The sequence below is a fragment of the Camelus dromedarius genome, chromosome 11, assembly GCF_036321535.1.
Source record: "Camelus dromedarius isolate mCamDro1 chromosome 11, mCamDro1.pat, whole genome shotgun sequence".
Classification (NCBI taxonomy): Eukaryota; Metazoa; Chordata; class Mammalia; order Artiodactyla; family Camelidae; genus Camelus; species Camelus dromedarius.
This window is the reverse complement of record NC_087446.1, coordinates 7,877,625-8,000,811: the sequence shown is the minus strand read 5'-3', so window position 1 is coordinate 8,000,811 and position 123,187 is coordinate 7,877,625. Positions and strand designations below refer to the sequence as shown.

The 123,187-nt window shown below is 51.3% G+C and overlaps 4 protein-coding genes, 1 long non-coding RNA gene and 1 pseudogene across 8 annotated transcripts; 5 read left to right on the top strand and 1 right to left on the bottom strand.

The window, feature by feature from the left end:
- Positions 1 to 19,572: 19,572 nt before the first annotated feature.
- Positions 19,573 to 44,340, top strand: TAB1 (TGF-beta activated kinase 1 (MAP3K7) binding protein 1). The gene is made up of 11 exons (XM_031463299.2): positions 19,573 to 19,646; positions 31,748 to 31,884; positions 32,264 to 32,417; positions 33,391 to 33,477; positions 33,966 to 34,104; positions 35,037 to 35,150; positions 35,801 to 35,912; positions 37,679 to 37,823; positions 39,214 to 39,436; positions 40,617 to 40,779; positions 42,462 to 44,340. Exons 1-11 carry the CDS (start codon positions 19,614 to 19,616, stop codon positions 42,667 to 42,669), a joined length of 1,515 nt encoding a protein of 504 aa, XP_031319159.1. The 5' UTR covers positions 19,573 to 19,613; the 3' UTR covers positions 42,670 to 44,340.
- Positions 44,341 to 67,272: 22,932 nt separating this feature from the next.
- MGAT3 (beta-1,4-mannosyl-glycoprotein 4-beta-N-acetylglucosaminyltransferase) lies at positions 67,273 to 93,120 on the top strand. Its single transcript, XM_031463304.2, has 2 exons — positions 67,273 to 67,358; positions 91,453 to 93,120. The coding sequence occupies exon 2, from the start codon at positions 91,454 to 91,456 to the stop codon at positions 93,053 to 93,055; it is 1,602 nt and encodes a 533-aa protein (XP_031319164.1). The 5' UTR covers positions 67,273 to 67,358; position 91,453; the 3' UTR covers positions 93,056 to 93,120.
- Positions 69,058 to 108,799, bottom strand: LOC135322511 (uncharacterized). Of its 4 annotated transcripts, XR_010383101.1 has the most exons (5): positions 108,544 to 108,799; positions 93,115 to 94,257; positions 83,962 to 84,128; positions 79,978 to 81,642; positions 76,027 to 79,505 (listed from the first exon to the last, which is right to left on the bottom strand). It is a non-coding gene; the product is annotated as an uncharacterized LOC135322511 (long non-coding RNA). The 4 variants fall into 4 exon arrangements; XR_010383102.1 differs by lacking the exons at positions 76,027 to 79,505; positions 79,978 to 81,642 and adding an exon at positions 69,058 to 69,183 and having other exon boundaries at positions 108,544 to 108,777; XR_010383099.1 differs by having other exon boundaries at positions 76,027 to 81,642; positions 108,544 to 108,776.
- Positions 106,083 to 106,556, top strand: LOC135322459 (large ribosomal subunit protein uL23-like; annotated as a pseudogene).
- On the top strand, positions 108,052 to 110,270 carry LOC135322510 (mitochondrial ribosome and complex I assembly factor AltMIEF1). Its single transcript, XM_064491432.1, has 2 exons — positions 108,052 to 108,193; positions 110,030 to 110,270. Exon 2 carries the CDS (start codon positions 110,058 to 110,060, stop codon positions 110,268 to 110,270), a length of 213 nt encoding a protein of 70 aa, XP_064347502.1. The 5' UTR covers positions 108,052 to 108,193; positions 110,030 to 110,057.
- Positions 110,271 to 115,068: 4,798 nt separating this feature from the next.
- On the top strand, positions 115,069 to 121,863 carry MIEF1 (mitochondrial elongation factor 1). The gene is made up of 4 exons (XM_010983555.3): positions 115,069 to 115,212; positions 116,364 to 116,541; positions 116,746 to 117,008; positions 117,546 to 121,863. The coding sequence occupies exons 1-4, from the start codon at positions 115,069 to 115,071 to the stop codon at positions 118,350 to 118,352; spliced, it is 1,392 nt and encodes a 463-aa protein (XP_010981857.2). The 3' UTR covers positions 118,353 to 121,863.
- Positions 121,864 to 123,187: the final 1,324 nt, after the last annotated feature.

Genomic DNA, 123,187 nt, shown 5'->3' with positions numbered 1-123,187 from the left:
TGCTCTTATGGACACATATGTTTGCAGGACAGTGTTTTTAAAGTTAGTAGCCATGAGTTGGCACAATATTTATCCAGACCCTATAAAGTGCCCAACACTGTGCTGAGCCCTAGGAGTTCAACACTGAACCAGGTAGACAGCCCCTGCCCTGGCACAGGTGGTCTTCCAGCAGGTAGATGGATGTTAAACCAACAAGCAAGCAAAAATCTAAGGTGTGTTAAGTGCTGAGAGAATGTCAGAAGATGGAGTTTAGACCTGGGCTCAGACACAGCCCCTCTGAGCAGATGACCCTTAACCTGAGCTCTCTAGAATGAACAGGGCTTTGATGGCAAGAAGGTGGGCTAGTGAGCATTCTGAAGAGAGGAACTGGAATGCAGGGAAGAGCTTGGGAGATGTGGACACACAGAAGAGAATGCAGAGGGACAGGTTGACAGTACTTGGGTTGCATGTCACAGGGCCTTGAGGCCTTGAGTAGGGGTTTGGTTACTTAAAACTGTATGGAACCCACTGAAGGGCGGCGGGTGACCATCCTGGTGTGTGCTTTAAAAAGACAATGGTAGTCAAGAGGTTGCTGCCCATTGTCCAGACAGGATGGTCACCATGGTGATGAGAAGAGTGGAAGAAGTCAAGATACATTTGACGAAGGAGCAGATCAGTAAATGATGGACTGAGTAAAGAGGGGTGCTGTAGGTATGATAAAGTCTCCCAAATACTAGAAGAAGCACTGGAGGTTAGACTAGCGAGGAGCAGGGGAGCTCGACACTCTGTATGGACCTGTCCGTCACAGTGCTGGCCACGCCCACTTTCCTGTTGTCTGCAAGTTCCGCCTCAGTCCCGGTCTGGGAAGCCGCCGCTGGGCCTCTAATTGGACAGAGGTGAACACCTAATCTGCGGGCTGTCCCTTTATAGGCTGACGGGTGCAAAGTGTGGGATAGGGGCTTTATGACTAAGCCAATCATATTGCTTCCCTCCATAATGCAGCGGAGGGATTGGTCAGTTGGGAGTGGGAGGAGACCCGAAGAGGTGCGTATTTTGAGAGAAAGTGGAAAATGGTAGGTTCTAGTCTACCCAGGCTCTGTTCCTTTTGCTTTAAGGAGGCCTGAGGGCTGCCCACAATCAAAAGCTGACCACCCCTGGAAGGCCAGCCCCTGAGGCTGCTGTCTCCCCATCCCCGCGTTAGAAAGTGGATCCCCGGGAGTGGAATGTGGAACACGCTGGCTTTGGCTTGACGCTAAGCCTCAAATGTGACAGCCTTTCCTCCCAGCCTCCAAGAAGATTAATTGAATTGTGATCATTTAGTGGTGACACTGCCTTCTATTTGCCCTTTCTGTCCTCATCATCGTTATTCAGGTAATTCCTTCACTCTTCACAGTTACCAGAGCACTTGTCACATACATTACCTGCCAAAGGACTTCAAAAATTGGCATGGTAGGACTCAGGTCTGCCATCTGTGATAGGGAGGGCATTCAGAAGAATGAGTCTCAGGTCGAGAAGATGGTTCCCAAAAAGGGATGCATAGGACATCACGGTGGAGAGTGTCATCTTGGAAAGATGACCAGCCGTCTACACTGCGATAGGGGTTTTAAAAAATGTGAAAGTCATTCATTGGACTTAATGGAAGTCTGTAAAAGTCTGAAAGTGTTGTCACAGAGTCAGGACAATATGGGGAAATGTGAAAATCCTTTTAAAAAAAATACTAGTTTTCAGAATCAGGACCACTACATAATTTGCAGAGCCCAGTTCAAAATGAAAATGCAAGGCCTCGTGTTCAAAAAGCAATTTAAAAAAAGTGCAGTTAAAGACTAAAATATAAAGATTTTTCCTTTCAAAATATTTTATTACTCATAATGATAAGTAAGGGGGAATAGTGATACTGAACACCATAAATCTAAAATTCCAAAAGTAATTTTGTTGTCATAATTTTATATAATAAACAAATACCTTGATATGATATCTGATTGATCATTAGATTTTTCTGGCTCACTTTTTTGCAAATTCATTTATTAAAGTCATCAAAGTGTATACTTTTTCCAACTTCATTTCAATTGACATAATTAAAAGCTATGCTAGTCATTATTGGCAAATGCAAGATCACAAATAATGTTTTACCATTTTTAATTTTGATGAGGATCTTAACACTGATATGGCATCTTACTGGAGCTGTTAAGAATATTTCATAGGCTGTCACATGAGAAATTTCTGATAAACTGTTTCAAAATATAAATCTTAGTACATCTAGAGCTGATGCTTCTTGTGGAACAATTTTTCTTAAAAGATTTAACTCTTCATACAAATACTTTCATGTAAGTCTGATTTGTATTTTATATGTAAATTTATACAGTGACATTTTAATGTTTCCCCTAACATTTTCTGTTAACTTGTGCAAGTTGTACCAGACATTGAAAGTGACTTCATGATTTGTATATAATTTTAATAACCTGTTTATGTATTTGCTTGCTCTGTCTTTGATTGCAAGGAAAAAATAATTTTAAAATTGCCATCCTCATGAATAGTGAAATTTCACATGAAAATAGGATTCTCTCCTGCAGAATATGATGTTTACATTTAATTTCTATTTCAAAGCCTATGAATGCTTGCTTTGCTATGCTGCAGCAGTTTTCAAAACCAGAAGTTCTAAGCTCTGAAGAATTCTAACGACTCTGTGATATACTTTATTGCAAAGTCCATGTGGGTGCTTTAGCTTTATAATAATTTACTGACAGTTTACTGCGTGAGTTCTGGCAGTTCCTGTCCCAGACTTAGGCCATAGAGCTTATATTTGTGTAGATGCGATAAGACAGGCTCTTCCATGTGGGGTCCCTTCTCTCGCTACCGCCTTGGTGGACAGCAGCCATCTTCTGCTGCTGCCAATCTGGCCGTAGATCCTGGTGCCTTGCAGTCCCACAGTGTCCCAGACTGCCCAGCCATGTGGGTGCACACCGGGTGGCCAGGCCACCTGTCGGGCCCCCAGGCTGCCCACTGCCTGCCATTCCTGCTGGCCAGAGCCTGCTTGCTGCCACCTGGTGTATCGCCTCTGCTCACACACATGCTTCATCATCTCATTGGACTTCTCATAAAACGAGTTCAAGGAGAAAATTATTAAGAATTTCAAGGGGGAGTGTATAGCTCAGTGGTAGAGTGCCTGCTTAGCATGCATGAGGTCTTGGGTTCAATCCCCACTACCTCCATCAAAAAATAAATAAATAAACCTAATTACCTGCCCCCTAAAAATAATTTGGGAGGAGGGTATAGCTCAATGGTAGAGTGTGTGCCTAGGATGCACAAGGTCCTGGGTCCAAATTCCACTACCTCTGTTAAAAATAAGTAGGTAAATGAATAAATAAACCTAACTACCTCCACCACCCCCCCCCAACCAAAAACAAAATTTCAAGATAGCTAATGCAGAGCATGAAACCAAGAGCTCGGTCCATTCTGAGAGCAGGGCCCTGGGTGACTGGACACGTCACATGCCCATGAGTTCAGGCCTGCCCACAATGCTGATTCCAGCCCCTACTCCATTTCCCTGTTACTCTATTCTGAATCTTTTTTTCCCCTTCTTTTAGTCTCCTTGTCAATTAGATGACTACACTTGATTGTGGACCTGTTATATTGTGGTATAATAAGAAATACATATTTGGTCTTCATCTGTCCTGGTTCCTGGCACAGAGCTCCTAAGAGCCTTGGAATTTCTGAATGATGTGGGTAAGAGAAATGTTTTCCATTATTCATAACAAGCCTCTTTCAACCCCACCTGAGCATATGTAAATGAGGTGATTTTTGGAAAGCCCCTAAGGATCGGGGGTTTGTTCCAGGGGTACCAACCATGTGATTAGAACATTGGAACTTTCAGCCCTACCCCCTGACTTCTGGAGAGAGGGGAGGGGCTGGAGATTGAGTTCAATCACTAGTGGCCGATGGTTTAATCAATCATGCCTACATAATGAAGCTGCTATAAAAATCCTAACCAAAGGGGTTCAGAGAGCTTCCAGGTTGGTGCTGGGAGAATGGCGTGCCCACCCCTTTCCACATACCTTGCCCTATTCATCTCTTCCATCTGGTTGTTCCTGAGATGTAGCCTTTTATAATAACAGGTAATAAGTAAGTAAAGCACCTTCCACAGTTCTGTGAGCCATTCTAGCAAATTATTGAGCCCAAGCAGGGGGTCATGGGAACTTAGGATTTATATCCAGTAGGTCAAAAATGGTATCCAGGGTGAAGGCAGTCTGTGGAACTGATCCCTCACTTGTGGGCTTGATTGGACGCTAACTCCAGGTAGATGGCGTCAGAACTGGATAGTGTTAGGTAAGGACTCCCGGCTGGTGTCAGAGAACTGGTTGGTATGGGGAAAACGCCATGCAGGTGGTGTCAGAAGTGTCAGTGTGAGTAGAAGTATAGAAGAAAACAGTGTTTTTTCTTTCAGGGCCAGCACTCTGTCAGCATCATCTATTTCTCTTCATCAGCCCCTGGGGACAGAGGCACTAAGCTGACCCCACACTATAGAGGAGAGTCTGGGCACAGCTGGGGTCACACTGGGGTGGAGCCTGAAGATCCACAATGCATCCACCTTCAAAACCCCCGCTCTTAGCCACTCTGCTGCCTTTTGTGGAACTATTTTTATGTATTTTTGGTAATTTACATATGCTTAAAGACTTTTTTATGCAAAAATTCCCCACGGCTCTGAATGTTTCTGGATCAGCAGAAGCTTCAGCTCTGGTTACCCGTCCATCCTCCTCTGTGCTTACCCATCTCTGGTGCCTTCCCAAGCCTGGCCCAATTACACGTCCTAGAAATTCTACTTCAGACGTGTGAGAGAGCGCCAACAAAACCAAAAGCCTTTTTCTCAGGCTTTTTCCAAAGTCTGTAGGCTTTTCGAAAGTCACATCGATTGGGCGGTAGCGACAGTTGAGCCCCAGCTGTCAATGTGGCAGGCTCCCAGACCCATCCTTGGCCCTCTTCTCCATCCACATGCACTTCCTTGGTGAGCTCATCTGGTCTCACAGCTTTAAATATCCACTGTAAACTGACCACTCCCAAGTGTACCTCCCCTGCTCAGGCCACTTGTATGGACAAGGGCCTTTAACACTGAGATACCTACTCAATGCCTCCTGTTTAACATGCTCAAAGCCCAGCTCCTGATGTTCCTCCCTGGAACTGCTCCTCCAGCCTCCCCAGCTCATAGAGCTTCCTCTTCCATGTGTTCAGTGCAAAATCCTTGGAGCCATCCTTGGTTCCCTTTTCTGTCATATTTCACACCAATCCATTGACAGATGCTGTCAGTTCTTCCTACTTCTGACCACTGCCCTCCACTTCCACTGTGGCCTCTAGTCCATGCCACTCTCGTTCTCCTGGACCACTGCCGGAGCTGCCCAAACGGCATCCCTGCTTCTACCTCGGCCCCCTCCAGTCTGTTCTCAACACCAGCAGCCATGATATAACTATTAACATAATAACTGCTCCCACTCTACTGTGCTAGGGTGTGCCAGAAACTATTCTAGGTGCTTTCTTTATATTAACTTTATTTAATCCTCACAGTAACCATACAAACTGAGTCCTATAATTATCCTCATTTTACAGATAATGAAACTGAGGCACAGAGAAATTAAATAACCTGTCCAAGGTCACCCAGCTAGAAAGTGGTGAAATTGGGATCTAAAGACCAAGGAATTCTTAAGCTTTTAAAATACAGGTCAGCTATGGGTTCTCTTCTGTTCAAAACTCTCCAGAAAGTTTTCTTGTCTTTCTCAGCATAAAAGCGAGAGTCCTTATAATGACCTACCTGCCCCCGCAGAGGATTGCCTCTGCTATCTCTCCCACTCCATGTTCTGCCACTCTCTCCCTTGCTCCTGCCACACTGGCCTCCTCACTGTTTCTGAAACACATCTAGCATGTTCCTGCCTCAGGGCCTTTGCACTTGCAGTTTCCTCTGCCTGGAATGCTCTCCTCCTCCAAGTCTCTGCCCATGTGACACCTTCTCAATGGGATCTTCCTTAGTCATGCCTTTAAAAACAGCAGCCTCCTCCCCCACTTTATTTTCCTCCAAGGCACTTTTTACCACTTAATATATGTTTGCTTATTTCTTTATTTTCTGGCTCTCCTCACTGAATGTACATCTCATGAGGACAGAGATCTTGTCATTGCTCTATCCCAAACACAAAAGTACTTGGTATATAGCAGGTAGGTGCTTAATTGAGAATTATTCAGTTAGTGAATTGACCTTTCCACCAAATCTCCATTTTTCTGTGTTCACCATCTCAGAAAAGGCATCATCAGTCTCCAGTTCTCCCTGGGGGTATTAGCCCAGATTTATCTCTCCAGAAATTAAAGCATCTGCCAGATCTTATTGACTCAACTTCCTAAATATTTTTCAATCTGTCCACTTCCTACCATCCCTTCTGCCACTTCCTTGGCTCTGTCTTTCTACAACAGATGCCTGGGATATAGGCAACAAAACACTGAGCTTGCATATTTTGAATTTTTCAGTGTCTTCTCCACCCCTACCTCGCTGCATCAATCCCCAAGTCCTCCCAACCCAGGCCCCAACCTGCTCCTCCTCCAGTGCTCACTCAAGAAAACCCTCCACCGTCAGCCCAGCTGCCCAGGCCAGACAGCTGGCAATCATCCTCAACTCCCCTCTCTGCCAACTCACTGCCAGTCTTTCTATTTCATCTATTTGGATATTTTAGGAAACTGTCTATTTCCTTTCATCCTCATGGCCACCACTCTAGTCCCAGCCACTACCCCATCTTATCTGGGTTTTCTCAGCAGCCTCTGAGCCCTGGTCTCCCTGCCTGGCCTGAGAAGATCTTCCAAAAATACAAGTATAGTCATATGACTCTCTCACTTAAAGAAAGCCCCATTCTTTCCCTGTGCACCCTTCCTGACTTGCCATCCCTATCCTCCTGCCCCACTCAACTTCCACTGTTGCCCAACGTCCCCCAGCCCACTCCTACTTTGATCATGCTGTTCCCTTGGCCTGGAATGCCCCTTCTCTCTCCTCTGACTGCCCAATTCCTCTCCCCTCCTAGTCCCAGTTACAAGGTCACCCCCCCGTGAAGTCTTCCCTGACCACCCCTTCCTACCTCCCCGGCACTGTATAATTACCATCTTCCCCAGGGGCCCACCCTTCCAGCCCTCATGAGCAAGGTCACCTTGGCTGAGATGATAACAGGCCAAAAAGCAGTTTGGGGGCCCGAATAGTAAAGGCCTTAGTAAGCACCTTCTGTGTATCTGGAACTGTTCCCAGAATCCCGAAGTCAAACGGTAGATGCATATGGCATCAGGAGGGGAAACAGGTCTGGGAAAGAGGAGTAGGGATGAGAAACAATATGTTTGGAGCTGGTTCTATGTTCTCGTGTTAAAGGCTCTGAAGATGCTATTTCATTTAATCATTCTAACATCCCTGGGAGGTAAGGATTTTAAAAACAAAGGAACTGGTGTATAAGATTTACAAAACCAATAAAGGTAGCAGTTCAAAGCAGTGGGGGAAAGAAGAGATTATTCAATAAAAGACTTTAATGTGAAATTGGCTCTATATTTGAAAACAATCAAGTTGGAGTCCTTACACTGCATTAAAACTCCAACTGGAGTAAACAATCATTTAAGTGATTATTTATGTGACTTTGGTAGGGGAGGTCTTTCTCAGCATAACGCAGAAGGCAGACACCAGAAAGGAAAGTCCTGAGAGATCTGACTATGCAAACATGTAAATGTTTAGCATGTCAACAAATAAAGTTAAAATGAAAATGGAAAGCTGGGGAAAAAAATATTTCCCACATGTTAGCAGACAGAAATACAGGTTCATAATCTAAACAGATCATTCACATAGGAAGAAATATAAGTGGGCCAAAGTTCAATTTTTCTCATAATCACAGAAATATAAATTAAATCAAAAAAGATACCATTTTTAATTTACCAATTTATCAAACATTCATCTTGATAAAATGATAGTGTGCTGTGGGAAAATGCATCTTAAAACTGCTGATGTTAGAAACTGTCGTTCTCAGGGTTATAAACAGCTTGCACGTTCGAAGGCAGGAGAGGGAATATGTTTGTTCTGGATCATTTTAGGAAGACCACTTCCATGGGCCCTCTTGGTCAGGCAGCTGCGAAGTAAGAGCTGCCTGCAGCTCTTGGGGAAGCCCCAAGCCAGCTGCTCTAGACTCAGGTGTTAAGTATTCTATTCCGTTATGTAAGCTGGGTCTGCTAATTAAATAACTTTTCCTCCGTAATCTCGGTTTTGGACTGCTCTATGCAGGAGGGAGCAGGAGCTTTAGACAGGTGGCCAGAATTTCTTCTCCCCTGGGGTCGGGGGCTGGGGAGGTCTGCCCGCTGGGCACAGAGGCTAGGGGGGCCAAGAAGAAAGCAGCCACACGGCCTGATGGAGAATCCCAGACTGTGGACTGTGGCGGCAGTGACCTCCAGTTTAAATCTGCTTTTTGTTCTCTCCAAACCTGCAGTTAACGTTTTGTCAGGTTGGTGGTAGCTGTGTTGTAGGGAATTCAGGGAGGGTATTGAGCCCAGAGGAGCCGTCCTGGGAGATGAAGCCTGAAGATGTCACCAGATGGCAGGATGTGACCCACTTCTGGGGGTAATAGCAGTGGTCCAGAGGAAGGGAGGTGGCCGAGGTGATCAGTGACAGCCAGGTCAGAGCAGGAAACAGGCAGCATTGCTTGGAAGTCACCTGGCAAAGCGAACCTTCAAAGGTTTGATCTCACGGATCGACACTTAGGTGATTTTCATTTCAGCATTAAAGAGCAGAGTGGCTCAGGTGATGCAGAACTCCAGGACCCCCAGCTGCAGGTTGGAGGAAGGAGAATAGGCCTTTTTATGAGCTGGGTGACTGGAAATTGCAACGGCAAATCAGGCGGCAACTTTCCAACTACAGCAAAAACCTTAAAAATGTGCATTCTCTGGCCCCAACAAAACCATTTCCTGGAGTTTATCCTCAGGTCAAAGAAAGGTCACTGTACAACAGGATCTGTGAACCTGGATGGGGACACCTTTATTTCCAGGGACCTCTAGATGAAGTTAGCACTTCCTTCACTTACACACATAGGCAGCAAACCACAGTAGAATTAGCCCTACCTGGGGCTTTGCCATCCACAGAATCTACAGTGTTGCAGAATTCCTGAACACTCATCACCATTTCAAAGTTCCACTGGATCAGCCCTGCTACGAGATCTTGCCATTAAATGTGTTCATAAGAAGCACATCTATAACTACTACCCATTTTTTTTAAGTTTCATAATAGACTTTATTTTTTAGAGCAGTTTTAGGTTTTACATAAAGATTGAGTGGTGATCATTTTGAAATGTACAGAAATGTCCAGTCACTATATTGTGCATCAGGAACTAATGTAGTATTATAGGTCGATTATGCTTCACAAACAACCTCATAAAAAAAGAGAGCAGAGGAGGGAAGGGTATAGCTCAGTGCTAGAGTGTGTGCTTAGCATACACGAGGTCCTGGGTTCAATCCCTAGTACCTCCATTAAATACATAAATAACCCTTATTACCTCTGCCCCCACTCCCCCCAAAAAAAGAAAAAAGAAAAAGAGATCAGATTTGGGGAGAGGGGAGGGGGTTGGAGTAACTGGATCAAGGTGGTCAAAAGTACAAACTTTCAGTTATTAGATAAATAAGTGCTAGGGATGTAATGTACAACACGATGACTCTAATCAACACTGTTGTATGTTACCTATGACAACTGTTAAGAGAGTAAATCCTAAGAGTTCTCATCACAAGGAAAACATTGTTTTTCTATTTCTTTAATTGTGTATCTATATGAGGTGGTGAATGTTCACTTAACTTATTGGGGTCATCATTTCTTGATGTATGTAAGTCAAATCATTACGCCGTACACCTTAGGCTTATACAGTGCTGTATGTCAATTATATCTCACTAAAACTGGAAGAAAAACAATTAAGCAGGAAATGCAGGAAGTTCCCACATACTTTTTTTTTTTTGTCTTTCAGACCCACATACTTCTTATCTCACTGCCCCTAGAGTTTACCCTACAGATACATAATGTCACGTATCCATCATTACAGTAACATACAGAATATTACCTTGCCTTAGAAATGCCCTGTGCTTCACCTCCCTCTCTTCCTGAACCCCTGGAACCACTGATTTTTCACTATTTCTAGTTTTGCCTTTTGCAGAATGTCATGCAGCTGGAATCATACAGTATGTGGCCTTTTCAGACTGGCTTCATTACTTGGCAACATGCAGTCACGGTCCCTCCCTGTCTTTTCATGAAGGTTGATAGCCCACTTCTTTTTATCTCTGATAATATTCCATTGTCTGGATGTCCCGCAGTTGTTTATCCTTTCACCTAGTGAAGGACATCTTGGTTGCTTCAGTTTAGGCAATCATGCAAAAAGTTTCTATAAACATCTGTGTGCAGGTTTTTGTGCAGATGTAATTTTCAACTCAGGATAAGTACTAAGGTGCACAGTTGCTGGATCATATGGTAAGACTATGTGTAATGGTAAGAACCACCAAACTGTCTTCCAAAGTATCAGTGCCATTTTGCATCCCCACCAGCAATGAAGGAAATTCCTGTTGCTCTACATCCTTGCTGGCTTTTGGTAGTGTCACTATTTGGGATTTTAGCCACTCTAATTAGGTGTGTGGTGGTATCTCGTTGTTTAATTTGTAGTTCCCCAATGATGTGGGGCATACGCCTGTTTGCCATTGCTGCTCCAGGTTTAATTACAAGCTTAGCTGATGCTTTCTGTGGGAAGGCTAACCTTTCCTACTATATCAGGTAGACTTTGCTGTGTAACACAGTATTCCAAAACTCATTAGCTTAAAACAAAATCACACATCTGTGGGTGTGGTGGGGTTGCAGCTGATTGTGGCTGGGTCAGGTAGGGTGGGGCTGGGTGCTTCAGGCTGCATGGCCAGGGCAGCTCTGCTTCTCACTGTGGGTTCCCTGGTCTGCTGGGGCGGCTCTGCTCCATGGGTCTCACGCTTTCTTTGGACCACTGTGGCCCAATGAAAAAATACATTTGATGGGGGTGGGCATAGCTCAGCAGTAGAGTGTGTGCTTAGTATGCACATGGTCCAGGATTCAGTCCCCAATACCTCCATTAAAAATAAATTAATTAATCAATTAAAAAATATATTTTGATAAATGTGTTTCAATATAATTGGTTTCCTTTGTAAATTTTGATATATTATTTTATACATTTTACAATATTATTTTGAGAGGGGGGATTTCTCCAGGTGGCCAGAGGTATTCTTGCACAGTGAAGGTTAAGAAATCTTGGTCTACACAATGCAACCTTGAGTGTAATCCTGAGAAACAGGAAACAATGGAGACATCACGCAAGCGGAACTGACTGATTAAACTTGATTGTGTCTTTACAATGGGATACCGTGAGGGAAATAAAAATTATACTGCAGAAGAATAATGAAATAAAACATTCAAACTATATTCAGTGGAAAAAACAGGTTATAAAATAATATGTACAGTGATATCCAACTGTTTCCCTGCATCTCTGGGAGACACTGATCTGCTTTTGGTCACTACAGTTTTGCCTACGATTACTCATTAAAGAAAATAAACAATTGATGCGATGCTTAGAGAAATTAGCTAAATTGCCCAAGGTTGTCACCGCCTCTGGGAAGCCTTTTGGATTTCCACCTCTCCATCCTCTTTACTCCTTCCCACCCCTACCCCATCCAGCATGTCTGTCCTTCTATCCTGAACTCATGTGTGTTTACTAATCACTGATTCATGTTCATCTTTCTCCTCATTTGCTTCTCAAGGGCAGAGACTCCATGTTACTTAACTTTCAACCTCCAGCACCTTCTATAGCAGCAATAAGGCCATTTACGAGTACCCACTGGGTGCCAGGTACATGCTAAATCTTTACCTATATCTACTCTATCTTCCCCGCAATCCTGAGAAAAGGATGATACAATAACTTCCATTTAACTGATGAGGCAAAGGAAGCTCAGAGAGGTTAAGCAACTCATCTAAGGTCACACAGTAAAGGACTGAGCTGGACTTGAATCGCGTCTCTCTGTGTCCAGAGTTGTGCATATCTGCTCTCTAAGGGTATAATGCACAGTAGGTGCCAGGTAAGTTTTTGTTGAATGAGTGGCTGAATGGAGGGTCACAGCTAGTAGTTCTCCAGCTGAGACTCAAACTCTGGTCTTTCTTTTTTCCATAGCCTGCTGGATGCTCAGGAAAGATAGCTCTTCTTTGTCAGTTCTTGACCATCTTCTAGCAAACTCCCCTTCCTTTGGGCCCCTGAAACCCAGGGTGGGCAGTGGGGCTCTGGGGGGCTCAGTGAAGGGTCTAGAGGGCTGGAAAGGAGAGGCCTTGTCTCCAGAAGCTGCCAGGTGGGGAAACAGCCTGCCTGGCAGATGGGCCACCTGGTAGCACTGGGCTGGACTCATGAAGGATCTGATTTCCTTGGATGCCTTGGAAGCCAGCAGCCTCCACAGACTGAGATGAGGCGCAGGTGCAGGAGGGTGGCCCCAATGGGGTCCTGGGAGTGGCTAGCCAGAGGAGTACCCTGCACAGATACCCTCTAGAGGCTTGAGCCACAGGAGAAAGGCTAGAATGGATTTTCATAAGACAGGGTGTCAGCCAGGAGCACCACCGACCAAGGTGGGGAGCTGGAGCTAAGCCTGGGAAGGATCCTACCCTCGTTCACGCTGCTGGGTGGGGGCCAGGGCACATTTCCTCCTGTCACGCTGGGCCATTTCTGGGGGTTGGCAAGGACGAGAGGAAGCCAGATCCACCGGGGATCCCAAGGGGCCTGGCTCACATCATGGCTGTGCCCAATTCTAGATGTCACGTCATCCCCCCTGGGCCTCAGTCTCCCTCTGTGTAATAATAGCACCACCTTGCCTTTTACGGTTTGGATGTCTTCGCATAGACTCCCCGGTGTGTTGTGAACCCGTGACACCCCGTGAAGTAGGTATTACGGCTTCACTTTAGAGAGGAAGTCACACAGCTAGGAAAAGGGCAGAACCAGGACCCAAGGAAGTGGCCCGTCAAGTGCTTTTCCTGCTAAGCCCGTGGCTGCTTTTCAACCTACGACCTCAGATATCTCTGCGTGGTCAGCTGCTGCTAACAGTGTTCACACCTGCGTTAGCTTCCTGGGGCCGCTCTAACAGAGCACCACAAGCCTGGCTTCAACAACACAAACGCGCCGTCTCACAGTTCTGGAGGCCAGAAGTCAGGGATAGAGGAAGGTTTCCTGACGACCTCTGACATCCCCTGACTAGTAGGCACGTGGCACCGCTGTCTGCCTCTGTGTTTACATGGCTTTCCTGAGATACGTCTGTGTCCAAATTTCCCCTTTCTTATAAGGACACCAGTCACCCTGGATTAGGGGCCTGCCCTTCTCCAATATGATGGCATCTTAATGTATTACACCTGCAATGACCTATTTCCAAATAAGGTCATGTTCTGAGGTTCTGGGGGCTAGGACTTCATATGAATTTGGAGGGGACACAATTCAACCCATAACAACACTATTATGGAGTAGGGGGTCACAAAGACGGCCTCTGAAGCAAAGGTGCTCTACTGATTCCTAGCTGTGTGACCTCGGGCAAGTGACCTTACTTCTCTGGGCCTCAGTTTTCATGACTGTAAAATGGGGGTTGTGCACATCATTGACAGAATGGCTCCAGCCGCTGCTCTTCCAGATTCACCCTCACGTTTTCTGCTGAGGTTCCAGGAATGGGCTGCTCCCAGCCAGTGACTGAACAAAGGGGACCTAATGCAGCCCGGTCCCCATAGGAGACACAGGACTCCTTTAACCAGTGACTTTGGCTAGAGGACTTTCCAGGCAACCTGGCTGACACTTTCCTAGGACTGTACTATCTGCCATCTGAGACCCTTCTTCCTCAACCCCTCCTCCCACCCCCCACTTCCCACCCCTCCAGGAGTTAGACTTTCAGACCTGCATCATAGTCTGATGGCCTATCCCACCCAGGGGTAATAGTAACACATTCCACAAGGGTGATTATGACCCTGCACACGAAGTAATACGTGAAAAGAACTGAGAAAAGAGCCTGGCACTTGGTAAGTGCTCAATAAAAGGTCATTCATTCACAAAACATTTATTTAGCCCCTGCTGTGTACTAAACACTGGGAATGCAGAGATGAATAAGACCTAGTCCCTGCTTTCAAAAAGGCCACAGCATCTTTGAAGAGGTAAACTGAAGTGAAGACAGCAGTGGTGCACAGAGAAACTGAGAGCACAATGTGAGGGTGAGCATTCTGGAAATGATCTTAAAGAAGTAATTTGGGAGAGGTAAAAAGCTGCAAACCTGGGGATGCCCCAGGCTCTCTCCACCACCCACACCCTGCACCCAGGATCACAGTGATCAGAATGATCATCCTCAAATACAGATCTATCACATCGTTCCCCAACTGCCAGGTACCTGGAGGCCCCCAGACTCCTACAGTTCCCAGAGCACCATTTGTCCAGCGCCTGCCCTCTGCTCCAGCTTTGGCTGAACCTTACCAACGCTCAAGTGAGACAGACCATCGCTCCAGGCTTTAGCTGCTGCATTTTCTTTCTCTACCAACTTCTTGCTCTTGCAAGTACCTCTGCCTAGAATACCCTTCCTTTCCATGTCATTTGACCACCTCCTATGTATCCTTCAGGCCTCAACTAAGATGTCACCTCCTCTGGGAAGCTTTCCCTGATTTCCTAAGTCAGAGGAGGTGACCCTCCTCTGGGTCCATGTGCCAGCCCTGTCACACTGATCTGCCGGGACCTGTTTCCTCTTGTCTGTTTCCCTGCAGGACTGTGAGCTCCCTGAGGACAGAGACTGTGTTCACATTTCTACTTTTAATTTTTTATTATGAAAACTTTCAAACATATACAAAAAAGGGAGAGAATGGCACCATGGCACCATGAAATCCCATAACACCCAGATTACACTGATTTTGTCCTGTTGGTTCTATCTCCCCTTTTCTTTCTTTCTTTTTTCTTCTTTTTTCCTTTTGCTAAAGTACTGGAAAGCCAATCATTTCCCCCTTATGTATTTCACTATGCTTCTCTAAGAAATTCAGTAAATAGTTTTTAATCACATGAATGAGTGTTGCAGAGCTGTTTCTAATAGCCCTCAACTGGAAACAAGCTTATTAGCTACCATTTGAAAAGGAGGGGGTACCCAGTCAAAGGACTCTGGTGCATCCATTAAGATGATCACTATGAAGACCACACAGTCACATGGCAACACGCTGACCAAGAAAAGAGGGAGAAGGGCAAAGGGAAGGTGAGGATGAGGATGGTGGGATGTGGGCGAATATGATATTCTCCCTTCCAAATACTCTTTAGTGTCCTTAACATCATTTTTCCAAGTTGTTATCTGCAAACCAGACTCCCCGCAGGGCTGTGTGTGAGGCTAAACAAAGGACTGAAGGAATTTGCCGGCTCTGCGGGAAGCTGGCTGGAGGCACAGAAGGCCTTGCTGCAGACCTTATGACCAGGGGCGGTTCCAACCTCGGGCACAGCCCTTCCCAGTTTCCAGGAGGTGGCCTACGAGCTGCATGGCTGTTTGCTCCTCTGCTGTCAGGGGTCTGGAAAGGCCATGGTGTGGTGGTATGGAGTTACCCAATGTCCTGGACCATGTGTGCGCTGCACAGTTCATCAGGGCCCTCGAACATGCCAGGTGGCCTGTCCATCTGGGTGCCCAGAGCTGGCTCTGGCTGTTTAAACAGTTATACAGGTCAGTACCTGTGATATCTTTGTTCCTCCAGCAAAAGCATGTCTTAGATTGACTGCAAAACCCAGTGTGACCCAGAGGCTGTCCTGGAGAAAACAGGACTCACTTTACAGCTTGGTTCCCAGGCACATTGTCCCCAGAGGAGAAGGGGGCCTGCCCACAGCAGACTTCCTTGTATCCACTCTCACCCTCTGGGAGCTCAGTGTCCTGCAAACAGGAGGCATTGACTTATTGCTTGTTCTTCCAAGTGTATGCTGAGCCCAGTGTCTTCTTGCTCCCTGGAAAAAATCAAACCCAAGGAATTTTGGAAGGAGGACCCATCACAGGGCATTGGTTAGGGGGTCAAGGGTGGAAAAACGTGTTTGGGAGAGGGGTGTCTAGAAGCCCCAAATTGCAGTCTCAGCTTCCCTGTAAGTCACTTGGGGACCTTGGGACTGCCTGCCCCCCAACTGCCTCATCTACCAATATATCCACTCATCTCTATCTGACTCTTCAACCAATTTGATGCCACACACATTCCTCTAGCAGCTTCCCTGGGGCCTGTGAGGAGACCCAGCACCGAACTGCCATAGTTCCTGGCTTCGGAAAGATCACTCCAAACAACAACTATGGTTTTTTAAATGATCAAAAATGACTGAGGGAGCGATTCTTGGTGAGGGAATTGATGTGGTTCAGGGCAGGCTGCCCCCAAATATGCTGCTTTGGCATATTGATTACTTTGAATTAAAGTTTCTTGAGAAACAGCCAGTGCAGGAAGGACACTCTTACCTTCCCTCATCCCCCTGAAAGCAGGAAATAAACGTCCCGTGTGAAGATATCCTCCTTGGACCAGGAGGAAGGAGGCATCCTTATCACCAACAATAGGAAAGTCAAGGCCTCAGGGCCAAGAAAGAAGTATATACAAACTTTGCTTCTTCATTAATTTGCTACCCCAAGCAAAAACCCTTTCGTTTTGTCAAATCCTTACAAATAATTATCTGTCTAAAAGGTGTAAAAGCTGCCTGCTTTGGTCACTTCTTTGCACCTCATATGTCTGGGTCTCCCATATGTATTAAATCAAATGATTGTTTTTCTCCTGTTGATCCATCTTATGCCAATTTAATTATATTAGACCAGCCAAAAAGAACCTAGAAGGGTAGAGGAAATAAGTTTTCCTCCCCTACAGAATCAAGAAAAATTTTAAGGGCTTTCATTTGCTGAGGGCCATGAAGATGGAGATAGAACAGGCTAGGGGGCTGAAAGTACAATCCTCTAATCACATGGCTGGTCCCTCTGCAATCAGCCCCTACCCTGAAGTTATCCAGGGGCACCTAGCCACCAGTCATCTCAGTATCGTGAACTCCAGTATGGCGGGAAGGTGCTTGTTATGAATAAGAAAAGGTGCTCCTATCATCCTATCAGGAAATTTCAAAACCCTTTAGAAACTCTATTCTAGGAACTGGGATGAAGATGAAATATATATTTCTTATTATATCACAACAGAGTCAGAAGACCTGAGCTCAAATCCTGCCATTTCTTTGTTGGAAGACTTGCTGAACTGGAGTTTCCTGCTTTGTAAATCAGGATGATTAGAACACCTATCTCACCAGGTTGGAGTGAGAAGTAAAATTAAGTATATGATGAAAAAGCATCCAATAAGCACCTGGCTTACATTAGGTGCCCAATATGTGTTTATTCGCTTAAAAAAATTAAATTGTAATCTGAATGTAATAAACATCCACGCCTACCACAGGTCAGGCTTTCCCACAGTATCTCATTTAATCCTCACAGTTATTCTGGCAGGTAGATTGCTGCCCCCATTTTACAGAACAAGATACTGAGGCTCAGGGAGGGAAGGTGGCTTGTTCAAGGTCACACAAGTGACAGGATATGGGGCAGGGATTAGAATGGAGTGGGTTGGACTCCAAATCTTAATTATTTCTGGATTCTTCCACAACAGACAAACCACTGAGACCCCCTCCCACCCTCCTTCATGGCAGAGACCCTCACAGTCTCCTGGTATTCATCTCCCAATCCTTTTTCAGTAACAGAAACTATTTGTAGTTGGGCACATTGTAGCTCAGTGCAAAGCCTGCATTTCCTGACCGCCTGCCCATTCAGTGAAATGTGACCATGGGGCTAGGTTACAGTCACTGAGATAAAAGGAGAAACGTCATGAGGAACCTCTGGAGTTCTCCTTAAAAAGGAAGAGAGACTGCTTGCAAGTAAGTATTTGTTAATTTAAAAAAAAAAAGTGGAAGTGAGTGCTATCTTCCTAACCTTCTCTTTCTTGGCTGGACTCAGACTAAATGGCTGGACCTCAAACAGTCATCTTGGGCCATGTGGAGCTGTGTTGGTAGGACAGCAAGATGGTGAATCACCATCACAGTCCTAGACTGCTTCTCTCTTCCCCTTTCTGAATATCACCTCTTCTCTATTAAGCCTTTTCTTCAACATTTAAATGGGCTCAAGTTTTTCCCAATCTAAAATAAAAATCCACCCTCAAACCCATGTTCCCTTCTCTTCCTCCTCCCAGTCAACCAACCAAGAAGAACTCTAGGTCTTCATGTCTCCACTCCCCAGCCATTTGTCAACTCACTGCATCTGGGTATCTCTCCTCCCATTCCACCCGAACTGCCTGGGCCAAGGGAACTGCTACACCTAGTGGACCTTCTTTAGTTACCTTCTAACTAGATCTCTCAAAAGCATATCATGTTGTTGCCCACGCCCTCCTCACCTTGGATTCTGTGCCACTCTGCTCCCCCCGCCTCTCCAGCTGCTCACTCTGTTGTCTTTCCCCCTCAGTCTCTGCTCTGAGCTCTAGTCCTCGCCTTCTAAGGACTGAGCTGACTTCTTTTCTTGCATGTCTCAAAAGCATCTCAAACTCAACATGTCCAAACTGAAAATTCTTTCTTCATACCTGTTCTTGCCAAAAATCTGGGGGAATCTTTGACACATCTCTTCCCACCATCCCCCATAACAAATCCATGGTCCAGTCCTGACAATTTCACCTCCTAAATAAAGTTCACCCACTGCCATCAGCTGACTCAAACCACTCTAGGGACTGTTGCCTAGAACTAGTACAACAGCCCCCTAACTTGTCTTCCTGTCTCCACTCCAGTCCTCTTCTAAACACCAATTTAGTACATGGAGGTCAAAGGGCTCTTTCTACCAGCAGGACCACATCAATGGCTTGCTCAGAAGTCAACAACTTTCCTTTGTCCTCCAGATGCATAACTCAACTCCAGCCTCGGGCTTGCAAGGTCAGAGCCTCCCCCTCCACCTCTGTTCGAGCCACATTGGCCTTCTGTGACACGCATGCTTCTTGAACCCACGGCTCCCTTTCCTCACGCCTTATGCACTAGCTGTCCCTTCCTGCCCGACCCTGTTGCCAGTTACCTGCCACAATCCCCTGCCTGCCACATCCATAAACTCTCTACCCAGCGTGTAGCATCACTTGAAATGACTTACGTATGTAAATGTTGTCTTCCTCAATTAAAATGTTAGCTTTCTGAGGGCCTTTCTTGCATTCTGCTTCACCCCAAAGGGCCAGGCACAGTCACCCAATGAAATACTTTAGTGAATGAATAATTCGCCCTCCCTCGCCCCCACAGTTCTCATAAAGTACCCTAATCCAGGGCCTTAGGAGCCCCACCTGAAAGGGATCCTGGAAAAAGCTCGCAAATAAAGATGGACAAGGGGCAACCACACAAGGAAGCCTTCCTTCTCTTTATCAGCTCCAAGAGAAAAGGTGGACGAGCGCACCTGCGCATTCGCTTTGCTACGGCCGCATCCCACTTCGGCCGTGGGGTGGCGCTGGGCGCATGCTCCCCGGAGGCGCGGTCCTCCCGGCCGACTTCAGGCCGCTCTAGCCGCCCTTCTCGCCTGCTCTGCTGGGAGGCGGGCGCGCCCACGGGGGTCCCTCCAAGATGGCGGCGCAGAGGAGGAGCCTGCTGCAGAGTGTGAGGAACCGAGCCGCTCTCCGGGCTGGGGGTCGGGAGCCCCGGGCAGGGGTAGGGGGTGTCGGGTTCAGGCGCAGCTCCCTCTCCGCCTTTGGGCCGCCTCCCGGTCCCCGTCCCTGGCGGGGTGTGGCTGCCGCCCTCCCCTCTCCTGGGCCGGCCCCATTCACCCCCGACCGCGGGCGCGTTTGGTCCTGCAAGGCCCGCGCGTGCGCGCTGCCGGCTGGTCCGTCAAGGGTTTGGATTTGCAGTCCTAGCGACCGCGAGGGTCAAGGGCGCGTGGAGGGTGGGAGCGTTCTGGAGCCGGCTGGGGCAAAGGCCCGCGGCAGCCGAGGGAGCCAAAGTAGCGAGCCCAACCCCGGCCGTGGTCGCGCGATAATAATCATCGCAGCAGCAGCCACTTGTGTATTGTTTACTCTACCCCAGGCTTGTAAGTTTAATTTTCGTAACAGCCCCGTTAGAAAGGTACTGTAATTCTTCCTGTTTTACAGATGAGGAAACTGAGGCACAGAGAGGTGGTCATTTGCCCAAGGCCACACAGCTGGTAAGTGGCAGAGGCAGGATTAAAATCAGGCATTTTGATTCCAGAAACCCTCTTAATTTCTAGGCTATGCGGAAGGAATGACTGGAGTCTTGGCAGCCTGGGTTCTGGTCCTGGCTCTAACTCACTATCCCTCCATCGGCCTCAGTTTCCTTATCGGTTAGATAAAAGCAGGCAGGGGGAGGATTGTCTTGAGACGCACCCCAACCCCCAGTCTGGACCCTCAAGGGTTTGTCACTGGTGTCTTCCATCCCCTGCATCCTTCTGACACACATGCACGTCAGTGCACACGCATGTTGGCACCATGGACCTTTCTGGCCTGCCAGGGCAGGTCACTGGTCCCCTGTCACCTCCTCAGACCTGGCAGTCAGTGGTACTCCTGTGGACTTGTCTCTCTCCTGTACTGAAAAGTGAACTCTTTGAAGAGAGGGACCTGTGATCTGCAGTGAAAAGTATCACCAGACCTACCACCACTAGGTGCCGGACATTCAATTAATTGTTTGTAAAATAATGAGTAAAGCATTCAAGCCAGGTCCAGTGCTCAGCCTTGGCCTTACAGAGATGCAGCAGGCATTGGCCCTCTTGCCCCTGGGGGTCTTGAAGCATCAGAATTTCAGGCTAAGGGATGACCTTCAGTGCTTCAAACTAATGACAAGCTTTGTGTAGATTTCTTCTAAAGTTGCTTTTCCAGGACAGCAATTCTCAGGTTTCCTGGGTGAGGATAGCTCTCTTCCCCTCCACGCTTTTGGCTGCCCCTTTATTTGACTATTGCCTGGCAGGCTGGCCTTATCATTGAGTTGGTTATGTAGGCCTGGTCCTCTGCTTTGTAGGAGGCAGTGCCCCTGTGTTAATGTCCTCAGTGGGGTAAGCATTCCAGAAATACTGGCTGGATTGTGGTAAATGCTGTTTGTACAAATACCTGCTGTAGGCTGACTTGGCTTGCTGAGGAGTTTGGCTACCAGCTTCCCTCCCTTCTAGATGTGAGGGAGCCCAAGGGACTTGGGTTAAACGGAGGTGAGCTTTGCTAGCTCCGGAATGTGTTCCTGGGTGGTGTGGAATCTTTTAAAGTTGAACAGTTAGCTTTAAGCACATAGGATTTTGATAAAAGGCAAAGGGACATCGGGGATGTTCACACTAGGCCCCTTCCACCCTAATGATGATCAAGATGTCTCTGCTCACAGGGTGTCCCAAGTGTCCACGTGATGTACTGGGCTTGCTGACCTGCCCTCCACTGTCCTGAGTCTGGTGAGGGTAGCTCAAACACCATCATTCAGCAGGACTGTGAGGGCTGCTGTTTTGTAATTACTGGGCCTGGGGATACAAAGGTAAACAAGGCTGGTGTCCACCCTCACGGCATTTGCAGTCTTGCTTGGGAGAAGGAGCCATATATCACTAATACGATGTGGAAGGCACTCTGATGTCAATGTTTTGAGGGACTACAGGTGGCCTAATTTGACCAGGTTGGTGGAGGCTTGTAGGAAGGGCTGGGATCTGCTGACATGGTGCTGGGAGGGATTGCCGGGGCCAAGGTGGCGGAGCACTTCGGGGAGTGTCATCCTGAGGAGTTTCACCTCTGGTCCCCAGGCAGTGTAGTACCTTAAAAGGTCTTTTGAAGAAAATATGAGCTTTTCAAGTAGGTTCAAAAGAACTTGGGTCCTTCACAGCCTGCTGAAACAGCTCATAAAGTCTCATGTGGCCTTGGGCTAGTCACTTAGCATCCCTGAACCTTGGTTTCCCCAACTGAGAGGACTCCCAGGAGTGTTGTATTAAATGAATACATTACCCTTCTAGCCTGGTGTGGTTACTCTCCAGCCATGAAGTTCAGTTCTGCTGTAGTTGAGTGCCTACAGTTCACTGCCTCAAATGTCACTGAGTACTCAGTCTGTGTAAGTGCAGGGGACCCTGCCCTCATGAAGCTTATGTTCTAGTAAGGGAGACAGTAAACAATGAGTAAGTCTGGGTTATATATGATATAATAATATCTAGAATATAACATAGATGGTGCTGTGAGGAGGACTGGGCAGGATTAACAGACAGAATGGTGGAGGGACTGTTTTAGACAGAGGGGAAGACCATTTTAACATTTGATGCGATATGGAAGGGAATATTCCTGCTCAAGGGAAAAGAGATGCAAAGTCTTGCCTGTTCAGGGAGCATCAGGGAGGCAGCATGGCTGGAGTGGAGGGTATTGGGGCAGTGGCAGTAGCCAAGGTCCAGTAGAGTCTGGTGGACCCTGATGCGAACTTTGGATTCTTCTCTAAGTGTGCTGTGAAACTCTCAGGTTGGTTTGAGTAGAGGCATGAAGTGCTCTGACTTGTGACTGGAGAGGAGTTTGAGTGGTGAGAGTGGAAGCTTGGGACCTGCTGAGTGGTGCTGCCAGTTGTCCATGTGTGAGGTGACAGAGGCTTGGCCAGAGTGATGGCAGAGGAGTGGTGAGAAGTACCTGGTTGTATTTTGGGGGAAGAAGTGATATGATTTGCTTACAGATCAGATGTAGGGGGTGTGGCAGAAGCAGGAGAGTCAAGAAGGACTACAGGGTTTGGTTGGAACACAGTGGTGCCATTTACCGAGATGGGGAACCCTGGGGGAGGACCACCCTGGGGGCAGGAAGAATCAAGATTTAATTTTGCCTAAACTGTTTTCAATTATTTTTTTTTAAGTCAACTTGAAATCAGATTTTTCCCAAGCAATTACATCTATGAAGTCACAAGTCCTAGCTATATATTTTTTTCCTGATGTATATTAAAATAAACACATACCCTTAAAATAAAAACCTCCTTTAGACCATCACCTGTAACCATCTCATTCACCATCAGGATGTGGCCCAGCTGCTCTAGCACAGTCAGTGCCCCACAATTATTAGTAGCCCCTTTAAGAATGTATTAGGACTATATTTGTGATGAAAACATAAAGAACCTTTGATGGAAACCCTAGTGAAAGAGGTGGGGGCCAGGAGTGGAGTTGGTCCCAGAGAAGCAAGGAAGGAAAAGGGGGTCATTCAGAAAGACAGAGATGGCAGGAGGTGTTGGGGTGTTTTAAGCTTTCCGGAGAAAAAGAACTGCCCCCCACCCTGAGCCATCTTCCTGGGGGCATTTTTCTCCCTTTCTGAGCTGCCTTTTTGCCTTTGAGGAATCCGGGTGCTTTCAGCACAAAAACACTCAGCCTTTTCATACTATAATTTGATATTCAAGCTGTAGCCTGAACTTGAAATCATGCTTTTGTCCACTTCTGCTGCCCAGGAGTTTGAGATGAGTCTCTGGGGACTTTTATGGGCTATTTTTATGTGATGTGGTCACATATGTACATGAGGTGCTAATGCTTAAGTATATGTGCACAAGGTGTAATGCCCTTAATGGGTTAAATACAGTTGAATCACAGAGAAACTTTATACCAAAATATGAATTTCAGAAACTCCCTCACACAATCAAGTCAAAATTAGGCTTTTTGAAACAGATTCTGTTTTACCGTATTTTGTGTTAAATTTCTTGTGAGGAATTAATTTGTAACCCATCAATGAGTTAAAGTGGTCCGTGCTCACCGCTGTCTGTAGTTACGAGGCTGTGCTGAGCGCGAGACGCTCCCTTCTCAGCTTCCCGGCTGACTCGTGTTCAGGGCGCTCAAGCTGCTGGTGCTGTGGGCCTGGCGTCTGTGGGCAAGGGAGAGAGGATGCATCAGTATGTGCAGGGGTGGAGGGGTGGGTGGTTTCTGTGAATAGAAAATACATGACCTTTCCGAAAATTGCTCAGAAATGGGGAGGAAGGAGGCAAGAGGGTTGGCAGTCTGGTGGGTTTTAATAGAATGAGCAGTGAATGCTTGTTATGGCTAATCCCCGATGGAGGTGGGGAGAAGTGGGAGAATACAGGTGAAGCTCACCTGCCCACAGCAGTGTGAGAGGGCTTTGGGGCCCCCGCTGAAATCAGGGAGGACCAGATGCTCTCCCACACGGGTAGCACCTCCTGGAATTCTCTGGCCGCTTGTTACTAAATGTTTGAGCTGCTGTGGGGACAACATCCTGGGCCGTCCACTGAAGGAGCGCTCCTGAGTATATGAGAAGTCGCTTGTATGTCATTGGACTTAAGACATTATTGATTACAAGGACACATCACTATTTTCTATACTACTAAGAAAGAAAGTGCACTGCTAATTAACTTGTAACTTACCAACTTCAGAGATACTAAAAATGTTGAAAATACATATCTTTGAATCAGTGAACTAAAGTACCCAATTAATATCAGGCTGCCACCTGAGAGTTGCCACAAGGCCAAATGGTTAATGGCCAGGGAACTGGTGCCCAGTGTGCACAGTGAGGCCATGGGGATGGGTTTCTCATGGAAGGACTCCATGGCCTTGGGCAGTATTTTTGCAGAGCCTGGGACATATACAGTGAGGTGGTGGGTGGGTACCTGTGTAAACCTCATCGTTATATGTGGAGGTTATTTGCTTTTTAGTTATCTTTTGAACTTTCTGATGTAGACTTGGTTTGGTCCTAGTGTGTTCGTAACACCTCTCTGATGCTTGCTAATCTACCTTTTTTCAACAGTTCAGAGGGCAGCAGGCCATGGGTTCAGCTAGAATTTAATAGCCTTGTTTTGTTTTCCTTCCTTATTACCTTCAAGATTTTGCAGGTAATAATGGTTTTCCACTTACAGTACTGAAAAGTTTACATTCAAAATGAAATCATTTGAATGAAAGAAAAAAGTGGCAGATGAAAGAAAAAGCATGAAGTGGGTAACTTGTTGAAGATGGTGAGTGGATGGTTGGCACGGTTTGGGAGACATGGGGCTCTGGCACCAGTTGGATTTGAGCAGGGCCTTTACTGGTAGATAGGATTTGGAAATACAGAAAGGGGGAGGCCTTGCCTCACCATGGGTACTTTTTAATACGGTTTTGGGGTAATTTTTCTTATTTCTTCTTTCTTTATTTAAATAGCAAGCCAAGTCAGATTGGCTAGGCACTCAGTGTTTAAAGAGTGCCAGTGTGAAATAAGAACTTTGCTCAGCAAGGTTCATGGATACAAATAGTTGGTTTGTTTTAAAATGTGTTCTTATTTCTGTGACTGTGCCCCTAAGGTCAGTAGCCTCTTCACTCAGGGCTCCAAAAATACATACGGCTTTTCAAGTATAGTGGACCTTTGGCGGAGGTGTTACTTCCCTCCTGTGTTTGGCACGGACACCTCCTGTCAGAAGTGGGTTAGCTTCCCACACTTTTTGTTCTGGTCACAGTTTTTTAGAAATGATTTGAGAACACTGTATAGCAGGCCTTATCTGTACGAGATAGACAGCTGAGTGAGATTGTTAATCTATCAAAGGGTGAGATTCAAAACTGTGTCAACAGACTGGGAGGCTGAGATGAAAGCATTAAGATATAATCCAACTGATACAAATTTAGGTTTAAAAAAAGCCTCTACAGGAGTATGCTTGTGGGGGACTGACTCAAGTGAACTTCAGAGGAAAAAGACTTTGTCATTTTAGTTGACAGTATGTCGGAATTTTCACGTGGAGACTAGATGCCCGTCTTTTCTTTAGGTATATGAAGGCTATTGATTTTTTGTGTTGATTTTCTATCCTGCCCCTTACTGATTTACTTCATTTGAGTTAGTTTTATCATTTATGGTTTCTAGGTACTATAAGATCAGCTGCAAATAGAGATAACTGTACTTCTTTTCCAATTCTTAGGTTCCTTCTTTTCTCTTGTCTGATTGCATGGGCAAACACCTCCAGTTCATTAAGTAGTGGAGATTGCAGGTATCCTTGCTGTATTCCTGATTCTTAATGCGAATGCCTCTTGTTTCCCCACTGAGGAAGATGCTGGTTTTAGGACTGACTGAAGTATACATATAATGGTACATTAAGAAAATATCCATCAATTACTGTTTCCTTAAGTGTTTTTTTGTTTGTTTGTTTTTTCCAGTCAGGAATAGGCAAAGAAAGCCCTTAAATGAATATAGCCCTGGAGTCGTTATCCATTGACCTGAACACTGATTGCCAGTCAGTTAATAAAATAATACATTTCCAAAATATTACTAGCTCAACAGTGTGAAAATCAAATTTCATAAAAAGCACTTAATGTTGTAGAAGTATCCAGAATTAGCCGTAAATACTTTCTGAAAAATGTGGTGCTTGTCATGTAGATTGACCACTGTCGGACACAGTTTTGCTGGTTTGGGGAAGCTTGCTGTCCTCACATCCGCCAGATAGGGCTGCAGCGGTCAGTGCAGTATCAGCCACTGCCGGGAACCACGTCATGAGCTCCCATCGTGAAGTGCTGTTAGGTGAATTGTTCCTCTGCCACCACACCCTGATGTGGCAGTTCCTCAGTCATCCGTTTGAGTTTGTTTCCTTCCTTGTGAAAGATTAACGTACTAGTCTTTTTCATAGTGTATCTCTCACTGTTGTGTGGGCCTGTAAGTTGCTTGGTTAAGATTTATTCTTTCTGGAAAGTGTGAATTTGTTGAAAAGATTCAAATCCCTGTAAGCCTGTCTCTGTCCCCTTGTGGGATAACGGCAGGGGAGGCACTGTGATTGCAGCATCAGTGACAGGCCTTGCGTCGTGGGCAACACATTGGTGTTCATCTCATATTAGAGGATGAGTTCAATCCATCTTAACCTCAGCTTAATTACAGATGGGATTCTAGAAAGTATCGATGTCTTCTCTTCCCATGCTTTAAAACAACGGTGGCATTTCGGGATGCTGAATATTGGCTTCTTAGCCCTTCTTTTCAGGAGGACAAGGAACACTCCTGATTGAGGAGATGCTTTTGTGCTCCTGTTTAATCTTATGCTTAACTTCATCCCAATTGGAGGCAGAGACAGACTCTAGAAAAAGGAGTTTATTTTGGAAATTTACTTGCCAGGTTGCCTGAGACTTCTGTGAGGTCCTTGGTGATGCAAATATATTAATCAGATCTAAGACATAGGGGATGATTCATGACATCTGTTCCTTGAAAAATAATTAACTCCTTGGCAATGAACTCCTTTTCTGGCCTAAAAGGCCTTACACTGCTCCACCTAGGCACACATGTGCATGCATGTGTGTGAACACAGTAGCAAGCCACTTTCCCTGCTACTCATTACAGAGGCGACACCAGCCTCATGCTTCCTTAAACCTAACACATTTTATTTTCTACCTCAGGGTCTTTGCATGTGCTGGTCCCTCTGCTTGGAAGTCTCCTTTCCCACTTTCTTAATGGCCACCGCTCCATTGCCATTTCAGTTCTGTCTCAGAGGTCATCTTCCCAGAGAGGCTTCTCCTGACCACCTTATCTAAAGGAGCCCTCCCCATCACTCTCGGTCCTCTTACCTGATGTATTTTCTTCATAGCACACTTCCCTGTCTAAATGGGCTTCATTTATTTATTGTATTACATGTTTGAAGTCTCTCTCCCTAGAAAGGAAATTTCAAACAAGGACCCTCTTCTGTTTTCTCCGCTATGTCTGCAGCACCTGGAGTAATGCCAGCTTGTTGTAAATGTTCAGTAAATATTTGTTGAGTGAAAATATGTGTTAATCAAATATACTCTAATCGCATAATGTTGTATGTGGATTCCAAGACTCAAGTTCGCACTTATGTTAAGAGAGACATTTCTGTTCCTTTAAAATGAGACAGGTTAAGCTTAGAACTAGAAACGATTTTGTGTTACTATGAAGTAGTTTCTTCGTTTGTTTTATTTCTCTGTAGCTTGACCTGAAAGTATTCAATGCCCAGTGTCACCAAGAGCTGAGCAGAATTTCAGCTCTTATTGCTGTTCCTTTTCCATTAGTAGGTTTCAGTCATATTTTCTGTTTTCAAAGGCTAGTAGTAGGCATTGGTAGCTTTTTAGCCTTTGTGGTAAAATTATGTGAATTTTTAAAAAAGTCCTATAAAGAAGACACAAGGACATTTAAAGATATACCATTGGATAGATTGCAAGATTCAATGTAATAAAGATGTCACATCTCCTCAAATTGATCTATAGTTTTTTTTATTAAATTATAGTCAGTTTACAATGTTGTGTCAATTTCCAGTGTAGAGCACAATTTTTCAGTTATACATGAACATACATATATTCATTGTTGCATTCTTTTCCACTGTGAGATACCACAAGATCTTGTATATATCTCCCTGTGCTATACAGTATAGTCTTGTTTATCTATTCTACATATGCCTGTCAGTATCTACAAATGAATCTACAGATTTAAAACAATCCCAATCAAAATCCCAGCAAGATTTTTTTTGTAAATACAGGAAAGCTGATTGTAAAATTTACATGGAAAGGCAAAGGAACTAGAATAGCCAAAACAATTTGAAGAAGAATAAAGTTAGAGGCATCACACTAACCAAGTTTATAATGTAGATTTTAAGTACAGATTTATAAAGCTATGGTAGTCAGGAGGATGGAGCTGGTGAGGGGATAGACACATAGGTCTGTGGACTAGAGGACAGTCCAGAAATAGACACACACAGGTATGGCTGGTTAATTTTTGAAAAAGGTGCAAAGGTAATTGAATGGAGAAAGGATAATCTTTTCAACAAATAGTATTGAAACAATTGGATATCCACATGCAAAAAAAAAATGACGTAAATCTCCTACCTTGTATAGAAATTAACTCAAAATGGATCACATGTCTAAATGTAAAGTGTAAAACTATAACACTTTTAGAAGAAAACTGAGTATCTCTTGACCTGGCGCTGTGCAGAGTTCTTAGACATGACATTAGAAGCATGAACCATGAAAGAAAAAAATTGATTAAATGAATTTCATCAAAACTAAAAACTTTTGCTCTTCAAAAACCACCTGTAAGTGAATGAAATAGTAAGCTACAGCTGGGGAAAATATTTGCAAATCACATATGCAACAAAGGAATTTTATCCAAAATATACAAAGAACGCTCAAAACTCAACAGTTAAGCAAACAGACAACACAGTTAAAGCATGGTCATGACACTTAAACACTCTACCAGAGAGGATATGTGGATGGCAAATAAGCACATGAAAAGATGCTCAGCATCATTATTAGCCATTAAGGAAATGCAGATTAAAGCTGTGATGAGATATCACTACACACTTAGAATATCTAAATTAAAAAAATAAATACCATGTAGAGGTGACAATGTGGAGCAGCTGGAACTCTTGTGCGTTACTGGTGGGACTGCAGATGGTACACCACTTTGGAGTATAGTTTGGCAATTTCTTATAAAGTTAAAAAGCAGTCTCAGTCCTAGGTATTTATCCTAGAGATATGAAAACTTATATTCACACAGAAGCCTGCCCGTGAGTGTTTATAACAACTTTCTTCATAATTACCCAAAACTGGAAACAGCCCAAATGCCTTCAGTGGACGAATGGATAAACTGTACTGCATCCATGCAGTGGAATACTGCTCTGCAATAAAAAGGGACCAGCTGTTGATGCAGGTACCAACTTGGATGAATCTCAGAGGCGTAATGCTGAGTGAAAGAAGCCCGGTCTCGAAAGGTTAGGTGCTTTAAGACCTAGACTGTAGTTGTGGTTGCCAGGGGCTGGAAGGAGGGGAGAATGGGGAGTTATTGTTTAATAGGTATAGAGTTTCAGTTTTACGAGATGAAAAGAGTTACAGGGATGGATGATAGTGAAGGCCACAGAACACTGTATTTAATACCATTAAAATGTACACTTAAAAATGCTTAAGATAAATTTTATATGTGTTAACCACAATCAAAAGGGAAAAAAATTTTAAAAAGAAAAAAAAAAGTCAAGAGATACCATTCCTTTGAAGTTATTTAGTAAGTACTGTTGAAGAGAATTATTTGAAATAGTTATATTTTAGGATCACAAATATTTTCTTTCTGAAGTTTTCTACTGAGATGTTACTTAGTGCTGTCTTCTTTCTAACAGGTGATTTGATGAAGATATTAAAGCTAGAAATTAGAACTAAAAAAAAAAAGGTTGGCAGGGGAAGGTTATGCACTGCATAATTTCATTTATGGCATTCTTGAGAAGACAGTATAGTGATGCAACACAGGTCAGTGGTCGCCAGGAGTTAGGGGAGGGTGTGGCTACGAAGGGGCAACGTGAGGGCCTGCTTTGGGGTGATGAGCTTTTCTGTATCTTGACTGTGGTGGTAGTTACACAAATCTCTCCAAGTGTCAAAATTCATAGGCCTGCACACCACAAAGTTAATGTTACTATACGTTAGTTTGAAAATAAACTCCCACACCCTGCCGAAATTGCTCCAGGGTGTGAAGCACAAAACTAAAGCTCTGGAATAAATGCAGCACAAAAGCAATTAAAATGGGGGAAAAAAGCCATAAAGTCATTCTCTGTCAGTATGTAAATAAACAGAAGATGAAGTTTGCCACAAAAGCTAACCACAGGCTTTTTACATATCTGATTGCAAAAGCCTGTTGAAGTGGTTTTCACATCCTTTTTTGAAGCCTTTTACTGCTAACTTGTAAGCTGTGGTGCAGTATTTGTGCTTGTTTACTATTTCAGTAAAGCTTTCAATCCAAATTTTACTCTCATTGCAGTTGAACTAAAGTTTTCCCAGTTTTATTTTGCTCTAGTTCAACATGGGGAGCCTGGGGAGCCTTTGTGCACCAGACACAAGTCTTAGGTGAGGGCTTGGTGTAGGGGAGGCTTTCACTAAAAGGCGATGGATCACACCTGGGGCTCAGAAAATGCAGGTGCTCAGAGAGAGAGGGGGAGAGAGAGAGAGAGAGAGAGAGTGTGTGTGTGTGTGTGTGTGTGTGTATGTATGTGTATAGCTCCGTCATAATTATACTGAACAGTGGGGGGCCAGATGTAGTAGGAATACACGAGAGGGCTGGCAGCCAAGCCTGGGGAGGGTCTTCCTGGAGAGGGTCTTCCTTCAGGTAAGTTCTGAGCCAGAGTCCCAAAGGACATGGAGAACTGCTAGACAAGGATAAGGAGGGTGTTCCACGCAGAGGGAAGAGTGGGGTATGGATGGGGCGCTGGGAGCCTTTGGTACTAGTGGAAGAGGATGTTGTGGGAGAGGATACCAAGGTGGAGTGGGACCAGGAGGTGGAGGCCCCAGTGCCAGGAAGAGTGACTGAGGCTACCTTGTAAGTCAGTTTCTCAAGAGGTGGTCCTGGGTAGCCTGAATTAGTCCCCTGCCGACAGTGCAGGTATCCTGACCCCCACAGGATCAGACATTCTGATTCTGCGGGTGGGGCCTGGAGATCTGTGGTTTTTACCAGTTCCCAGGGGATTGGAGTCAGAGCTACTGCAGTACGAGGTGAGGGCCCACCAAAGTTTTATACCAAGAGTTTGCTTCCCTTGTGTATGTGTGTTTCACTTGTGCTCTGCAGCGTAGCGCACTCCTGGAGACCACTGCTGAGCCTTGGGTTTGGGAACTCTGGTCTTTTTCAGGTTTCCTGGGGAACAGTTTGTGGACTAGCCTTAAAACCATGCAAACTCTCATGCAGGTGTTTGTTCATACACACGTCATTGTTTTCCAGAAGGAAGTGGGACCCTCTGGGTGGGGCTCTACGACTGCTAGGTTTTTGTTGGGGAAGAAGAAGATGATGAGGTGGGGTCTGCCCTGGGCAAGAAGGTAATGCCTCTTGGTTTCCTGATGTCCTTCCCAGGAGCAGCAGCCAAGTTGGACGGACGACCTGCCGCTCTGCCACCTCTCCGGGGTGGGCTCAGCCTCCAACCGCAGCTACTCTGCTGATGGCAAGAGCACCGAGAGCCACCCACCGGAGGACAACTGGCTCAAGTTCAGGTGAGACTGCCGGCATGCTCTCCTGGGCATCGAAAGTTGGTTTGCAAGCGAGGAAAGGCAGGTTTGCAGCTGTCTAGTGTGGGGCTTGCCGGTGAGATGTGGCCCGAGGGGAAGTGGTGTCTGCTGCTGTCCCTTCCACATTTAGACCTCAGACCAGTTGAGGACCTGCTCCAGAGTGGTGGGGGGCATCCCAGAAGGTCATGACCAAAGTGAAATGATGGTCAAATTGTTGGGAGGACCCAGGTGAGCACCTGAAGCCACAGCCACTGTATCTTTTGTCTCCCTGATTCCTTTCCCTCCTCCTCCTCACTCTGGAATTGGCATCACTCTACTGAGAGCCACTGGTCTCAGGCTGCCCCCTACCCTCTCCCTCTGTCAGGAGTGAGAACAACTGCTTCCTGTATGGGGTCTTCAATGGCTACGATGGCAACCGGGTGACCAACTTTGTGGCCCAGCGGCTGTCCGCAGAGCTCCTGCTGGGCCAGCTCAGCGCCGAGCACACAGAGGCCGACGTGCGGCGTGTGCTGCTGCAGGTACTGGTGCTTGGCCTGGCTGATGGTGGCCGAGTTCCCTGGGACTCACAGTGTGGGGTCAGCCTGGGGTTGGTGTGAAGACTCTCCGGCTCCTTGTCTCTGCAGAGGAACCAGCTCTGGGAGCCTCTCCCAGCAGCAGGGGCGTCCCACTTCCCAGGGTGCAGGGCTGAGCAACCAGCAGTGGTCCTTCCGCATGACTGGCAGGGTTGGCCCTGGAGGGAATACTCCTGGGGAAGGGGAACTAGGCACGCCACCTTGGACCCAGGGCTGTAGTGGGAGGGGCCGAGCCCTGGTGGAACAGACCCCTTCCCCTCTGCGTGGCCCAGGAGCTCTCTTGAGTCACTGTGGGCACCCCAGGCCTTGCCTAGTCACTTCTGGTTGGCTGGTGCTCCTTTGCCAGTTCTGTGTTTCTGCTTGCTGTTGTTTTGGAGTGTTTCTTCCTGGCATCTCCTTTTGGAAGCGAGTCCAGAATTACTTAGTTTTAGATGAGAAGAGTGGATTCCTGTTCCTCGAGAACAGTGTTCCCAGCCATGTTCCTGCCTCAGCACCCAAGGGCGTGAGCACTGTCCGTGGCCTCAGGGGCCTGCGCCAGTGATTCTCATCTGGTGCCCCTGGGAAAGGTGGCAGCGTGACTGGTGTTGAGGGGCTGGCAGGATGTGGCGATGACACCAGCTGTCACTGACGGAGCCGGGCTGGGTGGTACTGTGAGCCAGGTGCCGTGTGCTCAGGGTGGGCTCTCCCAGTTGCCCTCAGAGCAGCGCTTACCCCTAGATGAGGAGGCTGAGGCTGCCCAGCCGGCAAGTAGCAGAGCTGGGACCCTGGGTCCAAGCCTGTGTTCTTGCCTGGCGGTGCCATATGTGAAGCTGCATCACAGGGTGACCTCAGTTACTACAACTTGTTGCTGTTAAAAGTTTCAGCATCAGGTGACAGTGGTGTTTGAACCAGCCTTTGCCTCCTCGCCCTCTGCCCCCAGGCCTTCGATGTGGTGGAGAGGAGCTTCCTGGAGTCCATCGATGATGCATTGGCTGAGAAGGCGAGCCTCCAGTCCCAGCTCCCTGAGGTACTCTCCCCAGCCTCTGCTCTGTGAGAAGCACGTCAAGGCCTGGCTTTGCTAGGAGCAAGGACTCATCTACCATGTCACTCCCAGGCCATAGGCACAGCTGGTCCAGAGCAGCAGGCATGAGGGGAACAGTTCCTGACTAGGGATGCAGGTGGTGACGGGTCTGCCCTCTAGGGGTGCTCACTAGCTGGCTCCAAGCAGCTGTGCTCTGAGGTGGGCAGGGGCTGTGAAAGAAGGCCCTTCCAGGTCAGTCCTCAGCCTGAATCTGTTCATAGCCTTGTCACCAACCTGCTCATGTCACCTGCCAGCACCTTCAGGGCTGACGGGACAAGCTAGGTCAAGTCTGGCTTTTCTGAAAGAAGCCTGCCCTGGAGCTGCAGCCAGCTTCCCTCCTGGCCGGGCCCTCAGATGCCTGCTCTTTAGGGAGGGGGTCGGTGGGGTGGTCTCCAAGGCCCTGGCCTGCCCTGAGCCTCAGTGGTGGCTTCTAGGCTGTCCCTCAGCACCAGCTGCCTCCTCAGTATCAGAAGATCCTCGAAAGACTCAAGACATTGGAGAAGGAGATTGCAGGAGGAGCCATGGCTGTCGTGGCAGTCCTTCTCAACAACAGGCTCTATGTCGCCAATGTCGGTGAGTCACCTGCCCATTCCAGGGCAGGAGGTCAGGTGAGAAGGTCAGCCTTGGGGTCCGTGTGTCCTTTGGACAGTCTGCTTCCCGGACACAGAAGACCTCCAGCTCAAGCGTCCTAAGGCCATGGAGCATCTCCCATTATTCCACAAGAGCGTCTCAGTCCCAGCCCCAGGTGATTGAAGTACCTGCTGGGAGGCAGACGTTCCAGCTTGAGTCCTGACTCTGCCCCGGACTGGCTTGCGGCTTTGAACAAATTGTGTCCCCTCCCTGGGTCACCTCAGTAGCTTCCTCTTCTAGAAGAGGTTGCCTGGTTGTGGAAGACCCACTCGGCCTCCCATGAAGGGCAGCACAGAGTGCTGGATGTGGGCAAAGAAGGAGGGCCATGTGGGAAGCCGAGAAGGCGGTACCCCCAGGGTGCAGATGACTGCAGGAGTGCTGAGAGGCCCCCCTTATAAGGTCCCTCTTCTCTTCCTCCTTTTTTTAAGATGTTATGGAAAAAATGTTTAAATGTTAAAAAAAAAAAATAGAGTGAATAGTATTTAATGAACCCTCACGTGCCCAGCCCCCAGCCCCAACATCACTCCTCATGGCCAGTCCCATTTCATCTTCAGCCCTCTGTCCCCGCATTGTTGTGAAGCAAACCCAGACACCGTGTAATATTATCTGTAAATATTGCATTGTGTCTCCTCAGAGAAAAGGTCTAAGTCACACTCACAATCATTCTCGGATGACACTGGAAAAGGTTAACCTAATTCCTCAATATCATTAGCTCTCCCTGACTGGTGACTTGCTCAGTGTTTTGAGCTTGTCTTCTTTGCCCGTTTCAAGGATTTCCACGTGTGAGATGCCTGCCTTTTCTTTCTCTCTTTTCTCAACGTGTCCTGTTTTTCCCTACGCTCTCAGTCTGCTCAGCTGCTCAAATTCTGCTGCAGGTACCAACCGTGCACTTCTATGCAAATCCACGGTGGATGGCCTGCAGGTGACACAGCTGAACGTGGACCACACCACAGAGAATGAGGATGAGCTCTTCCGGCTCTCACAGCTGGGTGAGTGGGCTGACGGGTCCGTGGAGGGGTGGGGTTCAACCCTGGTGGCTCACCCTGTGCCTCCTTTCTGGGGACCATGCAGTGAAAGGCCTGAAGTGGACAGGCTGTGACCTTGGGCTTGGGACAAGCCTGCCTGGGGTTGAATCCCAACTCTGTCGCTTACTAGTTGGTGATTTTGGAACTTACTCAAGTTTTCTGTGCCTCAGTTTCCCCATGTGTTTAATGAGAAAAATAGTAACACTTAGGGTGTTGTGAGGATTAAAAGAGTTAATACGTGTAAAATGCTTCCAAAAGTCCCTGGCACATGGAGCTACTCACTGTTATTGGTGCAGCCCAAGAACCCAAAGTCCTGGGATTCCAGCCACTGCCATAGCCCCTCGCTCCCTTCCCTGTGAGCTCAGGCAGCACAGGGAGCCGGGCTGGGTGGTGCTGGAGGAGGGACTCTGAGCAAGGGGTGTTCTGAGGGGGACAGGGACTGAGGACACTGGGGGACTCTGGGTTAGCTGCCCTCCATGGTGCCCTGGTGTGACTTCACTTCCTGTTCAGTGCATCCCCATTGCGTGTTTTTTTGTGGATGTGTCTGTGTCCCCTTCTTTTTGTTCTTCTTAATGAACAAAGTCTGGGGTGTCATGGTGTTCTCCCTTTGGTAGGTTTGGATGCAGGAAAGATCAAGCAGGTGGGGGTCATCTGTGGGCAGGAGAGCACCAGGCGCATCGGGGATTACAAGGTCAAGTACGGCTACACTGACATCGACCTACTCAGGTAGGTAGGCTGGCCCGGCAGCCCCCCGTTTGTAGGGCCAGAGGGCAGATGCAGATTTTAGGCTCTGGGGATGGAAGGTACAGTCGAGATAGTTCAGAGCCCAAGGAGACTCGTCTTCCCAGAGAGGTTGATATGGGGTGGGCCCTGGGCCCAGCAGGCCAGGAGTTGGGGTCCTATAGAGCTAGGCGGCAAAAGATCAAGTTGGGGAGCCAGGCCAGAGCCAAGGGCAGCAGCCGGAGCCACAGGGCCTGGCTGGAGAGGCCAGAATTGGCCTGAGCTGCCTGGTGTGGATGGGACAGCCCATAGACCAAAGGCCTGTTGGTCAGTGCTTTCATGGCTGGGGCCAGGGTGGGGGTGTCAGGATGGATTATCCCTTCTGGGTGCCACCCGGTGCTCATAGCAAACAGGTGATGACAGTAATTATGAGCCTTTACTCAAGCCTGTGCACCGCTGTTTATACCCTCTGTCTTACTCAGTCTCACTCAAGCCCTGTGAGGTAGGTACTGTTATTGCCCCAAAGGTATTTTCATGATTGACACATGGAGTCATTAGGTAGCCTGCCTGGTCTCAAGACTAACAGTGAGGTGAGGCGAGACTTGAACTCCAGCAGCCTAAATTCAGAGCACGAGTCCTTAACCACAGGTGTATGTGAGGACACCGATTGGGAACATAGGCGAGAGAGAGAGAGAGAGAGAGTGAGTGAGTGTGTGTGTGTGAGTGTGCACACGTGCGTGTGTGTGAGAGCTATGCCCATCTTGTATCTTAGAAAACATGTGTTAGAACTCCTTACCCTCACAAGATTTAAATAATTGAGTTTGGAACCTCTTGTCTCTAATTTGTGGGGTTCTATGTGCTTTATGGGAAGGTACATCTGTAATTTAAAGCAATTCAAACAGCACCAAGGATACGCAGTGAAAAGTGACTTCCTCCCGCCCCAAGCCCAGACTGCTTCCTCAGAAGCTACTGGTTTCTTGTGCATTGTACCCTGCAGTTTCCACGTGTAGGTGCACATACCTCTGTGTGTGTGTGTGTGTGTGTTTGGTGGGGGTGGGGAGGGGCAGGCTTCTTTTGAAAACACCCACAGATGCTAGTGTACGGCGCCCAGGGGTCTGCAGCTCCCTTTTGCATTAGAGGTGCTGATTCCTGCATTCCTGCACACCTACCATTGAGGCTGCCGTGCCCTTGGGGACAGCTGCTAGGATTCCAGTGTGAGCTGTCAGCACTCACCTAACCTGCCCTGACTGATGGACCCTTGTGATGTTTCCAGACTCTTAAGTCCTGTTGCCAGAAGCGTGCTCTTATCCTTGCCCTGTGTGCATGTGCCCGTGCTGGAGCCTCCTGACGTGTACCGGCCCTGATGGTGCATCAGTAATGATCCCTCCACACCGAGAGTGTGTGTGGGGTCTGGGTCAGCTTGGGGTTGCCCAAGAGCAGTGGGCTGTTGAAAGAGAACCTGTCCCTCTTGCTGCCCCACTCTACCTCCCCAACCACCGCCCAGCTCTGTGGACAGGAGATGCAGAATGGGGCCAGGATTGGGCATTTGACCTTTGCCATTCTGGCCCCAGCTGCCCACTGGCTTTCCTGGCCCACTGAGCTATTGCCCTTATAAGACGGGTCTTTATCTGGTTTGCTCTTTCCTCTGTTTCTTTTCCTCTTGTCAGATGTGTGTTTTATTTTACATTCTGGGTGTAGCTTTGTCTCCTCACCAGAATAAATGTCCCCGGGGGCCGTTCCAAGCACAGCTCTCCCCTCCACTCTTCCCACAGCGCTGCCAAGTCCAAGCCGATCATCGCGGAGCCCGAAGTCCATGGTGCACAGCCCCTGGATGGGGTGACTGGCTTCCTGGTGCTGATGTCCGAGGGGCTGTACAAGGCCCTGGAGGCAGCCCACGGGCCTGGGCAGGCCAACCAGGTGAGCTGGGCCTGGGAAGAGCGCAGGTGGCCAGTCTGCAGGGTGGCGTGCTCCCCTGGGACCCAGCCAGCCCTCCTGCTCAGCTGCAAAGTGCTCAGGGACCCAGAGGTCCAATTCTCAAATGCCTTCACCAGATATCTTCTCTGGATTCAAAGCCGGGAAGAAAAAGCCCAGAGCTCCAAGAACACCCATTGCACCCAAAAGCTTTACTTGTCTGGGCTTGAAGCAGTGTCAGTCCCCAGGACCCTGAGCAAAGTCTAAGGGAAGAAGGTAAGGGAAGTGAACTTCCACAGGCATGTGTAGCTCTGGAGACTGTCCAGGAAGGGCCCAGGCCAAGGAGGAAAGCCCAGAGGGGTGTAGCCTGGTACCCAGAGTCAGGGAGTGTGCGGCCATGTTCAGATCCCACTCCACTGCCTCCTTCACGTGAACGCCGTCTGAGCTACGGATAATTCAGTTTGTTCCTCATCTCTCAGATGCCTTCGTGGGGTTGTGGTGAGGGCTAAGCATGATAGACATAAGTTCTCAGCTAGTGGGAGCTGCTGCTTTTTCCCACGCCTCAGAGTACATGTGTCGGACAGCCGACACTAAAGCGGAACTGCGAGGCAATCACTTCAAGGATGATCTTGAGGGGAAGCTGCCTTTACTTGACCTTGACCTGCTGGATTGGTCAGATGGTTCAGGTTGTATTTCTCCTTTCATCTGTGATTCTGGTAGGAAAGTAAGCTTTTCTGCTCTGCCCTAATTAAAAATTATGAGGGAACGTCGTATGTGCCTGTCTTCTAATACCTGTGTTCAAGGTTTTTCACCTATTTTATCTCATTCCTTCCAGTAGCCTTATAACATAGTAGAGGCAGGGGCTCACTGCCACCTTGTTAGGGACCTTGGGGCTGAGAGTTCAGGGTCTTGCCAGAGGTGACATAGCTGGTCAGTGATGGAGCTGAGCCCACCCTGCACGAGGCCCAGGTCACTTCCTGTCACCTGTCCCTGTCTTCATCCTGTATCCTCAATTTCTGACAAAATCATCCCCTGCAATAAGTTCATTCCAGGAAAGAAAGTTTAATAATAATAATTAATAGTCTCCAAAGTGTCCGAACATCCATTATGTTATTTAACCCTCATTCTAACACAGTAAAACGGATATTATCCCTCATTTTTTGGTGTGGAAGCCAACAATCAGACAGAGATCACAAAGTCACACCTTTTCTAATGAGAAAGTTCCAGAAGAATTATCCTAAATACCTGGAGAAGTTCGGATTGCAGGCTTGGCTGGTAGGGACATCCATCTGCCTGGCTGGTGACCCCTACGTGTCCTGATCAGGCTGTGACATTGTGGCCTACAGTCCCTGGGCCCCCTCGTTCCTCACCAGGTTTGTGCTCCCCCTGCCCCCAGGAGATCGCCGCCATGATTGACACTGAGTTCGCCAAGCAGACTTCCCTGGACGCGGTGGCCCAGGCTGTAGTGGACCGAGTGAAGCGTATCCACAGTGACACCTTCGCCAGTGGCGGGGAGCGTGCCAAGTTCTGCCCAAGGCACGAGGACATGACTCTACTGGTGAGGAACTTTGGCTACCCACTGGGCGAGATGAGCCAGCCCGCACCGGCCTCAGCCCCAGGTACGTGTGCAGCTTGGGCAGGACCCGAGGATGGCGCCCAGGGCTGGGGTGGGGGCTGAGCGGCTGGGGCCATGGGCCTTGCTCCCTGGGATGGAGTGGAGTCAGAAGGCCTGCCTTTGAGCAGTTCCAGTCCAGGCCCTGGCTTTAAAGCTCTCTGGGGGCCAGGGGATGGCTCAAGTGGTGGAGCGCTTGCTTAGCATGCACGAGGTCCTGGGTTCAATCCCTAGTACCGCCTCCAAAAATGAAAATAAATGAATAAAGCTAATTACCTCCCCCGCAACAAAACAAATAAAACAAAGGAAAAAAAAAGATTTCTGTTTAAAAAAAAAAAAAAGCTCTCTGAGCTGCACTGATTTTCCTCTTTCTGTCTGTGAAATGAAGACAATACTCCCTGTCCTGGCCGCCTCCGAAAGACTTGAGTGCAGGAGAAGCACTTTGCAGGGCCACAGCCACATTGTAGGGACAACGGCAGCCCCAGACTCAGTGGCTGCTGTGCGCCAGGGACCTTACCCGCCTGTTGCCTTTTGTCCTCATTAACAGCCCTTTTACAGAAAGGGAAACTGAGGCCCTTGGAGGAAGAGACCAAGGCAGGGCTTGTGGCGAGTGGGGGAGAGACTCTTCACTTTCTACCTTTTAAATTCTGAAGTCATGTTGCCCAGGAAGCGAGGTGATTGTCTTTCGTCCTCCCTCCCAGTGCTGCTTAGTGTCAAGACCATCATTTTCCAGGGACTGTGTTTCTTTCTCTTTTTTCAAATAAGCCAGCCCTAGCAGTCAGGCATCCATGGATGGATTTGTTCTCCCACGGACACTGGGGTCACTGGACTTCTCTAGCTTGTTATTGCAACCATATTTGTGTTGGGCCAACCTCAACAAGAAGCATACTTATCCCCTTGGATCGAAGTATCTTTGGAAGCCAGGCAGTAACCCTTTCACTGAGGCAACTCAGCACTTGTTTCTCTTTCTGCTTTGAGCACCGGCAGTGCTTTGCTGCCTAGAGGAGGCCCCTGCCTGGCCTGGAAGAGTCTCTGCCACAGATACTCTTTTGCTGTCCCCAGGGGCAGAGGGCCAAGCAGGGAGAACCAGGCCGGGCTGCCACCTGCCTCCTCAGGCCTTGATCCCACCACCCCAGGGATCCCCTCTCAGCCGCTCCCTGTGGCCCACCACTCTCTTCCTCCCAAAGCCGCAGGAGGACGTGTGTACCCTGTATCTGTGCCTTACTCGAGTGCCCAGAGCACCAGCAAGACCAGTGTGACCCTGTCCCTCGTCATGCCCTCCCAGGGCCAGCTGGTCAACGGGGCCCACAGTGCTTCCACCCTGGATGAAGCCACTCCCACCCTCACCAAGTAAGCGCTCACTCCCTCCCCCAGCCTTTCTCAGGCCTGCTTCCTGGGGACAGCCCTTGGTACTTGGACAGGAGTGGCCACGAGGCCACATTCTATAGCTGAGTAATCTTGAATGAGATGCCCTGAGGTCTTATTCCTCTCAAATTCCCCAACTCCATTCCGGGAAGGACGGGGCTTGCCTCCCTAGACGCAGGGACAGGAAGAGGCAGCGCAGGTTCCAGCAGCTCCCTGAAGCTGACCGGGGAGGGCTGGAGGCTGGGGGCGTGGCTGGGGCGGTGTGGACAGAGTGGCCTGGAGGAGACAGCCTGCTGCTCATTTTTTTCTTGCAGGTCCCACTTACTTGTTTTCATTTAATGGGAAGGTTCTCCTCTTGTTCTTTTCTCTCCTCCTGTCTTGGAGTGTGTGATTTGGGTGGCCTCCTGACGCATCCGTGCTTGTGGGACATTGTTTGGCCTGTACTGACTTGTGAGAGGCAGTGCTCTCTGACTAAAGTGTCCGATTTTAGCTTTGAAGTGAGTTCTCTAGTTTCAGGCGGGGCTTGTGGAGGGGGGCAGGGGGTCTGGAGCCTGGGGGTGGGACAGGCCTGCCCCTTCCTCTCGGCAGACCTGTCTGACAGGTCTGATGTCCACCCCACCCCCTCCACTTCTGTGGAATGTATACCCCCCTCCACCCCATCACATCAGGGGACCCGGATCTGGTTTCCACATTCCAGCTCTGCACAGAATAATAGAAATGCCACACCCAGCCCACTCAGGATGTGGCCAATTGGAAGGGTCACCAGGAAAGGAGTAGTACTGGCTGCTGGTGCGGGAAGGGGGTGGCTGGCTTTCCTTCTCCCTGCCCCCAGGCTGCTGCTGCAACCAGCACTGTGGGCTGGAGGGGCCTGCCGGGCGGCTGGGCAATGGGCATCCTGAGCGCAGTAGGGGTGGCCTCTCCACACCCCTGCAGGGCTGCCCAGGGGAGCCACCAGCTATGTCCACAAAGGCAGGGTATGAGAGCGACTGTCCCAGACCAGGCAGGAGAACCTGCCATCCTTCTGTGCCTCTAACTCCCTGGGTCCCTAAATAGTCCCTTCCCTCCACCCCACATCTGAGGCTTATTTGCTCCCCCACCCCCACCCTGGGCTGGACCGGTGCTAAGGGCTGGACAGTGCGGGGAGTTTGCAGGACGGTGGGCTAACAGGTAATTCCTGGATGTTACATGCTCTGTGGTAGAAGGTGGGTGCCCAGGGAGCTCTGAGAACACTGGGGGCCTGTCCCCACATAGCCGGTAAGAGGAGGAGGGCGGAAGGAGGTTTTCTGGGAGAAGAGCCCTTTCCTGCCTGGGATGAGTGGGGTTTGGACTAGGATGGATTCGGAGAGGCTAGGATGGATGACGTCCAGCTCAGTGCTGGTGGCACGTCTGTGTCCTACACAGTGGCCGCTAGCCACACATGATTATAGAGCACTGAAGCGAGCAGTCCATTTTAGTTAATTCTAGTTAATTTAAATAGTCACATATAGCCAGGGCTTCAAAATACATTTGACTTTTCATCTGCCCCTAAGAACATCTGGCTGGGCTGGCTCTCGTGGTCCCCTTTATCAGAGAGGCCGGTAGCCTGAGGGGCTGGCTGAGGCAGGCGCCTCTATGTCCCCAGGCCAGACGCCAAGGCCTGTGACTGACTCGCCCTGTTGTGCCCACAGCCAGAGCCCAACCCTGACCCTGCAGTCCACCAACACGCACACGCAGAGCAGCAGCTCCAGCTCGGATGGGGGCCTCTTCCGATCCCGGCCCGCCCACTCACTCCCACCCGGCGAGGACGGCCGGGTCGAGCCCTACGTGGACTTTGCTGAGTTCTACCGCCTCTGGAGCGTGGACCACGGCGAGCAGAGCGCGGTGACAGCGCCCTAGGTGGCCAGGGGCGCAGCCCAAGCAAGGCCTTGCCTGGGGGCGGGGGCCGGCTCCTTAGGATAGGCTTTGTGCCGTCTGCCTATGCCACGGGGGCCGGTGGGGGCCCAGGCCTCCGTCTGCATGGTACTCTCACCCCACAGCCCTCGGTGCTGTGGGGAACGTTCTCTCAGCGCCGATGCAGACCCGGTCCCTCGTCACTGCAACTGCACAGGGGGCCAGAGGCACCCCCCAGGCAGCCTCAGCCAGGACCATCACCGGTTCTCAGAATGAGGGGCACAAGCACACTGGCCCTTGAGCCCACCCAGTGGGGCTGAACATGAAGACGTTCTCCTGTGTCCCTGCGTGCGACAGGCCCACAGCCACTGCTTTCTCAAGGCCTCCCACTTCCCACTACCACCTCCCCTGGAAGAGCCTGTGGCCACGGCTAGTGCCCTCCTCAGCACTGGCCAGTGGTTTCTTCCTTTCTTCTCCGTCCTTGAGAGTGGAACCCCAGTTGGCCCCTGCACCTTTGAAACCTGCACCCTTCCCTGGGCCCGGGCCTGGGCCTGCCTGGGTTTAGGGGGACTGGGATGGCTGCAGAGGGGGAGTCAGGTGGAGAGAAACTGGAGGGAACCAGTCCCCGAGGGGCAGTGGTCCTGGAGCCTACCCCAGGGGTAGGCCAGACAGTGCTGGGCTTCCCCAGAGTCGGGTGGAGGGGACATGTCGGGGCAGGGGCTGCTCTGGTCAGGCTCCTCCAGGAGCGGGGAGGCCCTGAGTCGGGGCGAGCTGGCTCTGCCTTGCTTTGTACTGGAGCTGGGGAAGGCCCCAGACTGGGGAGCCACTAAGATTGCAGTCCTTAGAGACTCAGTCTCTGCTGGCCTCAGGGTAACAAACAGGTCTTAGGTCAGGCCTGGGAGCTTGTTGTAAACAGAGAACAGAGGGAAATGATTCCAAAAGGGAAGAGGTTCTTGGAGACCAGCTGCTCTGGTGGCCGATGTGCTTTGGAGATGTGCACTGTTTTTACAGACGGTTAGGGGCGGGATCAGGCCAGCCCAGGCCTTGAGTTAGCCCACTTCACGTGTGTTCTCTGCCTTCAGTGGGGAGGGGCGCTGCCAGCGCTGTCGGCTGGAATTGCCCTTCCTATTTTCAGAGGAGGAAGCAGGTCCAGGAGACTCAGAACTTCCCCAAGTCACACAGTGGTGGAATAGAACTCAAACATTTTGTCACTCTCTGAGGCCCTCCTGGATTCTTACCACCCCCAAGCCCCAGTCCCCAGCCCCCAGCCTCCTGCCCCAGGATGATGCCCCAGACACAGCTCACCAGGGACTGGCCGTTGTGTGCAGCCTCCAGTGTGTTTGGACTCTGAAAAGTCAAAGGCCAGTTCTAAGGTCCCTGGTCACTCTGTGGTCCAGGAATATGTTTTCCCAGTGCTGTGCCAGGGAGAGGCCGGGCTCTGAGGGGAGCCGAGGCACAAGCAGAGGAAAAGCAGATCTTAGCAGAGGGCCCTGCTCCCCCTCTGCTACAAAGCCATCTCCATTGTACAGGTGAGCAGATCTAAAGTCAGTCACAGAGGCTTGGGATTGGGAACAAAGGGAATTCTCTTCCAAGAATGTCTCTGTGATGCTGTTTGGTCTCCAGAAATAGAATTACTTTTTTACCATCGTAAAGAAAGAATAAATGGTGGTATTAATACGTCGTGATGTTAACAGTGCTTTTACTCCTGTCTTGTGTAACTCTCACGACAGCCCTGGGAGGTGGATGCCTCCTCCTGTCCTGCTCAGCAGCAGGAAGTACCAGCCCACCAGGCCAGGGAGCGGCGCAGCGGGGCGTGCACCCTGGCCTCCTGACTAGACCCAGTGCTGCCGTCTCCCAGCCCGAGGGGAGAGCACTGGCTTGTCTGGCATCCTTCCAGGTCCCTATGCATCTGGAGAGGGTGGCAGTTCCCTCCTGCTGTGGGCCAGGTCCTCCAGGCCCGTGGGCAGTGGCTGGGCTGTGGTGCAGCCCCTACTCTTCCTGACTGAGCCCAGGTTCTGGCATGTGAGTAGTGGTGTGACTTCGGGTCATCAAGACATAGTTCTCACACTCTCCCTGGTTAGTGGATGTTGAAAAGGATCCTTGGCTTCATTTTGGTTTTGTTTGCATGGAGGACATGCCATGAATACTATTTCACAAAGTGAACTGCTTCATAGGACTTAAGAGCTCATCCCTCTAACACTACAGAGTCATGTATAATGAAGGCTCCCCTGGAGCCTCGTCCATAGCAGGTGCTGTTTGCCACTTCCCCTAGGAGCCCAGACGTTGGGGTGTGGGGGTGGTTCCTGCCTCTTCTCAGCGAAGCCCAGATGGAGGCTGTCAGCCAGGGTCCCGAACATTTCTTCCAACAAGGGCATCTTTCATGACTCTTCTTTCTGGGTCCTCTGCTTTGAAACCAAAGGACATAGATTCCTGCCAATCCCGACGGGCTCGGCATGAGCACGCGCTTTGTTCCCATGCAGAGGTGATGTCAGCCCAGAGCAAAGATGGGCATTTCCATGAGCCTGGGCGGCTTCCTCAAGGAAGACAGTGTCTGGCAGTGGCTTTGAGGAGTATTGACACCAGTTCATGGGCTCCGTTCCTGCCTCCGAGACCCCCTGCCTTCAGGCTGCGTGGACCAGCTGTCTTGTCCAGCCCCTTCTCCCCCTGTTCTCCCAGGTCACACAGTGGCCAGGATGGGCCTCAGAGCCCCATCCATCACCTCAAGGCCAGAGCCCCTGCCTGTCTCCACACCCTTCCTGATCAAGCTCCTGCACTTGTCACTTCAGCGAAGTGCTGACCTTAAGATCCTTCTGCAGCTCCAGCCTCCTGCCTCCTGGCACCTGCAGTTGGAGTCGTTTGTGTGCTTGCTCGTTCTTCCCTAGACCCTCTCCTCCAGTCATCTCAGTAGCCCAGCCTCTGGGCAGGGTTTAAGAAACTTCAGATGAACGTGAACAGACAGTAGGCCAACTGCCCAGAGAAGAGCTTCTGGAACTTTCCTACAGGAAACATCTTAACCCAACAGAAAACTACTCCCACCCAGTACCCTTAAGAGTTTGGGCATTTGTAAGAAATGAGATGCTTCATAACTTATTTTGAATATTTAGGTGAATTCTGCTGTCAAATCCGTAATACCTCATTCATTTTAGTAGGCAAGCAATTTTTTTTTTCCAAAAATAACATTTTAAATGACTTATTATCAAGTAAATTGATGCTTCAGGAAGTGCTCCATTGTCAGTCCTGTAGGTATGTAAACCTCAGCACATCGCAGGGAACCTAGCAGGTCCCAGGCTGAGGGGCCCAGGTGACCCTGGGAAAAAACTTGCTGACGAGCTGCTGTGTGCTAGTTGGGAACTTGTAAGATGTTAACTCCTGGGGTTAACTCCACATGGTGGCCGCTGCCCACCCCGCCCAGTGCAACCAGTCAGGGATTTGTGTTCACTGGGTCCGGTAGTTAGTCCTCACTTTAAAGATGAAGAAATAAATTACAGACAAGTGAAGGGGTTTGGGCAGAATGATCAGGAGACAGACTTCTTTTCCCTTCTTTCTTTTTTTAAAAATTTATTTATCTATCTATCTAAATGGAGGTGCTGGGGATTGAACCCAGGACCTTGTGCATGCTAAGCATGTGCTTTACCACTGAGCTATACTCATCACCCTCCCAGACCCCCAGGAGACAGATTTCTTCTCAGGATCAAAAAGAACTTTCTCATAGCACATGAGTTATTGAATGTTGGAAAGGGCTCCCTATGGATGGTGGGAGTGTCCCGTCATTACCATGTGTGAGCAGAGGCTGCTCCCCTTGACATCAGATGGAGTGGGAAGGACTGAGCTGCAGGCCCCAGCCTGGGTGCACTTCAGAGACGTGGCAATGAAGAGAGGGTAGTTGTCAAAAATGCAGATTCCTTGGCTGCACGCTGGACTCACAAATCAAAACCTCCAGAGAGGCCCCAGAGAGGAATCTCGCAACGCCAGGTGCTGCTGGAGTTCTTGACTAAAGGCCGAGTTGAATGGCTTCTGCCTTCCTGTCCCCTCCATGTGGCCTTCCGTGGTTTGGTGCTTCTGTGAGTCCTACCTCTGTGTGCCCAACGGGCCTTGGATGAGGCCCAAAAGCTCTCTGATCCCTGTCTCATTTCCAAAAGCAAAACAACTTTCATTTAATGAGTTGAAATTATGTACCAGGCACGTACCTGACGTGAGATCTCATGTAACAGTTAACAGCTCAGCAAGGAACAAATGTCAGTGACCCCCACTATAAAGATTAGGAAACAAAGACTCAGAGATAAGCCTGGTGCCCAAGATCACACAGGAAGGAGCAGGAGTTTGAACTTAGGACTTTTCTCTGTGCCCCACCATGTTTCCTCGTGATTTGCAAAGGCCCTTCTAGGCCTCAGAGGTGGGAATTGACAGCAATCTCTCAACATTAGTTTAGCCTCCAAGGACATCCTGACTCCCTGGTGTAGGAGAACCTTCTTAGCAGAGAGTGGGGCTGGGAGGAAAGTTAGGCAGTGGTGGGGGTGGTAGGGGGGGTGCTGGTGCCTCCTCCCCAGGAGGTCCCAACCCCTGAGGCTCTGTTGTACCTAATGAGGTCGGTCCTGCCACGTGGGGACCAGCAGGGCTTCAGTACCCTTTAGTGGGGTGGCCTACAGTTGAGTTCCCAGTCCAAGACTTCCTGAACTTCCCAGCACTCCTGGGGTCTGAGACCCAGGAATAGGATCTGAGAAGAGTTCAAAAGCAGGTAGGAGGCGACCCAGGGATGAAAGCAGAGCGACGTCCCCTGGCTCTTGGCGCTCATCGTCTCCAAGCCTCTGCCGGCCGTGTCTTCTCCCCGGCGTGCCCTTCCTGTCTAGGAGCAAAGCATGCTGAGCTGCGTGCAGCCTGCGCTGGGGGCTGTGAGTGGGAGGGTGCAGAGAGAGGAAGGGGTCCGATGACTCAGTTAAGACTCGCCTTGGAGGGGAAGATAAACCAGCAGCGCCTGGAGGTCCAGCCAGACCTGGCCCTGAGACCCAGGCTGAGGGGGAGACCCCTTCCAGCTGGGGGTTTGGAAGCTTCCCAGAGTGGGGGCTGGAATACTTCTGAAGGCTCTGGGCTTCTCGGGACTTCCAGGCTAGCCGTGTCCTGACAACTTTGCTAAAGATGGCAGATTGAATACATGCGCCACATTTCTTCCCCTCCTGCAACCATGTGAAGACGACAGAAAGGAATTCCTTTTCTTTTTCTTTTTTTAAAGGTATAAATCCACAAGGATAGTGCAAGCAGGATAGGAGACAACTCAGTGCACCTTTGAAGCTGAATAGTAAAGTGGCAGCCGACTTAGAGACTCAGAAAAGCCACATGCCATGCGAGCAGGGTGGCTGCTGGGCCCCAGTGTGATTTACCCCACAGAACCGCCAAGGGCTCAGTCCAAGCTGGCAGCCCCCAAGTGGGAGTCGTGGGGGGCAGTGAAATAAGGAGCAGTCAGACCCCCAACTCCCCTCCCAGGATTGCTAGGTAGTCACCTTTCCCAACCCCAGCAGAAAACCAGAGTCATTCTCTGGCAACAGGAAACCCCAGGTCCCTGGCCTGGAGATAGGAGCATTGTACCAAAAACAGGGAGCCGAGAGTCTGGGGCTTCTGAATCTGGGGTCTCTGCCTTGTCCCCTGTCCTGCTCCCAGTGGCAGCCAGGCCTTTACCCTCCAGGCAGGACATTGAAGGGTCCTCTCTGAAGAACTGAATCCTCCCAAGAACAAAGTCCTAAAAATACTGACATTGGGGGAGGGGTGTCCCTAGCAAGTGTTCCCAAACCTCCCTTCAGTGGGCTCCAGTGTCTGTCCTAACACCCTGGGAAGCAACTGACTCTTCGACAATGGGTATCTAGAACTTTGGTAAACAAGATGAATGTTAAAAAGACAAAGAGAACCAGCCATTACCGTAGAACCCAGCAATTCCACTCCCAGGAAATGAAAACATATGTCCATGCAGAATTTATACACAAGTTTTCCGTAGCAGCATTACTCACAATAGCCAAAAGGTGAGAACAATTCACATGTCCCTTGGTGGATGGATTGATAAATGATGGTGGTCTATGTGTACAATGGAATATTATTTAGCCATAAAAAGGAACAAAGGACTGATATATTCTATAAAATGGATGAACCTTGAAAACATTATGCCCAGCAAAGGAAGAAAGACAGTAGATCACATGTTGTATAATTCCATTTATATGAAATGTCCGGGATAAGCAGATCCATAGAGACAGAAAGCAGATTAGTGGTTGCCAGGGGCTGGGGGAGGAGAGAATAAGGAGCAATTACTTAGTGGATACGGGGCATTTTTCTGGGGTGATAAGAAAGTCTGAAACTAGAGAGAGGTGGTGGTTTCACAAGGCTATGAATACACCACGTGCCACTTGGAATTGTACACTTTAAAATGGTTAATGTATGTTAATGTGAACTTTACTTCAATTAAAAATAAACAAAGAGGAGAACCAGCCAAGGCTTCCGAGCTCCAGGAAGCTCCTCTACACTTTGAAAGCACCTGGATTAACCTGTGAGGGTTATGTTTCCAATAGAGAATTCAAACCACAAACACAGTGCTAGCTAGATTCCCTAGTGGTCCCACTCAAGAAGTGAAAAGATACAAGGGAAATTAATTTTAATGCTCTACTTTCTTTAACCCAATATAGCCCAAATATTATCACTTCAACATGTGATCAATATAAAAATCACTAATAAGATTGCTTTTTCATACTAAGTCTTTGAAACATGGGTGTCTTTTACCTGCTCAGAGCATTGCCAGGCAGGCCGGCCATGCTCCTGCCCTTTGTGGCCCCTCGTGGCACCTGGTCACCTCACAGGACAGTGTAGCTCTAGAGAGTCTCAAAACACAATCTGCAGAGTATGAGAGTTTTAAAATTTAGTGAGTTTTGAGCCTATGAATTAAAAACAAATTGGCTGTAATCTTATTTAGGATCATCTGAACAATCGCCTAAAAATAAGTCCTAAATTAAACATAGAATTACCATATGATCCAGCAATTCATTTCTGGGTATATGTCCAAGAGAATAGGAACCAGGGATTCGTATATTTATACACTGATGTTCACAGCAGCATTATTCACAGTAGCAAAAAGGTGAAAACAACCCACAGATGGATGAAATGCCCACCAGCGGATGAATGGATAAGCAAAATGTATTGTATCCTTACAATGGGCTATTATTCAGCTGTAAAACACTGAAATGCTGACACATACGACAACATGAGGAACTTGAGGACACTTATACTAAGAGAAATAAGCCAGTCACAAAAAGACAAATACTGTATGATTCACTCAAGCTTGGTACCTAGAGGAGTCAAATTCATCGAGACAGAAAGTAGAATGATTAGAATGCTGGGGGCTGGCAGGGGAAGGGGAGTCCGTGTTTAACGCGGACAGAGTTTCAGTCTGGGAAGGTGAAGTTCAGGATGGTGGATGGTGGTGGTGGTTGTACAACAGTGTGAATGTACTTCAAATGGCCTAAATGGTAAATTTTATGTTACATATATTTTACTGCAATTTAAAAAAAAAAAAAAGTCCTGCCACCCAGTGTGCTTGGGTTTGTGTTGACCAGGACAGTTGAGAGGTTATAGTCACTGGCAGTTAATGACAAAAAATAGGGGGAGACTTGTGCCCAGCCGAAGCCTGGCTGCCCAGCATGGCCATGTGCTGCCGGGCACCATCCCTGCTGGGCCTCACAAGGCAGGTGGGGGAACAGAGGTGGTGCAGGGAGACCCCTTCACTGTGGCCAAGGCCCTCCGCCTCTGACCCCAGTCCCAGAGAACCAGCTCTTCTTTGAGCCCTCTAAACCCCCAGCCATCTGTGGTGAGAGCTGACAAGGTCCCTTCCTGTTGTCAATTTGAATTTTATTGGTTCTGCTAATATTCTTTATATTTGTTTGTAAATTCGCTTTGGTTTTAATGTTGGAGGCAAACATAAGCACAAAAGGTTTACCTGGCTCTGTGTCTGTGAATAGATAAGAAACACTATAATAAAAATGACTGAAGACAACCTCAGGGTCCACGAGAACTTTCTTCTTTATGAGAGCATTCACGTGTTGTGGCTCAGGAAGGGGTAATGCTGTGGTTTGGCTTCTGGGTCTGTTTCCCTTGAAGCATGGTCATCTCTGGGTCCCCACAGGGCCAGCACCCAGTGCCAGTATCAGAATTCTTTCCTGAGTGAGTGAGTGAATGAATGAGTGAGTAAGTGAATAAATGAATGCAAGGGTAGAGGAAGGAGGAATTCATTGAGGGGGTGGGTGGGGCGGGGCAGCAGGAGACTCTGAGAAGGCTGGCATTGGGGGTGCATCCTGGGCCCTGAAAGGGGAGGTTGAGGAGTAGGAAATGGGGGTGGGTGAGACAGGAGGGAAGCAGGCAGGGCACAGCCATTCAAGGAGTGACAGCAATTAACACCAAAATGGCAGAAGATTCAACTCCCAGTAGGTCTTGAGGATTGAGATGGCCGAGATTTGACTTCTAGTAGACGTTGAACTTCATTATATGCTCATGGTAACATATTAGCATGATAAATAACATATCCACAGGCTCCATGACAGTCCCAAGGCTGACCACAGAAAGTCAAAGAGTGGGCAGTGGCCAAATTCCTGGGACTCCCAGCCCTTTCCCCAGGGTGGCTGGAATAGTCCTCCCACTTGTAGGCGTGAAGCTACTGAGCCCATAAAACTGGCAACACCGCGCCTCGTGGCCGCCTCTCTCGCTCTGTTCTCTCTGGAGAGACTACCTGCACTCTGTCTATGGGGTGTGTACCTACTTTTACTTTAACCTGAGCACCCAACCCCACACCTCGTGGCCTTTCTCTTGCCTTTTGAAACAGCCTACACTCTATACAGTATGTATCTCTCTAAATAAATCTACCTTTTCTCAACTGTGGCTCGCTCTTGAATTCTTTCCTGCGAGAAGCCAAGGACCCACACCTGGCGGGGCACGTCCCAGGGGCTCAACCGAGACCTGGGACGTGGCCCTCCTCATGCCCTACATCTGTTTTCCTACATCAAAAGTAGATTTATTTCAGAGACATACATTCTCCATAGACAATGCAGGCTGTCTCAGAAGGCAAGAGAAAGGCCACGAGGGGTGCGGTTGGGTGTTTAATTTAAAGTAAAAGATACACACTCCACAAACACAGTGAGGGCCATCTTGGAAGGCTAGGGAGCGAGAGACCATGAGGTGTGGGGGTGGGTGTTTAGTTTAAAAGTAGATACACACTCCGTAGACAGAGTGCTGTCCGACTCACTCAGAGGAGAGAGCAGTCACGAGGTGTGGGGGTGGTTGGTTTTTATGAGCTCAATTATTTCATATGCTAACAAGTGGGAAGATTATTCCAACTACTTTGGGAAAGGGGCTGGGATTCCCAGGAATTGGGCCATCACCCACTTTTTGACCTTTTATGGTCAGCCTCAAACTGTCATGGTGCCTGTGGGACTGCCATTTAGCAGCTAATATACGATAATGAGCAAATGAGGAAGCTCAAGGTCTACTGTGAGGTGAATCTTCCACCATCTCAGTGCTAAGTGCTGTGTCATTCTTTTAATGGTTGTACCTTGTCCTCTTCCTTCCTGTCTCACCCTCTCCAGCCCCACTTCGCCTGGCCCAGCCGCCATCACCTCTGCCCTACATCACTACTCCTTTGACAGGCTTCCCCTGCCAGTCTGGCCCTACCTGACCTATTCAGTCCAGCAGGCATTAACTCATTCACTCAGTAAACACTATCAGAGTAGCACTGATTAGGAACAAAGCAAAGGCCTTGCCCAGTGGGAGACAGACAACAAACAAGGAAATGGTAACTGTATCATATGACAGCAAGGGGCCACAAGTGCCAGGAGGAAAACAAAAGGAATTGGGAGAGGGGTCCTGTGATAGCTTCTCTCAGCCCTCAGATTGGGTCCACCACCCCAGGCCCCTGGGGGATGCCTGCCGTGACCCAGCCCCCGTTCCTAGAGGGTTTGGTCAGGCCTGCTGTGAGCTGGAGTCCGCATCTAGCCTGGCAGCCCCAGTGAGTGTCCAATTGAGACAGGATGGAAGGCGGCAGGGCACAGCCATTCAAGGAATGACAGCAATTTAACACCAGAATGGTGGAAGATTCAACTCCCAGTTGGCCTTGAGGATTAAGTCGGTGGGCGTTTGACTTCTAGCAGACCTTGAGCTTCATTATGTGCTCATTGTAACAGTGTGATGAATAACATGCCCGCAGTCACCATGACAGCCCCGAGGCTAACCGCAAAAGGCCAAAGAATAGGTGGTTGCCCAATTCCTGGGAATCCCAGCCCCTTCCCCAGGGCGGTTGTAATGGTCCCACCAGTAGGGATGTGAAGCTACTGAGCCCATAAAAACTGGCAACACCATACCTGGCTGTCCTTTTTTGCTCCCTCCTCCTTGAAGATGGCCTGTACTCTGTCTACAGAGTGTGTACCTACTTCAACCTGAGCACCTAATTCCCACACTTCTTTCCTTGTCTTTCTCTTGCCTTACAATCTATGCAGTGTGTATCTCTCTAAATAAACCTACCTTTACTCAACTTGAAATCTTTCCTGCATGAAGCCAAGGACTCACACCTGGCGGGGCACGTCCCAGGGGCTCCGCCGAGGCCTGGGACACAACCCTCCTCACGCCCCACTTCTGTTTTCCTGCATCATAACCACCTGGTGAGAAAACTGACTTGGTGTTGCCTCGGGAAAGAGGGGCTCAGGGAGGCGACTTGCCCAAGGTTGCACAGCTGGGGAGGGGAGGGTGTACTCCTGAGAGGTAAACTACTGGGAACAAGCCATTTTTCAGTTAGTGATCATTTTGATGGCAGCAGAGGAGTGGTGGGGCTGAGGAGGGTGCTGGGGCCACCTCAATCCTCCCTTCAGCCTTCAGCCCTGGAGGAACCATTTCCTGTGAGCGCTGCGAATGTAATGGGGAAGCAGCGGGGGTGGGGTGGGGGGTGCTGGATGCAATTCCAGGCTCAGCTCCATCTCTTTCCCGCTGAGTGGTGGGGGGCAGGTCACTCCCCTGACCTGGACCTCTGGTTCCTTTAGAGGGAATGATCTTGAAGACAGCTCAGGACAGCCCCCCAGGGGCCAGCCCCAGGACCCAGCTGCTTTGGATGCCCTTTCCCCACTCCCCGCTGCCTGGCTCGATTGAAGATCTGCTCAGGCGGCCCTGGCACCCGCCCAGGCTCCTTCTTGCACAGAGATGAGCCACAAGATAAATGGCCGGAGTGTGGGGACAGAGCTTTCAGGAGACAGCAGGCAGTGAGCTGTGTGTGTGTCCAGGCCAACAGGAAGGAGGAGTGGGAGACGGAGAAGGCAAAGCTGGGCACGGGGGTTGGTGGGGACCAGGCTGGGGGATAGACCCCCTGTGGACAGCAGTTGCAGTGATCCCAGGGTGGTCTTGGCAACCCCCAATCTCCATCAGCCCCAAGTAGATGTGCTTGCTGTAGAGAGCAGCTTAAGACGCACCCCTTCCTCCACATCCCCCTTGTACCATCCCTCTGGGGTGGGCTGAGCATCCGTGTTTCTCAAACAGGAGAGCTAGAAATGAGCTGGTGGGCGAGGGGAAGAATGCAGCATCCTGGGGGAGTGCATGGGCTGGGCCGCTGCTCTTGCTGTGTGGCCTGTGGACTCGAGGCCCTCCGAGGGCCGTTTCAGCTCAGCGCCTCCACCCCTGACCCCACAAGAGTGACCCCAGGCGGGAAGTGCGGGCTGCAGGGGCTTGGTGGGACTGGCAGAGGTGTGGCGGTGCACGGCCATGTGCTGCCTACCAAAGTCGCCTCAGCTGGTGGCCGCTGGCTTGTTTCTGTCTTTCCCAGAGCTGGAAGGGATGGGGGTGGGAGTGAAGGAGGACAGGCGTGGAGCCACAGGGCTGGGTGGTGTGGGGGAAGTCCCTTTGGTTTTCGGCCTCAAGCTCTTCTTCTGTCACTTGGAGCTACCTTGTCCACCTCACAGGATGGTCAGAGGCTCAGAAGTGATGGCCCTCCTGCGCAGACATAGTCCTTGGGATGTCCCTGGCATCCTGGTGTTTCCAGGTCCCTGAAGTCTTTAGCCAGCTCGGGTGGGGTCTGCCTGATTCAGTCCCGGAGAATTTTTTAATTCAAAAGAGCTAAATTCCAGAAGCCTGATGATTTACCTGGGATGGGGGAGGACAATGACCCTTTTTGCCCCCGGCTCCAGCCAGCTCAGCAGGTTGGGTGCAAGCAGCAGTCCTAGCCACCATGCTGTCTGGAAAAGGTGGGGAGTGACCATCAGGGTTGTTGGTTCAGGGACCCCCCAGGGAACCGGAGCAGCTGGGACTCCACACCTTGCTCATGTTTCTGGAACACAACTTCTGGGCCAGCCTCACTCTGCACCCTCATGCCAGGCCATGTGGTGCTGTTGTTACCCCTGTTTTGGGGGAAACCAAGTCCCAGAGAGGTGATGCTACTCACTCAGGCCACCAGTGGAAGCAGAATAAGAACCTGATCTGACTGTCATGTTGCTGTGGTCTTGAGATTTCAGGACCTTAAGATTCATGACTTGAAATGTATTGGTTACCTATTGCTGAGTAACAAACAACCCCTAAACCTAGTGCTTCAAAGCAACCACCAGTGTGGATTTACTCACAACTCTGCAGTTTGGCAGGGCTGGACAGGGACCGCTCCAGCCTCCCTCACAAGTCTGGTGTTAAAGTGGGAGTGGCTCGACAGTTGAAGTTTGGGGGCGCAGGCTGGGCCTCTCCCCTCCCTCACGCCTTTAGGGCTTCTCCTTAGTGCAGAGTGGCCCCTCTCTAGCAAAGTAATCCAATTTCCTTATATGGCCTCTGGCTTCCGAGCCAGAGAAAATGGATGCTGCAAGGCCTCTTAAGGCCTAGGCCTGGACTCTAATTCTAGTAGTCAAAGCAAGTTGCACACAGCCACCCAGACTCCAGGGGAGAGGAGACAGTGGCCTGGGTTACAGGGTTGGGAGGAATTGCTGGCAGATCCACCCAAGGATCCTGGCCTTAGAGTGACTGCTGCCTGCTAACAGATTCCTGTGTGACAAGGGGTGAGAGAGTTGTTGGCCACTCAGGAGAACTTGGAGAAGGGAGGGCCCAGAAAACTCAGAGGCCCAGTTGCAGTGAGATGAGAAGGCTAGGCCAGCTCTGGCCAGATCCAAGCCCTCTCTCTTCAGGCTTCTGGGTCTTTCTCTCCCCTAAGCCCCAGTGGCCCTTCTCCCTGTCCCCTAAGAAGTGAGATGGCTGAGCCCCAGTGGGGAATGAGGCCAGGCCTGCTCATCCTGTTGGTGACAACACTCTGTCGGCCCTGCCTCGGCTTTCCTGGGGATGCCTCACTGGCAGTGAACAATGCTGTGGCTTTGCCCTCCACCTGCCCTGCCCTGACCTGCCCTGGGCCTCCCTGATGGTGAGAAACTTGCAGCATTTCTGCCTCAGCCCCACCCAGCCTCACAGGTTAGAGAAAATGTTGTCCCCAGATAGTGATGTTCACGGGGGTCGGTGGGGAAGAGATCATGGAATCCTCCCCTCACCGCCAGCCCCCAAAGACTTCAGGAACTGCACTGTGGCCCCTGAGCACAGGCGCTGAATTCAGTCCTGGCTCTGCAACTCATGAGCTGTATGATCTTGGGAAAATTACTCACCTCTCTGTGCCTCAGTTTTCTCATCTGAAAAATGGGGAGAAGAAAGGGCAAAAGTGCTCACTCTGTGCAGGCCCTTTACATCTAGCAGCTCATTTAATTCTCCCTACGTGGGAAGAGGGGCTTGGGAAGCTCTGTTATTTGTCTTACTTTACAGATGAGATAAAAGCACAGAGAGGTCAAGTAACTAGCCTGGAGTCACACAGTTAGGCTCCATCTACTCCCCTAGTGCCTGCTCCCCATCTCCTAATTCCTCCTTTTTTCATTACGGTAACATATACATAATATAAAAGTTAAGATGTGCAATTTTGGGGCATTCAGCACACTCACATTGTTGTGCTACTGTCACCACCATCCATCTCCAGAACATTTTGCATCTTCCTAAACTGAAACTACCCATTAAACAGTAACTCCTCATTTCCTGGCAACCACTATTCTGTTTCTGTGAACTCGGCTCCTCAAGGTGCCTCCTGTAACTGGAATCACCCAGTGATTGTCCTTTTATGACTTGCTTATTTCACTTAATATAATGCCTTCAAGTTTCACCCATGTTGTGGCATCTGTCAGAATCTCCTTTTTAAGGCTGAATAATATTCCATTGTACATTCACGATGAATGCTAATCCATTCATCTGTCAGTGGACACTTGGGTTGCTTCTACCTTTGGCTACTGTGATTAAAGAGGCTGTGAACATGATTGCAGAACATCTGTTCAAGTTTGTGCCTTGGGGTCTAGACCCAGAAGTAACATTGCTGGATCAGCTGGTAATTTTATGTTTAATTTTTTGAGGATCCGCTGTACTGTTTTGCATAGCAGCTGCACTGTTTTACATTCCCACCAGCAAAGCACAGGGGTTCCTTATTCCTTCCTGCACCCAGTTTGATGCCAAGCCCATGGAATGCTGGCATCCCTTGTGGGTGCCCAGCAGGGCCACATAAGAAGCTGGCAGAGATTGCCCAGCAGCTCCTGAGTGAGGGGTATGTGGGGCAGGCAATCCTGGAAGGCACCAGAGAGCCTGGCCTGTCAACATCCCAGCATCCCAAAATGACCTTTCCTGACCCTGCTTTGCCAGGCCAGGCTGCCCCGGTGCAGAGGGACTGAGAGGGCCCACATGGGGGACACTGGCAGGCTTAAGGCCTGGGACAGTCAGACCCTGGGGCAGGAGGGGCCCTGCTTAGCCAGGCCCCACCCTGCCCTTCTGTAGGACCTCCACAATCCCCTTACTTGTCACCCTCCTTCCTAACCTCATTACCTCCTCCCACTTGTGGAGACAAGTCCTGAGAATTGACTTTGTGACCTGGGCGATGTCAAGCTCCTCTGAGGAATTCCCAAGGCCAAGCCCCTCACCGTGCAAGTAACTCTTAGTGAGTCAAGGGGTGTGGCTCTTCTAGAACCCTGGCTCCTGGCTCCCACTCCGGCTCTCTCCACACCCTGCCAGGGGGCCAGCATCCTCCCAGGAAGTGTGCGGTCAGCTGGACTCATTGAAAGCCCTGGTCCCAGGCTGGGGGTAGGGGACAAACTTTCTGGAGGTGGCAGCACAGAGCCCAGAGTCTGGGACTCAGGGCCTCAGGGCCACAGGCACTGCCATAGGCTGAAGGCCGTGGTTATGGGGTCTTATTCTAGCAGTTTCACGTGGCCCTAGGCAGGCCCAGCCTCTGTCTGAGCCTTGTCTCCTTGCTAGTGTAGTGGGGGTAGGCTGGAATTCAGTAGCCTTTAAAGACCCTCCCAACTAGAAGATTCCATGACCCTAAATTTCCAGAAAGGGAAGAGAAGTCACTGAGGGGGACTTTGAGTGGCTGGAGTTTCTGGTCCATGACCACCTTTGAGTACTAGTAACACCAGTGCTTGTTACGTTCTAAGAATGCAACATGTATAAATGCATTTAATCCTTACAACAACCCTACCCAGCGGGTACAATTCTTGTTCCCATTCTACAAAAGAGGAAACTGAGGCACAGAGAGGTTAAATGACTAGCCCAAAGCCACAACGATAGCAAAGTTCAAACCCTGCCTTATTAATCCATGCCCTAACCCATAATCCTATACCATAAGGTGGCTGAGGTTTTTCCCAAACCACGGCTTTAGTGAGCACCTGAGGCTTTCCAGGTGCCAAGTCCCGGGACTTCAGGTAGCAGCTGGCAGGAAGTGCACAATAGAGGCTGGAAACCTGACCGCAAAGCTGGCAGCGTGAAACGGCGGGTAGGCCAGTCGGTGGGGTGGGGGGCCTTCCCTGTGTATGAGGAAGGGCAGGGGCAAGTGCCAGAGTGGCTGGGATGGAAAGATCTGGAAACCCTGTCATAGAAGGAGCCGCTAAAGAACCTGGCGGGGGAAGTGGTACAGGGACTCTCACCAAATTCCTGAGAGACCAGCATCAGTGAAGAAGCTGACCTGTTCTGACCAGTTCCAGGCAGCGGGATCTAGGATTTCTAACAGCCAAAGCTGTCCCACAATAAAGAGCTGCCGTGGGAGAGGGTGAGCGCCACATCACGCGAGGCATGTGAGCAGAGCTGCCTGGGCCGGGCCAAGGAGATGACCTTGAGGTGTGAGGCTCAGTCAAGCCACATCAGGCAGCCCCAGCAGCCTCAGGCTGTGCATGGGTTAGACGTGAGCAGCTGAGCCCCCCAGGGAGAGCTAGCCCCATCTGGGGCCTTTTTCTGTGGCCCGGCCCACAGAGCAAATTTCGTGAGTAAATTTCTCTCTTCCATCCCCACCCACCAGCCTGGCTCCAGCTGGACAGCCAGGGCTCCCCGCAGCACCCCGGGGCTTACATTTTTGGTCATCAAAAGGACCGGAGAACGTGCTGACCCAAAGGACCTCCAAGACCCTAGACGACCACCTCAGGGTCCGAGGATTTCAGGCTCAGACAAGCGAAAACAATCTGGATGTTCCGATGGTCGCCTCCCACGCCTGGGAGATGTGGCCGTGGGGCTGTGGAGAAGGGCCCAGCAACTGTGAGGACGGAGCCTGATGAGCCCCAGGAGCAGACGCTGCCGTCGGGGGCACAGGCCGTGAGTCAGCATCGCGGGCTTGTGCCCGCACCTCTGTTTAGGGCATTTCAAGGCACTTTTGCCAAAGCAGGTGCTGGCGGTGTGGATAAGAGCTGGGGCTGCAGGTGGGAGGGGGTGCTGGGTGGACCGGGCTCGGTCCTGCCCTCCCGATGGCGGCCCCAAGGAATGCTGTGGTGTGACTGTGGGGAGTGTCCAGCAGGCTATGTATCCTGTGTGTGAGCACATGGGGTGTGTCTGTGGGTCTCGTGTACAAGGCTTTGTGTGTACGTGTGCGTATGAGAGAGAGTGTGTGTGTGTGTGCGACACTAGGATGAGGAGTCTCCCCGTGGGTGCACACGCATGTGCCAACATACGCACGCAGGTATGGGTGCGTGCTTCTCTCTGCTGGCGTGACCACCGGTGTGATCATGTCACCCCACAATCCTTTCAGGATCCAGCCCCCGAGCTTCACTCCAGACCCTCCTGGCTGGCATCTGCTGCAGTGGGTGTCACTTGTTGAGCTGGTGACTCAGTCCAGCTCTCAGCGTCCGTGGTGTCTTTGGAGCTTGTGGGGGTCCTCGGGCTGAATCACCCCCTCTGCATCCCCCGCACACTTTCTGGCTGTGACTAGTCCATTCCCTGTCCATCCTCAGCCTGGAGGCCCTGTTCCCCACTTTTGCTAGTTTCCAAATCAGCCCCAACCTTCGAGGCCTGGCTAAGATGCTGCCTCCATCTTCCCAGCCCCATAGAGGGCCCATGTGGTTACCTCCTGCTGTCTTTCTGTCTTGCTCCCTGCGCCTCACTGGCCCAGGTTCTCCTGGGGGCGAGGTTGAGTCTGGTTCACCCTGCTACAGCCTGCAGCCCAGGGCCTGGCATACAGTCGGTATTCAATTGATAAATAGATATAATCTCGCCCCACCACATGCTCTCAGACGCTGTGGATGAGAGGACTGGGAGGGGACCTGGCCTCGTGTGGCTGGAGCTCTGGCCCTGGAGCCCGAGTCCTGGCTCTGCCCTCAGCTATCAGGTGGGCTCCGTGAATCAGTTTGCTCACCTGGGAATCTTACAGGTGAGGCTCACGGGAGCTCTGGGGAAGGCAGAGTGGGTGGAGAAGGGGCAGGCTCCCGAGTTTCCAGGAGAGGTTGCCAGGGCCCAGCTAAGTGTGCAGTTCATGGTAGAAAAGGCGACTGGCTTCCGGGGTCACATACATTTGCAACCACACAGCAGCCCTGGCCCTGATGGGATGACTATTCCAGTCTTTCCTCACCTGGAAGGCTGGCACTTCTCTCTCCAGGCCCCCATCAGCCCTCAAGCCCCACACAGAAGACACTTATGGATGAGGGCTGTCCCCCAAACACACCCACGGGGGCCAACACATGGGGTCGTGGAGACTTCCTTCCTATGTAACGTTGTGCACTGAGCAGCTGCTATGCGCCGGGTTTGTGGGTGTTGGGGAGACAAGAGCAGGCTTGGGAAAGACCAAGATTCCTTCCCCTGTGGGGGTTATGTTCTAGTGGAGGAGATAAGCGAAAGAACAAGAAACAGAAAATTACCTACCTAGTATGCTCGAGGGTGAAAAGTGCTAAGAAAGAAAGGAGAGCAGGCAGAGGGGTCAGGAAACGTGCACCTAAGTGGGGAGGTTGGGGAGGCCCACGTGGTACCTGGGGGAAGAACATTCCAGATGAGGGAACAGCCAGCCTGAAGGAGGTAGTTGAGCTCTGGGAGCACAAAGAGGGATGGGGCAGGGAGGCAGCAGGCCAGGCCTTGTGGTTCCTGAAGGACTCTGGTCTCACTCTGGGTGATGGGAGCCACAGCAAGATTTGAGCAGAGGAGGGAGGGGATCTGACTTGTGCTTTCCAGAATCCCACTGACTGCTCTACGGGGCAGGAGCAGGAACGCCAGTGGAAAAGCTATGGCAAGTCTGCAGGTGAGACAGACATTGAAAACAAACATGGTTACCAAAGGAGAAAAAGGTTGGGGGGAGGGATAAATTAGGAGTTTGGGATTAACAGATACACACTACTATGTATAAAACAGATCAACAACAAGGGCCTACTGTATACCACAGGAAACTGTATTCAATATCTTGTAATAACCTATAATGGAAAAGAATCTGAAAAAGAATATATATATGTATAATTGAATGACTTTGCTTTTTACCCGAAACTAACACAGCATTGTAAACCAGCTATACTTCAATAAAAAAATAAAGAATGCAGATGAGAGCCATGGAACGGTGAGAGGGCAATTAGGATCCCCTACTGTGGGAAGAACATGGAAGAACTGGGGGAGGGGCCTCTCTGAAAAAGCAGGAAAGCCCAGGAGTCCCTTAGCTGGGTTTGCAACCCTTTGAGAATCCAGTAACAGCCGTGGACCCTCTCCCTGAAAAACGTTCAGGTGCGCTTGCACATGTCCACACGCACACATGCTCTCACACACATTCACATACACAAGCACATAATCACATCCACATGTGCATATACCCACACCCAGTTTACGCATGTACGTGCACACTCACGCATACTCACAAACACACCCACCATGCCATGGGGAATTTTAGGAAATTCCTGGACCCCCTGACCCCCCAGGTAATGGACTCCTGTCTAATCCATCCCTTCCACCTGACTGAGGCTTGCAGAGAGAAAAGGACTTGTCCAAAGACACCCAGGCAGAGAGGGCCTGATGAACAGGTCTTGGCCCAGACAAGCCTGGAACATCAGGAGACCGCTGCCTTAGGGCTCTCTGTCCCCCTGCACTGAGCGGGGCAGCAGAGGAAACCCCCTCTCATCCTTGTGCCCAAAGAACTCACAGAGCAGCCAATCAGGGAGGCCAGGACAGCAGACAGGAAGTGCTCAGGGTCCTAAGAGGGCCCCAGATACCTGTAATGGGCTGTGAAGATGAAATTCAAGAGGAGGAAGTCAGAGGAAATTCTGTGGGGAGGAGGTATTTGGAGCTGTGCCTTGGAGGCTGGGACGGGTGGAATAAATACTTAGAGATGAAGCTGGGAAGCCCTTGCAGGCAGAGTCCAGAAGCAGCAACAGTCTTGAGGTGGGCACTCTCCAAACTGGCCATGAGTATGGCCTCTGGGAAACAGGAGCCAGAGTGGCCGTCAGGGGTGTGGGTCTTGAAGGATGAGTAGGAGTTTTTCCAGAAAGACTTTCTGGGCAGGACTAATACGTGCCAAGGGGCCGAGATAAGAAATGCTGGAGAAACTGCAAGTGTTTCAGAGGGCTGCTTACTCAAGTGTGGTTTGGGGGAGGGGCTCAGTAATAAAGCAATGGATGAATGAACGAATGAATGGAGTGCATGTGGGGGAGGGTAGGAGAGGATGCCTGGTGACTTCATCCAGCCAGTGATGAGGAAGGAAGAGGACTAACATTTATCACATTATTCTGCTGCCAGCCCACACACATGCCCTTCTGCAGATGAAGAAGCCGAAGCTTTGAGCCAGCTTACTCACTCTGCCCCCGAGGAGCCTTGGCAGTGCTGGCGCAGGGCCCTTGTCACAGGTCGGGGGCCTCCTCACCTGGAGACCCAGAGCCAGGCATGAGATGACCCAGGGAGGGTGGAATATAGCTCCCATAGGCCAGGCAGTGGCTGCCAAAAGGGATAACAGACCCAGCAATTGTTCCCAGAGCCAAATCCGCCCCAGGTGAAAGGGGACAGCAGATCTGTAAGGCAACACCCGCCTTGGGCTGGCTAATCTTGTATCGGGGCTTCTCTCAGCTCCAGGCTCCCAAAGCCTCCTTGTCCAGCAGCCTGACCCAGAGGAGGAGGTGGAGAGGAAGGACCACCTAACGAGCCTCTCTGCCTACCCACTTTTGACGGCATGGAGACAGGACAGGAAGTGAGCAAAGGGCAGGGAGAGGATGGAGACGTCCAGATTCCCAGTGATGACTGGGCAGCAATTATCCCCATTTTCCAGATGAGGAAACAGAGGCTTAGGGCACTGAAATGACTGGAACACACAGTGGAGCTGGATTAGAACCCAGGTCTTAATCATGATAACAGCTTCTCCACCTACTGTGTGTCAGGCTTCTATAAATGCTGGAGGGGGAGTGACAGAGAGAGAAGCCTGTAGGGGGACGGAATCAGGGGCTGTTTCCTCCCTGGCCAGCTCTCTCAGAAGTAGGTTCCTGGTGCTGCAGGGCCAGTACTGGGAGGCTGGAGAGGTCGGGCCTGGTGTTTCCAGCTTCACCAGGGGCAGGTTGTGTGTGACTGGGCAAGTCACCTGTTGTCCCTGCTAGGGTGGGTTGCAGGCACTTGCTACAGGCAGCCCCCAACATACTGCAAGAGAACACTGAGCAGATGGAGGCCGACTTTGCTGTGGCCCCAACCAAGACTGACTCCTCTGGGCCTCCCAAGAAGCTTGGGAATCTGGAAAGGTCAGGAGAATGAGGACCCGAATGGAGAGAGCATGAAGCATGCGTGAGCAGGCCCCCGGGGTCTAGGCAGGGCAACCCCCGCTCTTGTTCCTCCACACAGCTGCCCTGGAGGTGCCTGCCTTTAGGTTCTTCCCCCCTGCATGGGCCTAAAAGCACTCACAAGAGGGGAGGGGTTCACTAGTGAGGGAGGCAGGGTGTAACTCACTGAAGCAGCAGGGCCTTGGGGACACAGCTTTCCCAAGTAGCCATTTTCAGACAGTCAAAATTGTCCATCACTCTTTTGTTTAATGACAAGTAATGTGCACACAGCATGAATTCATTCTTTTTTTTTTTCCTCCCCTGCAAATATTTATTGAGTGCCTCCTGTTTGCCCAGCCCCACACTCAGGGCTCAGGAGAAGGCAGCCCTGCAGCTAAGACAGACCAGGTGGTAGGCTCTGAGGGGGGCTTCATGTACAGGGACCCATTTTTCCCTCTGAGCAGCCTGATGAGGGAGGGAGCCTTCCTTATTCCCATTTCACAGACAAGGAAACTGAGGGTTGAGCCACTTGCACAAAAACCCAGACCGAAGCCAGATCTCTCTGGTTCCTGAACCTGGTTACCAGTATGCAATGTGACCTCCCCAGAAGCCTTACCTCTCACTCTGCCCCATGGGTACGGCCTGGGAGCTCAAAGACAGGCAACCACGTCTGTTTTGCACCTTATTAAAAAATCCAAAAGAGAGTCAGGCTATAAGTGTAATGGATTGGTTTTTAGGTCACAACAAAGTGGCTTCACATCAAAGGAGCTACATCAAAAAATAAATAAATAAATAAAAGTCACGAGGGTGAAATCCTCACATAGAGGAAATCTGGGTGGCCCAGGCTGGGGCTGGGAAGCTTACTTTCCACTGGCCACCCTTCAATAATTTTCAAATTTGCACTGTGCACAGCTATTATCTATTTACCCAAATCAATTAAAAGACGTCAAAGGACAAAAAGGCGTATTTATAGCTCAGGCCTTGATCAGGACCTGCGGGGCTCACAGTCTTGGGGGGAGCTGGAGCTTGTCAGGGGCAGAAAGAGCACATACTAGGTGACAGATGAATGCTATGGACCACCCACCATGAGCATCCTGGCAAGGAGAGTGAAGGCTGAGAAAGCCCCACAAACCTGGGTTGGAGCCTCAGGCATGTCATCTCAACTCCTCCCCTTTGCTGGGAGCTGTGAAAACTGAGGGATATGATATTTTGTGCCCAGCTGGGTGCTCGGCCAGTGTCCAGGTTTCCGACATGCCCAGAACGAGCCTGTTGGGGAAGCCAGGACTGAGACCATGCTTCTCTTACAGGCCAAGGGATGCCCTAATTGTTGGAGGAGGCCAAGGGAGGAGAGCAGATTCCCCTGGGGATGCCGGAGAGCAAGGAAAATATCTCTGAGAGGACCCTTTCCAGATGGCAGGAATCCCCAGGTAGAGGCACAGGGAGGGGCACGGAGAGGCGAGTCGGTGAGTGTGTGTGAGCAGTAGTGAGGGTTCCATGGGGGTGGAAAGATAAGGGCAGAGAGTCTCCTAGAGAGGCAGGTGCAGAAGAAGAGGAGGCTGACATTTTAGGGGTGGAGTAGATGGGATCTGGGGGGAGTGACAGAATACCTGAAGCAGGTGAGTCATGGGGATGCTACAAAAGGCACAGGGATGTGCTTAGAGTAGTGCCGGCTAGGAATGGTTCTTACACTTTCAAGTGTTTGAGAAAAAATCAAAAGAGAAATGGTTCCCTTTTAGTGTCCACAAATAAAGTTTTACTGAAACACAGCCATGCTCATTCCTTTACATAATATCTACAATTGACTTTATGCTACAGCGGCAGAGTAGTTGAGAGAGACCCTATGCGCAGCAGAGCCTAAAATATTTACTATCTGGACCTTATACACAATAGTTCGCCCACCTTTAACTTACGGGCAACTTGCAGGCAGAGAACAGTAGGCGTGATGTTTGACAAGGGGACAGGTCCAGGTCACCAGGGCCTCCTTCTTCCCTGCCCAAGCACCGAGCTTAAGCTGAGAGCAAGCGGGAGACATGGAAAGTTCAGGGAGGAGAGTGACCTGCTCAAACGAAAGCTGGAGAACGGTCACTCTGGCTGCTAAGCAAGAATGGATTAAGGGGGGCTGGGGTTACCTGGAACAGGAAGGCCTGCTGGAGGAGGCTCCAAAGGCCCATGGGACTGTCCTTGAGGACATTTGCTGGGACCTAGACTTGAGGCGTCTCCGTGCCCTTCCCTGCACACCTTCGCTGGTGGCACACAGTGCTGCTCTGCATACCCAGGATGCCCTGCGCACGCGGGCGGAAATGATCGCTTGACTGGACCCCCAGAGCGGAAGGAGCCCCCGTAAGGGCGGGAAGCGCGCGGAGCCCGCCTCAGAGCCCGCCTTGGAGCCCACAGCAAGAGCATGAGGAACCAGGGTGTGAAATGGTGGGCGCTTGGAGAACCGCTGCTGGCCGAGTGGCAGGAGAGGAGGCTCAAGAGGTGGGCAGGGTCCGTGGGCTTCGAGGGCCCACGAAGGAGGAGGGGGAGGGAAGGGAGGTTTCCGCCTGGAGTCAGGGGGCCAGGCCTGGGAGAGAGGGAGCACTCAGTTGCTTTGGTCATATGCATGGATGGAGGCGGTCAGAAGTATGCAGATAGGCCAAGGCCCAAAGACCACAGGCTGGTGTACATTGGCCATCCGTACAGACATACAGACCCGTGTAGACGCCGTAACAAGCCCAGCTCTATGCGCGCACCACAATACAAGACCAGGTCTCTGCACACGGTCACAGATGAGTGTGCACATCATCACAGCCTCCCAGCCCCAGGAATGTACACAATACAGGACCTAGAGGCCTCTGTGCACCCGGTCACAGATAATGTGCGCACAACACGGTCCAGGCACGGCTTCCCGGATCCACTCCCATGCCAAACAGGAACAGACCTGGGTGCACGCTGCAGGTCACAGAGACCCTTGAACACTGCAAAACACAGACATACACATAACACGCACACATACAACCGGACACGCAGACCCATGCACATGCCAGACACACACACTCTCTGACCCGCCCCGCCTCCCGTCGCACACACACAACCGCACAGGACGCACGGTCACAGGCAGGGGCGCGCGCACGCGCGCGCGAACACACACACACACACACACACACACACACACACACACGCACACATACATTTGGTCGCACACGCGGGAGGCACAGAGCGGCGGCTGCCCGAGACTGCGGTCCAAGGCGCCCCGGCCCGGCGCAGAGAGCGGAGCCTCGCTGGCGGCGGAGGGTAGGGGGCGCCGGTGGGGGCGGGGCAGGGGCCGGAGCCGCCCGAGCCCGGCAGGAGCGGGCACCTCTGCGCTCCGCGCTCGGGCCTCGCCTCCGCACCCGCCGTGCGCCTCTCGTGGGGCCCTCTCCGGCGCCCGTCCGCTCGCCCGGCCCCAGCCGCGGCCCCGGGGTGCAGGCAGGCGGCAGCGCCGCGCCCGCGGGACGGGGTGGAGGTGGGGGCGGGGGGCGGGGATCGGGGCCGGGCCGGGGCCGCGCCGCCTGCGATGCCGGGCGCCCGCCGCAGCCGCCGCCGCCGGACCCCGGGATGGGGCGAGAGGCTGCGGCGGACGCCAGCATCTCCCCGCCGGGGGCCCCGGGGGCCGCGGAGTCGCCGCCGCCGCTGCTGCCGCCGCTGCTAAGACCCGGCGGGCGATGGGTGAGTTGACCCTGGCGTCCTGGGGGCCCGCGCCGCAGCCTCTCCATCTCCGCACTCTCGGCCCTTCGCCTCCATCTCCGCGCCTCCTCCGCGCTCGCTGCGCCCCGAGTCACGGCTCTTAGAGCCCCCCTCCCTAAGCGTGACCTTTGGGGGTGGGGGCTGGAGCACTCGGCTGAGGGGTTGGGGTTGGGGGCCGGGATGAGGGGCGGATGCAAGAGAGGCTACACAGCTCTGGCGCCCCCTCCCCCAACCCGGCTGCTCGGCGGAGCTTTCCATGGCCCGGGAGGGCAAAGCCTCATCCTCTCTACCCACCATCCCCTGCCTGGGCGGGGGGCGTCCCCAAGGCGCGGGGCTAGAGCCAGACGCTTTGTGCGCTGCACCCCGCGACAAACCTCCCGCGCGGCGCGGGGCTGGGGGTGGGAGGCCTCAGCTCCCGCCTTCTCCCACCCGCGACCCCGGCCTGCAGCGGCGGAGGCCCAGGCGCTGTCGGGGTGCTGGACGGGTGCGGGGGCCGAGACCAGGCAGAGAGGAGTGGAGAAAGAACCCCAGTCCTGTTGAGGGGGGGCTCCCGCTCTTTCCACTGCACTGCCCAGGGCGGGGAGGGGGCGGGGGAGGGAACCTGGCTCGGGGAGGGAGCTATAAATATCTGCAAATAGTGAGTTCTGGAACTGGGGATGGTGAGGGGAATGCACCTGGGTGTGTGTTGAGGGAGGGTGCCTGAGCTGGGGTGCCAGAGAAACAGAGACGGGTCTCAGCCAGTCCTGGTGACCTGAGATCAGGTGACTCTCCTAGCTCTGGAAGACGCCCTAGAAGGGGAGTGGGCAGGTACACTACTCCCGTGAGATCTCTCCGTGGTCCCCCAGGACTGGTACTCTCCCCATCCCCATAGCACTCCTCATCCTGGGACACCAGTCTAGATCTGCCTTGATGGAGGAGGTGTGAGTACCACTGTGTCACCTCCCGGGCAGTTACTAAAAATCCAGGCAATGGGCCAAGTCTGGAGATGGAAGGAAGAGCAAGACAAGGGCTTCCCCACCCCCACCTGGGGGAGCTGGCAATTTTATGGGGTTATGGAGCGGAGGAGACAGGCACAGGGTCCTAGGAAAGTTTGAAAAGGGGGCTGCCAGCCCAAGGTGGAGAGAGAACTTGCTGGAAGACATAAAAGGAAGCTGGGAGAGTTTGCTTGGTAGAGAAAGTGGGAAGGACGTTCTGGGCAGAGGAATGGCACCAGCAAAGGCTTAGAGCTGTGAGTGCTCAGTATGTGCTGAGAGATGGAGGTGAGACACTGCTGGGGACCAAAATGAGAAGCCAGAAGAGACGGGAGCCAAGGCTGAAGGGAAGGAGGGCCAGTTGGAGGCGAGGTGGTGGGCTGCCCCAGGGAGCTGGCACAGGGACAGCACTGTGAGGAGCTGATGGGGCTGGGAGTGGCGCCGTCTGGCTCAGCTGCCCCTTCTGAGGGTCTGCCCAGTGCCCTGGATGTGGTCAGGGCTGCTTGACCCACATTTGTGACCCCTTTTACTGTGCTAGCTGGACCACCTCGGGCTAGTCAGCTTTCTGGACCTCAGTTTCGACGTCTGTCAAATGGGGAGAATCTGCAACAGAATTGTGGTGAGGACTGCAGGAGATGCTGCACAAGTGCCCGGCCACTGAGAAGTACTCAGGAAGGGGTTTGCTGCTGCATCGGTATTTTTACCTGTTAAATGGGGACATTGATACCAGCTGCAGGCCTTGTCCACTTCATGGGTGGTGGTGAGGATCACGTGAGGGCTGGATGTGACCAGAAGGCAGCTGAGGCCTGGGGAAACTGCATGTCCACGTCTTCTTTCTAGGAGAAGATGAGTGTAGCAGTGAGGAGTGGCTGGGGGCAGGGTAATCTGCACAGACAGCCTCCTGTCATCCCCGTGGGCACCCACCACTCTCTGCCCCCAGCGATGGCAATCATGGGACTCTGCTGTGTTCCCCAAGGCCAAAGCCTCTTTGCTCCTCATACTGCATGGTACACCCCTACCCCTCAGCCAGCTCTAATCTAGCCCACTACATGGAGACCAGTGCTCCCTTCTAGAAGTTTCTTCAGATATTCAGGCCAACAAACATGATGCCCTCCTGTGAGGAGCATGGTGCCTGGCAGCCAGGTGGAGAGGATACAGTCCTTGCCCTCCAGAGATTAGAATCTAGTTGGGCAGCAGGTGCCTAGCCCCATGCTGGCTGCTTGCAGGCAGGGAGAGTGTCGCAATAATTGCACCATGAGGCAGTCAAGTGCAGGAGTTAAACAGCAAGGATTCCAGATCCAGTCGCCCAGGTTTGAATCCCAGTCCTGTCACTTTTGATTATGTGTCTGTCTCTCTGTGTCTCAGTTTCTTTCTCTCTAAAATGAGGATGATGCACACCATTGCTGTTTGAACAGCTTGGATCAGTTTCTGGTGGCATTCGCAGCCCCCCTTCCAGAATGTCTCCCTATTGGCCTCTGCCTCCTCAGCGACTACACTGACTGCCCCAGTAGATGTGTTGTTCACTTCCCTGTTGTCTTCTCCTTCTGTCTGTGGTCCCTGTGGGCAGGGCCTGCCTTTCTGTACCCATTGCCTTGGCAGGGGGCAGTTCTGTTGGCAAGTGGTGACCAATTTCTGTGGTCCCAGCAGGGCTGATTTCCAGTTACCGACAGCTTAACAGTCTCAAAATGGGAGCCAGTGCAGCACCCAAGCATTCAGCAGGTGCTTAATAAATGACGGTAGAACAAGGAGGAAAGGCCCCAGAGACTGTTGGTCAGATGGACTTGGGGAGCTGCCACTTGATGCAGTAGCTGAGGAGGGCTTGTAGGGGGAGGTGCTGGACGGGCTGAGGGCAGGGCGGGAGACCACCGTGAATAAGTACCTGCAGGGACGAAGGGCAGCGGGAACGGCGATGTCTTCCTTTCCTCCACGCCTCTGGCCCTGCCTCACCCCTCTCTTGCCCTTTCTCCCTTGACCTTGGTCTGGCCTTAGCACAGAATGGCCCTGCTGGACCCCAAGCTTTAACCGAACAGATTCTGTTCCTTTGCTTATGCTGTTCTCTCTACCTGAATGTCTGTTCCACCCACCTCTCCCTCTGTCCTCTGAAGCTGTCACTCATCAAAAGCCTCCTCACGTACCGCCTCCTCCATGATGCCAGCCCTCCATCCCAAATCACACAGACCCTCCTCCTCCTGCTGACCCCCGGCCTGAGAGCCCTTCACACATGCATACTGTCTGCTCATAAAAATATTAGTGGCTAACACTTATTGTGTCTCTACAGTAACCTGTGTGTGGGGAAGTTGAGGCCCAGTGTCTTGTCAGCACTAACCCGCCCTTTATATCTCAGTTTGAGCATGTGCATCCTGGTCTCCTTGCTGGGGGCCCACAGTGTGTTTGTTATTACATGTTCCTGAGAGACAGTCAGCTCTATGGGCCTGCAGGAGCTCAAAAGAATGAACGAGTGACTGAGTAAATGAATGTTTCTCAGCCCAAGAGAACAGCCTGGCTCTTCCACCTGTTCTTCCCTCTTCTCCATCCCTGGTGGAGGAGACTGGCCCTCCAGAGGGCAGCCTCACTTGCAGCAGGACAGTCATCAGGACGCTGCTTGTCTCCATTTCCCAGAAGGGAAAAGTGAGGCTTCAAGAGCAGGTGGGAACTTCCCAAGGGCTGGAAGCAGGCCTGGTGGGCAGAAGGGTAGTGGACCACCCTCTGTGGTCTAGAATGGGCTGGCAAGGGGACCCAAGGCCTTGTCCATAAACCAGGAAGTTAATGGGGTCCCCAAATACTTTTCCTTGTGCTGCTGAAATTTCCCTGTTGGCTCACTTCCTTTCATCTTCTCTATAAAAATAAAACTGGAACAATAGGAATCATTCACACACCTAATTACTCTGTTGTTTATGAATTTAGAGCTTATTTGGCCAAACACTTTGGTTCCCACTGCAGCAGGAATCCTGGGAGTGGGGTAGGGTGCAGGGTGAAGGCCAGGACAGAAGGTAGGAGGAGTCTGTGCTCATACTGGGGCCTCGTGAGGGTCCGCCCTTTGGCTGCCCTCCCTAGGCAGGCCAGGAACTTCCCAGAAAGGACAGGCCAGACAGGGTCTGAGCGAGGGAGGGTGACCAGAGGCAGTCTCTGGAGATTCTGGTTGCAGGGACTCATGATGGAGGACTTTCCGGCTCTTCTCCCCAGCCTTGACCTCCAAGTCATAGTAATTTGCAGCTATTTATCGAGCACTTACTATGTGCTGGGCACTGGGCCAAGCATTTTGCGTCATCCCAGAGACACCGCCTAACTTCCCTCGAAGTAGGTGCTCTTATTATCCCACTTGGCAGTTTGAGGTGGTCTGGGGCCCAGGGCCAGGAAGTGGCAGGGCTGGGATCATATCCAGCCTGAAGGACCCCAAAGCTTGATGGGACACCTGTCTAGGGTGAACCCCCCAGAGCTTGCTAAGTACTCTGGACAAATCCCTTGTGGCTGCCCTTCCCTGGTTACTGGGAGCTGGACACACAGTGTGGGTGAATCGTGGTGGCGGGAAGGGGGACCAGGGAGAGCTGCCCATGAGCTCCCCCCATGATGGGGGGAGTGGCTTCCGGGCTGGGCACACAGGCACTCTCTAGGGGCTGGCACCAGGCCTGACGCAGGGAAGGCACTGGAGAAATATTTCTTAAGTATCTGTTGAGTGGTAATTTTGAGAGTGGAAAGTGAGGGCTACTTCCAGACACAAGGCTACTTCCAGACATTGGCTGGATTAGGTGAAAGATTGAGAAAGTGCCTTCCCAACAGTCACCCAGGACTGTGAATGTTAATGGTCGTAAGTCATATTTATAGTGTTTATAGCACAAATGGGAACGAGACACTGGTGCTTTCTTGCGTGATTTCGTTTCAGTATCACAGAGGCGATGCCCCTACCCCCCCCAACCAGACTAGAAATCCAGGTGCCAGCTCAGGCCTCTACTGGTGCTGTCCCTTTGTCTGGAACACCCTTCCCTTCTCCCCCTGACTCATCCTTTAAGACTCCTCCAGGAAGCCATGCCTCACCCCTGCCCTACTGATGCTCCTTGCAGAGATTTATAGCTGTCCATCCCCATGGAATAAGAACCTTGTGCAGGGCAGGTCTGTTGAGGGCCTGGTGGGGATGCCAGTGGAGTGAATGGGGAGGACTCTGTCAGCGGGACTCCGGTGGAGGTCACCAGGGCCAGCAGTGGGGCTGCTCTGCTGTTCCTTGTGTCTGGGTGGGAAAGGGAGGGAATTATGAGAAAGACCAAGGGGCTTTCTGGTGTGGCTCCTGGAGGCAACTGTAAGGTGCAGCTCTGCCAGTGGACTGTCACCTCAGCGCAGAGAGGGGGCCAGATTGGGGAGCCACATGGCCAGCTGATCCCGCCCATTTCACAGAGGGAACACTGAGTCCTGGGGCGCTTGGCACTGACCCAGGGCGCCACGGAGTGTGGACGAGGGTCCTTTTTGTGGTCTGTAGGAGGGGAGCCCAGGGCTATGGGGCTGCACTCCTCCCCAACTCCTGTCCCAAGCTGGAGTATTTCTCGATGGGGTCCAGGTCAGGTCTAGGGGTGGATGAGAAGGAGGCACAGAGAGCAGGGTCCCCAGGGCTCAGGTCTGCCCTCTGGTCCTCCGGTGTGGGAGACAAAGCTCCTTAGAAAATATGCATATTGTCCCAAAGCTGGCAGGAAATCCACGTTGATGGTTCATCCCAGCAAAAAGGTGCACAGGAGAAAAAGTCTGTAACAACTTAGGCCAGACTGTTAGCTCAGCGGGTGGTGAGGTGGTGGGTGACATGGTCCTGTTTCTTTTGCTGTGATTTCTAGATTTCCTAGAATGTACAAGAAACCCTTAATAACTAGAAAGATGAAGTTGTATTCTAAAGGAGAGAGGTAAGAAAAGTTTCCGTAAGAACAGCCAGATCCTCATTTGTTTGATTCTTGTCGAACACTGCTTGTGGGCAGCCTCCAGAAGGGCTGGCTGTGGGGTCTCAGGAAGGGAGTTGCCCAGCCCTGGGCATCCCCCAGAACAGGTGCGCCTGTGGAAGCAGACAGCTTGTGTTTCTCTCATTCCTGGAAGTTGGGTCAGTGAGAGCCCAGGCCTGGGCCTACTGGGATGCAGCACCCCGAGAGTTCAGTCCAAACCTCTGACCTCTTTCCTATGGCGGCAGTCTGGCCTTCACCCCTCTTCCCCCTGACCCCCAAGTTTCAGCCTTGGGGACACTGCAGTGTTGGGCCCTCAGCCTGGAAAGCCAACCCACTCCACCCCAGGTGCTGCCATCCAGCCAGGAAGCCATTCCTGCCCCTTCTGGCCAGAGGTGGCCCCAGGGCTGTTAGCTTCACACCTGCCCCTCCCTGATGCCCAGTGGGTGTGCGTCTGTTTACTGTCTTTCCCACTGACTGCTGCCTGGAAGTGCCTTTCCAGCAGTCCTCCTGCAGCGTGGTCAAGTTCTACCCTGTGGTAATAGTATTCCTCACCACAGCTGAGCCCTGATTGTGGGTAGGGACTCAATTCCTGTCTCCCCCACGGCCCCTGGCTCTGTACCTGGTCCAGAGCATTCATTCATTCATTCATTCATTCAGCACTTATTGAATGGATGCCAGCTGTGTGCCAGGGGCTGGTCTAGGTGCCAGGGCACAGATCTACTGACTGCAGGGTGATCTTGTCTGTGTTTTTACACATATGTTTTGTGGGAGTCACATGCATGTGCACACAGCATAAGCACCTGTCATGTATGACTGTGTCCCTTAGGCTGTGCCCATGTGTAATTTTGCCAGTACCTTGGGCATGCCTAGCTAATTCATTCAGCAAGTGTTCACTGAGCACCCACCAATGAGGTGCTGGGCCCTGACCCTGAAGATTAATGTCCCAGGCTCTCTGCCCTTGGATAGTAGCCATCTTGTGGGGCCATTGCAGTGCAGACTGGCGGGGACAGAGGCCAGCAGGGGTGGCAGTGGTCAGATGGCACTGTGGGGAGACTGGGACAGGGGTGGGGAAGGGCATTCCTGCATGGCTGTGGGTATGCTTTGCGAAACTCCCATAGCCCTGGGACCCCAGGCTGGCCCTCCTTGCTGGTTTCACTGCTCTAAAGTGCCCCTGAAGGCTGACGGGGCTGGAGCACGGAGTCAGGGACTGTAAGCCCCGTTGCTGGTGCTGGGAGGAGAATATGGAGCCCTGAGGAGGAAGAGTGTTGGCTGGAGAACTCGTGGTACAGAACTTTCTGTGAGAGGAGAACCTCAGGACCAGACCCCAGAACAGCACTTAGAAAGTAGGACCCCTCGATTCAGACCAGGGAAGCTGGAATATGGAACTTGAAGGGGAGAAATGGAGCAGCAAACCTAGAATGCCGGCCTTCTGGGACATGAAACACTGATGTCAGCTGGAGCTGGGAGATCAAGTCCGTGCCCCCAGGTGTCAGTGGGGAAACTGAGGTCCAGAGAGGATGGGGAGGTCCTGTGCCTTGGTAAGCGGCAGTGGGCATGCATATGGTCTCTGCTGAGCCAGGCCCTTCCCACAGCTTGCTGGTACCTGACCTTGGGCAAGTCCTGTCCCCTCTCCAAGTCCTGGTTCCCTCATCCGTGAAGATGAGATGAGGTGGAGCATATCACTTGGGAAGGAGGCGCTGCTCTTGGTGCCCAGGGTGGCATTGCAGAGGCCAGGACCCTGGCCACCTCACTCCTGGAATGATCGTCTCAACTTTTCTGTCGCTGCTGTTCCCTCTCTCCTGCCCCACAGTCAGTGAGAAGTTTGAGCACTGGCGGGTCTATTTCAGAACACTCGGATCCAGCAGGTGGGAAGGACTAAGTAATTAACAGAGCAAGAACAGATTGGTGACTCCCATGAAATAGAGGAGCAGGAGCCCAGCGCCTACAGCCCTGCATGATGTCCCCTGCTGTTTGGTGAGGGCTTACTGAGAGTCCTTGGTGGGGACAGTTAGGTCCTGACCCAAGGGGGCTATGCCCCCTGGCAGGCAGGGGTGGACAGAGAGTAATCAGGAGGGGAAAAGAGAAAACCCTCATTGTTCAGCCTCATGGAGGCTCACCAGGTGCCCAGAGCCGCAGAGCCAACCAGCTGTGCACCTGCTCCATCACGACCACTCCCAGCAGGAGGCTAATTGTGGTGCTCAGATTCCCAGAAGATTCGCAGAAGCTGCAGGCCCTGGGCCAGGTGCAGCTCTGAGTCCCTGCAAGGACCCTGCAGGCCGGTGTCACCAGCCTCCCTTTTATGCCTCAACAGACAGGCCTGGAGAGGGTGGGAGTTTTGCTGAGGGCCCCAGAGCTGTGGGTAGCAGAGCTGGGTTCACACCCATTTGCTCACTCAGCAGTGGCTTGTTGAGCACCTGTTGTGTGTCAGGCACGGTGCTGGGCACTGAGCACCCAGCGGTGAGCTGTGGTGGGGAGGGTCCTAACCTGCTCGAAGCCGTTGCTTCATTTTCCACCTTCTTCCTTCCCGGACCTCCTCCCAAAATCAGCCGTCACGTTGCTCAGAGTGCTTGAAGGATAGAGTCATTTCCTGTGTCTCCTTTCATCACCGCTGTCCCATTAGAATTCAACACAGATGAGACGCTTCATTGGGGTGGGCTGAGCTCAAGGTTGCGTGGCAGGCAGGACTAGGACCTGTAGCCACTTTTCTAAGCTCCAGACCAGGCCTGAGAGCCCAGCGGCATTGACTGAAAAGTGCAGGTGTGTGGATTTGGGGAGAGGGTCTTTTATTCATTCAACACACCTCGGTGTCAGGCTCTATGCTGGAGCTGGGGGCCCTGAAAAGGCAGCTCGGCTCTTTCCACAGCCTGGGGTCAGGGAGGCCTGGAGGAAGTCCAGTTCAGCCAAACCCTCCCGAGACCGGCATGGGGATGGGGAGTGTAAGATTACACAGAAACTTCAAGCCTCCTAGAAGATCTGGACTTTATCCTGAGGCCAACGGTTCCCAGCTAGGAAGGGCAGCGTCAGATGTAGCTTTTGCTTGGCTCATGGGGACCAGGCTGGGAGCTCCTTAGGAAGGCCACTGCTGCCATCCAGGTGAGCATGGTGGTGGCAGAACCAGCACGGGATAGTGACACAGGGAAAGGGGTGGGAATTGAGAAGTATGGGGCATGAAATAGACAAGCCTTGGTGAAAGGTGTGTGGGATCAGTGAGAGTGAGGACTTAGGGGGGGTCCTGTGCTCCTAAGGGTGGGCAGCTAGGTGGATGGTTACATCACTGACAGGGCCCAGAAGGAGGAAAGTTCGTAATGCCCAAAGTTATCCAAGTGTCCCTGCGTGCCAGGCTCAGGTCAGTTTATCAGCTCAGGTTGTTGGAACAACTGTTTGAGTGAGTTCTTTGTGTCTTATTTTGTAGTGGAGGATCCCAGGCAGGATGGGAACTGATTCTAAAGCCCAGGCCCTGCCCTCCCTGAGGCCTGGCCCAGATCCCACTGGCTCTGCTCCTCTCTCTCCCTTCTCACTACTGGCACTTGGGCTTCTCAAGTGTACCAATACCTACCACCTGCTATCCTGTACGCATGGGGAGATTCCCCTAGGACACCTTCCACTCCTGCTGCCTAGGAACACAAGGACCAACCTTTGCCTCCACCCTGCGTGTGGGCATCCCCACCCTGGACATGGGCACCCCCCTGCATTGGCACTCCCCTACTCCCCCAGCCTCCAGGGTGCAGCACATGGAACGAAGTCTCTCCAGCTGTGGCTTGATCCTGTTGAAGCTTGGTTCTGTTGCCTGCCCTGCCTGTGCTAGAGAAACCCCGTGAGGACAGAGGAGGGGTGGGGTGTGCCCTTCCCTCCCTTCCCCCACACTCAGGCTTTCTGGGCTGGAGATAGAGCTGAGGCTCAGCACTGAAGTGGCCCTTTGTACATTGTCCCTGGAGGATGGGCAAGCCTGGCGGGAGGGGCTGGCACTGCCCGGGATGCCTGGGCTGGGTGGCGCTGATCTCAGCAGGGCTCGGGGGATAGGGGGCTTTCTCTGGGCCACTGGTGCTGTGGAGAGCACTCTGCTAGGTGTGGGTATGCACCGGCAGGCCTGCTGCCCCAGGCACCCCCAAACCAGATACTTGCCACTGGGAGTTGATCATCACTTCTCATAAGAGTTCCATCATCAACTGTTTGTGGAGCTCCTGCTCCAGGCCAGGCTTTGTCCTAGGGGGTGGGGAGCAGCAGTGACCGGTGACTGAAGCCCATGGTGACCCTGCTCTCCTCTTGTTGACATTCCAAATGAGCAGGGTGTGGGTGGGGGAGACAGACCACTAACACATAAACAATGAGACAGATAGCTTCCGCAGGGAGGAGTGTTGTGAAGCCGATGACCTGGGGAGGGAACAGCCGCTTTAGCTGGCTGGTCAGGAAGGCCCCTCTGAGCAGGCAGCCAGCAAATGGAGATCTGAGGGAAGGGCATTCAGGCAGAGGGAACAGCCAGTGCGAGGACCCTGAGACAGGTGAGCCTGGGATGTGGGAGGGGCAGAAAGGTGGGGACTGAGCCGAGAGGATGAGGGAGGTGAGGTCAGCAAAGCCTCAGGGACCAGACTGGCAGGGCCTCCGGGCACTGTGAGGAGCCTGGATTTTATTCTCAGTATGTTAAGGGGTTTGAGTGGGGTTGGGGTAGTGTCCTGATGGGGACTTTGCAGTGACAGAATCTGTGGGGCTCGGTGCCAAATGAAAATGTGGGCCCTTTGTTCAAAAATTATGAATTTCAAGACAGGAAAAAAAAAGGCAGGAGGGAGGCCACTGAAGAGGATGAGTGGGGCTCGGTCCTAGGGGCATTTTGGAGGGAGGTGCCAACAGGCCTCATAGCCAGGCCATCCAGCCACGTGGTGAGGCCGTGTGGAGGGCGAGCATGAACCTCCGCTCAGGAGCTCAGAGATCTGGTCTCTGTCAAGGCTCTTTGGATATTACCATGTTTAATCCTCATGGGATGAGGGCCTGGGAAGGTCCCTCATTGCAGATGGGGACTCTGAGGCCCAGGAATATTAAGTGACCTGCCCAGGATCACACAGGGGGTCAAGAAGGGCCGGGAGCCAGATTTGAATCCAGTTCCCCTTGAAGCCAGATTCCAGGCCCCATTGCAGTGCCCCAATCTAAGGCCCCACTGCAGTGCCTTGCCCCCGCTGTCTCTAGAGAGATGGGGCTGAGGGGCATCTCACATAGCGCCGGGGCCCAGAAATGCGTTTCCGCTCTTGTAGAGGCAGAAAGCACTCAGCCCTGGCCTACCCGGCCTTGTTTTCCCTCACCGTGAACCTGGAGGTGTGGGCGTTCTCATCTCCATTCCACAGATGTGGAAACTGAGGCAGGGCAGAGCTGGTCTCGGGCCCTGAACCCCGTCCACTAGGCTTGTCTGCTCTGGCTGCCCTCTCTTGTCCAGACGGGGCAGGGTGGGTCATTTGGGTCTGGAAGGCCGAGTGGCTGAGAGGTGGGCCAGGAGTCGCAAGCCCAAGGTGCGGGGCCCCCTGGGGGGATTCTCTCCGCACTGACCTCAGTGGGCTCTGTACGGATGTGAACAACAGGCCTGTGTGAGGTGGCGCTCAGTCTACATTCGTTGAAGGACTGGCAGCGTGTTCCTGTTCATGAACTGGAAGAAGCTGGGTTCTCTATCCTCTGATCAGAAGCTCTATTAATGATTAATAATCTGCCCAATTAGTTATTGCAGGCTTGTGCTCCACTCCTGCTACCTTGGCCCCACCCTGGCCGGACCCTGGCCTCCGCTCTCTTCTTCCTTCTCCCTTCCAGCACTGCACACTGCCCTGCCTCTCTCAGCCCTCCCCCTGCAGGGATGACTGGGCCTCTGGGCCGTTGGGATGTCCCCCATGCAGGGTGTCCTCTCAACTCTCCTCGTTCTGGCCTTCAGCCACCCTCCTGGGTGGGGCTCATCCTGTCTGACAGATGGAGACACTGAGGCACAGTGGGGCCATGGGGCAGGCAGACAGGCCAACAGGAAGTTTCTCTTCAGGCTGATGGGGGCTCCTAAGTAGGCTGGGGTTGACGGTACTCCGCCCCTCAGGGAGGCAAGGGCTCAGGTGGGGCGTGAGGGGGGAGAAGGAATCCCAGGAGTGAGGCAGTTAAAGGCCCCCGATGCATCCATCCCCTCAGCAGCACACATGAGCGCAGCTCCACCAGCCAACTGTCTTCTGCACCAGGGTCTGACTTACGTCTTCATTCTCTCAGGAGGACCCTGGAGAGGGTCATTCCTAACACAAAGAACGAGTGCTTTGCCAGTGGTGGACTTGAACGTGGAGCTAGGCAGTACAGTAGCTGTTAGGGGGTCTCTTCTGAGCCTGCTGATTTCTCACCTGTGGCCAGCCTTGCTCCCACTCCCAGAGAGCCCCTCTCCCTGGCCTACTCGCACCCCAACAGGGTGGAGCGCTGGGCCCATGTGCAGGTGAATGGCCCAGGTTCTCTGATGGGCATTGTTGGAATCAGACCTAGGTCTCCCAGCTCCTTGCCCCACCCCCAGACTCACTTTGTTTGAGGCACTGGGTCCTACCAGTGGAGAGTTTACTTCCGGGCTCTTTTGCGTGTACCTCCATGTCCCATTTGACAGTGCCCAGGAGCCAGGGCACAGTTCACAGTGAACTTTCGCCCAGAGAGGGAGTAGGACAAGGCTCTGAGAGGAGTTGGGGATGCAGTTCACTGAGCTCAGAGCACAGACGGGCTCCTCACCTGTAAGATGGAAACCGCGATGCTCCCACCTCGGCTCTGCGGATTGGCTTCTGCAGGCTGGGGCTGCCTCGCCCTGCCACTTGGTTACCTGTTTGTATCTCGTAGTTGAGGAGACTGAGGCCAAGAGAGGTGAGGCCACCCAGTTGGGAAGAGGTGGAGCCAGGAAACCAGCTCGGGTGAAGGGCAGAGCTGGCACCAAGCCAGGCCAAGGTTGGGTCCCCATGTAGCTCCCTGCCACCTGAGCTCAGCCTGGGGGTTGGGGGATAGCCTCCAGGGAGGAAACAGCTGCCGCCAAGCCATGAAGGCCAGGCATGGGATCGGGAGGCACAATGCAGCAGTGATGCCGGGACACTGCCTCGCCGAGGCAGGTACCGGGTCAGGTGAGGGGAGGGTGGGCCTGGGGGGACCCAGGGAGAGGCAGGCAGAGGCCAAGGCAGGGTCGGGTGGTGGGGAACGAGAGGCCCCAGGGTCTGGGTTGGACACTTTGCTGCTCTTAGAGGGTGAACCAGGCTGGTCACCCAGACTGTGAACCCCCTTCCTCATCTGTGATAGCGATGGGGGCTAACGTGAGGAGAAACACTGCTGGCAAACAGTAAATGGAAACCCCTGAGTGATGGGCGCAATCGCTGTGAGACCCTCCCTCACTGTCTCTGAGTTCTGGGCCAGCGGGGCTGGGAAAAAAATAATGCGGAAGGAGGGCCGTGCACATGGGCAGGGTCTGCAGGAGCCAGGTCCTCTAAGGGGCTTCTAGCCCTCAGAGCTCCTGAAGTCCAGGCCTGGCCTCAGAGGTTTTCCAGCTTTTTAGAGCACAAGACCCCCTTCAAGCTACTGGAAACCCCAACACGGGACCTTGTCCAGGTGATCTGTTTCCATTGGAGTTGGGTGGGGGGTGGAAGAGGCTCTGGGGCTCCCTTGGCCTTTCTGGGAACCTTGGGTTTTGTGAAATGCGGTTTTAAGTCACTGCAGCCCAGCCTTGCGCCTAGAGGATTGTGGGGGGTGGGCAGCGGGGCTCACGCGGTTACAGGTGGGGGTGGCATGGGCAGAGGGGATCTGGGAAGGTGCAGCTCTCTTGGGCACAGTGCTCTGGTGGCTGGTCTGGGCATGTGCCAGAGCCAGGGAGGCATGTGACCCACAAACGCAGGCCTAGGGGCTCCTGCTGGGGGCCAGAGCAGAAGTGAGGGGGCCTTTGCCCTGGGCAAGGCTCAAGGCAGCAGCTTAGACTTTGTTCCTGAACTCCTGAGTGAGGACCCACAGAGGTGGTGGGCAGGTGTGAGTCCTGGTGCTGCCAGTTGAATCTCAGGCTGGTCCTCAGCCCCTGTGCCCATCGCCTCACCGCCCAGTCGCCGTTAGGATAATGGAGTAAGGTGAGCGCCACAGCACCTGGCACCCAAAGGCACTCAGTTAAGTGCCAGCTGCCAAGAGGACTGTCATGATGGAGGCGCCACCTCCTGGGAGGAATGTTCCAGGCCCACGGCTCTCCCGCTCTGCCTAGCCCTGCCCAGCTAGAAGGTGTGGCTGTCTTGACCTCAATAAGGAAGTAAACTGAGTCAGGCTCAGAGAGATGAGGAATCGCAAACTGTAGCAAGGGCCAGGCGGGTCTGCGGAGGGTTAGAGGCCGGTGGTATTTGTAGGCCTGGAATGTAGAGGGCAGAGTTCCGTGAGAGTCTGTTAACATCAGAAACAAACGGAGACCAGCGTTGGGAAGTTCTTGAGCAGAATGAATCAGCCCAGCCGTGCAAACAAAGCTCAGCTCAGCTCAGCCCACTTTGTGAGACCAACCCAACCTGGGTCATCCATTCGGGTGCCTCTGGCAAAATTTCCAAGGTTGATATGAGACAACTTCTCATCAACCCCCCATCACCTGAGAAAATCCCAAAACTATCAGTTTTCTACAAATCAGAAAATCAAGTTTCTTAGTCCTTAAGTTTTGTCTCCCTGCCTTGGGATTGCTAACCCAAGAGGGCACCAACCCAGATGGGGGTCTCAGGCTTCTGCCCAAGCAGCCCCTGAAGTCTGGGGAGTATCCTTGCCGCCCTCTCCTCGAGGCCCCCCATGCCCCTCAACAGACTCTGGGCCCTGTTTTGCTGCCATGGCACTGGTTGTTCCTGACACACAGGCTTTTGTGCCCTTCACCTGATGCCTGGCATACCGTCTCCACTCTGCGAGGTGGCTCCTTCTCGACCTTGGGTCTCAGCTGAAATGTCCTTGCCTCGGGAGGTCCTCCCTGATACCTGGCATCCTCTGTTGGTCGGTTTTCTCATTTGTCCTCTGTCCCTCCACTAGACTGAGCTCTGTGAGGACCTCATCTCCCCATCTTGCTCCCTGCGGCTCCTTCAGCTCCACACCCAGGGCTGAACTGCTCTCTCCACCCACCCCAGGACAGGGCAGAAGCACCAGCAGCCCAACCGCAGTCCTTACGTTTCCCCAAGACCTGCTCACAGACCCTGGGTGCCTTCCCTCCACCCTGGCCCAGTGCCCACAGGGTCAAGTCCACGACTGTGTGGCTCTGCTGGAGACACAGCCAGATCCCTGTGCCTGAAATTCCACCCTAGAGCTTGTCTGTCTGGAGTGCCCCAGACATTCACTGAACATCTGTCGGCTGGGCCCCAGGTTGGACGCAGGGAGCACAGGCTTGGAGAACTCACAGTGTGGGATGGAAGTGGGCAAGGCAGGGGACATGGCCAATAGCACCTGAAGTTTGCTGTGACAGGGCAGAAGCAGGGGTTGGAGGAGACAGGACCCTCAGTCTGGTGACCCTCAGTCACACTCAGGCAGGGGTTTAGGGTTGGGATCAGGGTTGGGGTACCTTGAGGGGTTCCTGATTTGGGAGCACCTGTTCCCTGTGCCCACAGAGCCCTTTCTGGGGGATGTTTGTATGTCTCTGCATCGAGCCCCTCTCCCCAGACCACTCCAGAGTCTCTGCTTCCACCTCGGATGCCTTGGTCTCCCTCCTGTGACAGCGTTCACCACGTGCCCCTCACCAGATGTTTGACTCAGACCTCCTTGTTTCGCGCCCTTTAGATATGTGAACTCCTCCCCACAGTCCTGTGACGTGGACACCCTCACATCCCCATTTCACTGATGAGGAAGCTGAGGCCCAGGGAAATGGAGAACCCCTGCCATCTGGCTGCAGGGTCTGAAAACTGTCTCAGGTGGCCTCTGTGCAGAACAAAGTCCAGGCCCCAGCCCCAGGCTTGGGTCAGTATATGTCCTGGCCTCACACGGACCACCTGCACCAGCTTGTCCTTCACGACTCTGTTTCTGCTCTTCCTCCTTCACAGACTTTCCCTGGGTCCCACCTTCAGGCCCAGCTCTTGGCCCCGGGATGTCAGGCGGCCCCTCAGAGCTGTGTCCCTCCTCCCTCCATCAACCAGTATTTAGCAAGTGCCTCGGTAATAGCTCACCACCATCCCTCACCAAGGCCCTGTGTGCCAGGCTGGACACGCCAGGCTGCCTCCTCACTCCAGCACCCCTGCTGTCCTGATGTACATCCTCCCCTCAGCTCCTCCCGCTGCCTCCTCCACTGCTCCCACGGGGCTGGTGCAGCAGACCCGGCTCCTTGCCTCTGTTCTCCATGTTCAGTCTAAACCTGTGCAGTCCAATGCAGTGACCACCAGCACACGTGGCTATTAAAACTAAAATTTGAATTATTAATTAGTTACAATTTCCTGTCAATTACAAGTGCTCAGTAGCCACGTGTGGCTAGTAGCTGGTGTGTTGGACAGCCTGGGCCTAGAATTCCTGGGAACTGAGGGTCATGGTACACCAGACCCTCCTTCGGCCAAGCCATTTGTGTTCAGCCTGGGGCAGGACTCCCAAGTCTGCAGCCCCACTGGACCCCAGGTTTGCCTGTCAGCAGGTGCAGGATGCTTGGGAAATCTCGATTTCCATCTGCTTCATTCCCACAAGCTCTGGATGGCTGAGTGAGTAGCTTAACCTCTTGAAGCCTCTATTTCCTCATCTGCAAAATGGAGACACACATACCTTCCTCCAGTATTGGCCCCATGAATTGGCCCCTAATTTCTCTCCAGCCCATGCATCGGCAGCTCCTGGCTCGTGGCAGGTCCTGAGTAAATGTCCGCTAGCAGCCTGGATGATGTGCTGGCTGTAGAGTGACCCCTGCTTGTAGGCTTGTCCCTTGTGGAGCCTGCCTGATGGATATGAACCAAAAGAATGAATAAAACAATGAGAGGTGAAGGAATAAACACAGCGTCAGCTGTTTCTTGCTGTTTCAGAGTTTTCAGAGTTCTTACCAGAACTCTGAAATCTATCATATTCGGTAGCCACCTCCTCTGCCCATCTCTCCATGTGAGGTTATAGAACCTCACTTTGGAAGGACCCTTATTTAGTCTCGGAATTGGTGGGGAGGTAGTTGCTTTCTTGTGATGCCTGAGATGCTGATCGGCTCTGCTTAATTAACCCCAAGGAAGAAACTGGAAGCAGTAGCAGAAGGCTGATTTAGGCCAATAGGAAGAAGAATTTCTAGCAGCCCAAATGGAATGGGCGTCACTAACAACTGGACAAGCAAAGGCCAGGTGGGCAATTGGCAGGGGCACTGGCCTGGGGTGAAGGTTTGGATGAGTTCTTCAAACTTCCATGGGCTCCAGATTTCTCAGGTCTGGCCTTGGTTCTGCAAGCCAAATGAGTCACTGAGAATGCCCTACAAGGTGATGGGTGCCAGTCAGTAGTAAGCAGCCCCCCAGTTGGCCCAGTTCTTTAACAAAGCTGGCCAGGAGCAAGGCCTACCACATTTAGAGAGGTCATCCGCATTTGGTCATCTGGCAAGGAAACCCAAATGGAAGGAAACAGGCATTTTTAGAGCATCTACAAAATGCCAGGCTCCAATACAAGATGCTTTGGTACCATGGTTCATCCAGGTCTCCCACAGGACTGCAGGGAGAGTCTATCTTCCTTCTATATCTGTGAAGACCAAGGCTCAGAGAGGCTAAGTAACTTGCCTAAGATCCCACAGCTAGTAAGTTACAGCACTAGGATTCAAACCAAATCCTCCTGACTTCCAGTAGCAATGGAGGCCAGTGCTCACTGAGCGCCAGCTGTATGCTTAGGCACAATTACTAGTCTTTTGCATGGATCAACTCATTTGATTCTCACAGCAACTTTATGAGATAGGAACTGTTATACCTTCATTTTATGGAGAAGGGGAACTGAGGCATTGTGGAGTAACTTGCCAAGGTCAGAGGCAGTGTTCAGATCTGACATCATAACCACTGGCCTCCACTGTGTGTTTAGAGCTGCTGAGCACAACAGAATTTGCTGCAAAGGTGCCTTGCCCCCCGCCCCCTCCTCCTCACAAAGCCAGGCAGAGTCCTGGAGTAACATGAGGCAGGACCGGGATGGAGTGGAAAGCAGACTTCAGTTCAAAGTCAAGATGCCCTTTGAAGCAGAGGGAGAGATGGTGTGGGTCCATATGAAGGTACTCTTGGGTTGGGGTTGTAGATGGGCCATTTCCTGCCAGGAGTGGAGACAGGGTGGGCTGTGCAACCTCTAAGGTTTCTCCCATGGATATCCAAGGGTGCTCCGAGCACCTAGTAGGTGTTGGAGCTGTTCGCTGTTGGACAGAGACCACAGCTGGCCCCTTCTCCCAGTCAGAGGAGTGCTCTGTGGCTGTCGCAGAGCTGAGGACACGAGGGATCAGGTCTTGTGAGGCAGGTGGGGAAGGGGGCCTGAGGGTGGCAGATAGGAGAAGTAGCCTTTAGGACAGGAGCTGTTGAATCACAGAGGAGGCTGGCAGGTGCCAGGACCAAGGGCCAAGGACACCCCAGGCCTGAGCTAGGACCCTGGTCAGCGCATGTGAGCTCAGGACCACGGAGAGCTCCACGGGAGCCTCCTGTCACCCTGGTGACAGCTGTCAGGGTGTGCCTGCACCTGGGAGGCTGCTGCCCATCTGGCCAGCCCCAGAATTACAGCCCGTAGCCTCCAGGGAGCATCTGTCTTCTCTCTGGCCAGGAGACCCCACTGGACTCAGCCTGAGCCCAGACCCCAAGGTCATGGCTGGGTCGTGGGGTTTGGGCTCATTTGCTTCCTTATCTCTCATCTCATAAGCTTATCAAGCAGAGCCCAAGGAAAGAGGTCACAAGAAGGGAGAAGTGGGAAGAGGGAGAGAAAGAAGAAAATCTGCCCAGCTGGAAACTTCTGGGCATGGCCACAGGAACAGGAGGCCCAGGGTGGGCTGGCCCTGCCACCATCCTGGCTCAGAGTCAGCCTCCTGCATCCATGATTATCTGACTACCAGGAAGCACCCAGCTCATCCCACCCCCAACCTCCACACAGGAGACCCCGGGTCCCTGGGGTTGGGTGCAACTCACAGAGTATGTGTGGAGTGGGCAGTGGTGGGCGGGCGTCATTCTAGGGAGCCTCCCAGCGAGCCTCATGGTTCTTCCCTGAAGCACCAGGAAGTAGGGTACCATTTCCCAGCCCAGCCCGCGTCAGGCTCAGGCTCTGTCCCGGTTCCACTTGCTCCACTTGAAGACCCTCCCTCCACCCCTTGCTGCTCTTAAACAAGACAGCACCTGCCAGGGCCCCACCTCTGAGCCTTTGCTCCAGCTGCACTCCAACCTGAAGGCTCTCACTACTTTTCTTCCAGGTGGGGAAATGACAGTAGCAACAAGAAGAGCTAAAGATTATTGGGCACTTACTCTGTGCTAGGCACTTGACGTGGATTATTATTGAACCCTCATTTTATAGATGGGAAAAAGGAGGAAGATCATTAACCTGCCCAAAGCCACACAGATAGGAAATGGCAGAGCCAGGATTTGAACTGTTTGGTTAGGTTCTAAAGTCAGTGTACATGCAAGTGACAGTGAGCATGTGGAGGTGGCCCAGGATGACGCAGGTGCTCTTGTTGATAACCTGCTGTTCCAGCTGTCTGTCCAGCGGGAGAGACAGACTTCTGGGGAGACGGGCTCAGCATGGCGAGCATGGGGACAGGCTGGTGCTGTGTTTTGGTCTCTCCAATCCGGTGTCACATTTAAAGTGGGCAGGGCAGCACCTAGAGGACCCTGCAGACACAGAGCTGCCTTGAAGCCCAGCTCTGCCGTTTACCATCTCCATGGAGGCTGTTGAGGGGTGGACTCCACCCCAGTCAAAGGCTGGTCCACCTTTCAGGTCCTAGAGACACTAAATTTGACTCCTCGCTCACATTTCACATCCAAGTCATTGACAAATCTTGCAGAATCCCACCGCTTCCTGCACTCCCGCCTCTGGCCCAGGCAGGGCAGTGGCCTCCTCGATGCTCTCCCTGCTGTGCTCTTGAAGTGACAGTCTGTTCTCTGCAGAACAGCCCAGGTGAGCCTGTTCAAACCGGAGGCTCTGCTCAGAATCCCCCTGCAAAAGCCGTGCTTCCAGCCACAGCTCCAGGCCCTGTGTGATCCGGTCCATCCATCTCCCTCACTCTGCCCTCCTCACTCATGGCAGATGCTCTCCTGGGTACTGGCTGTTCTTCTGCCCAGAATCTGCTGCCCCTGCACCCTTGTATTCTGGTCTCACTCTTCTCAGTGAGGCCTGCCCTGATCACCCAATTGTCCCCAAATCTGCCGCCTCCTATCCTTTACCCTGTTTTATTTTTCTCCAGAGGACGACTCTTTCTAAGTATGATATGATTGGACTCGCTTAATTTTAGTTGCCCCACCAACCCCATGCCTGCCCCACAGGGCGGGGGTTCTCATTGGCCTTGTTTCATGGCTCCTGGGGCCAGCGCGGTGCCTGGTACCCAGCAAACTCTCAGTAAATAGTGGCTGAGAGAATGGGGGAGACAAACTGGGAGACACCCTGTGGGGGGTTGTGTGGGTCAAATGCACTGATGGCTGTTCCATCCACTGGCTGTCTTCACTGGTCCCTGGTGGATTCTCTATGGGGCCCCTATCACCCCACTTGAATTGAACTTGGAGATGGAAGGGGCCCAGGACAGCTTTACCACTGGGTGAAATTTGACTATTGATCCCACAGAATTGAGTCTGACCCTTAATAACTAATTGTGTGTCACTGAGCAAGTTGTGTCATCTCTCTGGCCGCACCCTCCTCATCCATAAAATGGGGATGACAGTGGTACCTGCTTTGTGTTGGGAGCATTCAGTGAGAACGTGCATGTAATGTGCCCAGGACAGTAGCTGGCCTGTTAAGTGTCAGCGACTATCAGCTTTATTGTTCCCAATGATGCTTTATAACAGGTCAAAATGCTGGAGCTGGGGCCTAATTTCGTTCCATGGCTTTAGCCCACAGCCAGGCCACCTGTACCAGGCAGGGCTGTGGTCTCAGCTGTAAGGAGGGAGAGGCTGGCTTGGGCACAGAATGTATGTTCAGGCCCTGGCTCGGCCACCTTCTTAATGTCCTTTGGGGAAAGTCGTCATCTTTCTGAATCTCGATTTCCACATCTGTAAAAATAGGGCGATCATAATCCTCATTCTCCTAGTGTGGATGAGACTTACAGGAGACCCTGGGTGCTGGTGCTTATTTTATTTATTCAGTTTCTTCTTTATGTGCCACTCAGTCTAAAAAAATGTATTTGAAGCACTTATCAAAATACTTGAAGGTAAGATAAAAAGGGATCGGGCCAAGAACAGTAGGAGTTGAAAAACCACAGGCAGCGGTGAGTGAAGGTGTCCCAGAACACATGGCTGTGAGGCACTGACTTGCTCTGGGCCAACCACCATGAGTATTTGAGCCTCCTAGCAGCCTAAGTGATGAGGGAGACACACTCAGTTCCATGATCCTTGGCAGCAAGCTATGCTGGGGCCTCACCATTTGGCCTCATCCTGAAGGCCCCAGTGATTAAGAGGGGGATCCAGACGCTGGTGAGTCTGTCCTCCAAAGGGTACAGGTGGCCAGGTGTAACCAAATCCCGAAGGCCAGCCTAGACAGGGAGCAGCTGGGTCACTGTGACCTCGTCAGGGCCATAGGGGCCCTTTACTCTAAGCAGGGTATTCACTTTCCTCCCTGAGTTTCTCATACCTTCCTGAGGCCTTTGTTCATTGCTGCTGGGGGATTCAGTCTGAGTGGCTGCCCTGGGCATGCCCTTTACAGCTCATAGCCAGTTCAGTCCAACAAGGGCTGAGAATGGGGTGCCCCACAAAGAGAGGCTCCAAGTGGGGAAAAATAATACACCAGAAGGATCAGAGCTGCCTTGCTGGGTCCTGAAAGCCCTCGGGCAGGTCACTCTGGAGGCTTCTGCTGTGCTGACCTCAGTTTGCAGTGTTGCCTTATGCCTGGTCCTTGCCCCAGCAAGAGCTCCTGTTTGCCGGCTCCTGCTGGGCCTTGGCCCTTTGCACCTCCACTCACCCTGCTGGCCTGGTCTGCCTGGTCTCACTTTGCCAGAGCAGGGCTGGAACCCCATGTGGGGAGAGGAGCCTGGAAGATCCACTTCAAAGTGTTGCCAAGGAGCAGCCTTGCCTCCAGCCTTCCTAAAAACCAGTGGAGACCAGCCTTATCACTGCCCTGGGACCGCTGACATTTAGCAGGGATCAGGCCCCCACTCTTGATTGTCCAGCCTGCCTGCAGTCAGCTGTGCCATCCCCTCCAGGGGGTCAACATTTAAACTGGAGGAGGTGGGACATCTGGGATCTGATGGCACAAGTACCACCCTGGCTGGCGGGATTGGCAGCTCCACTGTTCCTCACTAGCTCGCTCAGGACTCCTCCCCAAGGTGAGGCCGGGAACGGCGGTCCTCCTCTACAACATGAAAGGGTTGGAGGAGATGATCCTTAAAATTTGTTCTAAATCAAACATTTCATGATTCCGCGCTTATGACCATGCAGCTTAGAGAAAATTATTTTGGACTCCCCCAGCCCCAAGCTTTGAAAGAAACGAAAGTTTATTGGGCACTGGCTGCATACCAGGCACTCTGTACCCATTTCACAGATGTAGAAACAGGTTCAGAATGGTGAGGAGCCTCGCTTAAGTTAGGAAATGAAGGGGAGAGTATGGCAGGAAGGCACCCAAATGACCCAGAAAAAGAAGCAGAGATGTAAGAAGCCACAGAAAGGAACATATTGAGGGAAAGAAGGACAGTGTCCTGCTCACAGGGATCTACCAGAAGGGGAAATGAAAACACTGGATGCCGAAGGTCAGTTTCTGTCCCAGCCCCTCCTGTGACTCAGTAGGTCACCCCAACCAAGTCACTGGTCTGACTTGGCCAAATGGGTGTAACCTCCTGGCCTGCCTGCCCACCTTCCTGGGCTGTATCGTTAGAGTCAGAAGTGCTCTCTTGCTGCACAGAGAGTTTAGTTGATAGTATGGAGTTTAGTTAATAGTAATGTGCCCTTTCCCTTCTAGTGACCTCGTACCATGGGCAGTAAAGTGTTCACACTAGGGAAGACTGGATGAGGAGTGTAAGGGAACCTTTTGTACTATCTTTGCAAGTTTTCCTGATAAACTATAAATATTCTAACATGGAAAGTTTATTAAAATTATAAACAATATACAAGGCTCTCCATTCCAGCCATAAACTAATTAATAAATTAAACTGTAAGTGAATAGAGAATGGTTATATTTATGGATCCCTCATAAATAGTGATTCATTCCAAATGACCATGGAATATTATGTGAGATTTAAAAGGAAATGGTATATTTATTTCTACTGATACGAAAATCTCTTTAATCTGTCATTGATTGAGGAAAACAACTTGATTGGACATAGTGTCCAATATGATAGTATTCATGAAAAATATTAAACTGAGAACAAAAATATAGCATGTAAAACCATGGCTATACCTCAAACAAATGAACTACTTACTCCTGGGTATCAGTCTAGTGCCTGGCGTGGGGTAATGAAGGGGAATGCTTACTTAATTTTGTTCTATAAATATGTTAGACTTAAAAATGTTCACTTGAAACCTGTGAATTTTTTTCAGTGAAAAAGGTATGTAAAAGATTTGTTAATATAGCCACAAAAAAGATAGCTAAACAGACAGATAGATGGACAGATAGAACAGGAAAGCACCCCAGGCAGTACAGGGAAGGGACCCCATGTCATCAGCAGCCTGCAGCCGCTCCCTCCCTCTCTTGGGGCCTGTAAGGCCCCTGGGGCAGATTCTTCACTGCAGGGTTGAGCTTTCCCAGGATGCATTTTGTTCTTGGAGCAAAGCCTAACAATGCAGTTGGTACTGTCAGGGTTGGGTGGGCCAGGTGGAGGAGCAGGTTGCAGAGGGGGATGTGTGGTGACCTGGTGGTCTGGGAGGGGAAGCGTTGTGGGAGCAGGAGGGGTCCTGAGTCAGGAGGGGCTTCCTGGATGCTGGGCCTTCCGGGGGTACTTGGTACAGTGAGTTAGACTCACAGGCTTGGCTCCTGGAGGAGTCACCTAGAGGTGACTTCATGCAGGGGCCCCAGGCACTGGCCACGACATTCCCAAGCATGGGGGCAGCAAAGGCCTCCCCAGCCCGTTCCTTAGGAGAAGAGCGTCAGGCTCCCCTTGCCCGGGTCTGCAGACCCGTGACCCGTCTGCTCTCTCCCTCTCTCCTGCAGGATGAAGATGAGACGCTACAAGCTCTTTCTCATGTTCTGTATGGCCGGCCTGTGCCTCATCTCCTTTCTGCACTTCTTTAAGACCCTGTCCTATGTCACCTTTCCCCGAGAACTGGCCTCACTCAGCCCTAATCTGGTTTCCAGTTTCTTCTGGAACAATGCCCCGGTCACACCGCAGTCCAGCCCGGAGCCAGGTAGCCCCGACCTGCTGCGAACCCCACTCTATTCCCACTCGCCCCTGCTCCAGCCATTGTCACCAAGCAAGGCCGCCGAGGAACTCCACCGGATGAACTTTGTGCTACCCGAGGACACCACCGAGTATTTCGTCCGCACCAAAGCGGGAGGCGTCTGCTTCAAGCCAGGTACTAAGATGCTGGAGAAGCCCCCATCGGGGCGGCCAGAGGAGAAGGCAGAAGCGGGCGAAGGCTCGTCGGCGCGGGGCCCGGCCCGGCACCTGCTGAGCACCCGGGAGCGGTCGGGAGGCCGCGGTGGGCGGCGCAAGTGGGTGGAGTGCGTGTGCCTGCCGGGCTGGCACGGGCCGAGCTGCGGTGTGCCCACCGTGGTGCAGTACTCCAACCTGCCCACCAAGGAGCGCCTGGTGCCCAGGGAGGTGCCGCGGCGGGTCATCAACGCCATCAACGTCAACCACGAGTTCGACCTGCTGGACGTGCGCTTCCACGAGCTGGGCGACGTGGTGGACGCCTTCGTGGTGTGCGAGTCCAACTTCACCGCCTACGGGGAGCCGCGGCCGCTCAAGTTCCGCGAGATGCTGACCAACGGCACCTTCGAGTACATCCGGCACAAGGTGCTCTACGTCTTCCTGGACCACTTCCCGCTGGGCGGGCGGCAGGACGGCTGGATCGCTGATGACTACCTGCGTACCTTCCTGACGCAGGACGGCGTGTCGCGGCTGCGCAACCTGCGGCCCGACGACGTCTTCATCATCGACGACGCCGACGAGATCCCCGCGCGCGACGGCGTGCTCTTCCTCAAGCTCTACGACGGCTGGACGGAGCCCTTCGCCTTCCACATGCGCAAGTCGCTATACGGCTTCTTCTGGAAGCAGCCGGGCACCCTGGAGGTGGTGTCGGGCTGCACGGTGGACATGCTGCAGACGGTGTACGGGCTGGACGGCATCCGCCTGCGCCGCCGTCAGTATTACACGATGCCCAACTTCCGCCAGTACGAGAACCGCACGGGCCACATCCTGGTGCAGTGGTCTCTGGGCAGCCCCCTGCACTTCGCCGGCTGGCACTGCTCCTGGTGCTTCACGCCCGAGGGCATCTACTTCAAGCTCGTGTCCGCCCAGAACGGCGACTTCCCCCGTTGGGGTGACTACGAGGACAAGCGGGACCTCAATTACATCCGGAGCTTGATCCGCACGGGGGGCTGGTTCGACGGCACACAGCAGGAGTACCCGCCGGCCAACCCCAGCGAACACATGTACGCCCCTAAGTACCTGCTCAAGAACTATGACCAGTTCCGCTACCTGCTGGACAACCCCTACCAGGAACCCAAGAGCACAGCGGCAGGTGGGCGGAGGAACAAGGGTCCTGAGGGAAGGCCACTGGCCAGGGGCAAATTGGACGTGGTTGAAGGCTAAGGTGCATGATCTTACAGGGCCAGCAGCAGAGTCAGGGTTACGGCTGCCCCTTTTGTTACCTTTCTGCCTCCTTCTGCAGTCTGGGTGTTTCTTGTGAGGACCCTGCATGGATGGGCAGGGGAGTCTTCCCTCCTCCGGCCCTTGTGAATCCAGGGTCAGGCCTGTGGGCTCAGAAAACATCCTTGTCAGGAGAGGAGAGCAGGCCCTTCCACTCACTAAGAGTGCTGTGGCCAGGAGGGGCCAACAGAGAGTGCATGATGGTTACTGGGGAGCAGGGGAGGGCGGGCAGGGTGGGGAAGGGAGCCTGCAGGAACTGCCGGGGCAGCTGAGCAGAGCTGCATTCCCGTTGAGGAGAAGCCTACCATTTGGCCTCCTGGGGCTTTGGACCCGTAGTGGGAAAGGGTGGATGCCAGGAGATCCCAGGGCTCTGTAAATAGATGCATTTGGGTCCAGGAAGAAGAGGGGACACCCAGGTGGGAGGGCATGAAAAGTGGCATCCAGCTGATGGGTGCTCTCTAGTGTCCTCAGGAGTTCTGGGCCAGAGGGAGCAGGAACGCCACCCACCTGCCCCACATACACACTGTGTGGGATGGTACCTGTGCTCCCTAGCCCCTCCCAAGCTGACACAGGTGTGGGGCCTGGGGAAGCCTTTGGTTCCAAACCTGGCCTTGACATTCCTTCTTACTTTATATCTCACTGTCTTGTCGGCTGCCCACCCAATCTTTGTAAGGCCAGGAGTTCAGTTCTCAGGGCGGGATGGGACCATCAGCCAGCTTAGTAGATGAGACCTCTGGGGAGGAGGCTCCCCATCACCCCTTCCCACTGGAACCCACAGCCCCAGCTTCCCACTGTCTCAGGTGGAGTCACCCATGTGCCCCTCCTTGGGGCTGGTTAGGGGCCAGGAAAGGGCCACTAGGATGCCCTGGACCCAAGGGAGACATTAAAGCCAGTTGTATGTCATCTCATTCCTTAGTTTGCCTCACAGGGGCAGGGGATGTATTTTTCAGAGTAGATTCTAAGCTGCTGTAACTAGAGACCCCAGAGTACAGTGGTTTAAGCAAGGCAAAAGTTTGTTTCTAACTTAACTCTTTAGAGGGAGATGGTCTGGATCTCATAGGGCAGCTCTGCCTTCTTTCATCACAGCTTCCCATTCTGGATAGAGTGGTTGCTCCAGCTCCCACCATCACATGTGGCTCCATGTCCTGGGGAAACAGAAAAAGGCATGGGAAGCACACACCCTTTCTGTTAAGAGCATAAGCCAGAGATGGCACAGTCACTTCTGATCGCATCTCACTGGCCAGGACTTAGTCACATGGCCACAAGTAGCTGCAAGGGAAGCTGGAAAAAGTAGTTTTCATCTGGGCTGCCCCATTCTTTTATTAAAGGAAGGAGGAGGGGAAGGGGATGGATATGGGGACAAGGAGCATCTCTGGCACAGGGGGAGGGGGAGAGAGGGTAGAAATGACTGTTGCAGTCATAGGTCATAGGATCCTGCTCTCGTGTTCAGAGTCCCTGAAACAGCCTGCTGCTGCCCCCCACACTGCCAGCCCAGGGCCAGGGTGCGGTGAGAGCCTGCAGCTGTGGGCAGGGTGGGATGCCCCCTCCCGGAAGCCCCCTCAGATGTTTACCTGTGATGCCAGGACGCAGAGCCCGCCTGTGGAGTGGTACATGTTCTTGCGTGTGTGTGTATTTATGGGCATGGGTGCATGCTTGCCGTGGGCTTGTACGTGTCTGTGTCAGTGTGTCCCTGTACATATATGCCTGCATGCGGGTGTGGGAACAGGGACCAGGCCGCCCCGTCCCCGGGGCCTGGAGCCTGTGGCCACACCTCCTGCAACTCCCCAAATGACTTGGAACTTGGGGAAGCAACTTGGGGAGCCTGGAAAGCAAGGCTAATGGGGATGCAGGGTCCATCTGTCTCTCTGTCTTTCGGTCCAAGGAATGAGAATCCTCCTGATCCGAGGGCTGTACAGCTGAGACCCCTCTCCCTCCCAGCCCCTTCCTTCCACTTCAGGCCCCCAGCCTCCAGCTGGGACTTTCTCGGGTGTTTTATTGGGGGTTTCCTGATGGGCCGGGAGAGGAGGGTGTCTCCTTCGCCACAGCTGTCTGGGGAAATGCCCGGCATGGGTATGGTGTGGGGCGCTGGCCGCAGAGCAGCCTCTAGAGGGAAGGCATGAAGCAGGCTGGGGGGCTCTATTGCCCCCACTCCCCCTCCTGTATAAGGGGTGTCCCGAGGGAACCCCTCCCTTGGAATTACAGCAGCAACCCCTCTCTGGTCCCTCTTGGGGCCGGAAAGTGGCTCAAGAGGTCAGGGTGTCCCTGTGGCTCTGGGTCAGCCCAGGCCAGGGCCTGCCCTCCCCAGCCACCTCTGCTCACCCCCTGGGCGGGCAGTCTCTGGGGGCTCCTGACTCGTGCCTCCTTGTCAGCTTCCTCACCCCATGCCCCTGGCACCCTCAGCCGCTGCACGGATGCCCCCTTCCAGGCTGGCAAGGGTTTCAGGCTGCCTTCCAGTTCACCAGCTCAGGGGCGGGGGAAGGAAGAGGGGAGGAGCTCAGATCTGCCAGGCCCCACCTTCCCTCTCAGACCCAGGAGGGCCAGGCATGTTTATGGTTATTGCCAAGTGGAGGCCTGGCCATGGAGTGGAGAGGACAGCTGCGCGGCATGGCAAGGCATGGGGTTGAAGAGTTTCACTTATAATCACATCATACACTGGGAATATCAGGGGCAGGGAAGCCCCAGGCCACTCCCCCAGGATGAAGGGAGACCAAGCTGTGAATGTGAGCACCAGTGCACTGCTGGCCGGCACCATAGCCAGCTTTCTTTCCCTGGGAACCATTGGCCCTATGACCTCCAAACTCAAGGAGGCCCAGCCCACCCTCGGGTCATGTTGGTTCCCACAGGCAGGCGTGGGAGAGCTTTGGGGGCAAAGGTGACAGTCAGGGTGGGGAGACAGGACTTGCCCAAGCAGCAGGCAGGGCCCTGGAAAATGTATAATTTAAGGACACCAATAATAATAATAGTATTATTTTTTTTTGTATGGGAAAATCAATATGTACATTCTGAAATCATTTTCTCTGTAAATGGTTGGATTTCATTTCACCCTTAAAGGGATGCTTAAAGGAGAAGATAATATTAATAATAAAAACAGCTACAAAGTCTGAAGGATATGTGCGCATGGCTGATTTGGGGGTGCTCAAGGGCAAGAGGGGTGCAAGTGGGTGGCTTTGGTCTTTCTGAGTCAGTGGGGTGTGAGTCTTCCTGGGGACTGGACAGCCAGTGAGGAGAAGGGGGGACATTTTGGGATCTTTTAGGGAGCATCTGTCCCTCCCACTGGTGGAAACGGGCCAGAAAAGGAGGGTGCTGGACAGTTCTGCACAGAAGGAAGGAGAAGCGGGCCTGGGCCTGGCAACACTGGGCCTCCTGAGGAGGGCGGGGACCCCTTTGGGGATCTAGATGAAGACTTTGGTGCCTCTAGTGAGAGGGGAGCGATTCTCCCACCGTTGTGCTCTCAGTGGTCTTCCTCTCTACGCCTGTCAGGGCTCCTAAGGCCACAGAGCCACTTGGTGGCAGAACAGGGTCAGATCTGAATTCCCAGCACTGGTCCTATCACCAGCCTGCTGGGGCAGGTGAGGGCGGCAGCCTCCAGGACCAGTTGTCTCCCCCAGGGAGTTAACCTGGACTTGTGCTGTGATGGCACCTGGGCCGTGGAATGTGGGGGGGCTTCCCGGAGGCTTCCCCCAGGCACTGTGGACCCTGGTGTTGTCCTGGGGAAGGGAGCCTCTGAGAATTTTCTTCTAAGGACAGTCTCCAAGATGATGGGAGCGGACACACTTTGAACTGGGCCTTGGTCCCTTGGGGGGTGGCTGTGAAGCCTCTGTGTTAGATTGGGAAATGGAGGCTAGGGATGGGGAAGAAGAGTGGTGGCGACGCTGGGGACTGGAGCAACGGCTAATGCCTCCTGCGCGCCCACAAAATGCCAAGCACTTGACATGCCTCACTCAGACGCCTGGACTCCTGGCCACACCACCCCAAGCCCAGGAAGGTGCCTGCAGGTGCAGGGTTAAGTGAGTGGAGGAGACCAGATGCCGCGTTTATCTGGTAGGGGGAGACAGTGACCCACTTGCCACTTGAAATCAGTCTTTCAACCCTTAAATCATGTCCAAGAGTGAATCATCATCACCACTATAAACATTTCAGACATTATTTATTAAATGCCTATTTTGTGCCAAACTCTGGGCTAAAACAGTTGCCTCCCCATCACTCCCATTTTATAGATGTGGAAAGTGAGGCTTGGACACATTGAATAAGGCAGCGAATCGCAGGGGCAGAGTTTGCCTGAGACCAGAATCTGAGCTCTTAACTGCCAAACTGTAGTCCATCAGCATCACTAGGGGGAGAAGGAAGGTAGGGGAAGAGGTGAGGAAGCAGATGAGGTGCAGAGGATGGTGGTGATGCCGGTGCTAATGTTCAAACATCATCTGGCTCCTAGCTGAGCCAGGCACCATGCTGGGTCATGGGACACCAAGAGACAGGACAGTCCCTGTTCTCAGGAGGGAGGATCACAGTCAGTGGGGAACACAGGCAGTAAGCACAACCTCAGAATGGCGAGGTGAGGACTGGCACGAAGTTCTCAGAGCCCAGGAAATTGGTGTTGTGCTCCATCTGTGAGCAGCAGGTGCAACACTCCCTCAACTGGCCGTCCAGGAAGGAGTGGGGGGCGCTGTCAGGCTCTGTGATCTTGTGGAGGGGGATGCGGAATGCAGAGTTTCTTTCAAACTCAGTCTCCTCTCTATAAAAATGACTCAAAGCTTTACTGCACACAGAGGATAAAATGAAACAAAAGGAAATGCTTTGCAACCTGTTAAGCTCCGTCAGGATGGGAGAGACATAAGCAGTAGTGATGACTGCAGGCAACACCTATCGTTAAGAACCCCCAGTTCGCTTTGTAGGTTGGGCTTTAGCTGTATGCAGACAAAACCACCAAATCGAAAGGCCTGTCATCCTGGAGCTCATTGGAAGTTCCCACCCATGCACCCCGAAATCATGAAACATCTACAAATCTCTGATTAAAGCTCAAAGGAGTGAAAGGCCTTGCCTAGGGCCAGCCTTCTGGCCAGCATCCTTGGCCCCTCACCTGCTGTTCCAGTGAATTCCCAAAGACTCAGCTATAGCAGGAAACTAACTCTTTCAAATTAATATAGTCTTTTAATAGGTTTTTTTTTTTTTTACTCTATTGCTTATTTATTGCTGTAACATAAACCACCTTGGAATTTTTTTTAATTCTTATTTTTTACTGAAGTGTAGTCAACTTACAATGTTAGTTTCAGGTGTATAGCAAAGCAACTCAGATGTACACATACATACTTTTTTTTTCAGTTTCTTTTCCATTACAGCTCATTACAAGAAATTGAATATAGTTCCCCGTGCTATACAGTAGGTCCTTGTTGTTTATCTGTTTTGTATATAGTAACATGTATCTGTTAATCCCAAGCTCCTAATCTATCCGTCCCCTACACTTTCCACCCTGGTAACCATAGTTTGTTTTCTGTGTCCATGAGTCTATTTCTACCACCCTGAAATTTAGTAACTAAAACAACAATTTATTTGCTCATAGTTCTACAATTTGGACTGGGCTCAGCTGAACGGTTCTACCCAGTAGCAGGTGGGCAGCTGCTGCAGTGACCCGCCCACCTGCTCAGCCCTGACCTGCACTGTTGGTGACAAAGGAAGGCATAACACGCAAAAGAATTAGCCTATCAGTCAGTCAGCTATCACACTCCGGATAAGAGGGAGTGACCTCACACAGGCAGGACCCCCCCCAGCCTCATAGACCCCCTGAGAAGAGGTTCTGAGAAGGACCCCACATCACCTAGGAGGTCTGCTGCAAAAAAGGCACTGCCTGACTATGATCCAAGGAAGTCCCACACAAACCCAAACTGAGTAACAATCTGCAAAAACAAAACAAAACAAAAAACCTGGCCTCTCATATGCCGCCCTTGTTTCTTGCACCTCTGTTCTGCAGCATGTGTATGAAAAGCTCAACCCCGCATCAGTATCACAGACCATCCTTCAAGCACCTATCCTACACTGCTGAAAGCTTCCAGAGACAAAACGTCAACAGTGACACAAATCATTACCACTGTGGCCTCAACATGTAGCCTGGCTTTCCCCAACATCCCAGCTGGTCAAGGCTAGAAGAACTTCCCAGTCAACCTACACATCAACCCAGTCTCATGAGTTGCTTTATTGCTTTTATGCTGCTGAACTGCTGTAGCCACTAAGCTGAAGATGATTTGTTACACAGCCTAGTTGTGACCATAGGTAACTGATACAGTTTGCTTTCAGTTCATGAGAAAAAAGCCAACCCAAACTAGTAAAGCAAGAAAGGAATTTATTGGCTTGATAGCAGTAAAGTTCAGTAATGATAAAGCCTTCAGGTACAGCATGAGGCAGGGCTCAGTGTCACACTGTCATCTAGCTTTCTCTATGGCTCAGCTCAGCTCCACATCCCAACTTGTGTTGTCTTTATTCTCAGACAGGTTTACCCCTCTTGCCTGCAAGGTGGCTGTGGCAACTCTTAGCCTCACACCATCTCATCTTGGATACTCAGCACAGAAGAAATAGAGTTTCTCTCTCTCAGAGTCCTGGGCCTGGATCTCATTGACTTGGGTGAGGTCATGTGATCATCCCTTGACCAATAAGACTGGAGAGAGGATAGGTTGGAATATACCGATTGGCTTAGATCAACCAGAGCCATTCTATATTGGCTGAAAAGGGGGGGTTGCCCCCAAAATGGGGGTCACAGATGTCACCATTGGTACAACCTCAGCTGCCTCCATCAGGCCTTTTACCAGCCGTTGGTCAACTCCCTCTCCTGGATCTTCATCTGTGAAATGAGGATTTTCATAGGACAGACTTCCAGAGTGGCTGTGAGGATGCTCAGAGCTTCGAAAGAGCCTGGAGCATTATGAGAGCTTCGTAAGTGTGAGCTACTGTCATCATCACAACTATGTTCTCCCTTCCGTTTCCTCACCTGGTGTATTTGACACGTGGATCATGCATCCCTTCTCAACTTACCTTCTCTTAGCATCTGTGACTTCCTCCTCCTCCACCCTGACACTCCTTCTTGGTTGCCTTCCGGGCTCCTTTTACCCCGCACTGCTTCATTCAGGGGACTCCCCAGGGCTTAGTCCCGGGCCCACTGCTCTGCGTGTAGTCATGACTCTTGCCGAGGTAGGGTTGGCTTAGTCCCTCCAGGGAGTCCTCTCTCCTGAGCACCCGGCCCCTAGACCCCACTGTTTGTTAGATGAGCCCCTAAGGTATCAAGGTCACCAAGGAGCCAAACAGAACTCAGCTTCCCCTGCTCTGTAATTTCCATCCATTGATGACATTTCATCTTCCCAGCCTCAACAGCTGGAAATCCAGGAGTCATCCTTGAACTCTCCCTAATAGCAATGCACAACCAAAAGCATTCTGACTCATCTAATGGGAACTTCCCTCTGTGAGTTTGTATGCATGATCTCTCCGCCCAGAACCTTCTGCTGCCATTTTGCACCTAACTTGCTCACTCTTTCAGGCTCCACTCCATTGTCAGGTTCTCCACACCTGGGTGAGGAGCTGATCCTCTGGGCTCCCATTACACCTGAATGTCTCCAGCGTTGCCCTTTCCACGTGGTCTTCGAGTTGTCTGCTTTTGCGTTTGTCTCCGAAAAGTCCCTGGCACAACTCAATTGCTGTCTGTGGAATGAATGACTAAACAACAGAACATCACTCCAAAGTGGAGGTGTCAGGATTTGAACCCGGGGCTGTCTAACATGCTACTTCCCTGACACCCTGCTCCCTGGTCACGCCACTCTGCCATCCCAAGGGCCAGGGTTCTGTCTCATACAACCCACCTGCCCACCTGAGGGCGGTAGGTATTCTATGGTCCAAACGTCCTCCTCCATAGGGCCTCACCCACAAGACCGGCTGCCCCCCAGTCATCCACCCAGCCTGCCCAGACTCGCCACTTCTTCTGACTGTCACACTGGATCAGTCTCCATGGTGTAATTAGGACCTCCGGCCCATCCTGCCAGGCTGCCTTTCTGAAGACCCAGCATGCTTCACACCAGGCCCCTGTTAGGATGCTCTGCCTTCTAGAGGATCACATGGGACAAAGCCAGGCCCTCATCCACGTGACTGTCCACCAAGGAGACAAAAATAACAGGCATCTCTGTTCCTTGATCTGCCCTGCCCTTGAGTTCCTTGTCCTTCCAGTAAAGGGACTTCTAGACTTCCCACCATTTGGTTCTACAAAAGCTGATCAAGGCCTAGGGCACAGGTTGGCAATGGGAGGAAGAAGACACGACACTCTTGAGATTTGTAGGAGGCAGAAAATGTCCTAATTCAGCTGTTGCAATGTGACCACTTCCTGAGGCAGAAGGCTCCCAGAGGGGTGCTTAATTCTATAAAAGAGTCCTCCCCGATCTCTAGCACTGAAAGCAACCTGACTAGCACGCTTAGGAGGCAGTCTCGTTTTTGCAAATCTCATGCAGCTCTCAGGAAGCACCTCTGCTAATGCAGTCAGGTTCGCGACCCCACTCCATGACATCTCGTCCTCTGGTCTGACACTGGCTGGTCCCACCACCAAGTCCATCCCACTACTTGCCTCTCATTTCAGTCCTCCACTCAATTACTGACTGACCACTGTGTGACAGGCCTTGAGGAAGATACAGAAATGGACAAGACACATTTTCTGCCTTCTAGGAGCTCAAAGTTAACTGGGAGTAGACCAAGGCTTCCAGACCTCAGCACTCCCGACATTGTGAGCCCGATGATTCTTTGTGGAGGGTTGTCCTGTGCACTGCAGGGGGTTTAGCAGCATCCCTGGCCTCTATCCAAGAATCCACTCCCTGAGGTGTGACAGCCAAATGTGTTTCCAGACATTGTGAAATGTCCCAGGTTAAGGACCACCAGACACAACCTTTGAGCATCTGCTGCGTACATGCCAGGCAATTTGCATATATCCTCCTGGAATCTGAATGCTATTTGGGGGGTGAGGTGTGCTCCTCCCACTTTCCAGCCTGTGAGATCAGAGGTGGGGAGCCTAGGATTTAGGGAGATTAAGGGTATAAATTGCTCAAAAGCACGCAGCTCCCAGCTGAGATTTAGGACCCAGGCTCCACCAGCCTGCTCATGGTGCTGCACTGCCCCCTGGTGGGAGCAGGAGGCATGTCCATGAACTCGCAGGGCCGGCTTCCCTTCTTTCCTTCCTCTTTCTTCCTTCTCCCTGGACGCCACCCAGGATATGAGGCAGATTCTACAGAGGCCACAAAATGGAAAAGCAAATGTCTAAAAATTAGAATCGTGGAAAACTATAAATATAAAAGAAAACCAGTCCTAGAAAATAACACAAAATGATGCAGGTGATGCTGGGGGAATGTCCAAGTGCTGAAGGCATCAGAGGGAAGGACTGTGTCCCCTTCTCCCCTTTTATAGAGGAAGTGAAGTTTCCGGAACTTGCACAGGAGGTGCTGGAGCTCTGAGGAGGAACACTGTGGAGGACACCTCTGGAGCATCTGTCTTGTCTACATGGTGGGGCTGAGCCCCACCAGCACTCTGCCCGGGGCCTGGCAGCGGTCACGACATCCTCGCTGAATTGTCCTGACACCAGGCTGACATAGTAACTCACCCTTCCTTGGGCCCTGGTCTGCCAGGCCTCTAACCTGTGTGAGTAATAGTAATAGTAGGCGTTGATATCTGCCCCACCGCTGTGGCCCCAAACAGTCGGGCCCCAAGGACCCCTGCACCCTGGCAGATCAGGGCAGCTGCCCTGCTTGGTCGGGGCTCGCCCACCCCCCTCCACCTCACTGAGGATGGAGGCCCACCTGCTGCTGTGTCAACAGGAGGCTTTGCCAGCGGTGTCACCAGCACCTTAGAAGTCACTGAGCACAGTCTGGGGACAGTTCTGGGTTTTGCCTCACTGATCCGATAAGAGGGGCCTCCTGCCTGCTTCCTGTTGTCTGCTCTTCTGGCCGGTAGACATTTCCTTCTGACTATCTGATGTGAGGACGGCATGAGAATGGCTTTCCCATCATGAGCCGTATTTGGAAAGGGTTCCTCCCATTCTTGAGCGACTGCTCTGGGCAGGACACTGGACTCAGTCTTCTGGTCTTCTCCTAAGTCCTACAACTCTCAGAGGTGCACAGGTGGGAAGTGGAGGAGCTGGGGTCTGGGCTCTGAGCCCACACATCTCGGGGACCCCAGCCCCCTACTCCTGCTGTCTGCCAAAGAGAAGTATTCAGTGAACAAGCTTACGTTCCTTCACCCATTTCAGCACCATCTGGCACAACGTGGGCAGCAAAGACTTCTCAGGACATTAGGGGAAGCTCACTCCTGTCCAGGGATATCAGGTTTTAGTCTGGTGAACACAGGATCAATGATATCTGAAGACAGCAAACCCCATTAGGAGGGAGTTGGCTCTCTGAGAGTGACTTCCAGGTCCCTGGCCGCTCACACCCCGTGTTCTGTTACAGCCAACTCCTCCATCAGCCCAGGGAATCAGAGCGTCTGCACCTTCACTCCACCCTGGGTCCCCCTGGGAGGGGTGCAGAGGGTTGGTGGGCTGGACTGAGCCCTCTGTCTTATCATCCAGTAGCAATTTCCCTCCAATTCAGAGCAACAAGCATTTACAGAGGGTCTAATTTTATGAGGCATCTTACCAGGCAATGTAAGGGAATGGCTGGAAAGACTCAGGCCTTAGGGTTCTCACTCTCTGCCTTCTTCAGGAAGCCTGGGGCCACCCTGTGCTGCTCCTCCCACAGGTAAATAGGCACCTGGCCCACAGACTCACTCTCCCTGCAGTCCGCTCTGTGACATCACTGCACCAAAGGCTTACTCTCGCTGGCATTTTCAACTTCTTTCCTCTACTGGCTCCTTCCCTCCCCTCCTTGAGGCTAGAACAAGTACTAGCCAGGCCCCAACCCAGCCCAGCCCAGCCCAGCCCAACCCAACTCAACCCAACCCAACCCAATCTGCTTTCATTGCCCCCTAACTGTCCTCTTATCTTGCTCTGTCCTTTCTCAGCAAAATCACTGTCTCTCTATTTCCATTTACTCTTTAGCCCCTGGACCTCTGCCCCCACCTCTCACTGAACCAGCCAGCAGAGAGCAGCTCCTAATCTGAGAGGGATGATGTGGACTTTCTGGGGCACTGGCCTCTGTGACCACACCCTCCTCCCCGCAAGCCTCTGGGTCATTCCTGTCTTCTGACTGGTCTTCTCCAGCATCCTCTGCTTCCTCAGCCTTTGATGTTGGAGTCCCCAGGGCTCCCCCTCCTTGTCCTTTTCCTCCACGCTTGTCCGGATGACTTTATCTAGCTTGTGGATGGTTTGGAGCTCCAGACTTGAGTTCAGATCCTAGTCCAGCTTTTTCTGGCTCTTCAAGATCCCATCTCCTTGGGTGTAACTGGGACAATGACAGTCTCATCCTCGCAGGACGCTGACGGAGGGTGGGGGCTGGCACACAGGGAAACCTCAGTAACTGTTCATTCTTACTGTCCACTGGTGACTCCCTTGAGGGATAGCCCTCTGGGGACTGGTCTCCTGCAGGTCTCAGCCTGCCCAGCCCACCAAACCAGATAGAGGAAGCTTAACATGAGGTGTTTCATGATCAATTTCAAGCAAGCATACATTGCTCATGCAATTGACTGGCATGTCAAATACTTGACAAAATAATAAGTGACTCTAGGTGCCAATCACTGTCTCACAATGCATTCCATTTACAGTTTTGGGTATCGGTATGATTAAATTATGAGGGCAACCCAAATACTGTGGAGAAATGACTCCTCCTCTTGGGAGTCTGCTGTTCTGATGCTCTTCCATTCTCTGGCCAAAAAGGAAGAGGCACAGATCGCTTTTGAATTGATACCTGAGATTTCAGCACCATGGATGCAAGTGGGGGCCAGACGCCGGCCTCCCTGCCCCACCTCCCTTGCTGTGGGAGCCTGGGAGGCAGAGAGGAGCCCTGTGAGTCTGGAAGAAAAGAGAGGCCTCTGAAGAGCAAGAAGAGTTCAAGGAAGCTGATCTGAAGGGTAGACCCCCAAGGGATCTCCTTCCTTCCTTTCTAAAAATAATGTTCTGTAGAACAAGAGGGTCAGGAGAGATATAACAGGTCCCCTGGTCTTCCAGTTGGAAATGTCACCAATTAGATTTATTTGGGTCACAAAATTATTTCTTTAAAGAGCAAAGTAGGACAGCCTGGAAGAATGGCAAGAACACACATTTTTGAGTGAGACAGACCTGGGTTCCACAGTGGGCTTCTCTGCTGCCTGGCTGAGTGTCTCAGAGAAATGCCTGAACCTTTCTCTGTCTCGGTTTTCATCGTCAGGATAATCACGCCGACCAAACAGGGATGCTGGGATTAGACATAATACAACATCTGTAAATTAGTCAGCCCAGGGTCTGGCATACAACAGGTGCTTAATAAAGGCAGCTGTAGGTGCCGGGGCTGTCTCAGAGTGAGTGTTTCTCCCACACCAAGCCAGCCCTGGGGGAATAATGCCTAATATCCCAGATGCCACATGCACTATTGCTCCTAAATCTTAAGCCTCCTCAAGACCCCCATCTGGGCCTCTCCCTTTCCTAGAGGTTCCAGGGGCTCATGGTCTCCCCAGTATTGATGGGGCTCCCTGTCATGGGAAGTCTTCCTGAACCTGAGTGGAGACCTTAGGTCCCTGGCAAACTGCTTCTTTTAGCAATTTGGAAAGCCTGGGAGATGCTCTTGAATGGGCTGGAGCAGGGAGGTAGCAGGGCAATTGCTCAGGTAGGACCTTGAAGCCATGGTGGACCCTTTTCTCTCTCACCCACATGTCAGTAAGTTCTATGGCTCTACCTCCAAATACTTCCTGTATCTGACCACTCCTCTCCTCACTGCCACCTGCCTCATCTGAGCCCCTATTCTTTCTCCCCTGGGGCTTTGCAGCAGGTCAGTCTCCCTGCTTTAGGCCTTGCACCCTTCCATTATTCTCAAGCCAGAATGATCCTGTGAAAATGGAAGTCGAGGACCCTTCTCTTGAAGATGGCACTGAACGTGAAGAAAGCCCCTGTCCTCCCAAAGTTGAAGCCAAAGCAAAGGCTTTGAAGGCCAAAAAGGCAATGCTGACATGCATCCACAGACACACACACAAAAGAAGGTCCACACATCACCTACCTTCCTGAGGACCAAGACGCTGTGGCTCTGAAGGCAGCCCAGATACCCTTGGAAGAGCACCCCCAGGAGAAGCAAGCTTGACCACTATTCCAACATCAAGTTCCCCAGGCTACCGAGTGTGCCATGAAGAAGATAGAAGACAGCAACACACATGTGTTCATCGTAAAGGTCAAGGCCATCAACACTGTATCAGACAGGCTGGGAAGATGCTTTTCTGACATCATGGGGTCTGATGGAGAGGAGAAGGCTTATTATGTTCAACTGGCCCTGACTATGATGCTTTGGGTGGTGTCAACAAAACTGGGATCATCTAAACTGAATCCAGCTGGCTAATTCTAAATATAAATTATTTCATCATAAACAAACCAACTAACAAACAAATGGAAATCAGGTCCCATCACTCCTTGTCTCCAAACCCTCTGGTTGGCTCCTGTCCCACGCAGGTCTCCCCTCCTCTGTCCCTGATAAGGACCCTCTGTCCTGCCTCTTCCCCAGCTCTTGCTTACTCTGTTCCCCTTGCCCTGGCCGCCTCCTGCAGCTCCTAGGACAGCTGTGCCTAAGAGCCCACCTGAGGGCCAACACCTGGAATGACTTTTCCGCAGGTCCTCTCCATGTCCCCTTACCACAGTAATTTTCCTCCCAGTTCTTATGACTTCCTCTTATACCAGCCCCCGTTAGAAGATGAGGACTCGATTCTTCTGTTCTCTGCAATGCCTGTGGCAGTGCTTTGCACATTAGAGACCCAACACAAGGATTTGTGCATGAATAAATGGATGGGTGGGCTACTGCTCTGTAAGTGCCCACCCCTTCCTGCTAGATGCCTTTTAATCCTCACAAAAACTCTGGCTGAGAGGGGTTAGGAAACTTGCCAGAGGGCAGGCAGCTGTCCTGAAGTGGTGGAGCTGGAACTGGAGCCAGCTGGGCCTGATTCCAAAGCCTGTCTGTCCCCTTCTGGGAGAGACTAACATTCCTCAGCTTGACTCTGGGCTGGGCACTGAGGGGAGGGGGCTACGGATTCCATAAGAACATGGCTCTGCACTCAAATCTGCTGAGCGGCAGAAACTAACGGATAAATTAAAAAGCAGTGCCTGGGGTGAGGATATAGTTTAGTGGTAGAGTGCATATTTAGCATGCATGAGGTCCTGGGTTCAATCCTCAGTACCTCTATTAAAAAATAAAAATAAAAATAAATAAACCTAATTATCCCCCCCAAAAAACCAGAGTGTCTAGCAGATAACAGGTACCAATAAACATGTTTTGCTGTTGAACAAGTGAAGCCCTAACGACAGTGTGCAGACATTTCTGTGGGGCCCAAAGGAGACACCTGAGTGTGTTGGATGAGGAGGGGGAAAAGGGGTGGAAAAGACTTCTAGAGGGGACATTTGAGGTGGACCTTGAAAGGTAGGTCTTTGCCAGGAGGCTTGGGGAGAGGGAAGAGCATGAAAAGATGAAAAGAAAGCAATCTGAGAAAATGGAAGAGCTCTGAAAGCCACGATAGGGAATATTATTGGTGTTAAAATTCCCCCAGGGACACCCCCCTCCATGGCTCCAGCCCGAGATCAGCAGACAGTGCAGTGACCCGACCTCCTGACAGGCTACGGGTTTGGCAGCAGGTTAAGGGAACTATCTGGCCGGAGGGCCCCATGTGGCCTCGGCGGGCTGGTCCCTAGGTTACGTCGCATACGGAGGCGTGACTCAGGGCTTCGGGGCGGAGCCGCGTGAGGGGGCGTGGCCTGACTCGCCTCCTGGCCCCGCCCCTAGAGAGGCCTAGGAGGGGAAGACCGGAAGTCCTCCCGCCTCCGCCCGCCTCCAGGCTCCGTTCGGCCCCTCCCCTCAGCTCCGTGCGCGAGGTCGTGTCCCGGAAGTGAAGGGGCCATGTTGGTGGGTGACCCTAGGAGAGGTACCGGGAGAGAGGCGAATCTCGAGAAGTGGTAGCGCGCGCGGTTCGCGGGTGAGTGAGGGGAGTGGGGAGGGCTGGGGTCGGGGGCTCGCCGCTCCTCCTCTCAGGGCCGCCCCGGCACCCCCTACCTGGCCGGCGCCCGAGCTACCGGCTTGGCTGCCAGGGGTCTCGCCCCACCCCGCTCTGGGCTTTCTCCTAAAGGCACGTCCGTGACCCCGCCCCAACCTCCGGAGTCCTCCCGGTTCCCCCGAGCCGGCCTGCACCAGCCTCGAGGTCTCCCCACCCTGGCTCCGTGCGATACCCTCATGGTCGGGGGAGGAGTTGGGGATTCGCCGGGGCCCAGCCGCCCACTTGCCAGTCGACCTTGTAGTAACAGACCTCGCGTGACAGTCGCTTCCTACCTCATAAAGCACTTCTGTTGATTTCAGGATTCATCTCTCCCACTCCGGTAGGCCCTTAGGGGCGAGTGGGACTCTTACACTGTTGAGGAAAAGGGACAGGAACGGTGGCTTACTTAAGCTCGCGCAGCAAGTTAGCAAGGCCAGAGGCTGACGCTAGCCGACTTTGGGTCCAAAGTTCAAACCTTATTACCAGTCAGATACCTCCCCTACTCAGTCTCATTTCTTTATTTCAGAAACAGGTGATTATTTTTTCTACAGGGACATTGTGAGGATTCCCTCTTTCCTTCAACTTAATATTTTAAGCCCCTGTTGTGTGCCAGGTGCTGGGCTGGGGAAAGTTTGGAAAGCACCTAGAAGTGCTCTACACATGGTAAGGCCCTGGCAAATGGTAGCTATCATTACAGAGGCAGTCCGAATTGGGGTCAGGAGTGCACCCCCCTTTACAGCTGTGTGCCCATGGGCAAGTTACTTCTCTCTGGGAGCATCAGTTTCCTCCACTTAAAGTGGGAATACCGATGACCCTAGGACTGTTGATAGAGTGAGATGAGTTGTCACGTGGGACCTGATTAGCCCACGCGTGGTGTACAGGAAACATGCAATAAGTGTTATGAACCCTGACCACTTCATTAGTTCTTTCACTTGAATGTGATAATGGATGACAAAGCACTTTACAAATAGTAACACTGTGTGGTTGTGTAAGGGTTTATTGTTACTGAAGGAAGATGATGACAGTTTATGTGTAACTAAATCTAATACTTACTGAGCACTTAAAAACGAGGGTAGGTAGCATTAACAATAGCTGTCCCTGATAGCCTTCTTAGTAAATTCCAAGTGCTTTTCTAATTGTTTACATACATTAACTCAGTTAATCTTCATACCAGTCATATGGGAAAATAAAATTTCAATTCTCATTTTATAAATGAGCAACTGAGGTGAGCACAGAGAGGTTAAGAAACTTGCCCACGGTGATCAGCTCATAAGTGGTGGTGCCAGGATTCAAGTATGACTGAGAGTCCTTGTCTTCAGCCACTTTAGACCACCCCTTGTGGTGAGGTTCTGTCACAGGTGCCTTACGTGTATTATCACACACAATTCTCAGAATAACCGTATATCGTAAGTGCTATTAGCATATAGTATATAGCGATATATAAATGTCAGTAGCCTTATCTATATTTTACAGCTGAAGACGCTGATGCTCAAGAGAGGTTATGTACTTTGGCCGGAGTCATATGGCAAGTAACTGGCAGAGCCAAAATTCAAGCTCATCAGTCCAGCTTCCAGGCCCTGGACTTTTAGCATAACCTGCAGTTTCCCAGAAGCAGGAGTCAGTAGTCTGGTGTCTAGTCCCGGCCCTGCCACTAAGTTATAGTGCGACCTTGGGGGTCTCTGAGACCTAAATTACTAACTATGGAATTAAATAGTTTCTAAATTAATTTCTATCATTAATTCTGATTCTAGGCTTCTGTTTCTTCCCTTCTGCTTATAGCTTGACGCCAAACCTCTGTCAGTCCCCCATGGCCTCATGGAGCCGAGAGGCGGTGCTGAGTCTCTACCGGGCTCTGCTGCGCCAGGGCCGAGAGCTTCGCTACACTGATCGAGACTTCTACCTTGCCTCCATCCGCCGTGAGTTCCGGAAGAATCAGAAGCTAGAGGATCCTGAGGCCCGGGAGAGGCAGCTGGAAAAGGGCCTGGTCTTCCTCCGCAGCAAACTGGGAGGGATTATTTAGGATCCTCTCCTTTCCCCCTGCCATCCTAATTCCAAGGGAGAGAGGACAAAGGTGCCTTCCATAGACACGCCTGCCTCTCTCCCACCTCCACCTCACAGATGCAGTAAGAAGCCTCAGGTACGTAGGCTCTTGTTCCTGTAGGTTTCAGTTTTTTCTAATGCAGGGGGCCAGGAGAAGGAGAACCTTTCATTTTAGTGACCGAAGTCCTTTAGTCATAAATCAATAGAGGTGATACAAACATATTAACAGAAGTATGTTCCCTTATTGAGAAAAAATAGGCACTGAGTTTCAAGCCCCATCAGGATACCATTTTGTTTCTTAGAACATTTTATGTATGAATATGCTAGAAAAGACATTGGTTAGAACTAATAGAGCTCAGTTTCAGGCTGGCTTATTCTTCCATGGAGTCATTTATCTTGTGGGTGAGATCATGTTCCCCTAAACCTAACTAGATTCTGTTAGAAAAGTCTATAAAGCAAGCACAGTGCACAGACCTCCGAGGGCGGTGCCTGGGTTCACGTCCTGGCACTGCTCCCAGCAAGTGTGGGATCTAGGGCAGATCACTAAACCTGCCTGGGTCTCTGTTTCCTCATTTGTAAAATGATAATAGTACTACCTCTTCAGCTTATTTCAAGAATTTAATGAGATGGTGCACACAGAGTACTTGGAACGGTTCTTGGCAAGTGATACGTCAGCTCTTTTTACTACTTCCTATGCCACTGTTATCAAGAAGTCCCACCATAAGCTAATGGTTGTATTTAATTCAGCAACTTTTCCCAGAGGGCCGCCTGTGGCCCTGGCGTTCTGGTAGGCTCTGAGATAGAGATGAGTGATGTGGTCCATCAGGAGCCTCGGGCTAACGTAGAGGTCATCGGGAAGTAATGCCAGCGAGTGGCTCTGTACTAGAGGGTGAGTAAAGAGCTTGGAGATGAGGACATAACGCTTCCCTGGGGGAGGGATGGTGATGGAGGCATCACAGGTGGCTATGGAAAAGAGGACATTTGAGGTCTACCTCAAATGAGAAATAGAAGCTTGCCAGGCAGATGGGTAAGAATAAGCAAGTGTGGAGGTGAAAACCACATTTTGTGGTCAGGAAACTTGAGTCTGGAGTGACTCAAGTGGTGCACCTGTGAGGCAAGTGGCTGGAGCTGAGTCTTGTCCAGGTCTAGAAGGACAGTGAATCCCCTGTTGAGGAGGTTGTGATACCTGATGGCAGGGGACCATCACAGCTCTGTAAGCGGGGGAAAGGCGTGGATGAGGAATCATGGCAGCAGGGAGAATAAATTGGTGAGAGATACTGGAGGCCGCGAATCTGACCAGATGAGATGGAGGGACTGAGGTGGTTGGAGGCTGCGCGTCAGTGCACTGCGTACAGCGGTGGGACTTGAGTGGAAGCTAACTGAGGCAGGAGTTGGAGAGGGAAGAATGAAGGGTTACTGTGAGGGCTGAAGTTGCCAGCTGGGCGGAGGGTGCTGTTTTTAATAGGGAAAGCAGGAGGAGGAGCCTTAGGTAATAATGGCTTTTGGTTCTCCTCAGCGACTCGGGTTGATTGGCAGACTGGCCTTTGGGAGGAAAGGGCCAGGCGCGTGGTACGCACTCAGTATGTGTTAGCTCTTCTCGTGTGTACTCAAGCCAGATAATGTTTAAGTCGTATGACTTTTTCAAGTGAAACCACTTGGAATTTCCCTAATTCTGTGTTGTCATCCTAGGAAGCTGCAGGGCCTCCATCACTCATCATCCCCACTATATTGGGTGATGAGTATTTCTACTCCCGTTTCTGTAACCAGGGAGACAGGTTAAATAACTTGTCTGAAATGTTAGCAGAGTTCACATTCTCCATCCTCAGCCCTGCCCAGCCGGTTTGTGTTCCTCCTGCCCCTCTTTCTTTTTTTTTTTTTTTTAATATTTTACCCATTTGTAAGTGTACAGTTCAGTAGTATGTAAGCATTGTGTAACATTGTGTAGCGTAGCATTGTGTAACAGATCTTCAGAACTTTTTCATCTTGTGAAATTGATACTACACCCAGTAAACAACGGGGCTCCTCCTTAACTGCACTGAGGAGCCGGGCCCCTCTCCTTGCCTGGTGGAGTCCTGTCTCCAGTAGGCTCTGGGCTAGTGCAGCAGAGGCTGCATGGAGGAGACACTGTGGATAAGTAGTTTCACCTGGGACCGACTGAGTTCCGCTCTAGAACATGAACTTCAGTCTCCCCGTGGGAGCTTGTGGATACTCCTCTTCCAGGTCACCAGGTCTTTGACATCTGGTCAAACCTGGTCCTTGGTTGGGGTGGGCAGTATATTGCACAAAAGTAGGAAAAGCCTTTTCCCAAGCCCACTCAACTTAATAGTTTTGGTCTCAAGCCCAGGAGAGCATCAGTGGGAGTTTCAGAGGCCATTCCTGGCTCCGTCTCAGAAGATAAAGTGTAACTCACAGGACAATCTGGATTGCTGGCTGCCTTCTGGAAGTTGACCTTTTGTCCTGTGGATGGAAATCTTAAAAGACTTAATGATAGCCCACATTTGTAGAGTCCTTTTACAGTTTATAAAGTGTTCACATGCAGTATTTCAGTAGATGAGTTTTCCTCACTACAGCCCTATGATTTAGGCCATGTAGGCATCATTATCCCCTTTAGCTGAGGGGTTAAGTAACCCATTTGAGGTCACCCAGCTAATTAGTCAGGGCTGAAAGGCAAGTACTCCGTCTCAAGGTTTCCAACTCTAAAACCCAGGCTCTTTTCTTTTACGCCACCTCACCGTCTCATTCTCACCAGTCAGCAGATGGGCCAAGGACTAAATGGCCCAGAGAGTCTCCTTCTGGCTTCTGCTTGGAGGGAGGATGTTCTGCAGAATCACATCCAAGGATCATTTAGAGGGTGGTTCTTCCACCCCCATCCAGTGGTTCTCCCTGTTGTAAATACATCTGTAAAAGTTCTTTTGTTTCCTTGCTATGTGTGGGGAACTGTGTAACGTTCAACTTTGTCCTGATTGGATCACTGCCTCCGGTGAGTTTATATCTGGTCTCTGTCTCGGTGGCCACTGGAGGGAGTTCTTGCCTGTCTCCACCTGCCAACACAAAGTTTAACTCTTCTCCATGGCCTTGCTTGCTCTGTGCATTTGAAGTGTGGGTATATTTAATGTGGCCAAGTTATGTCCCTAAACCTGAAGCTCCTATTAACTGTAAAAGATGGAGAAAAGAAAAGTGCCACCATGGTTGTGAACTTTAGGTATGGAAAAAATAATTTGGGACTTGACAGTGACTCTTAATTAACTCAATTGCTGGAATAAGTAGTCAGAAGTAGTTCTTTCTTTGGCGGGGAGGGTGTAGCTCAGTGGTAGAGCACATGCTTAGCGTGCACGAGGTCCTGGGTTCAATTCCCGGTACCTCAAATGAAAGTAAACAAACAAACCTAATCCCCATTCCCCCCCAAAATATTTCTTTCTTTCTTGTTGAGAGGGGAGGAATACGCAAGGGGCACGAGATAAGAAACTAGCAATACCCAATTGTAAGGGTGTTACAGAGCACATTACTTCACACTGGAAGATGCACAGTGATCTTGTCTCTTTCTTTCCTCCCCTTCCGGAAGTGCTGGGTCTGCTGGTGAGTGGGAAACAGCTGTGTATCTCCCTGTGTAGTGCCTGGTGTACAGGACACGGGAGGTGGAGGAGAGTCACAGTGTTACGAGCAGTGTTCAGATCTGAGCCACTCTGCCATCCTTCATCTGGGTCGGGCCCAGGGTTCTAGCTCCCTGGGAAATGGGCTTACTTGGGGACTCGGGGAATTTCAGTCAGGATGTCTCCACTGTTGCTGGGGAGCAAGTGTGTGCTTGCCTCCCTTGAGCACAGGACGGGAGGCCAGCCTCTTCTGCCTTGTGCCCATGGACTCCTTTTAGAGGAATACATTTTTAGTTCATTTTCAAGTGCACTTGAGCAGGTGGACTTTTTGTTTTCCAGTTAACAGCTGAGTCTGCAGTGACCGCTGTGTTTATTCTGTCTCATAGTCCCAGCCTCACCTGAGTTTCTTGTAGTTTCCTGCACACTTTCTCCAAGAAGCAGCATTTGTCAAATGGGACCATCAGCAGAGAGTTCTTTTCTCCTTTGGACCTTTCTCACACATGGACTTGTAGTTACGTCTCCATGTGCAGAGTATTTGTTGTTGTTATTATTATTTACTTATTTATTTATTTTTTGCAGAAAGTAGATAGAATGGGGAGTTTGATCTGGTAAGGGCAAACATGATGCAGTAGAAAAAGCATACTGGGAGTTGGGAGTCCTGAGTTTCGCAGATGGCTCCGTCATTCCTTTTCTCCGGAACCTCTGGCAGTCACCTCCCTGTGTGTGAAAGGATGGGGTCGGAGTAGGTGATCCTCCTGTAATTAAATTAGACCTTCCCAGATCTAACTTTGTGCAAGCAATGGCCAAAGGATCAAAACCTGATCTGCACTGTGAGGTTGGGAAGGGGTACAGAGGGTTATGTTATGTGGGGGGTACTTCACTCTAATCCAGGAAGGGGCTGACAATGAGCTTAATGCTCTCTGTAATCTCAATAGATTGGTGGGGAGGTTTCCCATAAGTAGCAGGATTGGTTCTCCCCCTTGAATCCAGATACATCAAGCAACACGGTACCTCCCCCGACCCTAGAGCATGGAGTGAGTGTTAAGGGCAGGAGGATTTGGGTTACTGGAACTCACAGAGTACCCTGAACTTGTTGGGGACTGGCCTGATGGGGGAGGGACGAGGAGGGATGGTTCTTGAGGTCCCAGGTGCTGATGGCTGTGTTCTGCCTTCACCCCCAGGTGAGCAATGGCAGGCGCTGGTGAGCGCAAAAGCAAGAAGGATGACAACGGCATCGGCACAGCCATTGACTTTGTGCTCTCCAATGCCCGGCTGGTGCTGGGGGTGGGCGGGGCGGCCATGCTGGGCATCGCCACGCTGGCGGTTAAGCGGGTAAGTGCCCTCAGCCAGGGCCAGGGGTTGGAGAGGTAGTAAGGCTGCTAGGTGGAGCCGACCAAGAATAAGACTGACATTGCTAATGGGAATGTAACTTGGTAATCTGGCATTATTAGATGAGACCTTAAGAGAATTCAGTAAATCTACTTCTAGGGCTCTGCCCTAAAGAAATTGTTGGCGATACAAATAAAGGTGTTTATCCCAGCAAGTGAAAAATGGCAAATAACCAAAATATTCTTCCTTGACTACCTTATTTAAAATATCTAAAGGTTAACCATTATATATAAAAGTAGATAAAAAACAAATATCTTCTGTATAACACAGGGAACTATATTCAATATCTTGTAATAACCTTTAATGAAAATGAATATGAAAACAAATATATCTATATATATTTGCATGTGTGGAACATTATGCCGTACATCAGAAGTTGACACATTGTAACTGACTATACTTCAATTAAAAATAAATATATATATTATATAATGAAAAAAAACTAGCAACACCCCCATCACACGTATACTTCCTGTTTCCCTTTCTTACTTTTCTTAACGTCTCTATCTGCAAACTTTAACTTGTTTATTGCGTGTTGCCTGTATCCCTCAGGTAGACTGAAAATTCCATGGGGGCAGGGATTGGGTCTCTTTGGTTTACTACTTTATTCTGTTCACTTAGAACAATGCCTGGCACATAGTAGCCATTCAGTTATGTATTTGTTAAGTAAAGGAATCAGTGTTCAACATATGGCACATTCATAAGGTACAATGTTGTATAATCAGAAATTGTACCATAATGTTCTACACCGATTCATTTTTAGTGATGTGGGAGGGTGATAAAGATGATTAATGAAAAAAATCAGTTTTCAAAATTATATATTAGAGGAGAATCCTAGTTGTATAAACATATTTCCAGAAAGAAATATACCAAAATATTAATAGTTTCTCTGGGTTGTGACATTACGGATAAATCTGTTTCTTAATTATTTATATCATTTAATATTTCCTGAGATTGTGTAGAGCTAAGTATTCCATAATCTAGAATAAAACAAAATTACTGAAAAATAGTAGTTGAACTCATTAAGGCTAAGCTGTGGGAAGGAGGGAAACAGGAAAGAAGGTACATGTGCTGGGTGGTGCCTGCTGTTTCAGATGTACGACAGGGCCATCAGCGCCCCGACCAGCCCCACCCGCCTGAGCCACGCAGGGAAAAGGAGCTGGGAAGAACCAAACTGGATGGGCTCCCCACGGTTACTCAACAAGGACATGAAGACAGGCCTGAGCAGGTCCCTACAGACCCTTCCCACAGACCCCACGGCCTTTGACACAGGTAAGGAAGGCTCATGCCCCTTCTGGGACTTCCTCCAGGCTCTCTGTGCTACTCCTGTATTCAGCATTTCTCAAGGATATGAGTGCCAGGCACTGCGTGGGCACTTGCCTTTTGTGCCCAGCCCCGCCCCTCGCTGGGGCTGCGGCTCTGTGGACTGAGCAAGCCCGGGAAGAGCTCATGTGCCTCTCTCTCTTGCCTTGGCAGATACATTCTGCCCACCCCGGCCCAAGCCATTGGCCAGGAAGGGCCAGGTAGACTTGAAGAAGTCACGACTCCGCATGTCCCTGCAGGAGAAACTTCTTACTTATTACCGGAACCGGGCAGCCATCCCCGCTGGCGAGCAGGCTCGGGCCAAGCAAGCTGCTGTGGACATATGTGCCGAGCTCCGGAGCTTCCTGCGGGCCAAGTTGCCTGACATGCCACTTCGGGACATGTACCTGAGTGGTAGCCTCTGTGATGACCTGCAGGTAACAAGGGGGTTCTCAGGAAGGGTGGGGGTGGGTACCGACCAGGATGCTTCTCAATAGTGCTACTGGTTCAGAAGATCAGGTTCCACACTTGCCAGAAAGAGTAGTCTCAGTGCTCCTGAGTTTTGCACACTGGGGTAGCATTGGGAGATCCCTGCCTTGAGTCTTCTTTAACCCTTTCTTGTTTTTTAGTCATACAGCTTCTAGGAAGCCGTAAGAGGCCACCTTCCTGTTTTCTTGTCCCCATCTCTCCTTTCTGGTTTTCCCTCTTCTGGGGTCTTCAGGGCATGGGGGTGTCATGTGTACTTGTGTGTCCAGAGACAGTATGGCTGTGGAATGAACACGGGCTCTAGTGTCCGCAGACCTGGGTGTAAATCTTCCCTCTGTGGACTGATACGGTGACAGGAAAGGATTCTTAGTTTCCTTTATTGTTGGGGGAATATAAGATGGTGGGACCTGTGTTTGGGGAAGCTTGTCTCTTGAGCAGATTAAATCCCTTTTAAAATTTTTAAACCTTTTAAATTCTGCTCTCAACAGGTGGTGACAGCTGACCACATCCAACTCATTGTGCCCCTTGTGCTGGAGCAGAACCTGTGGTCATGTATCCCTGGGGAGGACACCATCATGAATGTCCCTGGTTTCTTCCTAGTTCGCCGTGAGAACCCAGAGTATTTTCCTCGTGGTAGCAGTTACTGGGACCGCTGTGTCGTGGGGGGCTACCTCTCCCCGAAGATAGTGGCAGACACGTTTGAGAAGGTAGTGGCTGGCTCCATCAATTGGCCGGCCATAGGGTCCCTCTTGGACTATGTGATCCGACCGGCACCACCCCCAGAGGCTCTGACTCTGGAAGTGCAGTATGAGCGTGACAAGCATCTCATCATTGACTTCCTGCCATCAGTGACCCTTGGTGACACTGTCTTGGTGGCCAGACCCCACCGGCTAGCCCAGTATGACAACCTGTGGCGGCTGAGCCTGCGTCCTGCTGAGACGGCACGCCTGCGGGCTTTGGACCAGGCCGACTTGGGCTGCCGCTCTCTGTGCCTCAAGATCCTCAAGGCCATATGCAAGTCCACTCCGGCTCTGGGCCACCTCACTGCCAGCCAGCTCACCAACGTCATCCTCCACTTGGCCCAGGAGGAGGCCGACTGGTCTCCAGATGTGCTGGCCGACCGGTTCCTGCAGGCCTTGAGGGGCCTCATCAGCTACTTAGAGGCTGGAGTTCTGCCTAGTGCCCTGAACCCCAAGGTGAACTTATTTGCAGAGCTCACCCCTGAAGAAATAGACGAAATGGGATACACTCTCTATTGCTCACTGTCTGAGCCGGAGGTGCTGCTGCAGACGTAGGGCAGGTGAAGGCCAAAGTAGGTGTCCAGTGGTCAGGCCCTGGATTCTCTGTTAGAAACACTTGGCTACATAGTTGGTGCCTCACAGGGTCCCTAGGTGCCTCCTGCCTTGCTGGTTATTGCCCTGGTCACTTCATGCTGATTAGAATGACACCTCTGTCTCCTCTTTTCTCACTAACCCTTTCTATTTTTGTTACCAAACACTGTGCTCCCTACTCCTCCCCTCCCCCAGCTCCAGGCCAATTTTTCTTGAATGAATTGAGAAGGTGGAGCACTGGCCTGAGCTGTTGAGACCACTTGGTGTTTGCATTCTGGCCCAGGTGTGCTGCGTCTGCCCTGCCCTGTGGCCTGCCCCGTGGCCTGCCCCTTGTCCACGTCTTCTCCGTCTTTTCCTCCTGTTCATCCCTTCAGTTTTGCTCTTTTCCCTGGAGCACATCTGCCTGATCGAGATGTTGCCTTTTAGTTGAATGTCACTGAAGTTATGATTGCATGTCTCAAACTGAACTCTGCAAAGAGTACTCAGACAGTATTTAGGGTTTCTGGGGGTAAAGCTGGTGGAAAAGCTGGCCTTTGACCCAGGTTCCTGGAGAAGAAGCCCATTCCCCCCACCTCTTGACCGACTTACATCTGTAAGTGCTGAGGTCTCTCGTGGGAACACGTCCTTGACCCACACAGGAGGGAGGACTCGAGATAAATTGGATGCAGAGTTTTGCAGAGATTGTGTTTCTTAGTGGCCATCAGTAAGAGTGCAGGGTAGGGGAAACCGGAAGTGGTGGAGAGGGTCTGTGTGCCTGGTGTGTGCACCTCATCCATGGCTGGTCTAGACCAGCACCACTGTGTGCAGGAGTCAGACGGGGACGGGGAGGGACGAGGCTGTTGTTGGCCCCCTTCCTTGCCTTATTGCCAATTAGGACAAGGCCTTCAGGGACAGTCTTAGTAGTGCTAGAGGTTGACAGGCAGCTGAATGTCAGCTGGAAGATCCAGTCACAAGTTGGGGCCCAGTGACCGTGTTTCTCCCCCATCAGGCCCTGCCTTTCTAGGATGTTGCCTTAGAGCAGGAATAGGCCCAATAGCCAGCCCTTCATTCCCCAGTGTCTGCCACAGGAACGTGAGGGGGCGCTCACTGAACTCTCTAGGCACCTACAGAGGCCAGAGGCCAGAGGCAGGCAGACACACACAGACCTCTTCCCGCTGTCCTGTCTCTCACCCAGCACCTGGGGAGACCGGTGCTACCTAGGAAGAGAACACGTGGATAAAACACAGACGAGAGGGAGGTGGGTACTTCCTACCTTCCTTGTTTCCCGCTGCTAAAATTGCACTATTTATTGCAATGTAAAAAGTATCCTGAGCGTGGGGAGGAATATTTAATACACAATGTCAGTGCACCTTCTTGTTTTGTGGTTTTTTCCTGTTTGTGGCAAGAGGCTGATGATAATTCTGTTTCTGATCCGCCCATCCAGTATTTTGTTCTCCCGTCAAGTCTTAACTACTTTTATTCTTACTACCTCTCCATCATCGAGATTCTGGTGAAGCTCTCTGCAGCTGTCTCATTCCTTCCCAGTGAGAGTGACATGAAATGACTCTTTAAATAGCATTGAAACCTCAGCTACCCTTTGGATTTAGGGTAGAGATTCCTGTCCCCTCTTTTGTTACGGTTTAGGAGGTTGAGAACCAGGGGTAACCTTGGTTATATTTGGAAATCTTCCTGCCTCTTCTCTCATGTACATGCAGAGTTTCCCTAAAATGGTTCAGTTGTTTCATTTGTATAAAGACATTGCAGGAGGATGAAAAATATAAAGCCCAGAACCCTGAGAGAGCTTCTCCATCCTGGCTGTTCATCAGAATCACAGTGGAGTTTAAAACCATCCCTATGCCCGAGTGCTGCCCTGGGTGGGTGATGTAGAGGGTATGGGGCGGGGCCTGGCATTGCTGGTTCTGATGCACCCATCTGATGTCTATTAGAAGGAAGGGAGCAGGGGGGGCTGAAAGTTGCAAAAGCATGAGTTATTCTTCACTGATAAAAAATTTGGTTTTCCCAGTGTAAATATTATAAAACCTATAATTTCCCCAAGCTGATATCAGACAAAATTCCATATAAAACATAAGAAGGAGAGCTCAAAAAAGAAAAGATTTTAAAGACCAAATCCCAAATTATCAAAGCCAAGTGTAATTGTGATTTGAGTTTATCTCCTCTTTTTCTAAAGAGCATCTTTCTAAGGGCAGCTCTGTCTCTTACCTATGTTTCACAAAACCAAAAACCCTAACTTCACCATTTCCATAAGCAAGAATCTCTTAGAAGTCCTCAGAACTAAAAGCAGTGGGAATTCTTGGCCCTGGTCCTGGTGATTTTGCTCACCAGGGTTTGCTGAGTGAGATGGGGTGAGTCTCATCAAAACTTAGACAACAGTTAAGTGCTTTGAGATTCTTGGATAGAGGAAGGAACATCGCCTGCCTGATTTTAGTCTCTGGAGAAAGATTTAGGGCCTTTCCCCGCCTTTCAGCCTGCCTTTTCAGTAACTCCCACTTTTGCGTGAAGTAAGAGTATCTGCTCCTGCTTTTCCATCTGGAAATTTTTTTTGCACCATCTAGGTTAGCAAACCACATAGTTAGCTTAATGCTTACATAAATGCTCATCATCTTAAGTGTATTTTGGTTTTCCCTGTTGCCCCTTCGTAAAACATGAGTTCAGGACAGCAGTATTTTTCTTTATACACTTGGTTGTGACTTTTTTTTTTTCAAATAAATAATCGAAACTCATGTTTGGAAAACCTGTGTTGTGAGGCCTATTACCTTTCCTCCTGGGCTCAACCCCTGGTGGTTCTCCTGGTCACACTCCAGATTAGCTGACTTTTGCTCCCTAGTACTCCACTCAAGTTGAGACCTCAAATGGTTTTGATGTGGAATCAGCTTTGGGATCTAAAGGCCCTGGAGAGGCCCCAGGAGGGTTGTGTGAGTAGGGATCCCTGCATGTGTCCAGAATCTCTGCCAGCTACATCTTCTCTGAGACTATGACCCTGGCTGAGAACCTCTGCTCTCACAGGATTTGTTAGAAATCTGCCCTTTGTGCTGAAGCTCAAGGCCAAAGAGAATGGCAAGATACACTTAGGACTAGAGCTGTGAGGCTGTAGCCTTTTTAGATACTTCTCATCCTAAGTGGCCAAAATACCACAGATGGGTTCTGGGTTAACTGCATACAGTGTGTTATTTACCTCTTCATTTTGATCACCTCATACCCTATATTCTTGGTTGCTGAGGCCAAGTCCACAACCTGCCTTTGTCACTTGCCTGCCCGTCAATGAGCAGTTGATGTGTTTAGCTGACAGATTTGGAATCAGTCTCCAGTCTTTCTGTCCTGTCTTGGCTAGGTCCACTTAGAAGCAGCTTAGTCCTGAGACCTAGAAAACTACTGTCCTTTTTCTCCTTGAGGGAGGAAATAAAGCTGGGGAACATGTTGTCCTTCCACAGCATGGCTAGAAGAAAATAAAAGTCTCCTTTCCAACTCCTTTCCAAAAGTTTTGACTTTTGTGTATGGTATAAAACGTTTTCTTACAGGAGTGGTACCGGTTCTCCATTTGCAGCTAGGGGAAACTTTGAAGTGCTTGACCCAGGTCTCCATAATAGAATGGGTGGGGCAAGCTGCCACCGGAGTCATTCTTCCACCTCTCTACGGTGTCCAACTGGGGCAGTGTTACTCTCATTCTGAACCATCTGTGTGGTCATCCATCAAGAGGCACTGACATGTCCCAACGTACAGCAAAAGGAGGACATACCCCCTAGGTCCTTAGTTACACCTTCAGAAGACCTGGGTAGTGGCTCAGGGATTCTTCCTGCCTTTGCACCAAAAGACTAGATGCCTTATGCATATCTAGATACTTATGATTTCCCCAAGGGGAAAGAAAAACCACACCCAGCATCCAGTATGATTTGCTTCTACCAGTTTATAGTTGTTGGGTCAGCTCAGTAAATGATAGTCCTCTGAGGAAACAATGATGTAATGGAGATTGGGAGGTGGGTCAGAAGATCCAAGTTCTAATAATAGTAATAGCAACCATTTATCCAACACTTAACAGGTACCAGGCCCCTGGCTCAGTGCTTTGCATATATTATCTTACTTCATTGTAAGGATAGGTATGTTCATTATTAGCTTCATTTTACAGATCAGGAAACAGACTCAGCAAGGAAAAGTCACTTAAGCAAAATGTTTCTGCTAATAAATGGAACAGCCAAGATTTGGGGGGGGGGTTGCCCCTAAAATCTATTTTATAACCCCTACCTCATTCTGCCTTCTCTGGGCAAGACACTTCATCTCTTTAGTCCTCAGTTTATCATTGTAAAATTGATGGCCTGATTGGATCAAGTCAATGACTGGTCAGTAGTTATGTAGGACAGTGCTTCCCAAATTTTTGACATCACAGCCCTCATAGAAATAGTTTTCTGGCTCACTGAAGTAAAAGGAAGCAGAAACTCAAGGTTTCTGCCCCTACAGGGCCTGCAATGGAGAGGACTGGAGAATGGTGGAGAGCTTTCTAAGCCCTCTGAACAGTTCCCCAGTAGAGAGAGCAAGTTGCTGGCCCTGACCTGGGCTGCAGGCTCCAAACACAAACTCCCTTAGTTGGGCATGGGTTCTCAAGTTTCTCCTCACGGGCTTTAGTGGGATCTGCTAGGACGCTGTTATGCCTGGGAGTTACAGAGTTGGAAGATAACCTGAAACTACACTAGAATGAGAGATACCAGCCGAAAAAAATGTCTCCTTGTTTTTAGGGGAACTGAATCTACCGAAACCTAAAGACGTTCCCCTGTGATAGGCTGCATTCTTTAAAAGAACATCAAACTTAT

Bases quoted from the DNA above. Each gene is read 5' to 3' on its own strand.
- TAB1 (XM_031463299.2), top strand. From the start codon at position 19,614: ATGGCGGCGCAGAGGAGGAGCCTGCTGCAGAGT. The intron at 35,151-35,800 runs GTGAGTGGGCTG...TCCCTTTGGTAG, and splicing joins CTTCCGGCTCTCACAGCTGG to GTTTGGATGCAGGAAAGATC. The intron at 39,437-40,616 runs GTACGTGTGCAG...TTCCTCCCAAAG, and splicing joins CGCACCGGCCTCAGCCCCAG to CCGCAGGAGGACGTGTGTAC.
- MGAT3 (XM_031463304.2), top strand. From the start codon at position 91,454: ATGAAGATGAGACGCTACAAGCTCTTTCTCATGTTCTGTATGGCCGGC.
- LOC135322510 (XM_064491432.1), top strand. From the start codon at position 110,058: ATGGCCTCATGGAGCCGAGAGGCGGTGCTGAGTCTCTACCGGGCTCTG.
- MIEF1 (XM_010983555.3), top strand. From the start codon at position 115,069: ATGGCAGGCGCTGGTGAGCGCAAAAGCAAGAAGGATGACAACGGCATC. The intron at 116,542-116,745 runs GTAAGGAAGGCT...TTGCCTTGGCAG, and splicing joins CCCCACGGCCTTTGACACAG to ATACATTCTGCCCACCCCGG. The intron at 117,009-117,545 runs GTAACAAGGGGG...TGCTCTCAACAG, and splicing joins GCCTCTGTGATGACCTGCAG to GTGGTGACAGCTGACCACAT.